Source organism: Leucoraja erinacea, chromosome 7 (assembly GCF_028641065.1).
Source record: "Leucoraja erinacea ecotype New England chromosome 7, Leri_hhj_1, whole genome shotgun sequence".
Lineage (NCBI taxonomy): Eukaryota > Metazoa > Chordata > Chondrichthyes > Rajiformes > Rajidae > Leucoraja > Leucoraja erinaceus.
Window position 1 is genome coordinate 3554743 of NC_073383.1, and position 140809 is coordinate 3695551.

At 42.6% G+C, this 140809-nt stretch overlaps 3 protein-coding genes across 3 annotated transcripts in view; 1 reads left to right on the plus strand and 2 right to left on the minus strand.

The window, feature by feature from the left end:
• Nucleotides 1-6258, plus strand: part of LOC129698575 (protein unc-80 homolog) — a 319625-nt gene extending 313367 nt beyond the window's left edge. Inside the window, exons 64-65 of the mRNA XM_055637663.1 lie at nt 2972-3186; nt 5387-6258. Of these exons, the coding sequence (XP_055493638.1) occupies nt 2972-3186; nt 5387-5641 (470 nt within the window). The 3' untranslated portion in view covers nt 5642-6258. The remainder of the gene's footprint in view (nt 1-2971; nt 3187-5386) is intronic.
• Nucleotides 6259-9477: 3219 nt separating this feature from the next.
• Nucleotides 9478-33919, minus strand: wdr12 (WD repeat domain 12). Its single transcript, XM_055637662.1, has 13 exons — nt 33784-33919; nt 30787-30881; nt 28962-29056; nt 27956-28062; nt 26339-26454; nt 21225-21379; nt 20484-20529; nt 19662-19747; nt 17419-17559; nt 16543-16648; nt 10806-10938; nt 10379-10451; nt 9478-9558 (listed from the first exon to the last, which is right to left on the minus strand). Exons 1-13 carry the CDS (start codon nt 33849-33851, stop codon nt 9481-9483), a joined length of 1299 nt encoding a protein of 432 aa, XP_055493637.1. The 5' UTR covers nt 33852-33919; the 3' UTR covers nt 9478-9480.
• Nucleotides 33920-40845: 6926 nt separating this feature from the next.
• carf (calcium responsive transcription factor) lies at nt 40846-117001 on the minus strand. Its single transcript, XM_055637664.1, has 17 exons — nt 116749-117001; nt 115009-115133; nt 109866-109951; nt 106933-107057; nt 100738-100968; nt 99121-99241; nt 95322-95448; nt 91992-92076; nt 88461-88670; nt 83375-83471; nt 81041-81194; nt 68445-68684; nt 65982-66144; nt 62641-62716; nt 59360-59490; nt 58088-58457; nt 40846-42788 (listed from the first exon to the last, which is right to left on the minus strand). Exons 4-17 carry the CDS (start codon nt 107041-107043, stop codon nt 42688-42690), a joined length of 2217 nt encoding a protein of 738 aa, XP_055493639.1. The 5' UTR covers nt 107044-107057; nt 109866-109951; nt 115009-115133; nt 116749-117001; the 3' UTR covers nt 40846-42687.
• Between the last annotated feature and the right edge of the window lie 23808 nt (nt 117002-140809).

Genomic DNA, 140809 nt, shown 5'->3' on the forward strand with positions numbered 1-140809 from the left:
TGGGCAGTATGGCCTAATTCTGCTCCTATGTCTTATGAACTTACAAGTATTAAGATAAATAAAAGGCAAGATAATAAAAATATGGGATTTCAATGAGATGGTGTGGTTCTGGTCATGAAGTGGTATCATTCTCCAGTGCTATTTACAACGAGATCTCCATATTTGACAAGCATTGTTTGAGGTGATGCAAATATTGATCAAGTGAAGACAATTTGTTTCAGTTTTCCTTTTCTTTGGTTTGGATTATAAATGGTAGGAATCAATGATAGCATTACTTCACCGTTGTTATTTTTTAGAATGATATTTGTTTGAATATTTCCTGGCACATAGTTTGCTGGTCTTTGAATGATTGTCTCACCACAAGCCATGAATAGAAGTAGACACAAGGACTGTAGATGCTGAGTTACAAAGAAAATGTGCAAAGTGCTGGAGTTACGCAGCAGGTTAGGCAGCGTCTCTAGAGAACATGGATAGGTGACGTTTTAGGTCGGGACACTTGTTCAGACTGACTAGTAGTGGGGGGGGGGGGCACAGTCTGGCAAGTGATAGGTGAATATGGGTGAAGGGGGGGCTTTATGATTGGCAGATAGTTGAACAAAGACCAGAGATGAAAAGATAAAAGGTGTGAGGTAAAGAGATAAATGATAGAGAGGTGAAGGAGGAAGGAGAGCCTGGATAAAGTGTACCAAATCTACTCCGCCATTCAATCATGGCTGATCCATCATTACCTCTCAATCCCATTCTCCTGCCTTTACCCCATAACCCCCTGACACTCTTACTAATCATGAATCAATCTACGCCTTAAAAATATCCATTGACTTGGCCTCCATAACCATCTGTGGCAATGAATTCAACAGATTCACCACCCTCTGACTGAAGGAATTCCTTCTCATCTCCTTTCATTCTTCTGAGGTTATGGCCTCTGGTCCTAGACTCTCCCACGAGTGGAAACATCCTCTCCACATTTATTCTAACCAAGCCTTTCACTATTCAGTAAGTTTGAATGAGGTCCTCCCTCATCCTTCTGTACTCCAGCAAATACAGGCCCAGTGCCTTCAAACGTGCATCATATGTGAACCCAATCATTCCTATGATTATACCTAGTGAGCCTCCTCTGGACCCTCTCCAACACCAGCACATCCTTCCTCAGATATGGGGCCCAAAACTGCTCACAATGCTCCAAATACAGTTTGATCAGTGCCTTATAAAGCTCCATCATTACATCTCTGTTATGTATTGTACCCCTTTTGAAATAAATGCTAACATTGCATTTGCCTTCCACACTACCAATTTGGCTTGCAAATTAACTCTTTGGGAATCCTGCACCAGCACTCCACGGTCCCTTTGCACCTCTGATTTCTGAATTCTCTCTCTCCCCATTTAGAAAATAGTCTCCGCCTTTATTTCTGCTACCAAAATGCATGCCTGCACACTTTGCTACACTGTATTCCATCTGCTACTACACAGCCCACTCTCCCAACGTGTCCAAGGCCTTCTGCAGAGTCCATGCTTTCTCTATACCACCTGCCCACACAATCATTAATATACACTGTGAAGAGTAGTGGCCCTTGCACCGACCCCTGCGGAACACCGTTAGTCACTGGCAGCCAACCAGAAAAGGGTCCCTTTATTACCACGCTTTGCCTTCTGTCATCCACTTAAGCTGCGATCCATGCTAGTATGTATCTTCCCCCTGATACCATGGGCTTTCATCTTTAGCAGCCTCACCCATCAAAGGCCTTCTGAAAATCCAGGTAAACAACATCCACTGACTCTCCTTTGTCTGCCGTGCTATTTACTTCTTCAAAAAATCCCCAGGTTTGGTAACAGTTTCGTCAGGAAATCTCCCCTTTACAAAACCACGTTGACAGGCCTATTTTATCATGTGCTTCTGGAACAGCGGAGTAATATTTGCAATTTTCCAATTGTCTGGAACCACCCCTGACTCTAGTAGTTCTTGAAAGATCACAACTAATGCCTCCACAATCTCTAAAGCCACCTCTTTCAGAATCCTGGAGTACAGTCTAGGTGGCTCATCCACCTTCAGACCTTTCCGCTTCCCAAGAACCTTCTCCTTAGTAATAGCCGTTCCACTAACTTCCACCCCATGACTCTCTTGAATTTCAGGCACGTTGCTGATGTCTCCCACTGTGAAGACTGATGCAGAAAAGTTATTCAACTCCTCTGCCATTTCTTTATTTCCCATTATCACTACTCCAGCATCATTTTCCAGACACCCAACATCCACTTTTGCCCTTTTCTTACTCTAAATATCTGAAGAAATTGGTTATTCTCTTTCACATTATTGGCGAGCTTACTTTCATATTTCATCTTTTCTCCACGAATTGCCTTTTCAGTTACCCGCTTTTGTTCTTTAAAAGCTTCCCAATCCTCCAGCTTCCCACTAATCTTTGCAACGTTATATGCCTTCTCTTTTAGCTTTGTGCTCACTTTGGCTTCCCTTGTCAGCTAGTCACCTCATTCTCCCATTAGAATATTTCTTCCTCTTTGGAGTGAAAAGATCCTGCCTCTTCTGAATTATTCCCAGAAATTCCTGCCATTGCAGTTCCATCATCATTCCTGCTAGGGTCCCACGTTGTACGTACCAATTTCTTACAGCACTGTGTGCTCATCCACTTTGTTCCATATACTACGTGCATTCAAATAACACCTTTAATTCGCTATTCACCATCCCTCTTCACACATTGGTCCCGACTTTACCTGACCTTAGTCTCTTATCCATTCTTAAACTTCCCGCCCTCTGGAAACTTCTGTAACCTCTCTTGCACTCTCCGTCCCTTTAACTTCATCCATATATTTCCAATGTTTTGACACCCCCACTATTTAGTTTAAAGACTTGTATACAGCCCTGGTTATGTTGGTTTACGAATATGTGTTATCACTGAGGATGTAATTAAAGAAAGTAAAGATGATTTCCATATATTTCTATGTTTTACTTGAATTTTGACAGAGCAAAAAAGATCAGTTACCTTCACTGAAATGCAACAGGATAGCACAGCTACCCAGCAACAGGCAACAATAGTAGAGGGAAAGGAAACTGCACCAGTGCAAACTGAGGTCCGCCCACCAGCATCTGCTGCATCGTCAGCCACCACTTCACCGGTTTCAACAGCACAACCTGCAAGCCCTTCAAATCAAGATCCAAGCATTCTTGACAGCAGCCAGGTAAGTCCCTTTAACAGGAAGCTGACCCTTAAAACTGAAAGAAATATGAGTTGCAAATGAAATGAAAGCCTAATTCAAAAGCATGCTTTTTAATATAAAATTGTGAACTTCTCTCACATGGCAATTGAACAAATGCATTTATGAGGCATATTTCACCTTATTTCTTTTTAACGGAGTCACTATTGCATAAATGCAGAACATTCACACAATGTGGTCTCACAATGAACACTGTTGGAACTGACACGTTAGCAGACCTTGGTAGTTTTGACTGAATGCTAAGTATTAAGTAGAACATCAGGGGAACTACATTATTATTCACAAAATACCAGGGAACCTTTCACATTATTAGTAGAAGGCAGACAGGATATTGGTTCATTTCTCAAATGAATTACCTGCAAAACTTACCACCAAAATTCTTTGAAGTCGCAAATTTCTGTGAAATAATTCTGTTAACAAGAGGGATGTGGAATTTTATAATGATATCTATGCCAATTTATGGAATCAGTATTTTACAAAAAATGGTTATTGAATCCACTACATGCATGCCATCTTAATAAAGCAGATATTAACATACATATTCAGTCTGAAGAAGGGTCTCAACCCGAAACATCACCCATTCCTTCTCTCCGGAGATGGGGCCTGAGTTACTCCAGTATTTTGTCTATATACATTTTGTGCTTTTCTCCATGAATGTGAATGTTTCTCTTTTAAACATGTATTTACTTTCCATGTAACATTTATTGTACATTTTCTTTCATTTTAAAATAATTGATGGATTCCCCTTCAGCATTTCTATTCAACAATTCTATGAATGAGAAGCATTTCTGTGATCATTTGATCATCTTTAATTGTTCATGCTAACATTGATGATTGAAAGTGATTTTGTTTTAATCTTAAATTCAACCTCAAAATCGAAATATGTTTTGAATTCTATGTATTTGCTCTTTAATCCTATATTTTCTCTAATTCTTCCAGTGCCACAAAAATGATTACCTTGGGTAAATAAAGCCTGAAGGGGGTGTGAAGCAGCACCTGGGGATTCAGCACAAGGGGTCAGACTAAAGAGAAAATTATCTAAATATTTAATGCTGATATATGTTAGGTGATGCTGCTACAAAAGATGATGTGACAGAGTCTAGATTCAAATGACTGCATTCACTGCATACTGCCACTGCCTACTCTGCCACTTTTGTCCTACATTTTCAGTGGGAGTTTGTAGTTTGTAAAAAAACAAAACAATTTGTGCAATAGAACGAGATCTTGTTGCCCCGAACGGGCACTCCGCCTTCCCACCAATGGACCTCGAAAAGCTAGAGATGGCCACAAAATAGAATGCTGAGCGATCTTCTCAACAGCTTGCACCTGCTGAACCTCTGAAATAGTTTCAATATTATGTCATGTTGCTCAGTTTAAGTGGTTCAAGAGATTTGGATGGATTTTCAACTGGATTAGAAGCATCGTAGCAGGTTGGATGCTGTTGGCTGCTGCATAGAGCAGCAAATTATCATAATGAAAGAAAAATAAGACAAGCAGTACTTGAGGATATTAACATGTGACAATACAAAAGAAAAGGTGAAGCAATGGTAGGATGCTGATTTATTGAACAGATGTTACAGTCGTATGAGAAGATGATTACATCTAGTTACACATAACTTAAGTATTTAAATTAAATATTTGGTCATCAGGTAGACAGACACAGGCAAACTAACATTTATCAGGAAAAAAAGAAGGAAAGTCAAAGTGCAAGATCTGCTCTTGCTAATCATCTAATGTTAAAGAAGGATTCAATCTGAAGATGGGTCTCGACACGAAACGTCGCTTATTTCTTTCGCTCCATAGATGCTGCCTCACCCGCTAAGTTTCTCCAGCATTAATGGTGCTTGATATTTGATATACTTTGAAATCATTTCCCAAGAAACACTTTTAATATATGAAACTGTATTCATGATAAAACCTCTGCACTTTTCCTCAAAGTGCAATGGCGTACCTGGTACAAAATTGCACACGGTTCGCCTGATATCTGAATTAAAATTTTACAACGAGGTGCGCTCTTGAAGAAGCTTTGTGCTTCATTCACAGAGAGGGTCAAAGGCAGTGGGCTCACAGTTCTAAGTGCAGGTTGCCTCGGGCATTGCTTCATAAAAGATTGTTAAAATTCCAATCTTGTCTTGTTATAACACAGTGCCTATATTGTTCTCAGGTGAAGCCAACATTTTCAGAGAGTGAATGTAAGGATTATCAAACAACACAGATGCAACCACCAGAACAGGTCCCGGCTCCTGTGAGTGAAGATTTCACAGACCTTGAAATAAGTAACTTACTTGAACCTCCTGGGAATGACCTGTACATCAGTGAAGAGAATGGAACGGAAAATTCTCTCCTTTCAGAACCATTGGTTTTGCCCCATGTAGAATCTGGTGAGACTAATGCAAATGTGGATGAATCCCATGTTTAATGCTGTATTCCCCGTGGATGGAGAGCTTTGCATCCTCCTGTCATAACTATAGCTCAGGTTCCATCGTATTTCTTTATAAATGTTACAATCAGTAACTTAGTTTATATGTTTTGCTGCTTGAGAAGTTTTGTGTTGTCTGTTTTATTGTCTAGATCTATTGATCAATGTATAGTGAAAGTCAAAACGTAGCTGAAACTATCTACTGCCACAAGCATAACCTGGTGAGTTTCAATCCCATGATTTATGTAGCGGTTTACCCAACGCAACTACGTAACAATGTGCCAAAATGTGAATAGTGCAATGAATTATTCAATAAAACTCCAAATATAGCAGGTCGACCATCAGCCGTAAATGTATTGCTTCAGTGAATTCAGATCTATGGTCGTATATCTCGTGTCCTGATGTTCTGTGACCACTTATGTCCACCAGCTTGTACTGTCAGATCACTTAATGTGCATATATACAATTAAGCCTTTTACTTGTCTCCATATGTGTCAAAAATGTTACTATGTCAGTCTAATACTGTAAGTGGGATAACATAGAACTAGTGTGAACAGGTGATCAATAGTTGGCGGGCGAAGGGCCCGTTTCAATCAAAATAAAAGTGATTAACGAGCTATACTTTAGTTTGATTTTTGAATTGTACTTGCTTATTTTATTACATTATGGCAGAAATTGAGTTGCATACTTCAGAGTTAATGTGACATATGTGTCTAAAGTATGAACAAATTAATCAATTCTAATTGAATGAGATTATTTAGTTCTGATGGTCATAAGTGAAAGACCTAACTTGAACACCATGTCCTCATTTTGGATTCTATGACTACTAATATATCCTTTCTAGAATGTGATAGTTATTGATTTCATTGGAATTGGAGCCGTATCCCATGTCATCAGGTGAGACTTAACAGTGTTGTCAAGTATTTTAATTATGTTGTGTAGAGTTAAGATAGAATTAAATACACATTTCTTATGTCTCTGGGGCTAAATTCCTATGTCCTGAGGTGTTACTTGTTGTATGGACCTGGAATCACCAATCTATTACAGCATTTGACTTTGTTTTTCATTTAACTATTTATTTTAATCAAGGAGTCTTGCAGATACGGTTGAGCTGAAAGCATGGATCAGTGCATGGGCTGTTGATATTGTTGCAACATGGAAACAGAATTGAGGGAAGGGCAGGACTGACATATCAGTATTCCTTGTGTTGTAGAAAATTGTGGTATAAAAACAACTGTCAATTGTGAAAAAGGGGATTAGAGTTTCATACTCACAATAAAAAAGGTGCTCCCCCCCCCCCCCCCCCCAAGATTTTAATTGTTTAGTTAATGCGGTCTGAAAATACTAAAGGATGCATGTATCATTGCCCAAGTGTCAATAGAAGGGATTGCTTGTCTTTTTCAGTGATCACCTGCAGAGAATTTTATTAATGGAGATATTCAATTTATACTGTGGAAACATGTTGCAGTAGAACTACATGTATGGATGTTTCAAGCACGACCAAAGTTTTCAAAAAAGGAGGGGTTGTCGCACAGCTGATCAGGAAAACTATTAGGGTAGTTCTGGAGGATGACCAGGAGAGAGATTGGGTGAAGGTATCTGCTTTTCAATCTCTTTATATGGAACCAATGTGAGCTAAGTCCTCTGGGATTCAGGGCCCATTGCAAAGCTTGTACCGGTCTGCACTTACCACATAAATGTTGATTGATGCTGCAGACAATCTGGGTTTTAGCTTCTATCCACCTTGAAAAGATATGGTCGAAATTTCTTATCCTAATTGAATAATGATAAATTCTTATTTTTGGGGTTCATGTGTCACTTCCTATTGACACATTGGTTCATCTTGTTGTGTTTGTATAGTGGGAAGCTGCTTCTGAGCACTAAACTGAATTAACATTACAATTGATATCCTTGGTGGCTGGCATGACAGAGGGGCCTTTTTCTGGTGCTTGCTATTTCTACACATCTTCTGTTCATTGTTACTGCCTCTCTCTGTTTGTGGTTTAGGGCAATCTTAATTTGCCTTGTTGCATGCCGGAAATCTGTAAATGATTCAATTCAAATTACCTGTATAAAAAACCTTTAGGGCTAATGAGAGGCAAGTATCATTGCCCTCAGGAGCTGCTCCGTACAAATCTTCATGGTTGGTTGTTGATGGTTCCTGGATTTTAAAATTGCAACTGACGGTGCAGTAAATAAGTTAAGTTCTAGGAGCAGAATTAGGCCATCAAGTCGATTCGACCATGATATATCTTTCCCTCTTAACCCCATTGCCTTCGCCCCATAACCCCTGACACCAAAACTAATTTGAAAATTATATCCACTGCAAAAAATTACTGCCTTTTTTTTGCTCTTGACTGATCTTGTTCCAATAAACATGTCACCGGCCAAAAATTAATTGCTGTGTTCATCAAATAGAAATTAAGCTGTCATATTGCTATGAAAAGGTGTATCAGGTAATCATTTAATGAATGCCCAGTGATCGATGCAACTACCTGTTTTCTTTAAAATTGTGCATTAATTCTACACAGTAATGAATGATTTAAAATATGCCTCAATGTAGCAGGTTCCCAAAGTAACATTTTCCTTCAGAGAGTGATGTCACTGTCTCAATAAAGACACATTTATTTGATTCCACTCTCTCACCGAAGACAATGGTATTTATTTTTAGTGCCTGGAATTAATTTTCTATTTATTGTTTATGAACAGGTAATGCACTACCAACATTGTTAGCATAAATCCCTGGTACTTCTCCATTAGCACTAAGTATCTGATTTTGATTAACATTCCATATTCTGACCAGTACTAATTCCCAGTTTTAATTTTGTGCAGAACACTGAATGTTATTTCAACATTTTCTAGGCCTTTCCATAATTGTATTTCTTACAGCAAAAGTCAGTTGGTTGTGGTATTTTACTGATACTGAACAATCTGGTGCTCTGAGCAATTCAACTTACCTAAAGGGGCTGTCCCACTTGGGCAACCTAATTCGCGAGTTTAGAAGAGGTAGAAGACTAGCTACAACTAACTTCGGGAAAATTGGACACCGAATAGTGGAGAGTGAAGATGATCTCCTTCGACTACCCTCGATTACCTACGATTAACATGCCGACCTACTTGACGAGTAAATAAATATCTATTTTTTCCTTGGTGACCATTTTTACTCGTGGGCAATTTTTAACATATTGAAAAAAACGCCTCGAGTACGCGGAGACCACTCTCGAGCATGAAGGAGAGTTACGAAGACCTTGTGTCGACCATGCTACGAGTATGAGTCGAGGACAAACTCGCAGATTAGGTCGCCCAAGTGGGACAGGCCCTTAGTTTCTGACCTGGGAAAATTAAACAAATTTTGTTTTAATCAAGATAATTGGTGGTTGCTTCAACTTTTAAATTCCTCTTTTTCATACTCCAAGTTTGAGCAGTTTCCAACAGACCCTCCCGAAAACACATATGGGAAGGTGGTTTAGTTATGTAAATGCCTTTAAACAGGCAAAAGCGTCCATAATTTTGTAAAAAGTAGAAGTTTCAGGTAAAACCACAATAAAATATAGGTGTACATTTATTGAAGATGAATGAAAAACCACAGCTTGGGTGAATTCCTTTCTCCTCTGGCAATAACCCTTGCCATTAGTCCAACTGCAATTTCTCAAATGTCCTTAACATGGTTGGTCATACAGAAAACAGGACAGGTCACACAAACGGATCTTATTCAATTTGTTGCAAGCTGCTTTAAGCAAAATGAAGTAGTATTGCAGTAATCCTATGGTCTCCACAGGTGGTGTTCTAATCCTGTGGAGACCATAGGTGGTGTTCTGGCTTCTGTTGTTTTCCTATTCTCATGCACCATCTCCAGTGGTGGGTGTCTGATATCTGAACATGAATAATTTGTTGTCTGCTCCGCCACTTAACAGCAACTGGGAAAAAATAGAAAAAATGGTTTAGTCTTTTCACTCCAAGTTTGACTTGTGAAGATTGAACAGAAAGATAACTATGTATATCAGTTAACTTTTCAGCATTAGTACAAAAGAATCAAGGAGTGTAAAGCTGGTGCCAGATGGGAAATATATTTTTTCGATGTTGTTTCATCCAAAACCTTTTCTTAAAATCTTCAATGACCAATTAGAATCTGCATCTAATTTCCTAAATCTCCAAGTGCAAACAAGTTTCACAATCTTCTATTTGGATTTCTCCCAACACAAAGTGACATCTGACTAGATGTCTCACAAGAGTAATGCCCCTTGTCCCACTTAGGAAACCTCTGGAGACTTTGCGCCCCACCCAAGGTTTCCGTGCGGTTCCCGGAGGAAGCAGGTAGGGAGACTGACAAAAACCTCTGGGAACCACACGGAAACCTTGGGCGGGGCCAAAGTCTCCAGAGGTTTCCGTTCAGGTTTCCTAAGTGGGACAGGGGCATAAAGAAAAAGGGACTGATCTTTTTCTGCACCACCCATTATTTCAACCAAACATCTCCATTTTGCACGACATCTTTTTATGAGCTTATTCATTGTGTGCATTTCTTAGGTCACACTTCAGTAAACACTACATGCCAATAGTGACTAATGCCGATAGTGACTAATGCATTGCCATTTAGCACTTCCTAATGTAAGATACCTAATAATAACACAAATTATAACTGTTCAAGTTTTGCTCCACTGCCTCAGAAACTGTAGAGTATTACAAGGTGGAAATCATAAATGCTGCAGCATCAGCACTTCATCCTCATAGCAAACTTACCCCCATCTCGGTCCAGTCCACACAAAGTACTCTATCTTCATGTGCATCCATATCATATAACGGAGCCTTGCAACTAAAACAGAAAAGAGATAAGGTGTGAGCAAGTTTAAGCATAATGGAAACTTGTCTAACCCAGAAGATTATTTGTGTGTAGCCAGCCTAATTGATAATGGGGACACTTGGTTAGCAATGGCTTGATGAAGGAGGATAGGGTTGGGCGGCAAAACAGAACTGCAGCAAGCCCCCATGAGGACTGTAAACATAAGATATTAAGATAAAGCACTCTGCAGTAGATAATTTACAAAGTGCTGTTTTATTATTAATAGTATAATGAGAATAATGGTGATTTTGCAAAAGTAACTAATCACTGTGCTAATTAGCAGCTGTGTATTTCCATCCCACTCAAACAGACACATTCCCAAGATACCTTCTTGTATCCCAGAGCTTGACCAGCTTGTCGAAGGAACCCGAAATCAACTGATATTCATTCATGGGTGACCACTGGACTGCTGTTACCCATCCATTGTGTGAAGTTAGAGACAGCGAAACTAGAGATCCATCTGCAAGAAAGTGTAAACAATAACTAGAGGTTCACATAACTAAGGTACACAAAAATGCTGGAGAAACTCAGCGGGTGTAGCAGCATCTATGGAACGAAGGAAATAAGCAACGTTTCGGGCTGAAACCCTTCTTCAATCTGATAGGGGGTGGCGGGGAGAAGGAAGGAAAAAGGAGGAGGAGGAGCCCGAGGGCTGAGGAAGGGGAGGAGAAAGTAAGGGCTAACAAAATTGGGAGAATTCAATGTTCATGCCAGCAAGATGCAGACTCCCCAAGCAGAATATGAGGTGCTGTTCCTCCAATTTCCGGTGTTGCTCACTCTGGTAATGGAGGAGACCCAGGACAGAGAGGTCGGATTGGGAAAGGGAGGGGGAGTTGAAGTGCTGAGCACCTCCCATCAATTTGAAGAAGGGTTTCAGCCCGAAACGTCGCCTATTTCCTTCGTTCCATAGATGCTGCTACACCCGCTGAGTTTCTCCAGCATTTTTGTGTACCTTCGATTTTCCAGCATCTGCAGTTCCTTCTTGAACACTGGTTCACATAACTAACCCCTTTCAAGTAAGGTCACCACAAAGAGCTTTGCCGCACTTACACTTTTTACATAGAGAATCACTTTGGTGCATAGACACAAAAAGCTGGGTAATGTTTCGGGTCGAGACCCTTCTCCAGGCTCATTTTGGTGGGCCTGGTAGGATCAAAGTACTATTAACCAGAAATATTTGAATCCATGCCCTCGGTGTAGTAGTACCAGGGATAACAAGAATAACAACACCTGCCCTGCCATTCAGTAAGATTATAACTGATATTTTGTCTCAGCTTCCCTTTCTTGCACTAAGAATCTATCCCTCTATACCCAAGATTGTAGAGTTAGTTGCTGAGTAGATTCAGAAATGTATAGATTACTAGACCAAGGGGGACCCGCCGGGCCCTGTCCCCTCAACGCGCGGTTGAGAGGGGGGGGGGGGGGGGGGGGGGGGGGAGCCTGTGGTCTCACGCAGACAATAAACAATCCCCCGGGAGTGTTCACCCAACGCCAGAGCTCCATCATCCAGCAAGAGGGCCTGAAAACATCGGACTGGCTGCAGAGGCCACAAATGGGGCCTCGACCTCGGGTGATCACAGAGGAAGAGGACTGAACTTTCTGATGCCTTTCCCCACAGTAGAAATCTTTGATTCTGCTGTGGGGGGGGACGTTCATGTTGAATTCTATAATGTGTTGTGTCATTTTTCTTTTTTTTAATTTTTCTATGGATGTACGGAAACTTAATTATTTCCTCTATGTAAAGCACTTTGGTTTCAACGCAAGTTGATTTAAATATGCTATACAAAGAAAATTTTACTTCCTTACTTACACACAGGGGGGAGGGGAGCCGGGCGAGTGATTGGGCTGCGAAAAGCGGGGAGAGAGAGAGCGCGCTGGTACAGGGTCTGACTCCCGGCAGCTCTCGGGAAACCCGAAGCAATGGGGAGCGGTTAGCAGCAGGGAGGAACGGGGAAGAGCGGTTAGCTGCTGGAGGGATGGAGACTGGGCGTGGGGGGTGTTGTTACTGAACTGAACTCACTGTGGAATGAAGTAAATGAAAGCGGCGGTTAGAGAGTGCGAGGCCTCGCATCCTCAGCACTTCTGAGATGCCGGCTCTGTCGCGCTGGCTGTTCCCCCGCTGCTGGAAAAGGTTGAAGATGCGATGTTTGGCTTGAGGCAGCGTGACAGAGCCGGGCCGGGCACCAGCAGCAGGGAAAAATGTTGGCGTTTTTGGAGCAGAGGCGGGCATCAGCAACCGTTATGGTCGCTGGCCAGCAGGAGGCGACAAAATGAGTGAGTGGATTTTATTTAAAAAATGGGTACATAAAAAAGTAAAAATGTTTTGAGGAGTGCATAATTGAATGTAAAAGTGAATGAGCTAGCGAAATGGAAAAAATGATGGAGTTTCATGACGGAGTGCTGGCGGACAAAGGAATCAAAGGCCGAATCTGGCACCCACAAACACACACAGTTTTAATATATAGATAGATAGATAGATATAATTGGTTATCAAGAATCAAAAGATTCACTACCCTCTGCGTAAATACGTTTCTAAAGAAACGAGTGACTTTAGATGCTGAGACTAAAATAAAGTGCTGGAGGAAGTCAGCTTGTCGAGCTACATCCATGGCAGGGAGGGAAAGAATTAACAACATTTCGAGTGGAGATTCTGCATCACCTAGTCATGCTGCAGTCCCAACCCAAAGCATTAACCATTCCTCCCCCACAGATGCTGTATTACGCTGCATTGCTCCAATTTTTGCTGAAAAGGTTTCAAATGGTTAATCACTTATTTTGAACGCAACTCATATTTGGTTCTGGAACTGCAGACAGGGAAAAAATACTGATATTTTCAAACCCAGTATAAACCTTGCAGTGTTGAAGAAGGAACTGCAGATGCTGGAAAATCAAAGGTAGACAAAAATGCTGGAGAAACTCAGCGGGTGCAGCAGCATCTATGGAGCGAAGGAAATAGGCAACGTTTCGGGCCGAAACCCTTCTCTTGCATATTTCAATACAATCCCCTCTCATTTATCCAAACTCAGGAGAATACAGGTGCAATCTGCTTGAGCTTGCCTCCAAAGATTGCTCAAGTTGTTACATTTTGCAACCTCCTGAATATCTGTTATCTTGTTTTCCAACTATCTATACATTTTCGACAGCCAATATAAACACCAAACTGCTCAAACAGATTTATCCTTCCCTACAGCAACATTTACACATGTCAGAAATGATCTGGCATGGTAAACATTTAACCCAGCTTAACCATGGCAGCACAGTTGTAGAGCTGCTGCTTTACAGTGCCAGATACCCGGGTTTGATCCTGACTACAGGCGCTGTACAGTTTGTACATTCTCCCCGTGACCTGCGTGGGTTTTCCGGTTTCCTCCCACACTCCAAAGATATACAGGTTAATTGGCTTCAATAGAAAAATTGTAAATTGTCCCAAGTGTGTAAGGTGGTGCTCGTATACAGAGTGATCGCTGGTCGGTGTAGACAGTAGGCCAAATCTGCCTGTATGTCTAAAGTTAACATCCTGTAGGTGTCAGCAGTCCTATCAGAGTCAGAGTCATTCAGCACGAAAACAGGCCCTTTGGCCCAATTCGACGATGGTGATCAAGATGCCCCATTTAAGCTGGTCCCTTTACCCATGTTTGGTCCATATCCCTCTAAACCTTTCCTATCCATGTGCCTGTTCAAAAGTTTTGTTACCTCGTTTATTTTCACTGGCAGCTCATTCCATATACTCAACACGCTCTGTGAAAATGTTGCCCCTCAGGTTCCTGTTAAATCTTTCCCCTCACCTTAAACTTAGTTTCAGATTCCCCTATCTTGTGATAAAGACATTCACTCTATTTATTCCCCTCATAATTTTATAAATCTGCAAAATCGCCTCCAGTATATCAATGAATGTTGTACAGTCTGCTTACTCATGACTGTACTGCCAGACGCAGCAATAATTATATAAATAAGTTCGCTGATGACACAACAGTGGTGGGTCTCATCAGTGACAACAATGAGTCGGCATACAGGATGGAGGTGGAGCTGCTTACGGAGTGGTGCAGATCTCACAATCTCACCCTCAACGTGGAAAAGACTAAGGAAATGGTGATCGATTTCAGGAGGGCTGGAAAACACCATCACACCGCTGCATATTGATGTAGCTGCTGTGGAGAGGGTCAGCAGTGTGAAGTTCTTGGGACTTTACCTGGCGGATGACCTGACCTCTACGACCAACACCACAGCAGTGATCAAAAGAGCTCAGCAGCGGCTCCACCCTCTCTGGAGACTAAGGAAAGCAGGTCTCCCTACTGTTCATCTAAGGACCTTCTACAGGGGCACCATCGAGAGTATATTGGCCTACGGCATCACTTCCTGGTTTGGAAGCTGCAAGGCTTATGAGCAAAACCAACTTAACAGGATAGTGAAGACAGCCAGCAGGATCATTGGTGCCCCATTCCCTTTCCTGATGGAGATCTTTCAGAAGCGGAGCATTAGCAGAGCCATATCCATTATCAAGGACCCCTATCATCACACCACATCTTCTCCATTCTGCCATCTGGGAAGAGGTACAGGAGCATTAGCTGCAGAACCAGCAGGATGCTACACAGCTTCTTCCCACAGGTAATAAGTGGTTAACGGACTGTGTTCCCTCCCCATACATTATACACCAACACATCTAACCTCACCCATTCTTTGACAGCTAGACACCTGTCAAAGCAAAGCCACTGTTCGGTCTGAATGTTTTTATTTCAATTTTTAGGCCTATTTTAGATATGGTAATTTTAATTTTTAAAGCTATATGTATTTATTCTGTTTTTATTAACTGCACTGATGGGAACTGATTGAGAAACAATTTTTTCGTTTCATCTGCGTATGTAAGTACTCAGTTAAAATGACATTAAAGTAAATACTGAATACTGAATAAAGTACACCCTCCTCCTATAGCTCAGGCCCTCGAGTCCTGGCAATATCTTCAAATCTTATCCGCTCCATTCCCACCTTAAAGGCATTGTCCGTAGAGCAATGTAAATATTTTCTGAGGAAACACTGTTTCACAGAGTTGTGAGTCTGTGGAATTCTCTGCCTCAGAGGGCGGTGGAGGACGGTTCTCTGAATGTTTTCAAGAGAGAGCTAGATAGGGCTCGTAAAGATAGCAGAGATAGGGGGAGAAGGCAGGAACGGGGTACTGATTGGGGATGATCAGCCATGATCACATTGAATGGCCGAATGGCCTACTCCTGCACCTATTGTCTATTGTCTGATTATTCAGTAAATGTGTCAAAAGCACCCAGTAAATAATTAGATTTTATTTAACAATTCCGGTACAAAAAAAATTATACTGCAATATGTGGTTGCACTTTCAATAGAGCTTTAGACAGAGTTTAGTAATGAGCCCAAAACGCTTAACTAGTGAGTGGTAATAGCTCCCAGATTCTTGTTGCAGCCAATTAGTGATTGCTCCTTGAAATAACAGAGATTGACTTAATTGGCATAACTAATCTGTTCCTGTCCATGGCCCAGATCCCCTGCATATAGTGATCCACTTGACTACAAAAATAGTACATATAATTGTATGTGTAGGACGGAACTGCAGTTGCTGGTTTAAACCGAAGATAGACACAAAAAGTTGGAGTAACTCAGCGGGACAGACGGCATCTCTGGAGAGAAGGAATGGGTGATTTTTCGGGTCAAGGCCCTTCTTCAGACTGGTTAGGGAAACCCTTCTTCTCTTACCCCTAGTTTTAAGAAGGGTCTCGACCCAAAACGTCACACGTAAAATGTTATGTTGTTCACTAAATTGTGCACTGCTCAACCTTCAATGTTATCCTGATGTGACAACACAAACTTATTTAGGAATAAAACAGGTTGCATACAATCTGACAGCTAAGTTTCCATTATCTTTCTGAATAACCCACAATTACATTCAACCTCAGGGCAAGGAAAACAACATGTAGCATCTTAAATGTTTCTTTATTTTACATGTCTTTTCCTACTATTTCTTTTGATTGTTATTTTTGGTGTGTATTAACTTTTTTGTCAATATGTAGCATCTTATATGATAAACCCCATCGTACATTACCTTTTGAGCGTGGGTCCCACAGCCTAATGTGCCTGTCCGTGCTGCCTGATGCTAACCTTTTGCATAGAGTGGAATAAGAGATGCAATTGAACACTTTATTCCCAGTCTGCAGAGAGTAGAAAAGAAAACATCCTATTTCAAAGAGCATGGAAAAAATACATCTCCTCAGATAGATGTTTAGAGTACCATATGTTATTTAGGTACATCACAAGATGATCTGGTCATTTTGCTTTTCAGTTAAAAAAGTTAACCTTAAGCTTTTTAAACCACAAATGATCCAAAATAATATCTGTGAAAGAGACTAACAACATAAACACATGCAACCTCATTTACATAAGCTAACCTGTCAGGCTTCTGCATTAATGTAGAACACATCTTAGTTTACACAAAGATGTTGAAAAAGTGTTATATTAACCATCATTTAAGGAAAAGCATGGGAGAGTTTTATTTTGTACATATAGATATAGTAAGACATGTCAAGAACAGCAAGACATTCAAAACTGGTAGATTTAATCATATACAGCATATATGATTAACTCTACTGGAAACTTCTTAAAGTCTGTCCTAATTTTTAAATTGGTAACTCTACCAAAGGTCTTACTCTGCAGTAATTCAGCACTGGATCAATAGCACAGAGAAAGATTTGTTCCACTTCTCAACGGAAACAGGCAGGAAACAATGGAAGTCCTCTAATCTGAGCAGGGGCATATATATGCAAGCATAATAAATCAAAAATAAACTGGAATATGGGCTACAGACACTGAAGTAATAGTTCTCTTTCCAAATTCTTATACTGTTAATAGAATATTAACTTTATTCTGGTCGACACAAAATATAATTCCAGAATAAACTGCAGCATAAATGCTATTAACTCACCAGAGTACACTTTGGAGCTCCAGTTTCCACATCCCATATCTTTATGGTGTGATCCCATGATGCACTACACAGTTCCTCAGTATCAGACCACAGGACTGAAGAAACTGCCTCATTGTGACCAGACAGTGTCATCATCGGGGTCTATGAAAGACAATATGTAAGTTAACATATCAATAATCTCCAATCTTGTCTACTGCATTCGGTTTTCTCAATGGGACCTCTTCTACATCAGTGAGACCAGACACAGATTAGAGGACTGCTATGCTAAGCTAAGCAGCTGCACTCAGTCTGCCATGGCCACAGGGAGCTCCCAGATTCAAGCAATTTCAATTCACTTCCCATTCCAGCATATTTGTCCTTGATTTCATCCACTGCCATGCTGAGGCTCAATGCAAACTAGAGGAACAGCACCCAACAGCATGATCATTGAATTATCTTATTACAGGCAAAACTCTTCCCTCCTAGTACATCGTCTACACACCTTCTATCCAGTCCCCATACTTTCCATCTGCCCACTCCACCTTTAATTTGGTCCCTACTCCACCTTACATTCCCCACCAAATTCCATCACCAGCAGCATCTAGTTACCTCCCCTAATCACATCCCAGCCTCTGTTGTTATCTCCACCTCCCTCTCCAACACTTGACTCCATCCACCCCTCCTCACCTGGATCCACCTATCATTTGCCACGGCAACATTTTATACTGGTTAGCTCCCCACCTCTCTCAATCCAGATGAAGAGTCCCGACCAGAAATGCTGACTATCCATTTCCCTGATCCGCTGAATTCCTCCACATTTTTTTTTGCTCCATAATCAGCTCTGAGTTGGACTTGTATTCCCAAAATCTTTACCAATTAACTCTCCATTTGCAAGATCTTTATTTTAATCAGGTACCCTCCTCCCTTCATCATGATGACTGCAAGTCATACACTCTGCTCACTCACACTTAAGTTTTTCTTGCTTACATTGTGTACTGTACAAAAGCTTATAGCAACCACTAATGTTCATGTCAGGCAGGTTGAAATCAACAATCAGGAACACGTAATTAAGGTTGAAACTAAAGACAATAGTCAATTAAACTAATTTGAATACCATACAATCTAAGCATCATGTATCTTTAGTATTCAGGAGGTATAATATTAGTATACAAACACTTCAATTGTAAATTTAAACATGATTACACATTGCATCCAAATAATCTTTAAACCAAGTTCAAACGCTCAGGTTAATTTCTCGCAAATAAGCTTTTAAAAAAATGTCTCGGGTCAGTACACGACCAACTGCTTGCCCACAGTGCCGCTGATCTTTTTCCACTTGATACTTCTACTATGTCAGATCAGTTACCAATCTTATTAATTTATCAGCTAACCTGGTGCCCAACGTACTTTGACAAGAAGTTACAGTGAAAGCAACAATGACACAAAATGCTGGAATAACTCAGCAGAACAGGCATTCTCAACCCAAAACATCACCCATTCCTTCTCTCCAGAGATGCTGCCTGTCCCGCTGAGTTGCACCAGCATTTTGTGTCAATCTTCGGTGTCCATTCCTAACACAATGACGACTAGGAGCTGGTCTTGTCGTCCTAAACAAGAGCACCAGTCAGGAGAGTAAGGCTAGCTATCCAGAGAGTCACATGCGGTTCGTGTCCACAAGCAGCACACAAGGCATATCCGGCAGTGTCTGAGGTAGGACAGGTTGTGCGACAAACGAATGGCTTTATGGAGACACCCGTCTGTGATATTCCCACCACTAACCTAGTCTAGCTTCCTGCACTCTCAACAACCAGCATAAATCACCTGGTCTCTGGCCCTGCCACCCAGGAGCACGATAAAGAGTAGCACCGGCTACTCCAAGTGGTGTCCGCCAATTGTAAATTACTGCGGCTTCATGCTACAAACATTCATCAATAACAGAATTTCTTCACATCACCCAAAAATGATTTGTACACCGTATCCCACACCACAATTCCACTTCCCATCTCCCCAAGAGACACTGAGCTGCTGACTAGATTTACATCAAATTTACAGTACAAAATGCATTCTCCTTTACAAAGCAGATTGAAGAAAAAAAAGGCAGCTCACCGCCATCTACTCAAGAGCAACTGCATAAGGGGCAATTAAAAGCTGACCCAAACTGCAGAGCCCACATCCCTTGAATGATTTAAATTTAAAAAAGGATATATGTGATGGTTTACTTATCCCCCCCCCCCCTGAGGATACCACATAAAACAACAACTTACTCTTGTTAATCCCAGCTGTTCAGTCTTCTGCTTCTTCCTCGGTCTGTTTTCTGACTCCTCTGTCATTTCTTCATCCTCATTGGGAACTAATAGAATCCAAACCCATGGCAATGAGAAATTTAAATTGTTGCAGCACAGTAAGGAATTCTATTGTCCAAACCAATCACACGAGAAACTAATATTTTTTTATGCATCTGTAAAATGAAACAGCAGAAACCAATGTCACCTTGGATTACACAAAACGGCAAATTTGAGTATCACTGCCGGCGGCACAGAAATGTGGCCAATCCATCCCCCAGCTAGGATACAATGCATGATCCTAAGGATACATGGAAGGGAGATAGAACATTGCCCAGCCTGTGATGTGCTTACCCTGCTTTCCAAATACAACTCAATGAGCAATTTACCAACAAGTGCTCTCTTGGCTCCAAGGAAAAAATAACAACCTGCAAGTGTTGTAAATACATATTCTCGCAAAGGCTTTGAGCTCCATTTGAGTAGTTAGATACATCTGTATTGAACAACATCAGATTTTCAGGAACATCAGTAATACTGCCAAATTATGCCATAAATCAATATAATTCTCTGACAAAGAAAATAAAGTTGAATAAATTTAGATCCACGAGTCTCATCATTATACAATGTCCCTATCCAGTACAAAATGTGCATTACTTTCAAGAAATACTGTTGCCAGCAACAAGTATCATACAAAATACCAAGATTGGTTCGAGAAAGAAATAATAGTAGATGGTTTAAAGAGTTGAATACTTTGTAGACAAATACTTAAATGAATTCAAAATAACAGACACAATTCTCCATTACCTGTTGACCAAATCTTTATCATCTTGTCCCAGGAGCCACTGCAAAACTAAAAAAAAATATTAAATGAAATGGGGGAATAAATACTCTATAAAAATCTGGTTAACAAAAATACTACAATCATGCTAACTGCAGAATTTTTAGTACATCAGGAAAGCCTATGAAAGCACCATATGTGCCCTGCTGCTTGTCTAGTTGAAGAAATCAAAGGCCTACAATTGCCCAGTGATTTCTCTCCAGTAACAAGCTCAATGATGATTCTCGGCTGGGAATAGCTGGGCAGCCAAGTAAAGAGGGGAGACTGTAGCATCCATCACATCACAGGAGGTGATGCGAGAGACAAGGAGGATCGGGGTGGTCTGACAACACAATGGATAAATGGGGCCATGCAGCCTATGCCTGCAAGGGTAATTCTGAGCCCCACTCCTTAACAATTAGTCCTCACACTGCTTACCCTAGCCTAACCAACATCAAACTCAGTCATGGACTGTGCGATGAGATTGCACAAGAGTCCTGGCACAGCAGCTCCATAGGTTACACATCTCTCTAAATAATATATATTGTTACCTTTTAGGAAGGATTTCATTAGTTCCTTTTCTCCAATAACACATCCTGAGACCAGTATCTATTTTTATTGGCAAAACAGCTCTCTCCATTTCCCAGGCCTTTGATTGTACCTCTCAAAAGTATCAAAACCATCAAAGCCTGTAGATCTCAACAGAAAATATCAAGAGATAAACTCACTTTGGTTTTAGAGTTGTCCACAGCAATCGATTCCACACTAGCTGCATGTCCTCGACAAGAGTGCAATGCTTTCACTTTGTTATTTTCACAATTCCATTCCCATAAAATAATACTCTGGTCCTGGGATGCAGTGAGCAGCAAATTGCTGGGAACACCTAACAGAAGTTAAATCAATGAAACATCACACACTGCACATGAAAGCTAAAGAACATTAACAAGGAATGATGGAGCATATGGGTGTGAATCTCTGTTCTAAAGAATGCTGCAGTTTAAGAAACAGCAAAAGATAGAGTGGGTGATATTGCAGTATTGCTTGTTGCTTACATTGTTAGGTCTTTAGCTAAATAACAGCAGTTGAACTTTGACAGTATATGTCTAATTAGGGAAAGGGAAAAGAGACCATTTATCTTTGACTAGGTCTTGCGGATTAAAACAAAGGAAGCACATAAACAGCAAATAATCATTCGGCTGAGCTGCTAGATGATTTAAATGAGTGTCTGTCTATTAGCAGCGACTCCCGACGGGCTTGCCTCAAAAATAACCAATTTAAACTCCATATAAAGCAGCAACTCGCTTAAGCTAATGATCAGCTCCAAGGGTGAAATCAACATTAGCACAATCTAAAGACCTCTGCCGTCAGAAAAATGATAGTTTTAGAATGGAAGAATAAAAGAATATCGCAATCTGTCCAATGAGTAACAAACTTGGCCAATTTAGTCTATTTCATTATAGGCAACTTTCCCCAATTCTGGTAGGAAAATTAATTACATTTTTTCATCCAAGATACTTCAGCGTCCTGCAACATTTCTTCACATTTTAAAATATTTCTGTTGATCCATTTGTTTCTGGAATAATACACAATGCCACATTCGCACTGATATCTTGTTTTCCCAAGAAATAAGGCAAAGGAAGAAAGTAACTAAATTGGTCCAAGATATCCTGAAATGGGAGGGAGAGGAGCCCGAGGTCGTGGTGCATATAGGTACCAATGACATAGGTAGAAAAAGAGACGAGGACCTGAAAGGAGAATTTAGGGAGTTAGGAAGGGAGTTAAAGTGAAGTACCGCAAAGGTAACAATCTCGGGATTACTGCCTGTGCCACGCGACAGTGAGAGTAGGAATGGAGCGAGGTGGAGGATAAATGCGTGGCTGAAGGACTGGTGCAGAGGGCAGGGATTCAAATTTCTGGATCATTGGGACCTCTTTTGCGGAAGGTGCGACCTGTACAAAAAGGATGGGTTGCACTTGAACCCGAGGGGGACCAATATCCTGGCGGGGAGATTTGCAAAGGCTACTGGGGAGACTTTAAACTAGAACGGTTGGGGGGAGGGACTCAAATAGAGAAAGCTAGTAGACAGTGTGTGAGGCAGGAGGCAGAGAAGGAAAGCACTCAGACCCAACATGTAGGGGGGAAAGAAGAAAACAATAATAAACAGAGAATAAGAGGTGGTGGGGTTCTTAAATGTGTGAGCAGAGAGACAGAGGGGTGTAAAATGGGGGTGGAAGCAATAGGTAGCAAGGTGAAAAGTAAAAGTGGCAGGCAGACAAATCCAGGGCAAAAATCAAAAAGGGCCACTTTTCAACATAATTGTAAAAGGGGTAAGAGCGTTGTAAAAACAAGCCTGAAGGCTTTGTGTCTCAATGCAAGGAGCATTCGTGATAAGATGGATGAGTTGAATGTGCAGATAGCTACTAATGATTATGATATAGTTGGGATCACGGAGACATGGCTCCAGGGTGACCAAGGCTGGGAGTTGAACATCCAGGGATATTCAATATTCAGGAGGGATAGACAGAAAGGAAAAGGAGGTGGGGTAGCGTTGCTGGTTAGAGAGGAGATTAACGCAATGGAAAGGAAGGACATTAGCTTCGAGGATGTGGAATCGGTATGGGTAGAGCTGCGAAACACTAAGGGGCAGAAAACGCTAATGGGTGTTGTGTACAGGGCACCTAACAGTAGTAGTGAAGTTGGGGATGGCATCAACCAGGAAATAAGAAATGCGTGCAACAAAGGTAAAACAGTTATAATGGGCGACTTCAATCTTCATATAGATTGGGTGAATCAAATTGGCAGGGGTTCTGAGGAAGAGGATTTCTTGGAATGTATGCGGGATAGTTTTCTAAACCAACATGTAGAGGAACCAACGAGAGAGCAGGCTATTGTAGACTGGGTATTGAGTAATGAGGAAGGGTTAGTTAGCAGTCTTGTTGTACGTGCCCCCTTGGGCAAGAGTGACCATAATATGGTTGAGTTCTTCATTAGGATGGAGAGTGATGTTGTTAATTCAGAAACAATGGTTCTGAACTTAAAGAAAGGTAACTTTGAGGGTATGAGACGTAAATTGGCCAAGATTGACTGGCAATTAATTCTAAAAGGGTTGACGGTGGATATGCAATGGAAGACATTTAAAGACTGCATGGATGAACTACAAAAATTGTTCATCCCAGTTTGGCAAAAGAATAAATCAGGGCAGGTAGTGCATCCGCGGATAACAAGGGAAATCAGGGATAGTAGCAAAGCGAAGGATGATGCGTACAAATTAGCCAGAAAAAGCAGCATACCGGAGGACTGGGAGAAATTCAGAGACCAGCAGAGGAGGACAAAGGGCTTAATTAGGAAAGGGAAAATAGATTATGAAAGAAAACTGGCAGGGAACATAAAAACTGACTGCAAAAGTTTTTATAGATATGTGAAGAGAAAGAGATTAGTTAAAACAAATGTAGGTCCCTTGCAGTCAGAAACAGGTGAATTGATCATGGAGAACAAGGATATGGCGGACCAATTGAATAACTACTTTGGTTCCGTCTTCATTAAGGAAGACATAAATAATCTGCCGAAAATAGCAGGGGACCGCGGCTCAAAGGAGATGGAGGAACTGAGTGAAATCCAGGTTAGTCGGGAAGTGGTGTTGAGTAAATTGAATGGATTAAAGGCCGATAAATCCCCAGGGCCAGATAGGCTGCATCCCAGAGTACTTAAGGAAGTAGCTCCAGAAATAGTGGATGCATTAGTGATAATTTTTCAAAAGTCTTTAGATTCTGGAGTAGTTCCTGAGGATTGGAGGGTAGCTTATGTAACCCCACTTTTTAAAAAGGGACGGAGAGTGAAAACGGGGAATTACAGACCAGTTAGTCTAACATTGGTATTGGGGAAACTGCTAGTCAGTTATTAAAGATGGGATAGCAGCACATTTGGAAAGTGGTGAAATCATTGGACAGTCAGCATGGATTTACGAAAGGTAAATCATGTCTGACGAATCTTATAGAATTTTTCGAGGATGTAACTAGTAGAGTGGATAGGGGAGAAGGCTTTCAGAAGGCTTTCGACAAGGTCCCACATAAGAGATTAGTATACAAACTTAAAGCACACGGTATTGGGGATTCAGTATGATGTGGATAAAGAACTGGCTGGCAAACAGGAAGCAAAGAGTAGGAGTAAACGGGTCCTTTTCACAATGGCAGGCAGTGACTAGTGGGGTACCGCAAGGTTCAGTGCTGGGACCCCAGCTATTTACAATATATATTATTGATCTGGATGAGGGAATTGAAGGCAACATCTCCAAGTTTGCGGATGACACTAAGCTGGGGGGCAGTGTTAGCTGTGAGGAGGATGCTAGGAGACTGCAAGGTGACTTGGATAGGCTGGGTGAGTGGGCAAATGTTTGGCAGATGCAATATAATGTGGATAAATGTGAGGTTATCCATTTTGGTGGCAAAAACAGGAAAGCAGACTATTATCTAAATGGTTGCCGATTAGGAAAAGGTGAGATGCAACGAGACCTGGGTGTCATGGTACACCAGTCATTGAAAGTAGGCATGCAGGTGCAGCAGGCAGTGAAGAAAGCGAATGGTATGTTAGCTTTCATAGCAAAAGGATGTGAGTATAGGAGCAGGGAGGTTCTACTGCAGTTGTACAGGGTCTTGGTGAGACCACACCTGGAGTATTGCATACAGTTTTGGTCTCCAAATCTAAGGAAGGACATTATTGCCATAGAGGGAGTGCAGAGAAGGTTCACCAGACTAATTCCTGGGATGTCAGGACTTTCATATTCATTTCATTAAAATTAAATTGGATAGTTATATGGACGGGAAAGGTATGGAGGGTTAGGGTCTGAACGCAGGTGTATGGGACTAGGGGAGAATACGTGTTCGGCACGGACTAGAAGGGTCGAAATGGCCTGTTTCCGTGCTGTAATTGTTATATGGTTATATGAAGAAAGACTGGATAGACTTGGCCTATACTCGCTAGAATTTAGGAGATTGAGGGGGGATCTTATAGAAACTTACAAAATTCTTAAGGGGTTGGACATGCTAGATGCAGGAAGATTGTTCCCGGATAAGGGGGAAATCCTTTAAGACCGAGATGAGAAAAACATTTTCACACAGAGAGTGGTGAATCTCCGGAACTCTCTGCCACAGACGGTAGTTGAGGCCAGTTCATTGGCTATATTTAAGAGGGAGTTAGATGTGGCCCTTGTGGCTAAAGGGATCAGGGGGTATAGAGAGAAGGCAAGTACGGGATACTGAGTTGGATGATCAGCCATGATCAGATTGAATGGCGGTGCAGGCTCGAAGGACCAAATGGCCTACTCCTGCACCTATTTTCTATTTCTATGTATCTATGGTGCGCTAAAATTACAAATGACAAGTTCGTGAAGGTGACATATTACAGACCTGACTTTCAAAGTATCTATTGTTGTCAGCGTACTTCACCGATCTCAAACATTATAGAGAATCTAACCAAACATAATGGCTTCAATGGCATAATAATTCAAATAAAATCCTCCTTTATATTATGTAATTAAAACCACAGGAAATTAGGCTGCTCAAATGTCAAGCCTGTACTTCCTGGGCATGTGGGTATGAAGGTCGGATCTTAAGGAAGCTGCTGACTGAGAATCAACAAAAGACAGAAGAGATCACATTAAGAAATTGTGCAAGCACAGAACTACAGTCTGTTATATTAACCAATTGGACTGACTTAACATTTTTTTTTAATCAATTCCAAGAGTCAAGTCAGGAGTGTTTTATTGTCTGCAAATTCAAATTCTAAAATACAGGCATATGGACAGAACTTAGATATAACTGCTGTGACAAGGTGATCAAAAACTCACTTTTCCTAATCCATGCAACATCTTTGACAACTTCAGTATGTCCAGAAAGAGCTGCAAGTGGTCGGCCGTCTATTGTCCAGATACGAGCCGTTTTATCAAAGGAACCTGTAAGAATCCTGGGGGAATACAAGTTAACTGTGTCACATTTTAAATATTACTGCTGCATTCCAAGCAGACAAGAAACTGTTGAAGAAACTAGCTCCAAAAACGCATTAGCAAATATGAGTTGCAAAGAATTATAAACATAACTGAGATGCTAATATAAACAAAGGACTTTCATATTTACTCAACCTATTTAAAATAAACTATTGCCCCTTGTCCATCTAAATGCACATATAACTTATCGCTCAGAATACTTTCCAGTAACTTTCCTACTACAGATGTTAAGGTCACTGGCCTGTAGTTCCCAGCCTTTTCGGCTTCTATTCAGCTCTGCTTGAATAGAGGCCGGACCTTGATTCTGAACCTTTTGAACCTAGTTTCTGCGGGCTAAATATGGATGTCATGAGACTCTCCAGGTCCTGTAAGATGAATCCATTCCAATCCGATGGAAAATAATACACCAAGGTTGAGGAGACCGCAAGCTGCCAAAATCTGGCAGCACTAGAATTGCAGATAAAGATCACGTGAGGTCTTTTCTGGAGTGGTCTACAGGTTCAGAGCAAGCCAGAGGCTTCAAGAAACTCAGTTGGGGAGCAATTCTTTAAGTGGACAAGAAACTGGTGGCCTAAGTCACAGAGAGGATAAGCAGATCAGGGAGCAGAAGTGCAGAATGGCTCGAGAAATCCAGGAAAATGGTCTAGTAATAAAGATAGTGAGCAAAGGGAGAACTGAATTGGATGGGGAAACCGTCAAAAGGAAACTGAGAGAAGGGATCAGGATGAGGGGATCATGGCGAGGAGGGGATGTGGGAGGGATCAGGGTAAGGAGGGTGAGGAAAAGTGTGTGCGAGAATGTATGATTGTGGGTGTTCATTGTGAGTGGGTGGACAAAGTGTGCATGTTTGTGCATACGCGTGCATGTTATGTCTGTACAGCAGCGCTTCTTCTCGGACCACATTGCCATTGGACCAAGAACTCACATTGTCAAGATGCTCAATAGCTGAAGGTAATTGCTATAACATTTCAAAATAAATCATGCCCAGGCAACTCAGTGAAAGCAAGATGTCATCCGTAATCCCAAGGAAACATTCAAGAAGTCGAATCCTTTAATGAAATCAACAGGCTAAGATTTCCTACATTTTATATGTACATTCCGACATTGCAAGGCAGAAAGGTAATAATTAAAAAGTACAGAATCATTACTAATCCCAAAATAATCCAATTGGCATCTATCAATTTACATTTTATAAAGGAAGCAATTTTTCTATTATTGCGTTTATGTGCACTGATTATATTAGGAGTGAAGAATTAAACCAATCATTGCATGAGACACACTAAACTATGATAAATAATTTCACAATATTTGATTAAAAGGATAAACTGCCAAGCTGCTCGACATGAATTTAAATGTTTGTGGGATTGCCGCCTCTAGCTTTAATTTTTTTAAGTTGTTTAAATTATTAGCCCAGTTTTCTACTAGGGATCTTAATGCCAAACAGTTTTAATCTGTTCTTACCATTCACCTTGCGCTTCCACAGCACTGATCCAGTCATCATGGAACACACACTCTTCTGGCTGTGGAGCATTGTATCGTTCTACATATTCAATCTCAACCACTTCTTCCTAGTGGGGAAAAAAGCATCAGCATTCTTATCCTCAATTTCTTCACGGAAATTATGAAAAATCATACAAGATGTCCACATGTAACAAACAGATTATCTTCCTAACAAATAGTCAGAATTTACACAAAAATGACTTGGTATGAAAACTGTAGCCCCATTGTATTGTAATGAATGGCAACAAATGCACATGATAGGAAAGAATAACTACTAAAAGTGAAGAGAATTAAACTAAATCTGCTGATTGTAGGAATGACCAAATGTACATAGAATAGGACTGTCGGCCCACAATATTTGTGCTGAACATGATAACAAGATAAACGGCCATTAAATGACCACTCCCTTGACAGCTCGTCCCAGGCCCTCCCCACCCTGTGCAAAATAAAACTTGCACTGCACATCTCCTTTAAACTTTTCCCCTCTCATCTTAAAACTATGCCCCCTAGAATTTGACATTTCTACCCTGGGAAAAGGGTTCGGACTGCCTAACATATCTATCAGCTCTCCCCTCAATCTCTGGCCTTCTGGAGAAAACTATCAAAGTGTGTCAAAACTGTCCAATCTCTCCTTATAGTTAATACCCCTTAATCCAGGCAGCATCAGCACCCTCTCCAAATCCCCTACATCATTCTTGTAATGGGCTAACCAAAATGGCACGTAATACTCCAAATGCAGCCTAACCAAAGCATTATGGACATGCATTATGATTTCCTGACTCTTATACTCAATACACAGAACAGTGAAGGAGGCAAGCATACCATGTCCATACTTCATGTAGTTGTAACAGGGAACAGCAAGTACATCTTTCAAACCCCCATTTTGTCAAATACCGTTGACCTGTAATTTTATAGATACTGTTTACTGCATTAATAAACTCGAGTAGAATGTTTTATGATGACTTACTGTTGAAATGTTCTCCAGTTCCATGTGCTTACCCAGTGGCACCCGCAGGAACTGGCCCTTGATGAGGAAATCAAAGTCTGCATGCTTGTGATTAACTGCAAGACAAGAAATTACTGATAATTTACGGTACACATACCAGCACAAAGCACACTGACTTCCTCACCATTCCTAACGCCAGTACTACTCTCCAGAACTTACAAACTATTCATCAATGAAATCTTAGAAAATTAGCTGGCTCCATTTCAATATCAGGCCACTTTCATCATTAGCTACATCCTCTGAATTGTCCCATTACAAGGGCCTGCATGTTCCACAATACAATGTTGGATGCAAATCCAGACAGAATGTAGATCCAGAATACTTATTTCATTGAGAAAGACTGACCCTCAACCCAGGTGCACTTCAAGGCTCCATGCTCTACCCTCTTTGCAGGCATGACTTTGTGGCTCAGCAAAACTCCAATGTCATCTATAAATTCACAGATGACACCACCGTGGTTGACGATATCACCAGTGATGAGTCAATGTATAGGAGAGAAAGAACACCTAGTTGAGTGGTGTTGCAACTACAATCTCACACTCTATGTCTACAAGACCAAAGAACAATCAGGGAAGTCAGGAGGCCACATGCTTGTTTTAATTGGCAGATCAGTGGAGAATTAACAATTTCGAATTCCTGGGCATTAATATCTTGTATAACCTGTCACACACGAATGGAATCATGAAGAAGGCACGACATGGACCCCTATTTTCTTAGAAATGTAAAGAGATTTGGTGTATATCCGAATACTCAAACAAATATTTACAGATCTACTCTTGAGCAATCCTGACTGTTTGCCTCATAGTTTGGAAGGGCAATTCTAACACACGGGAACACAAGAAGCTGCAGAGAGTGGTGAATTCAGCCTGGTCCATCACATGCACAGCCATCCCCTCCAAAATGTCGACATCAGGCACTGCTTCAAGAAGGCAGCATCTATTATCAAGGATTCCCACTACCTAGACTTTGCCATTTTTTCACTGCTACCATCAGACAGGAAATACAGAAGTCTGAAGTTCCACTCCACCTAGTTCAGGAACAGCTACTTTCCTTCAACTAAACGATTCTTTAACCAACCTGCATAACCTACTCCTACTTCAAGAACAGCACACCTACTTCAAGAACAGTCTACCACTAGCACTACTACAGACTTGTTTTTTTTCTATCTATGTATAATTTGTGTTGTCTGACCTATGCACTGGTAATGCTGTTGCAAGCAAGATTTCTGTTGAACCAGCACGCCACCGTGCTTGTGCATATGACAATAAACTCAATTTTGCTTGAACGCTTGCAGAATATTTCCATTCAGATGTCAAGGGTGACCCTGAGCTTCCAGGACCTGTAGTTTAAATTCCCCGCCCCACTCTGACTTTTGTCTTTGACCTCCCATTTGCTCCAAGGATGCCCTGTACAAGCTCAAGCAACACCCCCCCTTCTGAATGGGACTTGATATAAACTTTGACAATTTCAGGGAAACCCCCTTTCTTTCCCCACAGATGTGACTGTAAATTTGTCATGTTTCAAATTATGTCTCCATCATATTTGTTTCAAAGGTAGGTTCTTAAAGTAATTATTGCTTTGACAACTTTGATATGCACCTTATCACAGATATTTCCTCTATTCTCTCTACAACTTAGGACACGCTGGTCCCCATTTTGTACTTCTGAGCAAGGGATTTTTGCCAAGTGCTTCAAGTATTGTTTTTTGTTTGAAATAATGAATCAAGCTAATCTCAACAAGAGCAGGATGCCAGAACACCCAAAATTTGCATACAGATTAAACTCACCATGTTTAGTTTCCAGTAATTTATTAATAATTTTACTGAGATCAATAACTTCAGATACAGCTGGCACAGAGAATGGTATGTCATCTATTTCATATCTGTAACAGAAAATCACATATTTTACTGTTAAACTCTTTCGCATTTTGGTCCTCAAAGCAAGAACATACAGAATTGTGAAAAAAATGTGATGAACAATTGGAGCCTGGGGTTCAAGTACAGTTCCCCAGTGTTAACGCAGAAAGACAGGAAGTAGTATATGTCTGAAGAAGGGTCTCGACCTTAAAATTCACACATTCCTTCTTTCAGGAAATGCTGCCTGTGTTACCCCAGCATTTTGTGTCTATGTTTGCCTTAATAGTTCAAGTTGAGACGTTATATTGTAGCTTAACAAAATAGTGATTCAAAACCATTTGGAGTAATGTGTGCAGTTCACGTCACCACACTATAGGATGTGAATGTGCTAAAAAAAAAAACCATAGAGGAAATTGCCCGACTTTTGGGGACTAGTTGCGGGGAGAGAATGGATAGACTGGATTTGTTTTCTCCAGAGCAAAGGAGGTGACCTGATGGAGGCATATAAAATGAGAGGAACTATAGAGTGGATAGTGAGAATTATTTTCAATGTGCATGGTTTAAGACGAGATGTGAAGGCATTTGAAACCGGATTTGAGGCAAAATATGTTCTTAGACAAAGTTGTTGATATCTGGAATTCACTTCCAGAAATGGTGGTGTTTGTACTGAAAACTAAAAGCATAGACAAAATTGGACTGATGAGACTTTTCCTCTTCTGGTGAAGTATTTCAAAGAACAAATAAATAAGTTTCAGGATTTTAATATCACCAGGTAGGAAGAATTAAAAAAATGAAACCAAGTTTAACTTTAGCCCTCTCTGCTGTTGTTAAGACACCCACAGCCCTGTCAGGACTGCCCAGACAGACAAATCGACTTTGCTTGCTCCTGCTCCAGAGAATTAATCATCTAATACCTTGATTCCATCCCGGCCCCCCCTCACCTCCTTGTCCAGTCCCATCCAAAATACAGCTGAAACACTTCACATGCCCTTCAACAACTTTCATTTCCAAGAAACCCATTGTCTCATCTTTATCATGGACATCCATCCCTTTGCCCCACCAGGAAGGTCTCAGGCCCCTTCAGTTCTCCCTTAAACAGAGACCCAATCACAGTTTTCCTCTACTGACACTTTCATGTGCCGGAGGAACTTGTCCTTACCCTCAGTAACTTCTCTATTCATAGTAATACAGCATAGAAACAACCCCTTTGACCCAAGCTGCCCATGATGCTGACAAAGATGGGCCAACTAGGCTGGTCCCACCTACCTGTGTTTGGCCCATATCCTACAAAACCTTTCCTATACATTTGACTCCTTTCACTTGCTTCAAGTTCCAGGACAGACAAGACACAGACACCCTCCCCCTAATTATGTCTTTCAATAGGGTGATTTCACTAAAGGTCACTGGAGCGTAGATCTGCACCCACGTGACCAAAATTCTCAAGTGGAGGACACTCGAGGGTTCGGTACATGTTAGTGGATGGGAAAAAACGCATTTTCCCACCCGTTAAAAACATAGAAAACGGCGAGGTTGTGAGCTGCAATTTACTGTGCCAGTCGGGGTGACCGTGAGGCACAGCTACCTAGATTTACAGGGGAAAAAAAAGATAGCAAGTAAGGCAAATTCAAGAGGGAACTGAAGGTGCCAAACCAGCGGAAATGAACAGCTGACATTTGCCGTGGATATTTACAGGTCCAAAATATCGGGAATTATCGCGTTTGCTCGCTGAATTTCATCAAAAGTAAGGCATTATTAACTATTTTAACGGGTGGGAAAATGCGTTTTTTCCCATCCACTAACATGTACCGAACCCTCGAGTGTCCTCCACTTGAGAATTTTGGTCACGTGGGTGCGGATCTACGCTCCAGTGACCTTTAGTGAAATCACCCTATAGTGTAGGAAGGCACTGCAGATGCTGGTTTAAACCAAATATACAAATTGCCAGAGTAACTCAGTGGGACAGGCAGCATCTCTGGAGAGAATGAATGGGTGATGTTTAGGGTCGAGACCCTTCTTCACTTATTCAAATTAACTCAGTCTGAAGTAGGGACTGGACCCAAAACGTCACCCATCCCTTCAACCCACTCCAGAGATGCTGTTGCTGTCGCTGCTGCCCGTCCCGCTGAGTTACTCCAGCATTTTCTACAGGTTGGGTGGAACAGACCTGTCCAAATGCACACTGGCACCGACCCCCAATTCACCGGCGGGGCGATTCAATGAGACTGTATTGTCACATGGAGCAGGGTCACAGTGAAGTTATCATTCACCCAGGCAGTGCACAGCACACACAGTCGCCGCCGGCAAAGGTGGGTGGAGGGGTAACTCGGGGAGACCAGGGCCGGGCAATGTGCTGGTTCGGCGGGGAGCTGGTGCCGGGTGGCCCGGGCTCAGGAGCGGCGGTCAATGTGCGGGGGGGGGGGGGGGGGGGGGGGGAGCTGGTGCCGGGTGGCCGGGTCCAGGAGCAGCGGACGGGGGGGGGGGGGGGGGGGGGGGGGGGGGGTGGCCGAAGTGTGCCGGGGTGGGTTTTGTTTGGGAGGGCCCTTGTTGGTGGGGGGGGGGGGGGGGGGGGGCTTGGGGGGGGGGGGGGGTTTGGCCCATCCGGGCGGGGGGGGGGGGGGGGGGCTGACCACAGTTGGTCGGGCGCGCGCACGTGTGGGGGGGGGGGGTCACAGTTGGTTGGGCGCGCGCACGGGGCGCACGTGGGGGGGGGGGGGGGGGGGGGGGTCACAGTTGGATCTGGCGCGCGCGCACGTGTGGGGGGGGGGGGGGGTCACAGTTGGATCTGGCGCGCGCACGTGTGGGGGGGGGGGGGGGTCACAGTTGCTCGGGCGCGCGCGCGTGTGGGTGGGGGGGGGGGGGGGGGTCACAGTTGCTCGGGCGCGCGCACGTGTGGGGGGGGGGGGGGGTGTAATGCCGGCGCCTCCTCACCTCTTGCTGTCCGTGCGGAAACGCGCTTGCACCTGAGCCATGGCGGAGTCCCGGTCGACTGGGCGCATGCGCGCTGCCCCCTACTCCGTCACAGTCCCGACGGCAGCACGTGGTCGCGCCGGAGCCGAGCGCCCGAAGAGCCGAGCGGACAAAGAGCCCGGGGGGAGGGCGAGCGCTTCGCCCTGACTGTGATGCGGGTTGCACAGCAGTGTGACCGGTGCTTTGGCACTCGGAATGGGAATGGAGAAAGAGAGAGTGGGTTGTGGGGGGATGGGCGACCGTATCAGTGCTACCTCCTGCACCCATGCACAACTCATGGACCATCACCTCACCACCAGTTTCCATCCTCCACTCAAATTCACATGAAGCACCTCCGATACCTCCCTCCCCTTTCTTGATCCCAGTCTCCATCACAGGAGATAGCCCATCGACTGACGTTTATTAGAAACCCACCGACTCCCACAGCTATCTAAACCAAAGATCTTATAGGGTGATTTCACCAAATGTCAAATGAGCGTAGACCCCCCCTCACGTGACCGAAAATTTTAACTGGAGGACATATGTCAGTTCGGTACATGTTAGTGAATGGGGAAACACGCACTTTCCCACCCGTTAAAAACATGGAAAACGGCCGATTTTTTAGCTGAAATTTTCTGTGCTAGTCGGGGTGACCGTGAAGCACAGCGACCTAAATTATCAGGCAAAAAAAAAGATAGAAAGTAAGGTAATTACAAGAGAGAACTGAATGTAGAAAAACAGCGGAAGTGAACAGCTGACATTTACCGTGGAGATTTTAAGATCCAAAATATCGGGAATTAACGCGTTTGCTCGCTGAATTTCATCAAAAGCATTATTAACTTACTTTTGATGAAATTGCGTGTAATTTCCGATATTTTGGATCTTAAACTCACCACATTGTACCTGTTCACATATGCTTTCCTCTTCAGTTCCCTCTTGTAAAACCTTACTTTCTATCTTTTTTTTTGCCTGAAAATTTAGGTCGCTGTGCTTCACGGTCACCCCGACTAGCACAGAAAATTTCAGCTAAACAATCGGCCGTTTTCCATGTTTTTAACGGGTGGGAAAGTGCGTGTTTCCCCATTCACTTACATGTACCAAACTGAGAGATGTCCTCCAGTTAAAATTTTCGGTCACGTGAGGGGGGATCTACGCTCATTTGACCTTTGGTGAAATCACCCTATAGCAGAGCAAGATAGGCTACTCCTGCTAAATGCAATGGGCTGACGTGTAGTGCGCTATGGAGGGGATCATGGGCATTTTTCCACGCCCATTTTAGCAACCTGAGCCTACCTAACCCGACCCGACTCGCACTGTAATCAATGTTGCGGGGCAACAGTTTGTGTGGGTCAGATTCATAAAGCTGTCAGTTCAAACTTCTTGTCAAGAATAAAATTTGATTCTGGTAATTGTCTTTTTTAAAGTTTTTTAAATCATTTCTTTTTAAATGGCTCACAAGATCTTTGATCTAAACTACACTTATTCCCACCCTGCCTACTGCAGGTTGGGTGGAACAGACTCAATAGGTGCAGGAGGAGGCCATTTGGTCCTTCGAGCCAGCACCGCCATTCAATGTGATCGTGGCTGATCATCCCCAATCAGTTCCTGCCTTCTCCCCATATCCCCTGACTCCGTTATTTTTAAGAGCCCTATCGAGCTTTCTCTTGAAAGCATCCAGAGAACTTGCCTCCACCGCCCTCTGAGACTCGATCCCCTACTCCCAATTCCTTCATCTGCACCCAAGATGAGGTGTTCCATACCAGGCCATCTAATTATTCATCTAATTATTCTTTTGGGAACAGGGGTTCCCATCTTCTATCATAGATGAGATCCTCACTCATGTCTCTTCCGTATCCCGTAGCTCCGTCCTTGCTTCCCCCACCCCGAGTCCTTACCTTTCACTCCAACAGCCGTCGCATACAGCACATAATCCAGCAACATTTTCACCACCTCCAACAGGATCCCACCACAAGTCACATCTTCCCATCTCCACCTCTTTCCGCAGAGACGGTTCCCTTCGCAACTCCCTGGTTAACTCATCACTTCCCACCCAAACCACCCCTTCGCCAGGTATTTTTCCCTGCAAGCACAAGAGATGCAACACTTATCCCCATTCCTCCTCCCTTGACTCCGTCCAAGGACCCCGACATTCGTTTCTAGTGAGGAAGAAGTTCACTTATACCTCATCTACTGTATCCGCTGTTCCAGGTGTGGACTCCTATTAGCGAGACGATCGTTTCGCTGAACGTTTCTACTGGTTTCACCTCAGCCTATGTGCTCTCCCTGTTACTAAACACTTTTAACTCCCCCTCCTATTCCCACACTGACCTTTCTGTCCTGGGACTCCTCCATTGTCAGAATGAGGCATAACGCAAATTGGAGCACCTCATATTTCACTTGGGCAGCTTGCAACCCAGTTTAGTTTAGATACTGCACAGAAACAGGCCCTTCGGCCCACCGTGTCTGCGCCGACCAGCGATCCCTGCACATTAACACTATCCTACACCCACAAGGGACAATTTTTACATTTACCAAGCCAATTAACCTACAAACCTGTACGTCTTTGAAGTGTGGGAGGAAACCGAATATCTCGGAGAAAACCCACGCAGGTCATGGGGAGAATGTACAAACTCCATATATACAGCAGCTGTAGTCGAGATCGAACCAGGGTCTTCGGCGCTAAATTCGTTGTAAGGCAGCAACTCTACCGCTGCGCCACTGTGACCACCCAAGTTGATTTCTCTAGCTTCAAGTAAGCCTTGCTTTCTCTCTCTGTCCCTCCACCACTCTAGTTCTCCGACTAGTTTCACTGTCCTTAAGATTAACTTTACTGATTGTATGCCTCCTTGTCACCTTCCCCTCAGCTAACAATGAATCATTCTACATTTCCTTATCGCCGGGCTTTGATCTGTCGTTTTCACACCTGACCCTTTCATATCTCTCGTTTCCTTCTCCCGATTTTGACTCTGAAGAAGCGTCCCGATCCGAAACGTCACACATTCCTTCGCTCTGATGCTGCCTGACCCTCTGATTTACTCCTGCATTTTGTGTCTATCTTTGGTGTATACCAGCATCTGGTGGTTCCTTCCCACATGAATATATAGACCCTTGCTTTAAAATGCAGCATTGGCAATCCTCGGATTGAGAGGTAGGGAGATCATATAGATGTTATTAGCCATTTCCAGATACATCCTTCAGCAAAAAATAAGTTAACTTAAAGGTTATTGATCAGAACAGCTAGCTCTTTAGACCAGTTAGCCTGACATAGGTGGTGGGGAAGATGCAGGAGTCAATCATAAAAGATGAAATAGCAGCACATTTGGATAGCATTAACAGGATCGGTCAGTCAGCATGGATTTACGCAGGGGAAATCATGCTTGACTAATCTTTTGGAATTTTTTGAGGATGTAACCAGGAAAATGGACGAGAGCCAGTGGATGTAGTGTACCTGGACTTTCAGAAAGCATTCACAACTGGGCAAAATTAAGGCACATGGTATTGGGGTTAGAGTGCTGACATGGATAGGGCAGTTGGTTCTTGCCATTATAAACAGCAGCTTATGTTCTGGGGTTGTCCCCGTAAGTTTTAAACATGCAGTAGTACAGCCACTACTTAAGAAACCTGGCCTGGATCAAACTGTTCTGGCCAATTTTAGACCGATCTCCAAGTTGCCTTTTATGTCTAAAATCCTGGAGAAAGTTGTTTATGCTCAGCTAAAACTCTTCTTGGACGAGCATAATATTCGGGAGGTTTTCCAGTCTGGGTTTAAAACTATGCATAGCACAGAGTCAGCATTGCTAAGGGTTTTTAATGACATCCTCCTAGCTAATGATTCTGGTAATTATGTGGTTCTTGTCCTGCTGGACCTATCTGCCGCCTTTGATACAGTGGACCATGGTATCTTAATATCTCGGTTACAGCACCTAGTGGGCATCTGTGGCAGTGCCCTGGGATGGTTCAGGTCCTATCTGGCAGACAGAACCATGTGTGTAAGCCTTGCTCGTTTTGAATCCTCCTCCGCTCCTGTCATATGGGGTTCCACAGGGCTCAATTTTAGGGGCCCTGCTTTTCTCACTGTACTTACTTCCTCTGGGCTCCATTCTTAGAAAGCATGGCATCTCTTTTCATTGTTATGCTGATGATAGCCAACTATATATGCCGCTGAGGAAGGAAGAGACGCCTTTTCTGTCAAATCACTTCTGTCATGTCTCGAGGACATTAAGTCCTGGATGGCCCTAAACTTTCTAGGATTTAATGATTGGCCCCAATGGCTGCCGTGAACCTCCCCGTGTTAACTTGGGTCCACTGGCACGGTACGTGAAGCCAACAGTTTTAAACCTAGTTTTTAGGATGGACAGTGATTTTAAATTAGATCATCAAATAGGCGCGGTGGTTAAGTCCAGTCCAAAGGTGAAGCCCATTCTCGAGCGGCAGCATTTTGAAACAGTAATCCATGCCTTTATTACATCATCCCGACGTGCACAGAATTTTAGTTTAGAGAAACAGGCCCTTCATCCCGCCAAATCGGCAACGACCAACGATCCCCGCACATTAACACTACCCAACATACATTAGGGACATTTTTGCATTTATAACCAAGCCAATTAACTTACAAACCTGTACATCTTTGGAGTGTGGGAGGAAACCAAAGATCTCAGAGAAAACCTATGCAGGACACGGGGAGAACGTACAAACACCGTACAGACAGCACCCGTAGTCGGGATCAAACCCGGGTTTCTGGTGCTGTAAGGCAGCAGCTCTACTGCTACGCCACTGTGCCCACTATTTTCATAAGTATATTGCCATCAATGGAAACACTTGCTCAGGTTTACTTTGTTTTCATCCATGATCCTGTTGAAACTTGTGATGTTAATTATTTGACTATGTTTTTCCAATTAAAAGGTAAAGTGAGGTAAGGCAGCACATTTAGCAAGTGTAGTGTTAAGGGGCTGTCCCACTGCGGCGACCTAATCTGCGAATTCAGACGAGTTTGCCCTCGAAGCATACTCGCAGCATGGTCGACACGAGGTCCTAGGAGATCTTTGTAACTCTCCATCATGCTCGAGTGTAGTCCCCACGTACTCAAGGCCTCAGCTACGTCGCGGTGTATTTTTCAACATGCTGAAAAATGCCCGCGAGTAAAAAAAGGTCGCCATGGAAAAAAATCGATATTTTTTTTAACTCGTAGGTTTAGTCGAGGTAGGTCGTAGTAGATCGGCATGTTAGTCAGTCGAAGGTAATCAAAGGTAGTCGTAGATAGTCTTCAACATAGTCGAAGGGAGGTCGAAGGAGACCGAAGGAGATCGTCTTCACTCCACTATTCGGTGTCCAATATTCCCGAAGCTAGTCTTCAACATAGTCGAAGGAGGTCCAAGGAGGTCTCCACATAGTCGAAGGAAGTCTTCAACATGGAACTTTTTCAAACTCTCCTAAACTCGCCAATTAAGTCATCGCAGTGGGACAGCCCCTTTAGGGTTCATGCGTTCCAGTGATGCTGTTGGAGGTTATCTCTACAAGGTACGCCTCTGGGTGGTCTCCAGACACCCCATCAACAGAAAGGAATGGTGGATCTTCAGGTTTCCATGAAGAGATATGTTCACTCCCTCTCCTCTCTTTCATTCCTTTTCCCACAAACACCTCATCATCTTTTGGATCCCTTCTGATATAGCAGCTTGTGAGTTACACTGATCAACTGGAGTCCCATTGTGGCTAACTGCAGCACCTGTGGGAAATTCAGCTGCACATTTAGCAGGCTGCATTCATTCCCACAGATGGAACAATTTGGGTGCTAAACAACTTTAATGCACCATTTATTAAAAAAAAACAATGGTAATGTGCAGAGATGTGTCAATATCATTTGGTTGTAAGAAAATTCAATGCCAAGCCTTCCAGCATTAAAAACAACTAAACTGCCAAAGCTCTCATCATGAAACAGTGTGATGCATCATAAAAGTAGTACCTGTATACGTTTTGTACAACACATTTTTTTCTCTTATCGCGTTTCTCAAACCTAAAACCCACAACTGTAGCGGCTGCCTCCTTCACACAGAGAAATCTGTAAATCATTGCATTTTAGTCAGTTAGTTCGGAAAATGTGAAGGGGGGTGAAGGGGCTTTAATTCTTATACCTTGAATTACCGGGTCGCTGTTACTTCTGTAAACAATGCAACTCTACCCCTGGTTGCTGCTCCAAATCCAACACGCCCCAGCTCCGCAAATGTCGGGATCGCAGCGCTGGGATACCAGCGGGGTGCGGGCAATGCCTTACCGGGTCGCCGTGCGGCCAGCTCCGGAGCGCTGTGGCCGCTGACACACAACATCGCGGAGCGTCGCTGGATTTGGAGCCGCGCAGCCAGGGGTAGAGTTGCCGGGGTCGGAGCTCCAACCGGCGCCGCCCCGCGGCCGGACGGAGCCCCCAGCTCCGCGGCTCCAAATCCAGCGACGCTCCGATGTTGGAAGAAGGCGGCCACAGCGCTCCGGAGCTTGCCGCACGGCGACCCGGTAAGGCATTGCTCGCTCCCTGCTGGTATCCCAGCGCTGCGACGCCGCCGACTCCCGACATTCTCGGCGCTGGGACGTCCGGCCGTGGGCCGCGCTATTTGGAGCGCCTCGCAGCAGGGGTAGAGTTGCCCGGGGTCGGAGCTACAACCGGCGCCGCCCGCGCCGGACGGAGCCCCCAGCTCCGCGAGGTTGGTAGTCGCCGACCAGGTAGGTAGGGGACTAAGAATTAAAGTTTCCCCCTTCACCCCTACACCACCACCACCACATAAAATCCCTCCAAACTAACTGACTAACATTTATGCAATGATTCTCCCGGTCTCCGGGGAGGAGGCAGCTGCTCCAGACTTTTCAAGCCGCCCGCGCTACCTACCTAATCTACGCTAAAAATCTTCCATTCTGAAATCCGAAAATGTCCGAAATCCGACAAGTGTCTGGTCCCAAGGCTTTCGGATAAAAGGTTGTGCACCTGTACCTGTATAAGTTTTGTACAACACTTTCTCATCCATTCTCAATAAAAACACAACTGTTCTTCACACAGAGAAATTACATTTAAAAGTGGCTTTATTTGAATTATTTTACTTCTGTAAACAATGCAATCTTCTGCAAACACTGATGACTGAATATTATCTGTGATCAAACTTCACTGCAGCAAGTGTACTTTTTAAATGACTCATATCAGGTAGATATGTGTAATCAGAAAACACAATTAATCCTCCTAATGCCCATATTAAAATAGGGATAGAGTATATTGGCAGTTCCCAGTTAGCTTGCTAAAAAGTAGGCACAGCAACAGTTGGTCCTTCTTTGGCTGAAAAACTCATTCTACTTGTTTCACAGCAATGGAATAGGTTTTACCACCAAAGATGTTTCACTGATTCAAACATTGAATCCTCTCCTCATGAGGCACACTTTCCTCATCTTAATTTGTTTTTCTTTTAAAAAAAGTTTGTATCTGTTCTGACGATCTATAAGGCTTCCCAAAAATAAAGGGTACATTTTAAATATGATTGCCTGTGGCATCTAAAGATAAATACACATTTTAATTTTTTGGAGTTAATTAGATATTGAAATGAATTATCATCAAATATAACCAACATAAAGGTTTGGGGTAATTCTCTGCCTCTCAACACTAAAGAGACCCACAGCACAAAAAATGTGAAAACTTTTGGTGGTATTTTTGCCACGATTGCACTTATGTTGTTCATCAATAACTGAAGGCCTGAATGTAAAACATGTGATTGCAAGGGCATTACCCAAAGTCTGGCCAGAGGCCATCTCCTTATTACATAGCATTGTAATCACACTGGTATGCATGGCGAAGAACTCCACATTTCTCTCACAAGCTTCCACACCTACCAACAGTATAAAAACTCAGAGTAATCTTCAAATGCAGCATATCTCCCTTTAAATCAAATGTTAAAAGAAATAATGTTAATATAATAATTTAGATTTTAGGATTCCTGCTATTCATGCTATGAGCAGGTTTTTCAAAACATAATGTGGACTGTCATTGGCAGGGAACAAGAACATAGAAAGTTGCTGCAAGACATCCATTCATATTACAGGTTTTGGAAGAATGCCGTCTGATAGTAACACACTGTCAGTCCCAGGGTGAAAACCCTCCCATTTCCAAGCTCTGCCAGCACGATGCCTGCATTGTAATCCTGAGAGGCTTCTTCTGTATAATTTTGAAAATAAAACAAAAGACTTCAATTCTGCCTCCATCTCTAATACCAAACAAACCATTAGCCAATATAAAATCGGTCCATATTTGCCAGGATAACTAACGCCTGCTGAAACATTTTCAGAATAAATATATTATAGTCTGATCAGATCTGGCATGCCTTTAAGTTCATGTTGTCTTCTCAGCATATATCTGGCACCAGCACCAGAAATAGCAATAGTTAACACTGATGAGCAGTGAGAGCATAAGAACCTTCAATCAAATTGCAGCAGCCTTGTAGTAGAAATCAGTACTTAGGATGATCATTCATGTTGCTGGCACAGGCTCCAAAACCAGTTGGTAAATACTGAGCTGCACAATGTAATCTGTTACCTGTATTTCCTGATATTTCACAAAAAGATATTGACCATCAAAAACATAAGATTTCTTTAAGCAGCCTTTTTTTTTAATGTTCAGCTGCTCCAACTTTTGATTCTGGAGAAGATTGAGCAGGAGGTCCATGCATTTAACAAATTTCTCTTTTTAGAATTCCAATCTTGTGAAACAGGCAAACGTATCCCTGCTACTTGAATGGAAGCAAAGCTTTAACCTGATCTGTGTCTGAAACCAGGACCTTCCCTGTTCCGTGATAGCTCAGGAGTCTCCCCATGCCTGGGTACCAGCTGATTCTTTGGTTGCACACATGGAGTGTATGAAGATCTTCAGTCTCCTGGTCTGGCTATTTCATGCAAGCGGGGCTCAGGTGCAGGCAGAATCCCATCTTCACACTCCTCTTTCACTTGGCGAATATAACTGTCATGGGCTAGAATTACATTGGAAAGAAATACAAAGTAAGTAATATCATCCATCCATCAAGCCAACAATAAGTTAAGTACCATACATTTTTATCCAGAGGGATAGGGAAACAATTAAAATTTGTTTTATGGATACAATTTAATATATAGGACATTAAAACAAAAGGAAATGGTGAAAATATTCAGCAGGTCAGGCAGCATCTGCAGACAGAGAAGCAGAGTTAAATGTTTATGGCCAATGACTCTTTTCATTGTTCATTTTACTTTCCAGACACTAACAGACCTGGTTGAATACAGTATAGCAAAGTATGGAGTCATTAATTTTGAAAGTAGGAATAAAGTAGGAATAACTATTTTCTAAATGGGGAGAGAATTCAGAAATCGGAGGTGCAAAAGGACTTGGGAGCAAAGATCCTATAGCAAGCAAGATAGTGCACTCCTGCTAAAGCCAATGGGCTGATGTATAGTATGCTACGGAGCGGAATGACAGCCTTTTCGGGCCGGGTAGGGTTGGGGTGAGGAGCGGGGCTGGGCCACAGCCTCGCAGCCTTGCCGCCAGTACCGCCGCCTCCAAAGATCTTGAAGCAGTTTACAGCAGAGCAGTATGCAACACTAGTAGATGTGGGCGCCATGGCCAAAGCAAAGATACGAGTGCGGAAAAGGAAGCCGGTTACGGAAATGGGGCCGAAGATTACCCATGAATCTGCCTATGACCCTACTACGTCTTTTCCGTCGAGTGCTTGCTATAGGATCTTTGCTTGGGAGTGCTGGTGCAGGATTCCCAAAAGGCTAATTTGTAATCATTTAATTGCACTAATTTAATTGGTAGTAAGGAAGGCAAATGCAATGCTTGCATTTATTTCGAGAGAACTAGAATACAAAAACAGTGATGTAATGCTGAGGCTTTATATGGCACTGGTCAGATCGCATTTGGAATATTGTGAGCAGTTTTGGGCCCCATATCTGAGGAATGATGTGCTGGCGTTGGAGAGGATCCAGAGGAGGTTTACAAGAATGATCCCAGGAATGAATGGGTTAACATATGATGAGCATTTGACGGCACTGGGCCTGTACTCGCTGGAGTTTAGAAGGATGAGGGAGGACCTCATCAAAAATTACCGAATAGTGAAAGACCTGGATAGAGTGCAAGTGGAAGGGATGTTTCCACTAGTGGGAGAATCTAGGACCAGATGCCATAGCCTCAGAATAAAAAGACGTACCTTTAGAAAGGAGATGAGGAAGAATTTCTTTGGTCAGAGGGTGGTGAATCTGTGGAATCCATTGCCACAGACGGCTGTGGAGGCCAAGACAATGCATATTTTTAAGGCAGAGATTGACAGATTCTTGATTAGGAAGGGCATCAGGGGTTATGGGGTGAAGGATGGAGAGTGGGGTTGAGAAGGAAGGATAAACAGGCCTTGATTGAATGATGGAGGAAACGATGGGCCGAATATAAGCTGCGTTTCCAAATCAGTAGGGTTTTTTTCAAACAATGGCCTCTAACAATAATGTAGTGTTAACATGTTGTAAACTAACTTTCCTAATATATCACATGAACTGAATTAATTTGAGTCATTTGTTTGATTATTGCACCTCACCCTCAAAAGTTAATACAGGACTCATGGAAATGAATATTGCTTGCCAGTGTAATTCAATGTTTACAAAGCACTAGTATTATTTTCCAAACAGCATTTAAATAAAAACTAATAATAACGCATTGTAATCTAACTCTTCTGATATACCTCATGAAGCTTAATCAATGGGAGTCATTTATTTGATTGTAGCACCCTGTCCTGAAAAGTTATTGCAAGATTCATGGAACAGAATGCTGCTTGCTGCAAACAGCACTGCTTTTTCAAATGCAGTGTTTTCAAAGCAGTAGTTATTTTTCAAACTATGGCATCTAACTATAAAGCAATTACTAATAATGTGTTGTAAACTAACTTGACGTATCACATGAAGCTAAAGTGATTGGATACATTTACTTGATTTTAGCATATTGCGAGATTCATGGAGGTGAATGATACTTTCTGCAAAAAGACAAATTCTGTGGTTCCAAAGCAGTAGAGTCATATGTTCAAGCAATGGCCTAACAATAATGTAGTTAGTAATAACGTGTTGTAAACTATCTTTCCTAATTCTGTTCCTAGAACTTATGAACATGCTGAATATTTCCAGCATTATTTCAAATGTTCAATCTTCACAGTTTTTTGATTTACCATTATTTAGGGCTTATAGTCTGCAGTATATCATCAGTGGGCCTGTATGACAAATAAAGGGGTTAAAGTTATCTTGGACTGCAATTTTCCAGGAGTGTTGCATGAGGGAATGGGTTGAAATCAGCTGTGGAAAGTCAAGGTAAATATCCCATCCTCTGAGAATTGGAAATGGAGGGAAAATATTTCACTTCACTGTAACTAACACTCAAATTTAACTGTGCAGGGAAGAACTGCAGATGCTGGTTTATATCGAAGGTAGACACAAACTGTTGGAGTAACTCAGCGGGACAGGCAGCATCTCAGGAGAGAAGGAGTGGGTGACAGTGGGTGACATTTCAGGTTGAATCCCTTCTTCAGAACTCAAATATAACTCATGACAAAATGATAACAGGTTTCTTCTCTACAACAGCCATTAAAATGCCTTGACAATTAGGTAATCAGCTTTTTAAAAAAAATAATTTGTCATATTGAAAAAGATCACTAGAATGGATGACCTACTTTGTGCAGGTAGTTCAAGAGTCAAGTGTGTTCTATTGTCATATGTCCCGAAACAGAACAATGAATTCTTACTTGCAGCAGCACAACAGATATGTAACATATGTTCTGCTATAACATGTGTTTCCATAGATTGGATATAACAAGTGATGAATTAGGGGAAAATATTTATATTACATGGGTCAAACTGGTTATAACACAATCAGAAGCTAATGAACCACTTAAAAGTTACTTTGGATATTGATAAACAGAAAACAATTTGTCTTGGATTTGAACAATAAAGAAAAAACACTGTTTCCATTTAACCTCCCTGCAATAATAACCTAATACTGTCTCTCAAGAACATAGCTGCTATTTTAGCTGCAGATGGCCATTGAAGTTAACAATCAATTGCTATTATTAACAATTGGCCAATGAACCTCAATTAAACAATGGAATATACAACATTTAATATTTTAGCTTGCAGTACCAAAAGTTATGTTATTGCTATTACAGGGCTCGAAATTAGCGGTTGCCCGGGTGCCATTGACCACCCAAAGTGCCGCCGGGCAATCTAAACGGCGACTCATTTTGCCCGGCTTGGCATGCAAATACTGGTTTATACCGATAGACACAAAAAACTGGAGTAACTGGGTCAGGTAGCATCTCTGGAGAATAGGAACGTGACGTTTTGTGTCGGCGGCTGTATTCCTCTAGTATCTTTGATTGCGGGGCAAAGATACTAGGTGTGTGGTGACGAAGGGTCGGAGTGAATGACGGGCCCCGAACAGCGGCAACAGCAGCCGCGACAGCGGCACCACCGCCTCCTCCTCCCGCACCCCGCCCGGTGGAAGGAGGCCTCCCTTTCCCTCGCTCCTCCCGGCCACAGCGTGCTAGAGGGGTTGTTTTGAAAGCGCATTGGCGGATTGGCAAGCAATGGCTGCTATTGTCCTGATAACGGCCACTGCCTGAAAATCCGTTAACGCCGCTTTCAAAACAACCCCTCTCGCACGCCGAGACCGGGTGGAGGGAGAGGGAGGTCTCCTTCCACCATCTGAAGCATCTGCACCAAAGACCCTATAACTATAGGATCTTTGAGCTGCACCGCTCGGCCTCGCACCTTCCTGTCGGCTGGAGGAGGCGGCGGCACTTTGGCGTTGGACAGGGATGGCCAAGGCAGCGGGCGATATTGTCCGAGGAGCGCTGATGTTCCTTCCTCTCCCCTCTCTCTCTCTCTCTCTCTTGTACGCCCCCTCCACCCCTCTTATCCTGGGACCCCTCCTCTCCATCCAGCACTGATCCCCATTCCTTCCTCTATTGTCCTCACTGACATCCCCCCTGTGCTCCCCTCCCCATCTACCCCCCCCCCCCCCCCCCCCCCAATCTATTCATCACCCTACCCACCTCGCATTGATTCTCCTTCCACCGCCCCTCCCCCCCATCCATCTAACACTGGTCCCCAATTCATCCTGTACTGACCCCCCTTCCCATCCATCCTGCACTCCGCCCCCCCATTCATACTGCACGAATCCACCCATTAATCCCGTACTGACCCACCCTCCATTTACCCTGCACCAATCCCCCCATCCATCCTGTAGTGATCTGCCCATTCATCTTTTACTGATCCCTCATTCATCCTGTGCTGATCCCCTCATGCATCCTGTACTGATCCCCTCATTCATCCCGTACTGATCCCTCATTCATCCCGTACTGATCCCCCATTCATCCAATACTGATCCCCTCATTCATCCTGTAGTGATCCCCTTCATCCTGCACAGACCCTCCGATCCACTGTCCTGACCCCCCCCCCCATTCATCCTGTACTGAATCCCCCATTCATCCTGTACTGATCTCCCCCCCCCATCCATCCTGTAATGATCCCCCGCATTCAACACCTCTGACATCCCCCGTGCTCTCCCCTCACAATTTTACATACTCCAACCAACACGTACTAATTCACCTGCTTCAAACCATCCATTCCGCACTGATTGCCTTCTCAACCCCCCCCCCCCCCCCAACAATGGTCTTCAGAGCGAACATTGACTATGTTTGATAACGGAATGCAATCAAATGTGTTTTAATTCCCAATGTTATTATTTGTTTTGACTCCTTTAAACATATTACCAAAAGAACATTTGCTGCAGTTATGTCCTTTGGCCATCTCTTGTCAGTTAGTCTAATGCTTAACCTGTCAGATGGGTATAGTCGGTTTTAACAGCTAGTATCATAAAATGCCTTTAGAAATTTCCTTGCAACCTGTATATTTTGTTATGGATAAATTATGTGGGAAGCCAGAGTATTTCTATACCAATAGCAATAACGACCTATGCTATGGCCATGTCATGGTAATTTTCGGTCCTTCACAGAAAACATGCTTGCATCAATCTGTAGTGTGCATGGTTAAGCATATATGTTATCAAGGTCCTGGATTCATTGACACAGGTTGATCATACGCTGAATAATCCAACCACATTTTTGTTTGGAAGTGGAAAGAACTATTAGAAATTGCATTAATTGCAATGTGCAAAAAGAATTGAGATATTGTATTATAATTTTGCTGCATGTCATTGTGGTATATATCATGTCTTGATTGGTGAATATGTTTGGTTTGTGAGTTATTTGAAGCAGAAATATTATGTGAATGTAGACAAAAGTGCTGGAGAAACTCAGCGGATGCAGCAGCATCTATGGAGCGAAGGAAACAGGCAACATTTCGGGCCGAAACCTTTCTTCAGACTGATGGGTTTCAGCCTGAAACGTTGCCTATTTCCTTCGCTCCATAGATGCTGCTGCACCCGCTGAGTTACTCCTCCACTTTTGTCTCGCTTCGATTTTCCAGCATCTGCAGTTCCTTCTTGAACATAATATGTGAATGCTTCATTGAGCATAATTCCGACTGGTAACTACGCACTTCGTCCGAGCACATTATCACACGCGTCATGCAAACCGTCTTAAATGACCACCTAAAATGTCATTTGGCAACCTAAAAAGCTGTCAAGGTTGCCAGGCTGGCAACAGGGAAAAAAAGTTAAGCGAGAGCCCTGTATTACTGAAAATCCTACCGAAAAAATAACTTTGTAATTGTGAGTGTGAAACTCTCTAGCACCCTTTGCCCCACTATCAGAATTGTCTTGATATTAGTTTTCTACAAGACAACATTTTGCCCCCGTCCCACTTAGGAAACCTGAACGGAAACCTCCGGAGACTTTGCGCCCCACCCAAGATTTCTGTGCGGTTCCCGGAGGTTTTTATCAGTCTCCCTACCTGCTTCCACTACCTGCAACCTCCGGCAACCACCTGCAACCTCCGGGAACCGCACGGAAACCTTGGGTGGGGCGAAAATCTCCAGAGGTTTCCGTTCAGGTTTCCTAAGTGGGACAGGGACATTTAGAAACCCAACCATCAAGTTATAGCAGACCTATATGTACTATCTATATAATTAAAAGTGTCATCTTGACCACTTCCTGTTTGCACTGTTCTTTGATTTTAGAAAAAAACGCTACCACAAACGGCTGTGATTTTTTGGCCATCTTACTCGGAGACCTCCTCCGCTGGGCAGGCCCCGAGGATTTTTCCAATCGATGAAAAATAAAAGTTATTAGTGTTTAAAAAAATGTTGGGATTCTCTATCTTGTCAATCACCGCCATGAAGGCCACACCCCTTCCGGGGGTGGGGGGCTATAAAACCCGGAAGTCTGGACGTGGCTCAGTCTGTCTGCAAGATGGCGAGGGAGAGGTCACGACTCTCAGTCTGAGCTGGGCATCTACACAACACTGAGTGTATACTGACCTGTGAGTGGCCTTAATGTGGTTTGAAAATGTGGTTTGGTTTGAAAATTAGGTTTGGTTTGAAAATGAGGTTTGGTTTGAAAATGAGGTTTGGTTTGAAAATGAGGTTTGGTTTGAAAATGAGGTTGGTTTGAAATGATGTGGTTGGTTAGCTCTGAGCTATCAATATTTCAAAGACGTTTCCTCAATTATGGCCTGATAATGGCAAAAAAACTCATTTAAATTTTGGAATAATGCATCCACCCCAACTCTTAAAATGTGGATCACAAGCATGTCTGAGACACTACATCTTGAAGATATGAGACTCGTCTTAGCAGGAAAATCAGAGCAATTTTTAAAGATATGGTCTCCGTTCATTGATTCATTACAAGCATAATATGGTGCAACACAACTTCGGAATTAAACCGATTTATGGACAGGGTGATGGGTGTGGTGAGAAACAAAGTAGGTATATCAACACGTTTTTGGTCTTTCTTTTCTTTATATTATTTTTCTTCTTTGTCTTTCTATTTATTTATTTATTTATTTATTTATTTTTACGTTTTTAGTTATTCACTCTGCGACTACACTCTTTGGTAGTTTAGGGGGGTTACACATTCACTAGCTCTTTCACTCTCTCTTTCTTGCTCTTTTTCTCTCTTTCTATTTCATTTTTGTCAAAATTCAAATGGAAGATGTACAATAAATGTATTTTGTCATATGCCACGGTTAATACTACTGTACATTGCTTCTAATAAAAATATTATTTAAAAACAAAGATAATGTGGTTGGTTTGAAAATGTGGTTGGAAAATGAAGTTTGAAAATGAAAATGTGGTTTGAAAATGAAAATGTGGTTTGGTATGAAAATGTGGTTTGGTATGAAAATGTAGTTGGTTTGAAAATGTGGGTTGGTTTGAAAATGAAAATGTGGTTTGGTTTGAAAATGTGGTTGGGTTTGAACATGAGGGTGGTTTGAAAATGTGGTTGGTTTGAAAATAAAAATGTGGTTTGAAAATGAAGTTTGAAAATGAAAATTTGGTTTGAAAATCTAAATGTGGTTTGGTATGAAAATTTTGTTTGGAATGAAAATGTTGATTTGAAAATGAGGTTGGTTTGAAAATGTGGTTGGTTTGAAAATGAGGTTTGAAAATGAGGTTTGAAAACGAGGTTGGTTTGACAATGCGGTTTAAAAATGAGGTTGGAACTGTTGGTTTGAAAATGAGGGTGGTTTGATAATGGGGTTGGTTTGAAAATGAGGTTGATTTGAAAATGAAAACGTGATTTGAAAATGAAAATGTGGTTTGAAAATTAAGTTGGAAAATTAAAATGTGGTATGGTTTGTTTTGAAAATGAGGGTGGTTTGAATATGAGGTTGGTTTGAAAATGTAAATGTGGTTTGGTTTGAAACTTGGTTTGAAAATGAGGTTGGTTTGAAAATGAGGTTGAAAATGAGGGTGGTTTGAAAATGTGGTTGGTTTGAAAATGGGGTTAGTTTGAAAATGTGGTTGGTTTGAAAATGTGGTTTGAATAAGAAAATGTGGTGGTTTGAAAATGAAAATGTGGTTTGGTATGAAAATGTGGTTGGTTTGAAAATGTGGTTGGTTTGAAAATGTGGGTTGGTTTGAAACTGAGGTATGTTGAAAATGAGATTGGTTTGAAAATGTAGTTGGTTTGAAAATGAGGTTGAAAATCATTTCAAATGTGCTTTGAAAATGAAAATGAGGTTTGAAAATGAAGTTGGAAAATGAAAATGAGGTTGGTTTGAACATAAGGGGGGTTTGAAAATGTAGTTTGAAAATGAAAATGTGGTTTGAAAATGAAAATAAGGTTTGGTTTGATAATGAAAATGTGGTTTGGTTTGAAAATGTGGTTGGTTTGAAAATGTGGTTTGGTTTGAAAATGAGGGTGGTTTGATCATGAAGGTTGTTTGAAAATGAGGGTGGTTTGAAAATGTGGTTGGTTTGAAAATATGGTTGGTTTGAAGATGTGGTATGGTATGAAAATGTGGCTTGTTAGAAATTAGGGTGGTTTGAAAATGTGGTTGGTTTGAACATGAGGGTGGTTTGAACATGAGGGTGGTTTGAGAATGTGGTACGGTTTGAAAATTTGGTTGGTTTGAAAATGTAGTTTGAAAATGAAAATGTGGTTTGAAAATGAAAATGTGGTTTGAAAATAGACAATAGGTGCAGGAGTAGGCCATTTGTCCCCTCGAGTCAGCACCGCCATTCAATGTGATCATGGCTGATCATCCCCAATCAGTACCCCGTTCCTGCCTTCTCCCCATATCCCCTGACTCCGCTATTTTTAAGAGCCCTGTCTAGCTCTTGAAAGCATCCAGAGAACCTGCCTCCAAAGCCCTCTGAGGCAGAGAATTCCAGACTTTGAAAAGGAGGTTGGCTTGAAATATATTTGAAAATAAAAATGTGGTTTGAAAAAGAAAATGTGGTGGTTTGAAAATTAAAATTTGGTTTGAAAATGTGGTTGGTTTGAAATTGAAAATGTGGTTTGAAAGATCAGACTGTGTTGACTGCAAAAGTCCCCCATTCATTCCGTGACGTAGTGAACAGGTCGCGCTGAACAACGCGTAATTTACGGTGAGTGCAGAGGTCGTGCTGAATGCGGAAGTGTTGCTGACTGCGGAAGGCCCACATTGGAGAAGCCATGCTGAGCCGTTCAAAAAAAGTATTCAAAAAAGTTTACTGCCATATATGTGGTGTGTGTGTGACGTGGTGTGCGTGTCGCGGTGTGTGGGTGTGTCGTGGTGTGTGTGTGAGGTGGAATGTGTGCGTGAAGTGGAGGGTGTGTGCGCGTGAGGTGGAGGGTGTGTGCGCGCGTGAGGTGGAGGGTGTGTGTCAGTGTTCAATAAATAACAAATAGTACAAATAATATAGTATTTTGTAGTTCAAAGCTTATTCACTGTTTAATAACCCAATGGCTGTCAGGAAGAAGCTGTTGCTGAATGAGTGTGTGAGTGCATGTGTGTGCACTCTTCTTGAAATGCTGTGTAATTGGATTTGCTGGCCTGTACTCTGATTGGAGTGCTGTGAGGATGGATTTGCTGCCTGCACTCTGTTTGGAGTGCTGAGGTTGGACTTGCTGCCTGCACTCTGCTTGGAGTGATGTGAGGTTGGACTTGCTGCCTGCTCTCTGCTTGGAGTGCTGTGAGATTGGATTTGCAGCCTGCACTCTGCTTCCAGTGCTGTGAGATTGGATTTGCGGCCTGCACTGAATGATGACCTTTGAGGTCAATTTTCAGATTTGACAGCTCAATCTCTCTATATTAAAATTGGCTTTTTTTATATCAAAAGCAAAGAGGCATCAAGAGGCAGTGAGGAGCAGAATACAACAGACACAACAAGAAAGAAGTTAATAAATCTCATCTTTAACATTTAAATTATTGTTATATTTTAAGAGTCATTCACATTTTAAACTTTAATAAATCCTTTTTCCACTTGCAATGCCTGCGTGTTTTCATCAAATGTGAACTTAATAGGCAGGAATGGCAGCGCTGTCAGAGAGCTACTAAGAGTGCATGGGGGGAGGTTGAGGGGAGATGGACTGAATGCGTGGGTGGGAGGGGAATGGCAAGGAGCAGAGTGGGGGGATGAAGGGAGGAGGGGTGACTGAATGAACTGCCACACCAACTGCGAGTGACTGAACTGCCAGCCCACCAGCCATGACTTTGTGAACTGCCAGCCCACCAGCCATGACTCACTGAACTGCAAGTCCAAGAATCCATTCAGTCCACAATGTTCACCCTAGCCCTCTGGAAACTAGTCCCTTCTGCGCACAACACTCATACTAGCGCTCCAGAGATCCATGCAAGGATAGACTTTCCTCCTTCATTGCTGTGATCTGTAAAAAAAGATGAAAAGGTCTAAAATTGATTGTCCACCCTCTCCCCCTTCTCTCTCTCAGAGTCTGTCACCTATTTTCGGTAGAATTTCTGGCAGTTTCTCAGCTGCCAGCCCGCCAGGTCTGAGTGACTGAGCTGCCGGGCCAGAGTGACTGAGCTGCCTGGCCTCAGTGACTGAGCTGCCTGGCCAGAGTGGCTGAGCTGCCTGGCCACAGTGACTGAGCTGCCTGGCCCCAGTGACTGAGCTGCCAGGCCTGTGACTGAGCTGCCTGGCCACAGTGACTGAGCTGCCAGGCCTGTGACTGAGCTGCCAGGCCACAGTGGCTGAGCTGCCTGGCCACAGTGACTGAGCTGCCTGGCCTCAGTGACTGAGCTGCCTGGCCTCAGTGACTGAGCTGCCTGGCCAGAGTGACTGAGCTGCCTGGCCCACAGTGACTGAGCTGCCTGGCCCCAGTGACTGAGCTGCCAGGCCTGTGACTGAGCTGCCTGGCCCCAGTAACTGAGCTGCCAGGCCTGTGACTGAGCTGCCTGGCCACAGTGACTGAGCTGCCAGGCCCCAGTGGCTGAGCTGTCAGCCCAAGATCCAGTCGGCCCACAATGTCCATACTAGCTTTATGGAAACCAGTCCCTTCAGCCCATAGCACCCATGCTAGCGCTCCAGAAAGCCATTCCCCCGCCCACTGGCCAGCAATATTGGAATTGGTGGAGAGGTGGAATATTGCGTTGGCGGACCAGCCCTCCCGTGTGAAGCTGGGACCCAATGGGTCCCACTTAGTCTAGTATTCTTTAAAAATCTTTTGAACCTGTTTTAAATTTCCACATAATGTTGTGTTAGGTATTATGTCATGTTATAATATTATGTTAATAACACAATATTATGTTAGGAATTAGGTTGACATTTAGTCTGTAATATTCAAATACGTTTCTACCACTGCTTTACGAGGAAGAAAGAGTTGTAAACACTCACAACCTTAAGAGAAACATAGACCTCCTTCTGTCCTAAATAGATGTTTTATTATTTTATTATTTTTTACAGACTATGGCCCCTTAAGTTCTAAAACATCCTCACCATTTTGCCAAACTTATCTGCCAGAGCTATCTTATGCCCACTTTTGGCCCTCTTGATTTCTTTTCAGTATGCTCCTCAATCCTCCATACTCCTCCAGGGATACACTTGATCCTCTTTGCCTATATCTGACCCATGTCGTTTTTTTGACCAGAGCCTCAATTATTCTCATCATCCATGGTTCTTTGCTCCTGCCTTGCCCTTAACTGCAACCTGCCTTGAACTCTCAGTATCACACGTTTAAAAGCCTCAAACTTCCCAAGGCTTCCCTTTGCCCACAAACAACCTACTCCAATCAATTTTGCAACGTAACCATATAACAATTACAGCACGGAAACAGGCCATCTCGGCCCTTCTAGTCCGTGCCGAACACTTATTCTCCCCTAGTCCCATCTACCTGCACACAGACCATAACCCTCCATTCCTTTCCCGTCCATATAACTATCCAATTTATTTTAAAATTATAAAATCGAACCTGCCTCCACCACCTTCACTGGAAGCTCATTCCACACAGCTACCATTCTCTGAGTAAAGAAGTTCCCCCTCATGTTACCCCTAAACTTCTGTCCCTTAATTTTCAAGTCATGTCCTCTTGTTTGAATCTTCCCTACTCTCAGTGGGAAAAGTTTATCCACGTCAACTCTGTCTATCCCTCTCATCATTTTAAAGACCTCCATCAAGTCCCCCCTTAACCTTCTGCGCTCCAAAGAATAAAGACCTAACTTGTTCAACCTTTCTCTGTAACTTAGTTGCTGAAACCCAGGCAACATTCTAGTAAATCTCCTCTGTACTCTCTCTATTTTGTTGACATCCTTCCTATAATTAGGCGACCAAAATTGTACACCATACTCCAGAATTGGCCTCACCAATGCCTTGTACAATTTTAACATTGCATCCCAACTTCTATACTCAATGCTCTGATTTATAAAGGCCAGCACACCAAAAGCTTTCTTTACCACCCTGTCTACATGAGATTCCACCTTCAGGGAACTGTGCACAGTTATTCCTAGATCCCTCTGTTCAACTGCATTCCTCAATTCACTACCATTTACCATGTACGTCCTATTTTGATTTGTCCTGCCAAGATGTAGCACCTCACACTTATCAGCATTAAACTCCATCTGCCATCTTTCAGCCCACTTCCAAATGGCCTAAATCTCTCTGTAGACTTTGAAAATCTACTTCATCATCCACAACACCACCTATCTTAGTATCATCTGCATACTTACTAATCCATATCTAATAGCATTAAAAAGTTGGCTTTACCCCAATTTGGATCTTTAACTTGCCCAGCCCTGTCCTTATCCATGGCTACAAACATTCCATGACGTTTGTAAAGGTTACATTCCGGGAACCCTCACGTAAGTCAGATTGTACGCAAATCGGAGTCACCTTAACACTAGTCTTTATCTGCTCCTCCTCCACCACCATTTCCTCTTTCTCCCAGAGCCAAGGTGGAAAGTGATGGTGACTGCAGGGGAGAAAGGGATGGGGAAGAAAGAGGCGGCGACGGAGGGGGAGTGGACAAAGTGATGGCCGATAGGAAGAAGCAGTAGCTGGTGAGACGGGATGGAGTCCCACGGTGACCGAGAACGTCCTGTTGGTGGCAAAGGCCTGAAGAATTCTGGATGAAGAACACAAAATCTATACACTGCAAATGGATTGATTGTAATCATGTATTGCCTTACTGCTGACTGGTTAGCATGCGACAAAACAAAACTGAACCACCTATTGTGAATTGTTTACGCAAGTGCGCGTTTATGTAACTCTCCTAATCAAGTGTGTTGCAAATTAGATTCAGTCGGTTCAGAGACAGGAAATGGTTGACTGCAACCAATATGTCGTTACTGAGTTCACATAATGTTCAGTGCTTGATCCCTTCCTTTAGTAATATAAATTAATATTGAGATCAAACTGAAGAGATCATAACAAATGAGTTTGCAGATGATACAAAAACTGTCCATGTGGTCAATATTGAAGAGAAAAGTTGTAGAAGGAAGTCAAAGAGGGATAATGGCAAATGGAGTTTACTCCATTGAAGAGTGCGGTAATATATTTTGGAGGTACCCAACAAGTGAATATGCATGAAAAAGGAAAATATGTAGTGTGGAAAGACAAAGTGACCTTGGAATGCATGTCCACAGATCAATATGACAGTTAAAAAGGCATATATGAATGACACTTTCCCTTATTAGCCAAGGCATAAGAGTTAAAGCATGATGTCATGCCAGCATTGCAAGCAAAATTTGTTGGAATTAATGAGAAAGTTTGTTTAAAAAAAATTAATGGAGAGGTCTCGGGGACAGTTTGTATTTCAGTCAAGGAAGAGCGGGACGTCATAAGAAGTATGAATGTAGATAATTCTCATGGGTCTGGTCAAATATATCCAAGAAAGCTTGAGAAGAAATGACAGATATATGAATACTTGTTAGATGCGGGTGAGTGGCGAAAGACTGGAGGGTGGCTAATGTGACTTTATTTAAGATGGGCTACAAAAAAAATGGGAACAGTAAGCCGAACATCTGAGGTATCAGAGATGCAGGAGAGGATTCTGAAGAATTAGATATACATGCATTTAGGAAGGGTTTGATTAGGGATTTTTGATTGAGTTTTTTGAAGAAGTAATTAAAAAGGTTGATGATGGCAGGGTTATAGATGTAGTCTATAAGGACTTCAGTAAGGCCTTTGATAAGGTTCTGCATGTTAGGCTGCTCTGGGATATTACACATTACATGGGTTCCAGGGAGAGCTTGCTAACTGGACAAAGAATTGGTTTCATGAAAGGAAGCAGAGGACAATGGTGGAAAGTTGTTTCTCGGACTGGAAGTCTGTGATGAGTAGTGTGCCTCAGGGATCAGTTCTGGGCCCATTGCTGTTTGTATATCAAGGATTTGGATGAAAATGTATGAGGCATGATTAATACGTTTGCAGATTACATCAAATAAGTGGTATAATAGAGAGTAAAAATGCCTATCATGAATTACAGCGGAATCCTGATCAGGTGGACAAGTGGGCTGAAGAATGACTAATGGAGTTAAATTTAGATAAGTTTGAGGTGTTGCATTTTGGGAAGTCGAACCTGGGTAGGACTTTCACAGTGAGCAGGTGGACCCTGGGGAGAGTTGTGGAGCAGAGGGATCGAGGAGTACAACTGCATAATTGGATGATGCAGAAGGCTTCTGGCACAGTGGCCTATATCAGTCAGAGAATTGAGTATAGAAGTTGGATCTTTATGTTACAGTTGTACAAGATGCCGCTGAGGCCTCACTTCGGGTATTGTGTTCAGATATTGGTCACCCTGATGAAGGAAACATATCAATAAGTTGCAAGAATATCATTAAGAGCAAAGGGGAGAGATTGGACAAGCCAGGACTTTTTCCTTGGTGCTCAGAAGGCTGAGGTAAAATGCCCTCCATAATGTTTGGGACAAAGACTCATCATTGATTTATTTGCCTCCGTACTCCACAATTTCAGATTTGTAATATTAAAAAAAAAAAAAATCACATGTGGTTAAAGTGCACATTGTCAGATTTCAATAAAGGCCATTTTTATTTCACCATGTAGAAATTGCAGCAAAGTTTATACATGCTGTCATTTCTACATGGTGAAACCAAAATGTATAAGAATACCCTTTAATAAAATCTGACGATGTGCACTTTAACCACATGTGATTTTTTTTCTATTACAAATCTCAAATTGTGGAGACCAGAGGCAAATAAATGAATGATGGGTCTTTCTCCCAAAATGATGGAGGGCACTGTAAACCTGAATGTATTTTCCTTTCCTTCTCATATGTAGCTCTCCAATCAAAGAATAAGAGAGAAAAACAAAAACAAAAAATAAAGTCTGAGTGAACCACCATTAATTAAATGTAGAATACTTCAAAACACTAAGTTCCATTAACAAAAGCCATTACACTTACTGACTGTGGGTGGTGATGAGGTTTCCATAATTTGTACAGGAATGGTCTGCCCAGATCCTAGCAAGATCTGGTGAACTCCTCCATCAAGGCCAGTGTCTCCACTGATCGATGCTCCTACTGTCACCAGTTGCCCCATACGGACCATATTCTGTTCGGATCCTGCCACGCCCACTGAAGCTGCAGAGTCACATTCTGATAGTGACCTGCTAAGCTGCAAGAAGCGAGCTTGACTAAAAACCTGCTGCTGTGCAGTGGAGCTGCTTGACTCCAGCACTGCGGAAGAGCTGCTGGTGCCTCGTTGATGGGAATTCAATGTAACAACTGCAGTGGCTGTGTCCACAGCAGCAAAAGCTGGCTGTAATTGTAAACCCTTAAAGAAAGAAAACAAGCAATAGTAAATGACGACACTAATGCTTTGAAAGTTGGTCAACTTTCCACATCAAACAGAAAATGCTAAGGAAAGGAAAATCACCCAAAGAGGTGTTCTTTTAAACATTTTCTTGCATCAGGTTTCAATGGACTGGATGAAGAAATAACAAACTCTAACTTAAAGATTCAATGATTCTAACACGCAAAACTGATTTCAAAATTGAATTCTTAATTTGTGACAAACTCTTTTCTGTATGTACTGTTGTCGAATATGATGAACATGCACAAAGCAGTAAAGAATTACATTATATAGAACATTTAACAAGGCAAAACATCCCATTGCATTTTACAAGACTATAACAAGACAGAATTCCAACACTAAGCCAGCTACATTATTTTATCAAATAGAAAGGTTGTAATGAATGTTTTTAATAAGAACGAGCAGTGGCAAAGGACTGTGAAAGGAATCCCAGAGTTTGAAGGCTGGATGGCAAAGGGCATTGTTTTCAATAGTAAGGCTAAGGAACTAAGTAATGCACAAGTGGCTATGTTGAAAGAACATAAAAGATCTTGAAAATAGGATGGGAGGAAGAGGTTACAAGAGGAGGAAAGGCCAACCCAGTGAATTTATTTGGATACAAGAATGAGAACTGGGAAAATGCTGATGTTAACCAACAATGATTATGGGCAGCAGAGAATGGTCTGAAGGTTAGAGTCAGCGGTTTCTGCGCAGCAGATGGACTGCAGCATGACAATGCTAATAGCAAGTTCTGAATCTAAGCTCAAAAGCCTGTTCTTTCCTGTTAGGGGGGAAAAGATTGCAACAACACAAATCAACAACTGAATAAGAAATGGGAGGTTTAGGTTTTCTTTATATCAATATCATAATCATATCAATCTAACCTGTAATTGTGCAAAAAGCTTTGGTTGCAATGAGGAGACTGAAGAAGGAATCTCTGTTGCCTCTGGAGATAGTGTATCTGCTAGCTGGGTTGACTCCACCTTTGTGATGATGGAATCTGCTGTGGTGCTCTCTGTGAATCAACAACATCCATATAATGATGCACATAGCCTCACTATTTTAATCATTTCATCAGCAACTTTCAATGAAATCAGCTGCATACTGCTATGCAACAACATCCTCCAGCTTAAAAGTACCCATATTAATGTATCTCCTCAGCTTGTAATAATAATAATAATAATAAACTTTATTTCAGACTAAAGGTCCAGACAAGGGACAACATTACATAAAAATACATTGCATATTAAAAACATCATAATACATATAAAATCTTAGCATATCACTTATAAAAGCATCATGAATTATATATTTTTAAAAAACACATTACATGAATTAAAATCCTGAATAAAAAGAATGATCAACGAGACAACAATACCAGTGTCTCCACAACTGGGATTCGTAGTGCCTTATGTTTGACAAGGCCACAATAATTACATTTTTAGAGTCATTTATCCTGAAGATTAATTTATACATATGATTTCTTAGGATAGCTTCTGCAGCCACAGGTACACAGTATCGAGTGGTGTGCAATATGCTCTAAACAGTGACATCTTCACCACATCTGTACACGCACCAAACTTACGGAAGAGAATATTCGCCTGTACATACAGCATGCTTCATTGCCTATAAATATCCTCATCATCTATCATTTGTTCTGTAATAAAATACCCTAGATATTTTACCTTATTACAGACACTAAGATTATTCAGACAATTTAATATCAGGAAATTTTAGACATTTATCCTCTTTGGTTCTACAGATCATAACAGCACTCTTACAAGCATTATATTTAATATCATGTTCCACACCATACACAGAACATATAGTAAGGAGCTGCTGTAGATCAGCGCCAGATGGACTAAAGACCACAAGATCATCTGCATATATAATATGGTTCACTAAACATAGAAACATAGAAAATAGGTGCAGGAGTAGGCCATTCGGCCCTTCGAGCCTGCACCGCCATTCAATATGATCATGGCTGATCATCCAACTTATTATTGGTGAAATATTACCAATCATGCACCCAGTATTACAGGCTTTCAATTGTTTGGACAGATCATCAATATAAAGATTAAAAAGGACTGGGGACAAAATCCCCATTTGTCTAACACCATTGCTAACCTCAAATGGGGCTGAGACCCTGTTGCCCCATTTTATTTGCATAGTCTGGTGGAATTACCAGTAAGCCAGAATTCTCACAATGTATTTAGGCACCCTCTTTGACTCATTTTAACAAACAGCTTTCTGTGATTAACACGGTCAAAGGATTTGGAAGCATTAATAAAGCATATTAGGATTGAAGAATTTTTGCCTCTATATTTGTTTACAATCTCCTTTAGGGCATATATGCACGTCAGTGCCATGTTTAGCTTTAAAACCAAACTGGTTATCTGTGGAGTTAACAAACTCATTTACTCGATCCAGCAGAACTTTTTCTAAGACTTTTGACAATATGCTGGCTAAAACTATGGGCCTGTAATTATTTAGGCTGCTTAGTCCGTAATGACTGGCACTAATAGAACAGACAACATTAAGTCTGGAAACAGGCCATGAATCATAAAGCCAGTAAAGCAAATAGCAAGGAGAGGAGCTATCCTCATACTTGCATACTTAAGATGTTCAGCAGAAATATGATCCAAGCCACTTGTTTTGTTGTTGGACAGCTTGTTCATGGCATGATACACCTCATGTGACATAATCACTATTGAGTCATTACTCTCAATATTGTCCACCCTATACAAGTCACCTTGGATTGAATAAAGTACTATAATGTTGTCGCCATAACTCCGCAATATTAGCTGTTCTGGAGATTCCATCTGCAGTGCATGGTAGAGATGTTTTGCAACTGTTAAGAGCTCTCACTTCTTCCCAAAAATCAGTAGCATAGTTACTTAGCAGCTTCTTACGCATGGAATCAGCCCTCATAGCTTGCTCATTTTTACAGATGAAGCGAATAGCATACTTATACCTTGCATTAGTGAGCTTCTTGTACTCAAACACAGGCCCCTGTCTGGTTGCTGCAGATTGCGCAGAGGGCTGTACGTTCAGAGGGGGTGAGGTTAGAGTAGGTTAGGGGAATGGAAAAGTTAAGTTGATTGATGTCATGTTGGCAGTTAGAAATCAAAAGTTCTAAAGAGGGTAGAAGGCTGTCCGAGGGAGTCCAAGAGGAGGGGGACTGGTGGAGACAGGAGGGGTCATCACTGGGTGGTGAGGACTCCTTCCCATAGAAAAAGGCATGGAGATGGTGGCGGAGGCGACAGAAGAAAATCTCTACCTCGAGGCATACCCGGAACTTGTTGAGGTGGGGACAGAGAGGAACGAAGGTGAGGCCTCTGTTGAGGTCAGACTGTTCTGTATCCGAAAGGGGGAGGGCTTTTGTCCTTCAGTTAGGTGTGTTATTTAAGAAAAATGATTTGAGAATTATTTTCTTGATTACATCAACATTTCTGCAGCAACCAGAGAGTTATTTTTGAATCAGGGAGAGGAAATCAGCTGAATATGTTTTAGGCTCTATGGTTTTCTAGAGACAATATTTATTTGCTGCTTACATAAAACACCTGTCAGAATCTCAGACTATCCCAAGGCAATATATAACCAAATAAGCATTTCTGAAATGTAACCAATGCTGTTATGTAGCAAATGTTCACACCATGCACACCAAAATCTCACAAAAAGCAATGATAATAATGAATTGAGAATTTTCATTAAAACTTGGAAAGAGAATAAATATCAACTATAACCCTTCAGCATTTAGTCATAAAAGCGCGGAAATGGGCCTTATGGTTCACTATATTCACATCAAACATGTTGTCTATCTACACTAATCCCAGTTTCCGATATTAGGTTTGTGTTCGACTTTGCATTAAACTGGCACAACTTTTACATCCACTCAAAAGGGGAAAGAGAGACAATTTAACGTACCATCTGAGCAAAAGCCCTCCTCCCCCAGTTATGGATTGAAATGCAAACATAGATTAGGTATCTGTGTCTAATATGCAAATTTGATTCAACATTTTGAATCACATGTATAATTGCGACCAATCTTCGACGGATAACTGTGGTTCTTTTACATTTAAATCAAGGCCATCAAGGCGTCATAGTTGCTCCCTGCTGCAGATTGGAGTTCAAAATGATAATTAAAATTTGTACCAGCACTTACCATCCCCAGGTGCAGATGCAAGTGTGACTGTCACTGTCTCTGTGTGAAGGCTCCCATTGGAAGTAGTCCACTGCAGCTGGAAAAAGAATCTTTATCACTAAACAGAAACAGATTTGAGAACCACACAGGCCAGTGACCCAGTCATCCATTACATATGCAACTTAGAAAGTACTGGATGGGTAAACATTTAAAATGTATCATAATCTAATATTAAGAAGGACAGGATAATTTACCCCAATGTCTTGGCCTAAGTATTTCCCTTGCCAATATCAATAAAACATTAATAGATGACAATTTCACTGCTCTATCTGGAACCTAGGTATGCATAAATTAGCTTAATATTATTGTTTTTCTTCTGGGGATAATTGGCTTACCTAAGATATGTTGCTTCAAAGTGCCAACTAACATAAGACTGTGAACTGTGAACATTGGGTACCCAGATCTTCAAACCTTATCTTAATTTTTTACATGCAGGTTGATTTAAAAAATGTAGAATTATGTCTTGTTCATTAATTTTTATATAGACTTACACATTAATTATATTAGTGTATGATTATGCAGTCAAAACACAATAGCCACTGTAAAATCCTATAAATATCTACGTTTTTCTGAAAAATGTTGTTATGGCCAAAGACAGAACAATTGCCCCTCTTCAAATAATAACACAGGAGATTTACAATATATCTAAACCAACAGAAAAGACAAAGTGGCATCCATTTAAAAGCTGGAAAATTCAGTATTTTATTGCAGATGTCACTGATAATTCTTTGGTTTCTTTCACACAGCTTGCCACAGGATCTTGATCATTAGCCCCTATGGCCAAAGAATGGCAGATGGAATTGAATTCCGGTAAATGTGAGGTGTTGTATTTGGTAAGTCAAACAAGGGCAGGACTTGCATAGTAAATTGGCAGAGCCCTGGGAAGTGTTGTAGGGCAGAGAGACACAGAGGTACAGGGTGATAGTTCCTTGAAGGTGCCAACACAGGTTAGCAGGATGGTGAAGAAGGCATTTAGCATGAAAGCCCCGGTCAGGTTGTTGAGTACAGGAGTTGGAACATCATGTTACAGCTGAACAACATGCTGGTAAGCCTACATTTGGAGTACTGTGTACAATTCTTGTTGCCCTGCTCTACGAAGATTTATAGTGAAAGGAGAAATATTTATAAGGGATCTGGGAGAAATTCACACATTATTTTCACACAGTAGCTGGCACATATTTGGAACAAACTGCCAGAGGAAATGGCAGATATACAATTACTACATTTAAAAGACACTTGGGCAGGTACATGGATAGGACAAATTTGGATAGATTAGACGAGGCTGACACCAGTGGGAATAGCTTGGTTAGGCAATTTGGCCAGCAAGAACAAATTGGGCCAAAGGGCCTGTTTCCACACTGTATAGCTCTATGACTATGTGACCTTAAAACATTGTTAATACGGGCTGCATTATTTCATGCAGTAAACAGAAAAGGCACTGACCTATTTTCGTGTCTGTGCCCCCACCGAAAGTCTGTCAATATTTATAGACTTTTGTTGTGAAGTGTTTTTATTTTCCAACTGAAATAAAACTAGTCTTGTGCAAGATAGACTGAATCAAAGGTGATTGGAAGGCCTTGCTGAAGTCCATGTAAACAACATAATTGTCCTGCCTTCATCAATCTTCTTGGTCACCTCTTCAAATAACTCACATTCATAAGATATAATTTGCCATGAACCAAGCAATGTTGACTATCCTCAATCAGTCCTTGAATTTCCAAATATATGTAGGTCCTGTCTGACGGAATCTTCTCTATTAACTTACCCACCATTGATGTCAGACTCGCTAATCTGTTAATTCCCTGGCTTTTCTTAAATAAAGGCACAACTTCATTGTTCCGCTAGCTCACCCGTGGCTATCGATTATATAAATATCTCTGCCGGGTCACGCAATTTCTTCCTTCCCTTCCCACAATGCCTGAGGATAGACTTCATCATGTACCAGAGATATATCTACCTTGATATGGTTTAAGACCTCCAGCACCTCCTTTATTGTAAACTCTCTGCAAGACATCACTATTAACTTCCCCAAGTTCCCTAGCATCCATGACTTTCTCCACGATATATACAGATTTGAAATATTAATTTAGGGCAGTGTTCCTCACGTGGCCAACCCTGCTGATCGTAAAGCCCTATTTCCTCCCTAGCTACTCCTTTGCACTTAATATACATAGAATCTCTTTGGATTCCTCTTCACATTATCTGCCAAAGCTCTCTCATGCCCTCTTTCCCCTCTCCTGATTTCCCTTGTAAGTGTAGTCCTACACCTCACTTGCTCTTCAAGGTTTTCGCTGGATGCCAACCGCGTGTATCTGTCAAATTCCTGCTTCTTTTCCCCAATCATAGCTTCAATATCTCTCGTCATCCAAAGTTCCCTACTGTCAGTCACGCCCTTCATTCTAACTGCACGGTGGCGCAGAGTGGTAGAGTTGCTGCCTTACGGCACTTGCCGCCCCGGAGACCCAGGTTCGATCCCGATCACGGGTGCTGTCTGTACGGAATTTGTACATTCTCCCCGCGGGTATTCTCCGAGATCTTTGGTTTCCTCACACACTCCAAAGACATACAGGTATATAGGTGAATTGACATGGTGTATGTGTAAATTGTAAATGTGGATATTGTTTACAGATTTAGTCAAATAGTGTCATGCCAAGTGAAGATGGTTGAACTTGTGTAGAGCCCAAGCTAGAATTTTTTTTTTTAAATTATTCTTTCTCATGGTTGCCAACAATAAGTGCTTAACTAAGTTTATCTTTGACTGCGAGGAAATAATTCAGCATCACATGAGGGCAGTTTTCCATTTGAGCTGCTGCAATCATCTAGATTAGAATGATTCTGAGGACACAAGCTTAAAAATGACAATGGAGGGTAAATCTTGTGGATTATTGCTAATGGAAAGCACTTGCTCAATTATTGCTGATCCCACAGACAAGCCCTGAATCAAAACTAGAGTTGTTCACAGTCAGACCGATTCAAGAGTTGAATAGCCAATCGTAAATGGCATCATTTAAACTTTTTTTTTTAAACACAAAATATGGACGAATTAGAAAATAGTTTGCTGGAAAAAACTCAGAAAGAAATGAAAAAATAAAACTAATTGACAAAAGCTAGTAACTATTGGTAAATCTTTCTCTGGTGGCCAAAACAAAATAATTGGGCAAATGTCCATGTAAAGTAAATCACAGATGCCACTCTGAGAACAATGGCAATTACTATTCATAGGAGAAGGTTGAACACAATTAGCAAGGATATTCCATTCCTCAGCTTAATATGTTATTTTCACTTGATCAAACGGATCTTACTGCAGCTGTCATTGATCCAGTTGTGTACTCCAGCTCTCCTCTCTGCTGTGCTAACTGTGCTTCGTGGATGTGATTTTTGATGTCGTTAACAGTCGGAAAGAAGGAAAGATTATGTCTCTCAGGAACATCGTCAGGTTTAAATAGTTCCCTTTCCACAAACTTCCTGCACAAAGATAAACAGATCATCAATTACAGCTTAGCACATCACACTTCAAGAAGAAATAAATTAGTGGATCGAAATTTAGATAATGAAACAATTCAATAGTGGCCTCTGTTGCATGCAGTCAGATCCAAAGCAAATCAAACACACCAGCTTGACCTCCCTGACATAATCCTAGCAAAACAGAACTCTCAAATTGGTTCAAAAGTCACCTAAAAATGAATGTTACAATTTAAAAGAGGAATAATACCAAAATCAATAAACAAATGGTCCAAATTAGACCTGCCTGGCTGCTTCCTAATTGTAAACTTTTTTAAATTTGTGGATTACAAATAAAAATGGTCTTGAGGAAATAAGATGGAAATCCCTGCTTTTATCAGATTCTTAAATGGACCTCTCATCTGTGAAGGATGTAATCCCAATCTCCCAAGATGTAGCCCTTGCACTTTGGTTATTGTAATTGTATTGTAATTAATTTATTAACCAAATATGAAAAAACATGCAAGGAATTTAATTTGCCATACAGTCATACCAAAAAAGCAACAAGACACACAGCTACGTAAAAGTTAACATAAACATCCACCACAGCGGCTCCCCCACATTCCTAACTATGATGGAAGGCAATGAAGTAATATCTTCTTTCCTCCTTATTCTCCCATGGAAGGGACAGTCGAAGCATCTGCAGTCGGGGCGATCGAAGCTCCTGCAGCCGGTGATCGAAGTTCCCGCGATCAAGGCATCGAAGCTCCTGCAGCTGAAGCTCCCAAAGTCGGTCCCTAGCCAAGGGACCCCAATGTTAAGTCCGCATACTCCCGAGGTTGGAGCTCCCGAAGTCGATCCCCAGCAAGAAGCCACCAGATCGGACACGATATGGAAAAATTGCATCTCCGTCGAGGAAAGAGATTTAAAAAAATTCCCCCAACATAATACAAAACTAAAGATACACTAAAACATACATTTAACAACAGACTAAAGACAGCAAAAGAAGAAAAGGGTGAGACAGACTGTTGGCGAGGCTGCCATTGTATGGCACCACCCTCTCTGAGCACTTTCTCTCTGTGACAGTGTATTCTGCACTCTGTTTACACTCTCTTATGTATTACCTGTTGCACTCATGTATGGTATGGTATGATTTGCCAGGATAGCACGCAAAACAATGTTTTTCATTGTCTCTCAGTACATGTGACAATAATAAATGAATACCAATACCAAAATGGCTTGATCATTAATATTCACTTTATCATTAACACCAAGCATCTACATCCACATTCCAGTTTAGTTTATCGTCACGTGTATCGAGGTATAGTGAAAAGGTTTTGTTGCGTGCTATCCAGTCAGCAGAAAGACATGATTGCAATCAAGCCATTTATGTTTTTTTTGGTGCATGACAAGGAAATTATGTATAATGCAAGGTAAAGCCAGCAAAGTCTGATCAAGGATAGTCCATCTGTTATCAGGCAACTGTATCATCCTACCACAACCAGAGAGCAGTGCTGAACTACTATCTACCTCTTTGGTGACACTCCAACTATCCTCGGACATTTCCAATTCCTCATTGTCAAACTTGCAATTTGGCTCACATTTAACCAGGGAAGGTACTAAAACGTTGCTTACACTCAAAAACTCAAAAAACCTAAAAGGATTTTGATTACAAATCTGCTTTTTAAGAGTTAATCTTGTTGATACTGTTCACTTTAAGATGCAAAGTCAATTCAATTTTGTACAGACAGATCCAATGAAAACTGGGTCACTTAAAACAAGATTTAAAAATGCTGAAGAAAAGCAAAAGTATCCATTGAATAAATTTCAACACCATTAATGATTTTTACCTTCCACCTTTAGAAACCAGATTGGCACTCTGTCATATTCCAGCCAATGAAAACATGGTGCAGAAATTAGTAAACTGACTTCACATATTTGTGTACATTACAAACAAGGGGAAATGGCCATTTACGACTCTTCACATATAGCCCCAACAAATGATTCTAAATTATTGAGTTGCTCTGTGAGTACATTTTATACTTGGATATCTTATTGACAAACAAAGCTGTTTGTTAGACAAAATATGGAAAATGCAAAAGAATATTCATGTCAGGTAGCATTTATGGAATGTGAAACAGATTTCCTGTTTCAACTCAATGATATTTCATCGGAACTATAAATAGCTCCAAGCAAAAGGTTTGACCTGAAATGGTACCTCTGCTTACCTCCCCCTCTCTTTCCAAAGACGCCATTTTTTCTCATCATACTCAAATGTTTACCATTTCCAGCATCCCCAACATTTAACTTAACTAAAGTTGTACCTGAGCTGCTTCCGGACCATGTAGACCTGGTCAATTCCCTGAGCAACCAGTTCTCGAATCTTATCAGTGACCCGTGGGTGCAGACGAGAAGGAAGGATCCCATTTTCATCCATCATACCAACATCCTCCTCTTCAATAGAGACAAATATTGGGGGGGGTGGCAATGGAGGTGGTGGTAAATAGGTGCCATCTTGATCATGATATTGATGAGCCTGCGGTGTAGGTAACTGTACATACCACCTATGACAAACATGAAAATACCTCAAGCAAAAATCTCAGACCAATGAATCCCGTGTGAGAAAATCAATAGCTTACATTGTTATATCCGGTTATAGTCATGCAGGTAAAATTAATTGGCATTTGTAGATGTTTAAGCAGGAACTGCAGATGCTGGAAAAATTGAAGGTAGATAAAAATGCTGGAGAAACTCAGGGGGTGAGGGTCTGAAGAAGGGTCTCACCCGAAACATCACCTATTCCTTCACTCTGTAGAAGCTGCCTCACCCGCTGAGTTCCTCCTGACATTTGTAGATGATCATCATTTTTAGAAAATTAAAATACTAAAAATCTTGCAAGAAATGTATGTGGCTAGAAATGAAAGGTGCTCATTTTAAATTAGTAATATCTGCTCAGGGTCAGGTCAGGGCCATGTTCAGTAAGAGTGGAAATAAGAAAATGTGCTTCAATGAATGGTTAGAGTGATAGTAAAGGAGAAGAAGGTTCAGATTCCTCATGATTGGGGTTAGTTTTAAGGTAGAAGGAACCAGTTCAAGATTCACAGGTTGCACCTGGATAGAAATGGAACCTAGATCAACAAGCAGGTCAACAAGTGTAGATTAACAAGTCTAGTGGGTCTGAGTTTAAACAAACTAAATAAGAGGCTATAGTGGGAAACTAGAGCGAAAATTGCGGGAGCCATGGTTGAAATTTACAAGTCGTCCTTAAATACAGGAGAAGTGTCGGAAGACTGGAGGGTTGCAAATTATGTACTTCTTTTCAAGAAGGGCTGCAGGGAAAATGCTGCGAACTATAGGCTGGTGAGCTTAACATCTGTAGTTGGTAAGTTACTGGAGAGTATTCTGAGGGATAGGATATACAGCAGAGCTGCCAAGTTTTGTCAGAGCATTTCAGTATACGTACCTGAAAATTAGTTGTTTTTTTTTTGGGGTTTTTTTAAATATTTTTATTAGAAGCAAACATATTATGGTAAAGTATAGTTACATATTATAGTAAAAACACTTTTCATATACATCAATCATACATTATTAAAATTTTCAATTGTCGATTAATTCTGCTTCTAGTGTTATTTTATATAGATAGAAAGAGAAAGAGAAAAAAATAATCATAAATATCAAAAAAGAAAAAAGGTGGAATGAATTACATATAATACACGTCATTGGAGATAGGTTCGTAGATTATAAAGTACAGGTGCACAACCTTTTATCCGGAGTTCCGGAAACCGAAAAGCTCCGAAAACCGGCCATTTTTTCCAGATGTCGTCTGCGCACCAAAGCTCGCGTTTGGCGCCAAACTTGACCCAAAACGACCCACGGTCAACCCAGGTCTGTACTACTGTAGCGGCTGCCTCCTCCCCGGAGACCGGGAGACGCTTAAACATCTGTAAATCATTGCTTAAATGTTAGTCAGTTAGTTTGGAGGGCTTTTTATGTGAAGGGGGGGGGTGAAGGGGTAAACTTTAATTCTTAGTCCCCTACCTGGTCGGAGAGGCGGGGAGCGGTCAATGCCTTACCGGGTCGCCATGCAGTAAGCTCCGCAGCGCTGTGGCCGGTGGGGCTGCGGGCGGCGCCGGTTGTAGCTCCGACCCCGGCAACTCTACCCCTGGCTGCGAGGCGCTCCAAATCCAGCGCGGCCCGCGGCCGGACGCCCCAGCTCCGCGAATGTCGGGAGTCGGCGGCGTCGCAGCACTGGGATACCAGCGGGGAGCGGGCAATGCCTTACCGGGTCGCCGTGCGGCAAGCTCCGGAGCGCTGTGGCCGCCGACTCCCAACATTTGCGGAGCGTTGCTGGATTTGGAGCCGCGCAGCCAGGGGTAGAGTTGCCGGGGTCGGAGCTCCAACCGGCGCCGTCCGCGGCCGGACGGAGCCCCCAGCTGCGCGGCTCCAAATCCAGCGACGCTCCGCGAATGTTGGGTCGGCGGCCACAGCGCTCCGGAGCTTGCCGCACGGCGACCCGGTAAGGCATTGCCCGCTCCCCGCTGGTATCCCAGCGCTGCGACGCCGCCGACTCCCGACATTCCTGGAGCTGGGGCGTCCGGCCGCGGGCCGCGCTGGATTTGGAGCGCCTCGCAGCCAGGGGTAGAGTTGCAGGGGTCGGAGCTACAACCGGCGCCGCCCGCGGCCGGACGGAGCCCCCAGCTCCGCGAGGTTGGGAGTCGCCGACCAGGTAGGGGACTAAGAATTAAAGTTTCCCCCTTCACCCTACTCCACCACCACCACATAAAATCCCTCCAAACTAACTGACTAACATTTATGCAATGATTCTCCCGGTCTCCGGGGAGGAGGCAGCTGCTCCAGACTTTTCAAGCCGCCCGCGCTACCTACCTAATCTACGCTAAAAATCTTCCATTCTGAAATCCGAAAATGTCCGAAATCCGACAAGTGTCTGGTCCCAAGGCTTTCGGATAAAAGGTTGTGCACCTGTATAACTTTTCATCTAATCCGGAGTTCAAGCTTAAATTGGGTTTTCGTGCCGGGCCAATCTATCCCTTCAAATAGTTAATGAATGGAGCCCATATTTTAACAAAAAGTTCTTGTTTGTCCATTAAGACAAGTCTAATTCTTTCTAGTTGTAAGGTCTCCGACATTTCCACAATCCACATTTTAATTGTGGGGGTTATAGGGCCTTTCCAAAATTTTAATATTAATTTTTTCCCAGTTATTATACTGTAGTTGAAGTTTATTTGGCTTGTTGTGAGTGTTAAACTTTGTTCTGATATTCTAAGTATCATTAATTTTGAGTCTGGATCCAATTTAGTATTAACTTCAGAAATTATTCCAAAAATATCAGTCCAGAAATGTTTAATTTTTGTACAATTTGCAAAAGTATATGTTAAATGGGCCTCTAGGTGCAGACATTTATCACAAATAGGAGAAATATGTGGGAAGATTACATTTAGTTTTATTTTGGAGTAATGTAATCTGTGTAAGACTTTAAATTGTATTAAGGCATGTCTGGCATTTAACGAGCATTGATGTATATGGTGTAAACTTTCGTCCCAAATATCTTTCGTTATAGGTTGACCTAATTCATTTTCCCATGTGTATCTATATAATTCCATCGATGGTACCTCGTTGTCTAAGAGGGTGTTATAAATATAAGCTATTAATTTTTCAGTGTTAGGATGCTTATTCAAACATTCATCAAGAATTTCTGGTTCCCTAGTCCTATAAACTTGTGTATTAGATTTAACATAATCTCTAATTTGTAGATATCTGAAGAAATTATTTGAGTGCAGTCCATAAATCTGTTGTAACTCTTGAAATGAAAGAAAAATGCCTTTCCTATAAAGATGTCCAATCTTTTTAATTCTGTAATTTTTTCATTGTGTGAAACCTTTATCCAATATGGATGGTTTGAATAAAGGAGGAATACAATGGGAAGACATAGTGGTATATTATCCAATTTTAAAGCTTTTTTTAAAATTGTTTCCAAATTCGTATTCCACTATGTATTATAGGGTTTTCCCTATAGGTTTTTTTGTACAGTTTTGTGGGAGCAAATATAATCTAACCAATTTCAAAAGGTAAACAGTCTTCCTTTTCCATCCTCAACCAATCTGGTTGCTGATCCATTTCTTCCAGCCAGAAATTCATATTTTTAATGTGGACTGCCCAAAAATAAAACAATAAAATCAGTATTTTGCTGACGAAATCAGTATTTTTACACGGTGCCATTTTGCTGAAAAAAAAGTTTTTTTTTAATGTGCGGTTATACCCATGTTAGAGTACAAGAATGCACAACTTTGCTACCAATTGACATATCTTCTACGCTCCTTCCATCTCTTTGTACACTGCTGTTTGAACGGCTGCTTCCTGCTTTTAGCACCAGATGATTATGTAGAAGCCATTTTGGAAGCCTCCCTCTCTCGCTCTCGCCTTCCTCTCTTTCCCTCCCTCCCTCCCTCTCTCTCCCCTTTCCCTCCCTCCCTCCTTCCTTTTTTTCTCCCTCCCTCTCTTATTCCCTCCCTCCCTCTCTCCTTTTCCCTCCTCGAACAGTCTGCGACCCACAGCGCTGTGGCCATAGCGCTATGTGTTAAGCCCATAGCGCTATGTATAAAGGCTAGCGCTCCAGCTGATAGCGCTATAATTAGAACCAATAGTGCTGTTTGTTTAAGTTACCACTCGCTAAACTGACAGCGCTGTGTAAACCTGTAGCGGGACAGGTAGATCAAAGCTTACAAAAATAATCATCCAGATCTTGAAAATGAAAATACTAATAGATTTAATCTGCTATAATTTTTAGAGTTACTGTATGTCTTTTTATAACCTTGCATTTTTTAAGCAGTAAGATGAAACAGAGAGTCGGGCCGATTTAAAAAAAAATCCGTATTTTACAAAGAAAATCCATACATCTGTATTCTTATCGCATTTCCATACAAAATTACGGAAAATACGTACTACTTGGCAGCTCTGATACAGGCATTTGGATGGTAGGGCTGATATGGGATAGTCAGCATGGTTTTGTACGTGGGAGGTCGTGTCTCACAAATCTGATTCATTTTTTTGAAGACGTGACCAAAAAGGTTGATGAGGGCAGAGCTGTACATGTTGTATACATGGACTTCAGTAAGGCGTTCGACAAGGTTCTACATGGTCGGTTGCTCTGGAAAGTTAGATCATATGGAATCCAAGAAGAGATAACTGAATGGATAGTAACTTGACTCTATGGAAGGAAGCAGAGGGTAATGGTGGAAGATTGCTTCTCAGACTGGAGGCCTGTGACTAGTGGTGTGCCTCAGGGTTCGGTGCTGGGCCCGTTACTGTTTGTCATCTACATCAATGATTTGAATGAGAACATACAGGGCAAGATTAGCAAGTTTGCTGATGATACAAAAGTGAGTGGTTTTGCAGATAGTGAAGATGGTTGTGAACGATTGCAGCAGGATCTGGATCAATTGGCCAGGTGGGCGGAGAAATGGTTGATGGAATTTAATACAGAGGAGTGTGAGGTGTTGCATTTTGGGACGCCGAATAAGGGCAGGACCACTAAATAGTAGGCCTCTGGGTAGTGTTGTAGAGCAGGGGGATCTAGGTATACAGGTTCATGGTTCTTCGAAGGTCGAGTCGCAGGTAGATAAGGTGGTCAAAAAGGCTTTTGGCACTGTGGCCTTCATCAGTCAGAGTATTGAGTATAGAAGTTGGGAGGCCATGTTGCAGTTGTATAAGACGTTGGTGAGACCGCATTTAGAATATTGTATTCAGTTCTGAGCACCATGTTATAGGAAAGATGTTGTCAAGCTTGAAAGGGTTCACAGAAGATTTACGAGGATGTTGCCAGGACTAGAGGGTGTGAGCTATAGGGAGAGATTGAGTAGGCTTGGTCTCTATTCCATGGAGCACAGGAGGATGAGGGGTGATCTTATAAAGGTATACAAAATCATGAGAGGAATAGATCAGGTAGATGCACAGAGTCTTTTGCCCAGAGTAGGGAAATCAAGGACCAGAGGACACAAGTTCAATGTGAAGGGGAAAAGATTTAATAGGAATCCAAGGGGTAACTTTTTCCACACAGAGGGTGGTGGGTGTATGGAACATGCTGCCAGAGGAGGTAGTTGAGGCTGGGACTATCCCATTGTTTAAGAAAGTTAGACAGGAACATGGATAGGACAGGTTTGGAGGGATATGGACCAAGCGCAGGCAAGTGGGACTATTGTAGCTGGGACAATGTTGGCCGGTGATGGCGTGTTGGGCCAAAGGGCCTGTTTCCACACTGTATCACTCTATGACTCTAGTGCTACAAGGAGAACTGAAGTACAGTGATAATTGGGATAGGCAGACAATTAGAAACATGACAAAATTATTACAACCATGGGAAATAAAGATAGGATATTTATAAAATCTGGAGTGTGTGTGAAGCACACTTATGAGGGTGGAAACCAAATTTGCAACAACAGCATGGCAATTGTGTGTCGTGGAAGACAGTTCACAAAAAAAAGTTAAATTGTTAAGCAAATAAAGATGAGCAGGGAAAAGGAGAGTGTTGACAAGTATAACTAGAAAGAAAGGTTGAGGCACAATCAAATCAATTGTAATTAAGAAACAATGGAGATGTTACAGTGGCTGGCATAAGGTCACCAACTAGCAGGAAGGAGATAGGGAACAGATTTCTAAGAAAAATACCATGTATTTAATAATGTAATTAGTAATAATAAAAACCCATGATGGGCCAATGTTGAATTCATCGGCAACTATTTTGGGGGGAGGGGGAGGTTGTGAAGTGTGCTTTGGAGAGTATTCGTTACCTAAATTATTACTTCATATAGTCCCTTCGGCAAGATTTAAAAAAATGGTCAACTGAGAATGCCACAATAAAGGAGCATCTGGAAGAGAGTGATCACACTACAGTAAGGTCCAGGTTACCTAAAGAATTAACAGAAAGGAAGAAGTATAATTGACAAATATATTGCCTTTAAAAAGAAAATGGCATACTAGTAGTCAAAAGATACTTTTAGGAAAGGAAGCTGGACAAAGCGGGGGGGGGGGGGGGGGATAGAATGGAGTCAGTCTATCCCACGACAGAAGGGGGGGGGAAGTTAAATAACAACAACAACAATAATAATAATAATAAACAATAATAATAATAATAATGAAAATGAAGCTAAATATAAGGAATACAAACAAAAAGTAAAAAAAGTTGGGCCATGATTCCGAACTAGAATAGATTGATATCTAACATGAGAGAATGGTGCAATGATGTTTGTCAAATATTTTTTATAAATACAGGAATGATATGCAAACCTCAAGAAGATTTGCTAAATGTACTAGCTTAGGCCAAGCTGGAGTATTATCTCCCATATTGAGTTGCATATTTTAAAAAGCGTGTAGAAATTTTCAGAGGGTATTAGATGTATTAGGGCAACAGCGGTCGAGGTCTAGGGCATGGCAGCCGAGGTCACGGGCGGGGCAGTCGAGATCACGTGCGCAGCGGTCGAGGGTGGGGTTGGCAGAGGATGCCGGAGGTCAGACACGCTGCTGGGAACAAAAGGGGACCCATTGTGGGTGGGCCGCAAAAAATAAAGAGGGACCATTAGGGACTAAATGGAATACTTTGTTACTTTGTCGGTGCTCTATATGTAGCGACTCTTTGCATACCTTGTGTATGCTGAACAAAGATTCTCACTATGACATGTCACATGTGATAATAAAGTTTCATTCATTCATGTTGGTAGAACAGCTGATAAATAACTGTGCAGGCTTTTGGATTTTGAACTCTATGGAGAAGAGTTAAAATCCCACCTTCAGCTGTGGATTTTACATTCAGTTTATAATATCGATTTTTGGAGAAATAAGATAATTAAATAAATTTAGTAAAGGTGACTAAGGAAAACTTTGATTATTAAGGAATCAATAAATCGGATTAGTACAGAAAACTTATATTAAGGGAAAAGATCAGATACGATCTCACTGAATGGCTGATCGGGGGATGGAACCCCTCCAGCTCTTCATTACGTTCTTCCAGTTAGTCAATTTTTGTTCGAAATGTTAACTAAGGTGTCAATAACTTTTGTATTTACACGTTCATATATGATGAAAATATTAGTATCTGATAATATATATTTTGGAATGTCTCATTACAGAACCCTGCCCTATTAAAATTGTCAGTTTAAGTGTGTCAGTTTCTTCCTTTGAAAGAAAGTAATAAAGAAAGCATATGGTATGCTTGCTTTCATAGTTTAGGGCCTTGAGCATAAGAGTCTTGAAGTCATACTGCAGCTTTACAGGATTGTTTAGGTCACATTTGGAGCATGGTGTGCAGTCGTGGTTGCTCCAATATAGGAAGGATGTAGAGGCTTTGCAAAGGGAGCAGTGAAGGTTTACCAACATTATGCCTGGATTAGGAGGTACAGTCCATTCAGAAAGTATTCAGACCCCTTCACATTTTCCACATTTTGTTACATTACAGCATTGTAACTTGGATTAAATCATTTTTTTAATCATCAATCTACACACAATATCCCATAATAAAAAAGTGAAAACAGGTGTTAAGAATTTTTTGCAAAGTACTTAAAAAGAAATAATTGATATATCATTTACATTAGTATTCAGACCCTATGTTCTGTTGAGGCACCTTCGGGAGCGATTATAGCCTCAAGTCTTCTTGGGTATGACGCTACAAACTTGGCACACCTGTATTTGGGTAATTTCATTTCTTCTCTGCAGATCCTCTCAAGCTCTGTCAGGTTGGATGGGGAGCGTCGATGCACAGCTATTTTCAGGTCCCTCCAGAGATGTTCGATCGGGTTCAAGTCCGGGCTCTTGCTGGGCCACTCAAGGACATTCAGTCTTGTCACAAATTCGCTCCTGCGTTATCTTGGTTGTGTGCTTAGGTCGTTGTCCTTTTGGAATGTGAATCTCCGCCCCAGTCTGAGGTCCAGAACGCTCTGGAGCAGGTTTTCATCAAGGATCCCTCTGTACTTTGCTCCGTTCATCTTTCCCTCGATCCTGAATAGTCTCCCAGTTCCTGCCACTGAAAAACATCCCCACAGCACGATGCTGCCACCACCATGCTTCACCGTAGGTATGGTATGGTATTGGCCAGGTGATGAGCGGTGCCTGGTTTCCTCCAGACGTGACGCTTGACATTCAGGCCAAAGAGTTTAATCTTGGTTTCATCAGACCAGAGAATCTTGTTTCTCATGCCTTTTGGCAAACTCCAAGCGGGCTGTCATATGCCTTTTACTGAGGAGTGGCTTCTGTCTGGCCACTCCACCATAAAGGCCTGATTGGTGGAGTGCTGCAGATATAGTAGTGTTTCTGGACGGTGAAGAATCCTGGTGGTTCCAAAGTTCTTCCATTTAAGAATGACGGAGTCCACTGTGCTCTTTGGGACCTGCAAAGCTGCAGACATTGTTTTATACCTTTCTCGACACAATCCTGTCTCGGAGGTCCACGGACAATTCCTTCATCTTCATGGCTCGGTTTTTGCTCTGACATGCACTGTCAACTGTGGGACCTTATATAGACAGGTGTGTGCCTTTCCAAATCATGTCCAATCAATTTAATTTACCACAGGTGGACTCCAATCTTGTAGAAACATCTCAAGAATAATCCATGGAAACTGGATGAACCCAAACTCAATTTTGAGTGTCATGGCAAAGGGTCTGAATACTTATGTAAATGTGATATTTCAGTTATTTCTTCTTAATTAATTTGCAAACATTTCTAAACACCTGTTTTCGGTTTCTTCATTCTGGGGTATTGTGTGTAGATTGATGATACAAAAAAAAGATTTTAATCAATTTTAAAATAAGACTATAACGTAACAAAATGTGGAAAAAGTGAAGGGGTCAGAATACTTTCCAAATGCACTGTATTAGCTATAGGGAGAGGTTGGACAGACTTGGATTGTTTTCTCTGGAACATTGGAGTCCATGCGGTGACCTCATAGAATTATATAAAATTATGAGGCATAGATATAGACAATCAAAATCTTTTTCCTAGGATGGAAGAATCAAATACTGGAGGGCATAGCTTTAAGTTGAGAGGGGTAAAGTTTAAAGGAGATGACTGGGACATTTTGTTTTACACAAAGGGTGGTGATGCCTGGAATTAGCTACGGGGGGTGGTGGTTGTGGCAGATGCAATAGTAACATTTAAGAGAGAGACTATGGATATGTAGAATGGAGACTATGGATTGTTTCCAGGCAGATAAGAGTTGGTCTTGGTTTCATGTTCGGCAAATAAATTGTGGGTCGAAGGGCCTGTTCTTGTGCTGTTTTGTTCGATGTTTTATGTAATCTAGAACCTATCTGCAACTACTTTGGAATCAACTTTTCATGTAACCATTACCATTATTCTTCACTTTTCAGGACTTGAAAGTCAGCATTTATTAGTTTAGTTTACTTTAGAGATACAGAGCGGAAACAAGCCCTTTGGCCCACCAAGTCCACACAGATCTGCCATCCTAACACTATCTACACGCACTAGGGACAATTCACATTTAAACTAAGCCAATTAACCTACAAACCTGTACGTCTTTGGAGTGTGTGAGGAAACCGAAGATCTCAGAGAAAACCCACAGAGGTCACGGGGAGAACATACAAACTGCACAGACAGTACCCATAGCCAGCATTGAATCCGGGCCTCTGCGTTGTGTTGTGTTGCAGCAGCTCTATCGCTGTGCCACTGTTTTAATTTTATAAATTTTAGAAATTAAAACAGTACACATTTATCAAAAGCTCTCTTGGAACTAATTATAGGAGATTTTTAGGAGATTATTTTAGGACTGCCAATGTGCATTTTAGCATTGTCAGTGAAGGGCTAACTGACTTAGGCTATTTATAGGTGACTGCCGGCAACATGTTGAAAATTCAGCAGCGACCAGAAAGATGCTACGACTCTTTGGGCAACTGAGTAGACTACCAACTGGCAACAGTCCAGTCGCCTGTAATCACCTAAAAAATAGCCTAAGTGAGACAGGCCCTATAGATAACTACTACAAGGCCTTTATAATCAATCTGCAAATTTCAATTCGACAAGAACCGGCAGAAAAAAGGCATATTAGAAAACTTAAGCAATGTCAAAAAATATTTATGAACTTCTGCTATAGTTCCAGAATCTTCATAAAATCTTTGAAAAATGTACATTTTGCTAGCACCTTCTGCAAAATGAAACAGCTTGTGCTTGAATTGAATTCCCAATTCCAGTAGTTCTGGCTCAATTGAAAATCAATCAGTAAATTACACTACAAAAGACCAAGAGTTGGCAATCAAATGAATAATAAGGCTTAAGATAGGCACAAAAAGCTGGAGTAACTCAGCGGGTCAGATAGCATCTCTTCTGTTCGAGGCATAGTCGAGTATGGCTGCCCTGCCTGCAGCTGTTTATCCTTTTTTTTATTTTTAGTGTGTTAAAAAGTTTTTGTTTTGGAGGTCTAGTCTTTTTATGTGGGGGGTGGGAAGGGAAAAACTGTATTTCTCAGTGCCGACCTGGTCGGAGATGCGGCTTTCCTCCGAGCCGCATCTTCGTCCCTTCCTCGCGGCCTACCAACGGGACTGGAGCGGCATTTCCTGCCGGGACCGGCCAGAACCTCAGTTTCAGCAGCGGTGCAGCGCTGAAGCACCATCGCGCAGCGGGCGATGCCTTACCCGGGTCACCGTGTGGTAAGTTCCGGATTGGTGTATGTGACAATAAATGTCCTTTGTCCTTCGAGAAAAGGAATAGGTGGCGGTTTGGGTCAAGACCCTTCTTCAGACTGAGGGTCAGGAGAAAGGGAAACAAGAGATATGGACCGCGATGAAGAGATATACAGAACAAATTAATTAAAAATATGCAAAAAAGGAACAGTAATAGAGGAAAGGCCATTGTTAGCTATTTGTTAGGTGAGAACGAGTACGGGCAATGAGACTCAATAGGCCGATTTTGAAACTGGTACGACTTGGGTGGGGAGGGATGGAGTGGGGAATGCGGGGGTTACTTGAAGTTAGAGAAGTCAATATTCATACCACTGGGTTGTAAGCAGCCCAAGCAAAATATATGATGCTGTTCCTCCAATTTCTGTTTGGTCACTCACTCTGACATCGGAGGAGGCCTAGGACAGAAAGGTCAGTGTGGGAATGGGAAGGGGAATTGAAATGTTTGGCAACCAGGAGATCATCTAGGTCCAGGCAGACTGAGAGAAGATGTTCACAGAAACGATCATGCAGTCTATGCTTGGTCTCGCCGATGTATAGGAGACCACACCTTCAACAACGGATATCGTAGATGAGATTGGTGGAGGTGCAAGTGAACCTCTGCCTAACCTGAAAGGATGTCGGGGTCCTTGGACAGAATCGAGGGAGGAGGTATAGGTGTTGCATCTCCTGTGATTGCAGGGGAAGGTACCTGGGTGGGAAGGGATGAGTTAAACATAATGAGGCTCCCTCCCGCTGGCTCCTCGAGGACCTGAGTCACTCTTATCAAAAAAATTCTGCTTGTGGATAGGAATTTTAAATTGATTAACTCATTGTGACTATGTACAGAATTGCTTCACTTGAGTCTGACTGAAATCTCACAATTTTGCTAACAGAGTCAGACACAAACGGTTTATTTCCCAGACAAGAACAGTCAGATCATTGTGCCTTAACCCTAGATGTGCCACCACAATTCAGTGTGATAAAGTACATCAGTGTAAATTTTGTACAAATGCATTTTTATGCTGACAGTAAGTGAATCCATAAGATTATGTCATTGACTAGAGAAACTAATTTTCATCAAGAGTTCAAAAAGACATTCCTGTCTCATTTTGCAGCGATACTGAAGGAGCTTTAAGAAAATGGCGACTAATTACAGGTAGGGCAAAATGTCGCAACTATGTACTCAATGACAAATTGGGGCAAATTAATCGTGAACCATTCTTTGACCCATAGAACATCCCTACCTGACAACTCCGCCTAGATCAAATCCATTCTTCTTCAGCATATTAAAAGCTTTTTCCTGCTCTTGCCGAATAACTTTCTTATCAATTTTAGGATCTGTGGGAACCCTGTATTCTGGAAATTTCCGTACTTTTTTAATGTAGATTCTGCAACAGAATAACAGTAAAAATATAGGTTTAGTTACAAGCCATCAGAAATTAAAAAATATATCATTGACTATCTTCTGCAAATGAATGCATTTTCCATACATCACAAAACTAAACCCAGATTAAGAACAGGGTAATTATTGCAGGTCAAAATCTCTCTAATATTCTCATTTGTGATAAGATGTATTAGCCCTTGAAATTACATATCAAGTTTCATACTGCGTCTTAATTTGTGTCTTCCGAAGAACCTTCGTGTTATTGCTAGGTTCATATTAGAAATGCAGGTTTGAGGTCGAGTCTGGAGGTAAGTATTTTTTTAAAGAAACTACAGCAAAACACTAAATGCTGCTGGAACTCAGCTGATCAGGGAGCATCTGTGTAGGGATAAAGAGGTCACTGCTATTTATTCTACATGTCCTGCCAGAGTTAGTTTCCCAAAATGCATTACCTCTCTCTCGCCTGGATTAAATTCCATCTGCCACCACTCTGCCCAACTTTCCAACTGGTCTGGTCTTCATCCTGCTCTATCCTTAGACAACCTTCTTTGCTATCTACGACTCCTTCAATCTTTGTGTTGTCTGAAAAATTATTAATGCACCGAGCTAATTTTAAGGTCATGTCACAAGGAAAAGGAGTAATTAGGCCATTCGGCCCAGCAAGTCTACTCCGCCATTCAATCATGGTTGATCTATCTCTCCCTCCTAACCCCATTCTCCTGCCTTCTTCCCATAACCTCTGACACCCGCACTAATCAAGAATCTAACTATCTCTGCCTTAAAATGTGTTTTTTTACCTGTAACCAAAAATTATCAGTTTGATTGGGCTTTAACCTTCTGTTCCAGCCTACTACACAGGACTTAGTAAAAAGATTTAATGACATCCATGTAAACCAGTTTATCTGTACAGCCTTTATCAATTTTCTTAGTTTAAGGATTTTTTTTACCACAGAAAATTATAAGAATATGAAAGCTGTGTTAGAGCTGGGGATTGAGGCAATGCATTTAAAGAGAAACTTGAAATGGGTTAGGAGAAAATAATTAAAGCAGACAAAGCTCATATGGACCACAGCCAATATAAGATGAATTTGGATCTGTTTTTTTCCCCACTGAAGCCAGACAAAATGTTGCAGTTAGTAAAGCTGCGTTCTCTCCAAACTCCTCTACCAGCTGCTTCTTCACAGCATTAGCATCCAGCGTTCAAGCCTTACTTATTGAGTATCTGTGTGAAGTTTATATGGTATCCTTAAGACCACATGCTGTACTGTTCAAAGTTCATTTTAAGTATGTGGATTAAATACTGGCCTTATCAGCAATGTCCATCCCCTTAAGATTATCTATGCTCATTTGAGAATTTTGAGAGCAAGATTGCCAATTCTTTGACCAACAATATCTCTTTTCCATTACCGACCAAGAGAAATGAATGCAAACTTTTAACCCAACTTACATTAAAGGACCATAGCAGTTTGAGTAGCATTATCATTTGTACAATTGGAACTATAGTGCACTTAAGACGCCTGAAACCCATAAATGTCATAATCTTATCATGAATTAATCCGTTTCATTCAAGTTAAAAGTGATCATACATTTCTTCCATTATATGTGTTGTATTCAAGAGGTGTTCTCAGCAGCGTGCTACACCGGTATCTTTTTGTTTTTTTGGCCTTATAAAAGTGTTTTTTTGAGATATTCTCCTGTTTTTTTTTCTTGGCTTCCTGAACTCCTTTTCACAGCGGCCTACCTACCTTGGTCCAAATTGGATCGACCATTCCAGCAGCCATGACACAATGGCCCTCGCGGGGCTGGCGAGCCAGGGGGTCGGCGTTTAGCCCGGAAATACTGATCGTTATCAAGCGGACTCCCAACACTAAGCAAACCTGATAGCATTCCTGACTGCCCGGCTCAGCCTGTGGACTCTGGGAGCTGCAACAGGTTCTGCTCCAGCTTCAATTGAACATCGGGCCACCCGGGGCGGCGACTGCGGGTGTCGGAAGACCACTGGACGGAAACAACTGGTGGCCTTGTTTGGCTTGGACTTCTGTGTTTGTGCTTTTTTTTAATTCAATTTCAATTTTATTTTTAATATGTTTTATTATTTATGTATTATTTATTTATTTTTGTGATTTTTTTTTATGATACTGCCTGTAAGGGAAATTCATTTTGTTGTCTCAAATTGAGACAATGACAATAATGCCAGTGGCCTTATAATGTTGATTTGAGATATTCTCCTGTTCAGTTTTCTTGGGCTGAACTCCTTTTCGCCTTGGTACAAATTGGCATTCCCAATGGCCCTACTTCCTGTATACAAACTGATCAAGTATCAAGCAGACCCATAACTACCAACGTATTTCTTCATCTTTTTCAACATGTGCTTATCTGGCTTAGGAACACACAAAGTTGAACTGGTGGCTTGTTGGCTTGGAATCAGATGACTTGTTGGCTTGGAATTAGGTGCTGCGCAGAAGTTATCCATACGAAAACCTTAACATGGTCCATGTTAATACTCCATATAAAACTTTCCCCCATACTACCAACGTATTTCTTCACCTTTTCCACATGTACTTATCTGGCTTACCAACAAAGTTGAATTGGTAGTGCATCATTCTGGTTTGGATCCAGAAATTTCATGTACTTTTACTTTCAAACTTTGTTTGAACGCACTAAGTTCTTTGGGTGACCAACCTGATATCTCCTATTTCCTTCGCTCCATAGATGCTACCTCACTCGCTGAGTTTCTCCAGCATTTTTGTCTACCTTTGATTTTCCAGCGTCTGCAGTTCCTTCTTAAACAACCTGATATCCTAATCACTTTAAATTAAATTAAATTCTCCCAATCATTATGGTGAACTTAAAAAGAGAAATAGAGTTAATGTTGTAGGTCAAAAAAAGGCTTCGACCGGAGATGTTAAATTTGTTTCTCTTTCCACAGATGCTGCCTGGTTTTCTAAGATTTCCAGCACTTGCAGTTGTTTTTTTTTTAAATATTCATTCAGATTAATTTGGATCATTTTCCCCCTCTGCAATTTTTGTGGCCAGTCATCAGCATCAATCAGATCTGTAACACGAGGAACATTAATGTTCATGATCAAAACTAAAATTGGGTCAAGGACTTGGTTAGATACTCTCAAGAGGAGCTGGATGTTCAAACAGTTTTTTGAATGAAAGGAAATACAAAGGGAAATAGCAGCAGTTCTGAATGTCTTTCAAAGAATTTTGGAGTAAAAGTTGAGAGAGGGAATAAATGATAACAATAAACCAGGATGCCTAAGATTAATAGGCATAACATAAATATTAATTCAGAAAGTTAGCAGGTTGATTAAAGATAATTGTTATACCTTTGCAAAAGCATATCTGACAAATTTAATAAAATACTTTTGACAACCAAAGCGGTACTAATAAGGAAACCAGAGATGACAATGTGGTGATTTTCAAAAGGTGAAAACAAGTTTCTGAAGAAGGAGTTTTACCAGTTTTGTGTTTAAGTGCAAGAAAGATGTAGAGAAGCTAACAGTGTAGATGTGATGTTAATCTTAATTTTATGAAAATGTGTGTTAACGAACCAAAAAGAGTAACAACCATGCTCCACACAAACTATCAATAGCTCATTTACATTAATTGCACATTAATCTTATATTTTATTCTCCCGCACATTCGTTCATAAGTCATAGGAGCATATTTAGGCCATCGAGTCTACACCGCCATTCAATCATGGCAGATTTATCTTTCCCTCTCAACACCATTCTCCAGCCTTCTTCCTGTAAACTTCAACACCCTTACTAATCAAGAACCTGGCAATCTCCACTTTAAAAATACCCAATGACTTGTCCTCAACAGCCACCTGGGGGTGGCAATGTATTCCACATTCACGACCTCTGGCTAAATAAATTCCTCCTCATCTCCTTTCGAAAGGTATGTCCTGTCATTCTGAGGCTGTGCATCTCTGGTCCTAGACCCACTAGTTGAAACATCCTCTTCACATCCACTCTCTCCAGGCCTTTCATTATTTGGTAAGTTTCAATGAGGTCCCTCCTCATCCTAAATTCCAGCGAGTACAGGTCTAGAGTCATCAAACGCTCATCACACGTTAACTCAATCATGCCCGGGATTATTCTCATAAACCTCCTCTGGACCCTCTCCAACGCCACCACATTCCTCCTCAGATACGGGCCCCCAAAAGTGTTCACAATACTCCAAATGTCGTCTGACGATGGCCTTCTAAAGCCTCAGCATTACATCCCTGTTTTTATATTCCAGTCCTCTCAAAATGAATCCTAACATTGAATTTCCCTTCCTTACAGCCGATTCTACCTGCAAATTAACCTTTTGGGAGTCCTGCACTCGCACTCTAGTCCCTATGCACCTCTAATTTCTGAATCCTCGCCCATTTAAAAAATAGTCTATGCCTTTATTCCTACTACCAAAATGCATGAATGCACACTTTGCTATGCTGTCTTCCACCTGCCACTTTTTTGCCCATTCTCACAACCTATCCATGTCCTTCTGCATACTCCCTGTTCCTTCTATTTACATGCCCCTCCACTTATCTTAATATCATCTGCATACCCTGCCCCAAAGCCTTCAATTCCCTCATCCAAATCATTGATATACAACGTGAAGCGGCAACACTGGACCCAGCTAGTACACCACTAGGCACGGGCGCCAACCAGATAAAAAACCTTTATTCACACTCTTTGCCTTCTACCATTCATGCTAGTATTTTCCCTCCATCTGGCCCTCATCTTCTTTAGCAGCTTCATATGCAGCACCTTTTAAGAGCCCTACTGAAAATCCAGATAAACACAATCTACTGACTCTATACTGTCTATTCTTCTTTGTCTATTCTGCTATTTACTTTCTCAAAGAATTCCAACAGATTTATCAGATCTCGCCTTCACAAAATCATGTTGTCTTCGGCCTATTACCATCAACCGCCCCCAGATTCTACCACTCGCCTACCCAATAGGATCACTTTACAGTAACCAATTAACCTATCATATCCTGACTCTCATGGCTATCTAGACTACACTTCTTCCCACCCTGCTTCCTGTAAGGACTCCATCCCCTACTCCCAATTCCTCTGTCTATGCCGCATCTGCTCCCAGGATAAGGTGTTCCACACCAGGGCATCGGAACGGGGAACGGGGGTTCCCCTCTTCTACCATAGATGAGGCTCTCACCAGGATTTCTTCTATACCCCGTGACACTGCTCTCTCTCCCCATCCCTCCACTTGCAACTAGGGCAGTGTCCCCCTAGCCCTCACCTTCCACCCTACCAGCCGTCACATACAACAAATAATCCTCCGTCATTTTCGCCACCTCCAACGTGACCCCACCACTCGCCACATCTTCCCATTTCCTCTCCTGTCCATTTTCCGCAGAGACCGCTCCTTCCGTAACTCCCTGGTCCATTCGTCCCTTCCCACCCGAACCACCGCTTCTCCTGGCACTTTCCCTTGCAACCGCAAGAAATGCTACACTTGTCGCTTTACCTGCCCCCTTGACTCCATGCAAGGACCCAAGCAGTCTTTCCAGGTGCGACAGAGGTTCACCTGCACCTCCTCCAACCTCATCTATTGCATCCGCTGCTCTCGGTGTCAGCTGTTCTACATCGGTGAGACCAAGCGTAGGCTTGGCGATCGCTTCGCCGAACACCTCCGCTCGGTTCGCAATAACCAACCTGATCTCCCGGTGGCTCAGCACTTCAACTCCCCCTCCCATTCCAAATCCGACCTTTCTGGCCTGGGCCTCCTCCATGGTCAGAGTGAGGACACCGGAAATTAGAGGAGCAGCACCTCCTATTTCGCTTGGGCAGTTTCTACCCACGCGGTATGAACAATGACTTCTCTAATTTCAGGTAGTCCTTACTGTCTCCTCCCCTTCTCAGCTCTCCCTCTTCCTTTCTTTCACTTTAGCTTAGTACACATGACAATAATAAAACAATACAAACCAATACTAATAACAAATATACTTTAAGTGATAAATCATTGAGTCACTTAGGGGCTGCAATAAGCTAAAAATACTGAAATATTAGGTTCATGAGTAAAAATACAAGCTCAAAGAAGAGATTACCATGCATATGCAAAGAATAATGTTTAATCTACAAAAGCAATTTACCAGCCAGTTAAAACAACTTCATTAAATACTGAGCATTCCTTTTAAGAATAATGTCAAAGCCATCAAGAAGGAGATAAAGAAATGTTGATGTGAATGTAAACAGCCAATGATGAATCTATAGCAAAAGATGTGGTTGTTTATACCAAAAACATTTTAGGAAAATATGATAAAGCTCTTCAAAATTATGAAATTTTACTACTGAGGATTAGATTAGATTAGATTAGATTGTTTTCTCTAGAAGATCAGAGGTTGTGGGGAGATGATGGAAGTGTATAAAGTTATGAGGCATAGATCGGGTAGACAGTCAGAACCAGTTTCCCAAGGTGGAAATGTCCAACACTAGAGGACATAGTTATAATGTGAGAGGAGGAAAGTTTAATGGGGATGTGCTGGGCAGTTTTTTTTTTTTTTTTTTACACAGAGTGCGTGTTGGGGGGATGAGTGCTGGAACGCACTGCCAAGGTTGGTAGTGGAAGCCAATTCAATATTGGGTTCAAGAGTCTTTTGGAAAGACACATGGAAGTGCAGGGAATAGACCGATGTGGATCATATACAGACAGATTTGATCAGTTTAACTTAGTAACATGTTCGGCGCTAACATTGTGGGCCTGTTCCTGTACTGTACTGTTCTATGTTAAGTAAAAAAGAAAAAAATGTATTGGTTGGCACTGGTACTGGATGGCATAAAATCATCACAATCAAAATGAAGAGGGAGGTCAAAAAATATCTTTCATGCAGCAGATTGATAAGATCGTATCCAAATCAGAATACAAAACCAATCTTAAAGAAAAAGGATAAAAAAACAAAACTTTTTTTGGAGGATATGGGAATAAAATTAAACGGGCAGTTATTTTACAAAACCGGTACATACACTGAGTGGAATAAGTTCCTTTGGCCTTACAAAATTCTATTCCAATGTAGGATGAAGAATAATCAACCTTCTGCACTCAAATTCAACATATTTAGGATAATAATATTAGATAACGTCCAGTACTCCAATGTTTAGGAAATACAATGTGAAGTGAGATTGAACAGGAAAAATTATGAACGAGAATAAAAGATATATGAAATGAGCCAAGGGAATTTAAAACATTTTCAAAATGTTAAACATAATTATCTGATAACTGTCAACAAAACATTTCTCTGGTGGTAATTGGGCGTTTTACAATGAGTATTCTATTCTGACCTGCGTTCACGAATGGAATTCCATCATATGGGACATACTGGGATTTCCACATCAGTCTGGTGGCAGGTTTGGCAGGGCTCGGAGACTGCCTTGTTCCCCACACACTTTGCGTTTGTTGTTTGTGGACCGTTAATATATTTTCCAATTCAGTTTCACTCTCACAATATCCACGGTAAGAATCTCCAATTTTCTAGAATAATGAATTTAAACACAATGATGAGATGGGTCCTCTTTAGACGGTTTATTGGTATTTATGTTTTCTTCTCTGCACTCCAATTCTTTCCGCTATCTGTTATGTTACAATGCTATCAGGCTACGGCCATGTTGTAATTGGACCATATCTTGAACACTGCATTGAGCTTTGAGCACCAGCCGGAAAGTAAAACATTTAAACTCTGAACTAAGAACAAAAACTAATGAATAACATTGTCAGTATCTGTGACCTGAAATGCTAACTCTGTTCCCTTTTCCATAAATGCTAACTGGCATTGCGAACTATTCCAACATTTTCTGGTCTTACTTCAAATTGCCAGCATCTGCAGTTTTTATATTTCCATCTAATCGCTGATCTGCATTAAACAATGAACACAGAATGAGACGCTACAACACTAGTGGGCTGAAGGGCCCGCTCCTGTACTATACTGACATTGCATAATCCTATACGTTTTGTTTGGTATTAACTGCAGGTATTTTTAATTAGGCCATGGCTAAAGGCTAAAGGCCAGGAAGGAGTAAAAATCGAAGGACAAATAACAGGTAAATGGCAGCAAGTAAAAAGACAGTCACAAATTTTGATGAGTAAAATAATCTAACAAATAGCCACTTTGTGTCTAACAGTAACAATATCAAGAAAAACATGGGGCTATTTAAACCAACCTAGCTTGGGTTAAACTATTCCTTTACTCTTGTTCAGGCTCCTACAAGGAATATTAGAAAGAAAAATGCCTAAACAAAATTGTCTAAATACTGCAATAACATTAAATATTCCAGCACTAAACTTACACAAAACTAAAATATTTATGCAAATTAACATGAAGCCAACAGAGTCACATTTAAACACTCACTCCATGAGATTGTGCACAAACTAGTTGGATAAGCTATTAGACATTTTACTCTCAAGAGACATGAAAGAAATGTTGGAGCTCCCTTTCCATATCTAGTTAAAGGAATTTCAGGCACAGCATGGGTCCAAGAGAACCAGAGAGACCGACAGTCTATTTTCCTATTAGTGTAGACACAATACTATCCCCCGATTCTAGTCTGAAGAAGGGTCTCGACCCAAAACGTCACCCATTCCTTCTCTCCAGAGATGCTGCCTGCCCTGCTGACTTACTCCAGTATTTTGTGTCTATCTTCGGTTTAAACCAGCATCTGCAGTTCCTTCCTGCACAGTACTATCCCTATTTGGGACAGCAGAAACAGCATATATTCCTCCAAATCATTACACAAATTGACAGAACATTTTAAGATAAATTTTGAAAACATGAAATAAAACAGATGGGAAAACAGCACCAAAAAAGCAATAAATACATAAACAATTTCTGTCAGAAATCTTCCAAGTTCACTACCAGATCATTAATTTTTTGAAGAATAAACTTCAAAAGTATATACAGGTGCACAACCTTTTATCGGACAGCCTTGGGACCAGACACTTTTCGTAATTTGGAATTTGTCGGTCTTCGGAATGGAAATTTTTTAGCGTAGATTTTAATGGCTGGCTCGGTGGTAGAGTGCCCGGCTCATATCCTCAAGGTCGCGAGTTTGCGCCTTGATCCCGGCAGTTCCTCGGTCGCGAGTTTGAGTCTTCAATGTAGTTTTTTCTTGCAGAATAAATGTCTGTATGAAATGCAGTGTGTTGAATGAATTCCTGAATTTGTAAATGTGACCGCAGCATTGAATCACCTCCCGCACTCATGTCACCCTAGCGGGGCTACATGCCCTTAGGCGGCCTAAGGCGACATTTTCACACTCTTATATCCGTGTGGAGCAGAGGCGCCAAACGTGAGCTTTGGTGTGCAGACGACATCCTGGAAAAAATGTCTGGTTTCTTCCAGGTAGGCGATATACCCTCCACTTCTCTTTTATGAAGGTGATTTAGTTCCCCTTTCTTCCAGGACCGACCCGAGGTTCCGCTGTCACCTCTGCGGGCCACCCTCGGTGAACGCTCACTCAACTTTGTCTTGGGATTCCTACTCTCCCACGCAATGTACCCTCACCTCTTTTATGAATGGGGATTTAGTTCCCCTTTCGTCAAGGACCGACCGGAGGTTCCGCTGTCACCTCTGCGGGCCGCCCTCGGTGAACGTCCTGTCTCCCTGTCCCTGGGATAGCAGGGGGCGATCAAACAGCACAATATCCCCCTCCCCCTCCAACTCCAGAGGAATCCGCTCCCCGATGGGCCACTACGGCGACAAGTGGCAGTTCGCCCACAGCCCGAGCTGCGCGACCCCAAGAACAAGACGCACCTTGCGCACCAGCAGCAGCTGCCCCTCTGGAGTTGGAGCGGGGCTGGACTGGAGTTGCTGATCTGGGATCTCCGTGCTTGCAGTGGGCCTGGGGGTCGGTGTCCCGATGAGGGGGCACAGCTCGGGCTGTGGGCGAACTGCCACTTGTCGCCGTAGCGGCCCATCGAGGAGCGGCTTCTGGTGGTCCCGATGTCTCCCGCTAGTTTGCAGTTTTCCTCTGGAGTTGGAACGGGGCTGGGCTGCTGCTGGCTGTGGGTCTCTGGGATCTCCGTGCTTGCAGTGGGCCTGGGGGTCGGTGTCCCGTTGTCCCTGACGTCTCTGGTGACTGGCATTGCCGACGTGAAGACAGTGCAAAGCCCCCACGCCGGTGCAATGGGCAGGGAGCTGGAGAGGGGAGGGAAGGGGTCACACACATGGCCGGGAAGCAGAGGGGTGTAGGTGGGGTGAAACTGAAGGGAGCGACAATTTGCTGCTCCCTGCCCGCTGAGTTAAAAAGTTCCCACGCAAGACTCACGATACACTGTGTATCGTGAGTCTACCGTGGGAACTTTTTAACTCAGCGGGCAGACAGCAGCATATTGTCAATTATTAACCCTCCCGCGCAATATACCCTCACCTTCTCTTTTATGAATGGGGATTTAGTTCCCCTTTCTTCGAGGACCGACCGGAGGTTCCGCTGTCACCTCTGCAGGCCGCCCTCGGTGAACGTTTTCAAGGACCTTTTTTCAAGGACTGAAAAAATGTCCGCTATTCGGAGGTTTTCGTTATTTGGATCTTCGGATAAAAGGTTGTGCACCTGTATATCAAAAAAAATGTCTTAAATTTGCTTTGCTTTTTGTTCATGATCAAAATCTGCAGCCTATTGAAGGATTGAAAATTATAAAAGGTAATCTTTAAAATATCTGATCTCAGACTGAAGCACCAACAATTGTTCTAAAAATGTATATTGTAATTAAGGGATATAAATTATTTGAAAGTCACATTGCTGCAATAGAAATCAACAAGGCAAACATTTAGTGGAGATCATATACAATTAGTTAATCAACCTCACAGCTCCGAAGTCTTCTTGCCCAGGCAGGGGAGTTGTGAGGCAGTGGTTGAAACGGGACAGAAAAGGTGTCTTCAACCATTCTGAAATACAAAAAACGTTTACCTTTTTTTTTAAAAAGCTATTTAGTAATATAATTGAATTATATATTCAGGAATTGTAAAACTATTAAACAGAGGCAAAAAAGACAGAATAAAGAAGTGACTTCATTGCAGCGAGGCTACAAAAGATAAATAAATTCTATTTGCTATTGCTAACATCGCCAAATTTCGAGGACATTCAATTTCACTAAAGTTGTGCATCCTCCAAGTGACATTGTATGTTAACAGTAAACTCTAACCACCCACCATCATGAAGTGCTTCGAGAGACTGGCACACATTAAATCCAGTCTACCAAGCAACCTTGACCCACTGCAGTTTGCCGACCACCACAACAATAGCTTTCAATTATTTCAAAGCAATAATAGTGCAGATGCTAGAAATCTGAAACAAAAACAGAAAATGCCAGATACTCAGCAGACCACTGCCCCCGATTATTACCTCCCTACAGACGCTGCTTGGCCTGCTGAGTACCCCTGGCATTTTCTGGTTTTACTTTTTGTTTGCAATCATCTACCACTAATTCATCGAAACAGAAAATAGGTGCAGGAGTAGGCCATTCGGGCCTTCTGGGCCAGCACCGCCATTCAATACGATCATGGTTGATCATCCAAAATCAGTACCTCGTTCCTGCTTTCTCCCCATATCCTTTGATTGCGTTAACCCTAAGAACTATATCTATTTTTTTATTGAAAACATCCAACAAATTGGCCTCCACTGCCTTCTGTGGCAGAGAATTCCACAAATTCACAACACTGGGTGAATTTTTTTCCCTCATCTCAGTCCTAAATGGCCTACCCCTTATTCTTAAACTGTACAGGGTCTTGGTGAGACCACACCTGGAGTATTGCGTACAGTTTTGGTCTCCTAATCTGAGGAAAGACATTGTTGCCATAGAGGGAGTACAGAGAAGGCTCACCAGACTGATTCCTGGGATGGCAGGGCTTTCATATGAAGAAAGACTGGATAGACTTGGCTTGTACACGCTGGAATCCAGAAGATTGAGGGGGGATCTTATAGAAACTTACAAAATTCTTAAGGGGTTGGACAGGCTAGATGAAGAAGATTATTCCCGATGTTGGGGGTCCAGAACTAGGGGTCACAGTTTAAGGATAAGAGGGAAGTCTTTTAGGACCGAGATGAGAAAATCATTTTTTACACAGAGAGTGGTGAATCTGTGGAATTCTCTGCCACAGAAGGTAGTTGAGGCCAGTTCATTGGCTATATTTAAGAGGGAGTTAGATGTGGCCCTTGTAGCTAAAGGGATCAGGGGGTAAGGAGAGAAGGCAGGGATGGGATACTGAGTTGGATGATCAGCCATGATCATTTCGAATGGCGGTGCAGGCTCGAAGGGCCGAATGGCCTACTCCTGCACCTGTTTTCTATGTTTCTATGTGACCTCTGGTTCTGGACTCCCCGAATATTGGAACATTTTTCCTGCATCTAGCCTGTTTTATATGTTTCAATAAGATATCCTCTCATCCTTCTAAATTCCAGTGAATAAAAGCCCAGTCAATCCATTCTTTCATCATATGTCAGTCCCACCATTCCAGGAATGAACCTGGTGAACCTATGCTGCACTCCCTCAATAGCAAGAATGTCCTTCCTCAAATTAGACCAAAACTGCACACAATGCAGATATGGTCTCACCAGGGTCCTGTATAACTGTAGTAGGACCTCCTTGCTCCAATACTCAAATCCTCTCGCTATGAAGGTCAACATGCCATTTGCTTTCTTCACTTGTCATACCTGCATGCCCACTTTCAGTGACTGATGTATGACACCCACGTCTCACTGCACCTCCCCATTTCTCAATCTGACACCATTCAGATAATAATATGCCTTTTTGTTCTTGCCACCAAAGTGGATAACCTCACATTTATCCATATTTTCCTGCATCTGCCATGCCTCTGATCACTCACCCAACCTATCAAAGTCACCCTGCAGCCTCATATCATCCTCCTTGCAGTTCACACTGCCACCCAGCTTTGTGTCATCTGCAAACTAGGGGGATATAACATTTAATTCCTTTGTCTAAATCACTTATGTATATTCTAAACAACTGCCGTCCCAGTACTGAGCCTTGCAGCACCCCACCAATCACTGCCTGCCATTCTGAAAAGGACCTGTTAATTCCTACTGTTTGCATCCTGTCTGCCAACCAGTTCTCTATCCATATCAATACCCTACCCCCAATACCATGTGCTCCAATTTTGCACAGTAATCTCTTGTGTGGAACATTGTCAAAGGCTTTTTGAAAGTCCAGATACACATCCACTGGCTCTCCCTTATCCATTCTACTTGTTACATCCTCAAAAAATTCCAGAAGATTAGTCAAGCATGATTTCCCCTTCATAAATCCATGCTGACTTTGACTGATCCTGTCACTGCCTTTCAAATGCGCTGCTATAACATCTTTAATAATCAAGTCAAGCATCTTCCCCACTACCGATGTCAGGCTGGTCTATAATTCCCCGTTTTCTCTCTCCCTCCTTTCTTAAAAAGTGGAGTTACATTAGCTAGCCTCCAGTCCACAGAAACTGATCTAGTCTATAGAACATTGGAAAATGTTCACCAATGCATCCACAATTTCCAGGGCCACCTCGAGTACTCTGGGATACAGACCATCAGGCCCTGGGGATTTATCATCCTTCAGTCCCAACAGTTTACCTAACACCATTTCCTGACTAATGTGAATTTCTTTCTGTCCCTCCCTCCAACTAGATCCTGGGTCCCCTTGTATTTCTGGGAGATTGGTCCTGTCTTCACTGAGGAAGACACAAACAAAGTACTTGTTTAACTGGTCTGCTATTTCCTTGTTTACAATTATAAATCCACCTGTTTCTGATTGTAAGGGACCTACATTTGTCTTCACTAATCGTTTGCACTTCAAATATCTATAGAAGCTTTTATAGTCAGTTTGTATATTCCCTGCAAGCTTTCTTTCATGCTATATTTTCCTCCTCATAATGAATCCCTTTATCCTCCTCTGCTGAATTCTAAATTTCTCCCAGCCCTCTAGTTTGCTGCTTCCTCTGGTCAATTTATATGCCTCTTCCTTGCATTTAACATTCATGATAAAGATCAACACGTCAATCCATCGTTCAAGTTATAAGAAATAAGGATCTCTGAACTAACTAGATGAAAATAGAGGTAGAAAGTAAAATATGTCATGAGTATGCAATTCAATATTATTTTTACCTAATGTAAGCATGTAACCTGTTCATACCTGACTGTAGTCTTTTTGGGCAAAGTTAGTGAAGACTGTGGGTGCAAAACATAGCCAGTGTTATCTGCTATTGCAGCTACAGTCACGGTCTGAAGTTCATCACTTATCCGTTTGTCATCTGTTGCATCTGCCAATAAATACAACATACATGGTGTAACTATCAGACCACGTCCTCACAGTGTTATAAAAACAAACATGATGCAGAAAAGACAAAATCCCCACCATGGGATGTGTGCATGACAACACTCACCATTCATCACAGTGATGGCACAGTGACACAGTAGATAATTTTTCTACCTTTCATCTCCAGCAACCTAATTTCAGTCCTAATTTGTGCTGTTCACAAGGGGTTTTCTCCCCGTAACTACGAGTTTCCCCCTCTGCTCAGGTTTTTATTTCCTGCATCTTAATAACAAGCCAGTTGTTGTGTTAATTGAACAGTGCATTTTACCCTAGTATCGGTAGGTGGTGACAGAACCTGGGGGGGTGGAGGCGTTGAGATGGAGATGTTGATGACCATAATAATGGATTACAAGAAAGTAAGTGAGGGTGATGAGATTGATACGATTGCTCTGAGAACTAACATCGACTCACTGGGCTGAATAATCTCCTATGGAATAAGGAAATCCTAGATATCATGGAGCAACATAGCAAGGAAACCGACCCTTTTGGTCAACATCAACCAAGAGAAAATATGGGAAATATGAAATATGAGAACATAAATACCCACACACATATCATTAAGAGAGGTGTGTAACGTCACAAGTGGCTTCATTAGAATGGACAAGCAGGACACATTTCCCAATAGGAAAGACTTCAATAATTACAAGGAATAGTATAAAGCAATATATGTAGAAAGCTCAGAGGGTATTGAGAATGTTTGTCCAGAATTCAAATGTGGTAGAGACTATTCTTAAATTAAATTAAAAAGTGGAAGCACAATAAAGATGGCGTTTGCCCTGCTTGCTTACATTGGATGGGCTATTGAGTATCAGAGTAAGGAAGACATATTACAGCTGTACAAGACCGCACTTACAATTATACAATTAATGAAGTTCAAACGAAATTTGGTTTCTGCAGTCATATAACAAGAAAAGAACCAAGACACACAACCAACACAATTTACACATCCATCACAGTGAATCGCCTCACTGTGATGGAAGGAAAATTCTTGTCTCTCCCCTGTGTTCCATTCGTCTCCCGATGTTAAAGCCCCTGGCGGGCGATGGCAAGTCCCGCGGTCGTTAAGGCCGCGACAGGCGATGTAAGGCCCCGCTCCGGGTCATCTTCAACCCCGCAACTCGGGCGGGAGAAGTCGCCGTTGCGGGAGCTCCGAAAAGCGGTCTCCCACCAGGGACCCGCGAGCTCCTGATGTCACCGTCCACCGGACCTGCGGCTGGAGCCTCCGAGCTGCTCCGGAGTCGGGTCGCAGCCGCGCGTCACCACAGCTCTCCATGTTCTGAAGCCGGCCAACCCCACGATGGTAAGTCCGCAGTTTGGCCACTCCATGGTGCTAGGCCCCAACGACAACAGAGACCCGACAGGGAAAATATCGGGTCACCCGTACAGGAAAGAGATTAAAAGTCTTTCCCCCCCCCCCCCCCCCCCCCCCATATACACAGCTAAAAACAATATAAAAACCACAACAAACTATGCATTCAACGGGACAAAAAAAAAAAAGACAGACGGACTGCAGAGCGCGCTGCAACGTTGGTCGCGTCGCCCACACTTGGAGTATTGTGTACATTTCAGTGCGCAATACTAAAGGGAGGATGTTTTTAAGCTAGACAGCGCAGAAAAGATTCACAAGGATGTTGGAGGGGCTGGAGAACTGCGAGTTCTCTGGAGAGACTGGATAGGCCGGAAAGGAGGCTGAGGGGTGATCTCAAAGAGATTTTATAAAATCAACATAGGCACAGAGAAAATGTTTAGTCACCGACATTTTACCCAAGGCAAGTGGGTCTAAAACTAGAGGGCATAGGTTGAAGGTGAGTGAGGAAAGATTTAAAAGAGACCCAAGGGATACATTTTATGGTAGAGGCAGATATAATTACAACTTTTGAAAGATATCTGGGCAGGTATATTGGATAGTAAAAGTAAAGAGGGATATGGTCCTAACACAGGCAATTGGAAAATAAACCGGATTGGAGAATTCTGTCTTTGTGAGCAGATGGAACTATGTCGTATACTCATCCCCACCATAGACCTACAATTTTAAGATTATATAACATAATTCCACCCGGTGGCGCCCGCAATGGCCACCTTGCCAACAGTCTGTCTCATTCCTTCCTTCTCTGTTGTTTTTTAGTATGTGTTGAATGTATGTTTTAGAAACATAGAAATTAGGTGCAGGAGTAGGCCATTCGGCCCTTCGAGCCTGCACCGCCATTCAATATGATCATGGTTGATCATCCAACTCAGTGTCCCGTACCTGCCTTCTCTCCATACCCCCTGATCCCCTTAGCCACAAGGGCCACATCTAACTCCCTCTTAAATATAGCCAATGAACTGGCCTCAACTAAGTTTTAGTGTTCATTAGCTTATTTTATGTGGGGGGTGTGGGAGGGTTGGTGGAAACTTTTTTAAATCTCTTACCTCGATGGAGATACAATTTTAAAAATCTCTTACATCGATGAGCTGGCAGCCTCTGCTGGAGACGGACTTCGGGAGCTCCAGCCTGCAGGACTTAACATAGCAGAGCTGCGATCCCCTGTTGGGGATCGACTTCGGAGCTCCAACCGCAGGAGCCTGCTGACTTTAACATCGTAGAGTTCGTGGTCCCTGGTCAGAGACCGGCTTCGGGAGCTCCAAGCTGCAGGAGCTTCGACCACCCCGATGCGGGAGCTTCGACTGCCCCGACTGCGGATGGTTCGACTGCCCCGACCGCAGGAGAATAAAGAGGGAGCAGATTAGATTTTATTGCCTTCCATCACAGTGAGGAATGTGGGGAATCTGCTGTGGTGGATGTTTATGTTGACTTTTATGTAGTTGTGTGTCTTGTTGCTTTTTTTTAATGGCTGTATGGTAATTCAAGTTTCACTGTACGCTAATTGGTACATGTGACAATAAAACAGACCTCTGAACTTTTGAACATTCTAATACCTGGACACTCAATAATTTAAATTTGTGTTCATTATAGGCATTTCTTATTTAACCATTCCTTCCGACTTTCCCAACCAATCTGTAATGGATTACAATAAATTCATAAAATATACCAGTTGGCATGAAATTATAGTTGTGAACGATACTGAAAAATGTATCTAATTTAATATGCAAATGATCATTCTGGTATTTTTTCCTAATACATAAAGTGTGTGGGGGTGGGGGGGGGTTATACCTTGGTTCAACTTTGGCAATCATAACAAAATGTGACAATTATTTTTAACTTCTATTCTTCTATGCGTCAAAGATAAAAATTCTTCTGACAATCATTTCCCAGTACAATTATGAATTGTTATTAATGATTGTGACAATGGTTCTTGCTGAACACCATTTATCATTATTTTCTTTATTTAGGATAGCAATAAAAGACCTGGTGTGTACCATGAATATTTTAGTCAAGCACAAATTTGATTTTAAAAATCAAGTGTAGTTTTATGGTATGAACAAGTAATCCCTGTTGAAGGTATTAATTTAGGAGTAAGTAGCTGTTACCTCTTCTCCATCTTTATTTGTCCCATTGTCTAGCAATTATCTTTGGAGCTGATCATACAACCACATGTTACTCCTTTGGTTTTAATAAGATGACTTGCACACACACAATCACATATAATTTTAAATGCCAGATAATTGTTCTTACCATGTGAACTTGTAATGTCAAGAAGCTGTCCCTGTGGAATGAGAACTTGTGCAACGCCAGGCTGATTGGATGGAATCACATGGAGCACCTGGCCATTCTCCGACTGGCTAGTAACAATCATCTAGAAAGAGCAACCAACAGTACTTGTGGTAGATCATAGGTTCATAACATCATTAGTGATAGGAGCAGAATTAGGCCAGTCGGCCCATCAAATCTACTCTGCCATTCAATCATGGCTGATTTATCTCTCCCTAACCCCATTCTCCTGTGTTCTCCCCATATCCCCTGACACCTATACTAATCAAGAATCTATCTATCTCTGCCTTAAAAAATATCCATTCTTGGCCTCCACAGCCTTCAAATAATTCCACAGGTTCACCACCCTCTGACTAAAGAAATTCCTCTCATCTCCTTCCTAAAGGAATGTCCTTTAATTCTGAGGTTATGACTTCCAGTCCCAGACTCTCCCATTAGTGGAAACATCCTCGCCACATCCACTCTATCCATATATCATGTTAATCCAATAGAAAATAGACCCTACGATGCACTCACCTTTTATCTCCACATGGAAAGAAGCAAACAAAAATAATTTTGAGCCAGGTCTTATTAATTTTAGCCACACCTCTTAAAGTCATATCAAGGGACTGTTCCACTTTCACGACCTAATTCATGACCTTTCTTACTTGTGGACATTTTTCATCAGGCTAGAAATATGCCCCGACCTACTTGATGCCACGAGTACCTACGACTAGCATCACAACCTGCTACGACCTATGTACGACCACCTACGACCTCGTGGCGACCATGCTGCAAGTATGAGTCAAGGGTAAACGGCAGAGGTCGTGAATTAGATCGTGAAAGTGGGATGGGGCTTTACGTACCTCGCTGGAAATCGGCTGTGGTATCAATGCAGATTTTGAAGTCAGTCACAGAAACTAACAAACAACTACAAAACTGGGTTTGCCTAAGTCACTGATCAAGGTATCCATAAGTAAACTACAAAAGATGACTGGATCTAAAACACTAAATGTATAAAATGTTGAATGTGCATGAGGTTATATGAGGAATGTGCACGAGGTTATATGAAGTATGAGGTGCATTGAGTTAGATAGAGCTCTAAGGGTTAGTGGAGTCAAGGGATATGGGGAGAAGGCAGGCACGGGTTATTGATACGGGACGATCAGCCATGAACACAATGAATGGCGGTGCTGGCTCGAAGGACCGAATGGCCTCCTCCTGCATCTATTTTCTATGTTTCTATGTTATCTGCTACATAGAGCAAACTGGCAATCTAGTTTGATCTATTATTAAAAAGTTGGACTCCAAACATAAAAATTCTACCATTTATTTTTCCTGGAGCCAAAAGACTACTCCCATAAAGAAAAGTAGCTTTTGTCTAATCATTTTAGCCACAATTTCACCATTATTTTGTGGATAAGGATTAATGTTATGGGTTTTTCACTGATATGCTTCAATATATGCAGATTTTTAATATTAATAAAATGTGTACAATTATGTACCCTTCATTACTTCTACTAACCACTATTTGATGCAGCAAAGTGAAACATACAAGTTAAATTTAAATCATTTTTATCATGTGTGCTGTTTGTTACTCACCATGCGTGCATTTGTATCCCCCAGTGATTGAAGCTCGTACTGGATAGGATGACCATTTGGATCCATCAGTTGGAACTGCTCAGTAGATCGTGTCTGTGACTGCTGTGACACCTGTACCGTAGGATTCTGATGGGCGCCCGAGCCATCCGTAATATGTACCGTGATAGGAATGACAGTGATTGGATCGCTCCTTCCAAATGCCGAATCGCCATCATCTATCCAAGCCAATTGCTTTGATTTTTTTTTAATAAACATAAAACTGAATTTAGTGACTTTTGTACTTAAAACAGTAGCAAGAGAGGATTGTTATGCTCTTATTATTGTTGAACGTCTATAACAAGGGTTCCCAACCTGGGGTAAATTTACCCCAAGGAGGTAAATTTTGCCTACCCAGGGAGTGAATTTGTTGGTTCTGGATTTGTACATATTTTTTCTCATTGACTGACTGTGTTTGGTTCTGGTATACCAGTATCTGTTCATCATTAGTTGTTCATAAATAAATGAAATAACATTGTTATGTGCCATTACAGTTGCCAGGGGTAAACGGGACGAAATAGGTTGGGAACCCCTGATCTATAATAATCTTAGCTGAAGGAACCTAGTGGCCTGTCCCACTTTCACGACCTAATTCATAGCCTTTTTTACTCGTGGACATTTTTCATCAGGCTAGAAAAACGCCTCGACCTACTTGGTGCCACTAGTACCGACGACTAGCATCACGACCTACCTACGACCTACCTAAGACCTCCAACAACCTCGTGACGACCATGCTGCGAGTATGAGTCAAGGGCAAACTCGGCAGAGGTCGTGAATTAGGTCTTGAAAGTGGGACAGGCCCTTTATTTTACGTGGGAGAATATTTATTGCAACTGTGGACAATGTGGCCATATATCAGTTGGCAAAACAACGTAATCTTAATTCTACCACTAAAGAAAGCATTAAGCAGAAACTGAACAAAAATGCAGGAAGATATCACTAACACCATTCTCAAAAACCTCAACAGTCACACGTAGAGCAACAATGAAAGATACATTGGCTCAGATTTTGCTTACAGTTCTATCGCATCAAACAAAAACAAGCTCATTAGACAATGGTAAAGGTAATATTTGTCAATTAGTCTGCTAGTGGAATTCTCAATGAGTCCAGCCACGAAGCTAATTTTATTGCGATCAACATTTTAGCTGTGGAATTTGGGAGGAACAACAGCAGCAGCAGATTAGCAAGAGATACGACTGATTGGCTCTAGCCCAAGTGGGAGGAGAGGGGTGAAAACAGTTAAAGGCCAAGGACGGACAGTCTTTGTTCAGAACTGTTGTAGATTTGGGAGGAACAACAACAACAGCAGATTAGCAAGAGATACGACTGATTGGCTCTAGCCCAAGTGGGAGGAGAGTCAGAGGGAAAACAGTTGAAAACTGAGGAATTTGCTATGTAAATTGGTAAATCAGGCAATTTATCAGTCAATTTAAGCAGGACAGCTCTTAGCGAGCGGCAGTGAGTGAGCAAAGTGCCCTGTGAGTAAAGTGTGAGTCTTTGGCGAGGAGGCTGAGGAGAGGAGACGAAGGAAGGAGATGTCAGGCAAGCTGATTCAGTGCGATGCTTGCAGTATGTGGGAGGTCAAGGACACCGCTGGTGCCTCTGGCTGCTACAAATGCAAAAAATGCATCCAGGTAGAGCTCCTGAAGGGCCGTGTTGGGGAACTGGAGAAGCAAGTGGATGACCTCCGGTTCGTACGAGAAACGGAGTCGTTCCTCGACAAGTCCTACAGTACGATTGTTACACCTAAGGTACTGGAAGAGAGAAGGTGGGAGACAGTGAGAAAGGGAGGGAAGCATGGAATGCCAACGTCCCTGGGTGGTGTACCTCTTGTAACCAGGTTCATCCGCTTAGAAGCTGTTGGGACAGAAGACGTGAGCGGCGGACTGGCTTGCGATGCGAATAGTGCTGTTGAGCCAAAACCAAAAAGGCCTAAGGCAGGCAAGGCCATTGTAGTGGGAGACTCCATCGTGAGAGGTACGGACAGGGGTTTCTGCGGCAACAGACGGGATGCGAGGATGGTGTGCTGCCTTCCCGGTGCCAGGATCCAGGATGTCACGGACAGAGTGCAGAAAATCCTCAAGGGTGAAGGTGAACATCCGGAAGTGGTAGTGCATGTCGGCACAAACGATGTCGGAAAAAAGGGGATGAATATTCTGCAGCTTGACTTTAGAGAGCTCGGAAAAATGTTGAAAAGCAGGACCTCCAGGGTTGTTATCTCCGGTTTGCTTCCAGTTCCCCGTGCTGGCGAGAGCAGGAACAGGGAGATACGAGACCTGAACGTGTGGCTGAGGAACTGGTGCACGGGGCAGGGATTTAGATTCTTAGATTTCTATGTTTCTATGTTTATTCACGTTTTCAGATTTTTAAAAGATCTGAATACCATACGCAGAGATTTTTTAAATCCTTGACAGATTTGGTAACATAGAAACATAGAAATTAGGTGCAGGAGTAGGCCATTCGGCCCTTCGAGCCTGCACCGCCATTCAATATGATCATGGCTGATCATCCAACTCAATATCCCGTACCTGCCTTCTCTCCATACCCCCTGATCCCCTTAGCCAGAAGGGCCACATCTAACTCCCTCTTAAATATAGCCAATGAACTGGCCTCAACTACCCTCTGTGGCAGAGAGTTCCAGAGATTCACCACACTCTGTGTGAAAAACGTTCTTCTCATCTCGGTTTTAAAGGATTTCCCCCTTATCCTTAAGCTGTGACCCCTTGTCCTGGACTTCCCCAACATCGGGAACAATCTTCCCGCATCTAGCCTGTCCAACCCCTTAAGAATTTTGTAAGTTTCTATAAGATCCCCTCTCAATCTCCTAAATTCTAGAGAGTATAAACCAAGTCTATCCAGTCTTTCTTCATAAGACAGTCCTGACATCCCAGGAATCAGTCTGGTGAACCTTCTCTGCACTCCCTCTATGGCAATAATGTCCTTCCTCCGATTTGGAGACCAAAGCTGTACGCAATACTCCAGGTGTGGTCTCACCAAGACCCTGTACAACTGCAGTAGAACCTCCCTGCTCCTATACTCAAATCCTTTTGCAATGAAAGCTAACATACCATTCGCTTTCTTTACTGCCTGCTGCACCTGCATGCCTACCTTCAATGACTGGTGTACCATGACACCCAGGTCTCGCTGCATCTCCCCCTTTCCCAATCTGCCATCATTTAGATAATAGTCTGCTTTCCCGTTTTTGCCACCAAAATGGATAACCTCACATTTATCCACATTATACTGCATCTGCCAAACATTTGCCCACTCACCCAGCCTATCCAAGTCACCTTGCAGTCTCCTAGCATCCTCCTCACAGCTAACACTGCCCCCCAGCTTAGTGTCATCCGCAAACTTGGAGATATTGCCTTCAATTCCCTCATCCAGATCATTAATATATATTGTAAATAGCTGGGGTCCCAGCACTGAGCCTTGCGGTACCCCACTAGTCACTGCCTGCCATTGTGAAAAGGACCCGTTTACTCCTACTCTTTGCTTCCTGTTTGCCAGCCAGTTCTCAATCCACATCAATACTGAACCCCCAATGCCATGTGCTTTAAGTTTGTATACTAATCTCTTATGTGGGACCTTGTCAAAAGCCTTCTGGAAGTCCAGATACACCACATCCACTGGTTCTCCCCTATCCACGCTACTAGTTACATCCTCGCTAAAATTCTATAAGATTCGTCAGACATGATTTACCTTTCGTAAATCCATGCTGACTTTGTCCAATGATTTCACCACTTTCCAAATGTGCTGCTATCCCATCTTTAATAACTGACTCTAGCAGTTTCCCCACTACCGATGTTATACTAACTGGTCTGTAATTCCCCGTTTTCTCTCTCCCTCCCTTCTTAAAAAGTGGGGTTACGTTTGCTACCCGCCAATCCTCAGGAACTACTACAGAATCTAAAGAGTTTTGAAAGATTATTACTAATGCATCCACTATTTCTGGAGCTACTTCCTTAAGTACTCTGGGATGCAGCCTATCTGGCCCTGGGGATTTATCGGCCTTTAATCCATTCAATTTACCCAACACTACTCCCCGGCTAACCTGGATTTCACTCAATTCCTCCAACTCCTTTGACCCGCGGTCCCCTGCTATTTCCGGCAAATTATTTATGTCTTCCTTAGTGAAGACGGAACCAAAGTAGTTATTCAATTGGTCCGCCATATCCTTGTTCCCCATGATCAACTCACCTGTTTCTGACTGCAAGGGACCTACATTTGTTTTAACTAATCTCTTTCTTTTCACATATCTATAAAAACTTTTGCAGTCAGTTTTTATGTTCCCTGCCAGCTTTCTTTCATAATCTATTTTCCCTTTCCTAATGAAGCCCTTCGTCCTCCTCTGCTGTCTCTGAATTTCTCCCAGTCCTCCGGTATGCTGCTTTTTCTGGCTAATTTGTACGCATCATCCTTCGCTTTGATATTATCCCTGATTTCCCTTGTTATCCACGGATGTACTACCTTCCCTGATTTATTCTGGGATGAACAATTTTTGTAGTTCATCCATGCAGTCTTTAAATGTCTTCCATTGCATATCCACCGTCAACCCTTTTAGAATTAATTGCCAGTCAATCTTGGCCAATTCACGTCTCGTACCCTCAAAGTTACCTTTCTTTAAGTTCAGAACCATTGTTTCTGAATTAACAATGTCACTCTCCATCCTAATGAAGAACTCAACCATATTATGGTCACTCTTGCCCAAGGGGGGCACGTACAACAAGATTGCTAACTAACCCTTCCTCATTACTCAATACCCAGTCTAAAATAGCCTGCTCTCTCGTTGGTTCTACATGTTGATTTAGATAACTATCCCGCATACATTCCAAGAAATCCTCTTCCTCAGCACCCCTGCCAATTTGATTCACCCAATCTATATGTAGATTGAAGTCACCCATTATAACTGTTTTGCCTTTGTCGCACGCATTTCTAATTTCCTGTTTGATACCATCTCCAACTTCACTACTACTGTTAGGTGGCCTGTACACAACACCCACCAGCGTTTTCTGCCCCTTAATGTTTCGCAGCTCTACCCATACCAATTCCACATCCTACAAACTAATGTCCTTCCTTTCCATTGCATTAATCTCCTCTCTAATCAGTAACGCTACCCCACCTCCTTTTCCTTTCTCTCTATCCCTCCTGAATATTGAATATCCCTGGATGTTCGGCTCCCAGCCTTGGCCACCCTGGAGCCATGTCTCCGTGATCCCAACTATATCATAGTCATTAATAGCTATCTGCACATTCAACTGATCCACCTTATTACGAATGCTCCTTGCATTGAGACACAAAGCCTTCAGGCTTGTTTTTACAACACTCTTACCCCTTATACAATTATGTTGCAAAGTGGCCCTTTTTGATTTTTGCCTGGGTTTTGTCTGCCTGCCACTTTTACTTTTCACCTTGCTACTTATTGCTTCTACCCTCATTTTACACCCCTCGGTCTCTACGCTCACACATTTAAGAAACCCTTTCCCTTTAACTCCATCCTCCACTATCCCATTCGACACCCCCCACCCCCCTTATTCAGTTTAAAACCACCCGTGTAGCAGTGGCAAACCTGCCTGCCAGAATGCTGCCCCATACCTGTTAAGATGCAATCCGTCCCTTTTGTACAGTTCCCCCTTACCCCAAAACAGATCCCAGTGATCTAAGAATCTAAATCCCTGCCCCATGCACCAGTTCCTCAGCCACACGTTCAGGTCTCGTATCTCCCTGTTCCTGCTCTCGCCAGCACGGGGAACTGGAAGCAAACCGGAGATAACAACCCAGGAGGTCCTGCTTTTCAACATTTTTCCGAGCTCTCTAAAGTCACGCTGCAGAATATTCATCCCCTTCTTTTAACGTAGCAGAGTCAGCATTTTGCTTGCTGTCAAAACTTTCCAGAGTATTTCAGAAGCAGGCCTTCTCCAGCACAATTCCCTCCTGAGTTTTGCCACTGGAATTAGAATCAGGTTGCTATGAGAAATATCTGGCCCAAAAGTTACATCACGTTCAATTAAGCATTTATTTTATCCTCAACATTCTCCAAAAGAAATGTTTGAGGAAAGGTCTGTAACCAAAATCATTCATTTGTTTCTTTCCTCCATATTTACTGACTGACTTGCTATACATTTCTGGTGTATCTTGCTCCTCCTTCCGTTATCTTACCTGGAAAACGTGTCGCTCTGCCTCAGACTCCTCAGTTATGTCAGAATTAGATCCCAATAATGTTGTGCCCTTCTCAATACTGACTTCGTCCTGACTGACATCTTCTTCCATCTCAGAAATAACCACTGAAACAAAGAGTTAAAACTGGCCAAATAATATTAACAAATCAAGTAGAAATATTTAACTACGCAAGACAGCAAAAAAGAGGAGATTGAAATTCATAAAAGGAATTTGAGGGGTAAAACAAAAATGAATACAAAATATGAATTTAACATAATCATAAGGCATGGATAAAAACCCTTCTCCTCAATTCACCAAGCCAACCAAGTTGCCTAACCGAGCTAATCTCACGTGTCTGCACCTGGCCTATATCTTCAAACCTATCCTATCTATGTACCTGCCCTAGTGTATTTTAAATGTCATACACCTCAGCCACTTCCTCTGGCAGTTTGTTCCATGTGTGCACCCTGTGTGTGAAAATGTTGCCCCCCCCCCCCCACCCCCACCACACACACACACACACACACTTCCGAGAGCTCTTCTAAATCTTTACCCTCTAACCTTAAACCTATGCCTTCTAGATTTAGATTCCCCAATCTTAGGAAAAGGTGGCTATTCACCCTATCTATGCCCCTAATTATTTTATATAATTACATTATTTTATGTAATTTTATATAATTTTATATAAGGTTGTCTACGCTCCAGGGAAAAAAAGACTCTCCTAATAACTCAAGCTTTCCAGGCAGAGTAACAGCCATGCAGATCCATTTAGCACCCTTTCCCTTTAATGCCATTCTTTCTACAGTAGGTTGTCCAGAACTGTGAACAGCACTCCAAATGTGGTCCTGCCAACATCTTGTATATCATGACCAATGAGGGCTAGCATGCCAAACGTCTTCTTCATCATCCTGTCCTCCTGTGTCGCCATGTTCAAGGAACTATGTATCTGTACCTATGGGTCTTTCTGTTTCTAAAGCATACCCCTGTACCCTACCAATTGCTGTGTAAGGCGTGCCCTGGTTTGTCCTACCACAATACAACACCTTGCATTGATCTGAATTAAACTGCAGTTGCCATTCCACGGCCCATCACCACAGTTGATCAAGGTCCCATTGTAATCAGAGGTAACCTTCTTTGCTGTACACTCTACCACCAATTTAGTGCCCTCCACAAACTTACTAACAATATTATGAGCAGAAACTCACTGTAGAAGGTAATAAAAACAATGCTACAAACTACATAAAAAATAAGACCAGTCATTCTGCCTGATGGATAAATGAGATGGGAACATTGTCTTTCTGGCATATGCTTGTTCCAATTACAGTAATATTCAGCAAGATTATCAGCAAGAATACTGGCATGAAAATCTATTAATCAGTTGCTCATGAAAAGCTATGCGAAGATTGGATTCTTTAGCTGTCACACTATCTTACAATAGAATATCCTGCCGATATTCACTGTTAAAGACTCATGCATGCATGATTACTCAGGAAAGATATACTGATGACTGTTGATGCCCTTAAAGGAACAAGGTACTGAATGACATCTTAGAGAGTGGCCCGGTGGCGCAGCGGTAGAGTTGCTGCCTTACAGCGCCAGAGCCCTGGGTTCGATCCTGACTACGGGTGCTTTCTGTATGGAGTTTGTACGTTCTCCCCGTGACCTGGATGGGTTTCTCCAAGATCTTTGGTTTCCACCCACACGCCAAAGACATACAGGTTTGTAGGTTAATTGGCTTGGGGTAAATATAAAAAAATTGTCCTTCGTGTGTGTAGATAGTGCTAATGTGCCGGGATCACTGGTCAGTGCAGACTCGGTGGGCTGAAGGCCCTGTTTCCGCGCTGTATCTCTGAACTAAACTAAAGACTATGACATTTTTCCTGGACCTCTTCACATGATTCCTGGGATGTCAGGACTTTCATATGAAGAAAGACTGGATTGACTCGGTTTGTACTCGCTAGAATTTAGAAGATTGAGGGGGGATCTTATAGAAACTTACAAAATTCTTAAGGGGTTGGGCAGGCTAGATGCAGGAAGATTGTTCCCGATGTTGGGGAAGTCCAGGCCAAGAGGTCACAGTTTAAGGATAAGGGGGAAATCTTTTAGGACCGAGATGAGAAAAACATTTTTCACACAGAGTGGTGAATCTCTGGAATTCTCTGCCACAAAAGGTAGTTGAGGCCAGTTCATTGGCTATATTTAAGAGGGAGTTAGATGTGGCCCTTGTGGCTAAAGGGATCAGGGGGTATGGAGAGAAGGCAGGTACAGGATACTGAGTTGGATGATCAGTCATGATCATATTGAATGGCGGTGCAGGCTCGAAGGACCGAATGGCCTACTCCTGCACCTATTTTCTATGTTTCTATGGCATGGAATGAAGTACTTGGAAGTATGATAAAACTGACTGAAAGACATCTAACCTGGATGCAAGTACAAAAGAAAAAGATAACATTGAAAGTAATTTCAACAAGTTTGCATAAACTTAAGATTGCAGACAGAATATACAATAGAATTATATTTGTGGATGGTAAAACAAAGTAGTGAGTCTTTCCAAAAAGGTTTCTGTAGAATCCAAGATGGTGTGAAAGAGGTGTTTTTTTAAATGAACAATTTCAAAAGATTATTTGCTCAAGCTTTTTGGCATTATGATTGAATCCTTCGTAAACATTTGCTGAAAATGAAAAAAACACATAAAATCTAAAGCATCAACAGAAAATGCTGGAAATAGTCAGCAGGTCATGCTGAAGAGACACAGAATTAATGTTTCAGGTTGGAGAAATGTTTGTCAAAGGGTCTCCAATCTGAAACATTTGCTTTCTTTTTCTTCCCACAGGTGCAGCCTGACCAGCTGAGTATTTCCAGCAGTTCTGAGTTCTTGAGTTTTTATTCCTTATGGTTACTCTAACAATGTGAATTTTCTTGTATTTACTTACACTAAAATCCATCCACTATTCGTTGGCCAATCCACTTAATTGTCCAAATTCTTTTCAAGATCTTGAATCTTCTCTGTATTGGTTTCCTGATAGAATTAGCAACATTTTACATTATGGCAAGAAGTATATCCGCTCATTAACAAAGTAAGCAACAAAATTCAAAACAATTTGTACAAACTTTTCTCTGTTCTCTGGTCCTTAGTGCATATTCAGTTATACAATTTACTATAAATCCTATCCGTGAATAAGGATAACACTTTATTTCCCAGCAAGACAATTGCATAGTCGTACTTTAAATTGATACAACATCTCTGCTTGTCACGAAAATAATCACAAATGCCAAGGGTCTAGTTGAAAATTTGCTTTCAAACATGTCACACACACACACCTCCTTAGTTGATCAGGTATAGAAGACCTGTTTCTCCAATTTACAATAACAGCAATTTACTTTCCCAATCACTGTTCTTGAACTGGAAAGATGCCACTGAGCTGGGAATAGTGCAGAGAGGATTTACAAGGATATTGCTAGAACTCAAGGATCTGAGCTAAAGGGAGTGGTTGGGCAGGTTTGAACTTTATTCTTTGGAGCACAAGAGGCTGAGGGGTGATCTTAAAGAGCTGTGTAAAATCATGAGGGAAATAATAGAGTGAATGCCCTGATTTTTTTTTTCTGGGTAGGGGAAACAAGAACCAGAGGCCATAGCTTTATGGTACAATGGTAAAGATTTAATAGGAACCTGAGGGAGCTTTTTCCAAACAGAGGGTGGTGGATATATGAATGAGCTGCTGCCAGAGAAAGTATTTAAGGCAGGTACAGTAACAGCATTTAAAAGATATTTGGATAAATACATGGATAGGAAAGGTTTTGAGGCATATGTGCCAAACGCAGGTAAATGGACTAGCTTAGATGGGGCATGGACAAGTTTGGCCAAGGGCCTGTTTACGTACTGTATGACTCTATAACATAACATTTGTCTGGTTCTAACTATATCTATATGTTCCTGGCATTTTAAAACAAAAATTAATATCCTGTGAAATTATCATTTTAGAATCTGAATCATAGAGATAACACGAGGAAACAGGCCCGTCACACTGCCATCAACCATCAACCACACATTTACACTACTCTTACATTCATTCAAATTGTTTTATTCCAACATTTTCATCAACTCCCCCTAGATCCTAATGACCACCTAAACATGAGGGCAATTTACTATGGCCAATTAACAAATCAACATGCACTTATCTGTGTTGTGGGAAGAAACGAGAATACCTGGAGAAAAAACCACGTGGTCACAGGAAGGCTATACAAACTCCACATAAATAGAAGATAGACACAAAATGTTGGAGTAACTCAGCGGGACAGGCAGCATCTCTGGTGTAGGAAAGAACTGCAGATGCTGGTTTAAATCGAAGATTGATACAAAATGCAGGAGAAACTCAGCGGGACAGGCTGGTTACTCCAGCATTTTGTGTCTATCATCGATTTAAACCAGCATCTGCAGTTCTTTCCTCCACATAAATAGGTCAGGATTCAACGTGAACTATAAATCTGTGAGGCAGCAACTCTCCTTGTTCTTTGTGAACCACAAAAGGACACAAAGTTCTGGAGTAATTCAGCAGGTCAGGCAGCATCTCTGGAGAACATGGACAGGTAACGTTTCAGGTCGAGATCTTTTGCAGTAAAAAATGTAGAAACAAAGAACTGCAGATGTGGTTTAATAGTCAAAATATAGAAACTAAGAACTGCAGATGCTAGTTAATTGTCAAAATGTAGAAACAAAGAACTGCAGATACCGGTTAAAAGTGAAAATGTAGAAACAAAGAACTGCAGACGTTAGTTAATAGTGAAAATGTAGAAACAAAGAACTTCAGACATTAGTTAATAGTGAAAATGTAGAAACAAAGAACTGCAGATGCTGGTTAATAGTCAAAATGTAGATACAATTAAACCTGTGAACCAGATATGCATGTAACATAACAAAAGGGCCTGTCCCACTTTCACGACCTCTGCCGAGTTTGCCCTTGACTCATACTCGCAGCATGGTCGTCACAAGGTCGTAGGTAGGTCGTGATGCTAGTCGTAGGTGCTCGTGGCATCAAGTAGGTCGGGGCGTTTTTCTAGCCTGATGAAAAATGTCCACGAGTAAAAAAGGTCGTGAAAGTGAGACAGGCCCTTTAGAATCAGCATGACAATTAAACAATTTTAAACTCAATCTCACTGCATAAATTCTGCTATTTCATTGTAGCAACTGCACCAAACTGGGAAAAATTGCATATTTGTACCAAACCAAAAGACATCACTTAAATAATATGAGAGTAAACAAAAACAAACACTGTCAATGCTAGAATTCTGAATGAAAATAGAAAGCCTTGCATGTGGAGAAGCAAAGTTTGTATGTCAAGTTGATTTTTCATCAGGACATGCTTTGAATAAAAGTTATTCGGCACAATTCTGTTCATCTCACAGCTGATCCTCTGTGTCTGTCTTCCTAAAGCGAGCTAGATGTTCTATCATAGCATTCCCTCCTTAATATTCTGCAGGCTCATATTTAAACATAACTTAAACTTCAATAATAAATTACCAACCCTACAACTTCACCAAACAGCATTCCATCCATAACAAATACCATTGCTAAAATATTAACTAATGGACATGAATTGAATATTGTGCGGCTTTCACTGTTGAAAACCATTTTTATATTGCGTCAATATCATTATTTTTATAAATGGAATTAAATACTACATTCACATATTTTATATGCAACATTTTGCACTTATGAAACTGTTCTGGTGTCCTCTAAAAGACCAAACTCAGCATTCTTCGCAATGTGATACGGAGAGTAACAACGGAACAACATCAGAACAAATCTCAGGCACAAGTCAATGTTGATGTCTTAATACTACCTATTACCATGTTAGAGCATTACCAGTTCTACCTATATGCACAAGCCTGGTGCCACTCATCACTTCCACGATGCATGCGACAAAACCAGCAGGTTTTCCATTAAATTAAACATCTATTTGGAAGATGGTATTCCTTGGAATTCAAATCATAAAATTATTTTATCAGTCCCATAATTTATTGTTATAATGAAAAAAAGGATGACCATGTTGCTGACAGTGTAATAGCCACTAATAAAAATGTACCTAAGAGATAATGAGGGAGAATATCCTAGACAGCTCTTCAAATGAGACATTTTGCACAGAGCTTGTAAACAAATATAGGATGATCATTATAGGATGATCATGTTGCTCAGGATGTAAGACAGTGGCAGATATGGCTGATATGTAGGGATATCAGAGAGATGAAAGAATAATAGGATTTATAGTGGCAGGGAATTTCAAAATCTGCCATAATGCAGTGGTGGAGTTGACCTTTACAGCGCCAGAGACCCGGGTTCGATCCTGACTATAGGTGCTGTCTGTATGGACTTTGTACGTTCTCTCTGTGACTATGTGAGTTTTCTCGGGTGCTGCGGTTTCTTCCTACATTCCAAATACATGCAGGTTTGTAGATTAATTGGCTTATGTAAATTGTCTTTAGTGTGTAGGATAGAACTAGTGTACGGGTGATTATTGATCCGTGCAGACTTAGTGATACAAAGAACCTTCCACGCTGTATCTCTGAACTAAACTTAATGTATCAGATTTATTTCAATATCTGAGAGACAAGATTAATATACACTTGAAAAGACAAGAATTAATTATCTGTATGGTCTTGTTATGGGATATACTGTCTGAACGATTTAATTTAACTTTTCAAATGGGAAACAAGGTATATTCATGGGCAATGCAGTTGATCTATACATCAATAAAACCTTTGATAAGGTCTCTGATGTGATTGTGGGACCTTGTGGGTTTAAGGTCCCACATCCCACTTACATTAATCCTACATCAATCCCATTTTCTGTTATTCTCCCCACATTCACATCAACTCACCCAGATTTAATGCACTTTCAATGACCAATTAAGCTACCAACCTGAATGTCTTTGTGGGACGTGGGAGGAAACTAAAACATCAGAGGAAACCCATGTGGAAACAAGGAGAAGGCACAAACTCCACAAATCAGAGATGGGGAATTAACCCGGGCCTGTGTTGCCGTTATATTTTGGGAAAACTGACAAGATGAGGACATAAACAATGAATGGTAGAGTCCAGGGGACTACGGAGGGAAAAAAGGCTGTGTAAATCCAACAATCTCTAAATTGAAGCACAAGTAGAAAAGGTGGTGAAGAAAGAACACAAAGAACACAAAGCCTTCAACACCTGCAGCATTGAATGCAAGTCCAGGGAGTTTATGGTTCTAAAATATTGGTTAGGCCACAGCTGGAATACAGTAAATAATTTTGGTCGCCACACTCAAGGAAAGACCTGATTATGCAGGAGAGGGTGGTTAAGAATGATTCGCCAAAGATCAGAGATTTGCCAGTACAGGCAGTCAGACCCAAGATACAAGGATTATGTTCATGAAAACTGTACTAAATCATTTTTTTCTGTAAACCTGAAACATCCATTTTCTAGAGCTGTCCATATTGTATCATTCTGCATACAGCTGCTATAATTCATTTAATCATCTCATCGCTCACACACTATCCATAATTGAAGTACTGTAATGGAGTATTTACTGCATCCAATCATTAATACCATGATATATTGTATTTCTATAAGCAGTGTTAAAAGATTATTTGAAAATTGTGCGAAAATATGTATAAAATTGGTGTGTCACCTTTTCTGTAACATGGGGACTGCTCATATGTTGACTTTCAACTATGAGCAACCTGGAGGTTATGTCCCTTGGCTGAGGGGGAGTCTGATTGAGGTATACGTTCATAAGTTCAAGATGAAGGTACAAAATTTCAAAGTGATCTGAGAACTGTTTTACCTAGGTGTTTGTCATTTGGAATGGACCACCCTAGGCGGTGATGAGGTAGAGACTATCACAAGATTTAAGAGGCATCTAAATGAGTTAAGGTACAGAAGAGATAAATGCTGATGGAACAGCAAGGTATGCTATACAATAAATATCCCGCATAAGATTTCACCCATCAAGATGGTTACCAACATTTTATTGAAATATAAGTACTCATATCAAATAAACATTTTTTTTAAAACAAAGTTCTAAAGAATAAACATACTTACAGTTAAAACTGAATCTGGAACTCATCTTTCACATTTCTAGCTTTACAATTTTATCACAGCAGCAGAGTAAATCATTCCTGAAGGCCCTCTATCCATATACCATGGGATTCCTTTAGTATAAATCTCTGCAAATTCAGTGGAAATATTCACAGGATTATCAGTACAATACCAAATTAAAGCAACTGAATTACTTAGGAAGGTCAAGTAAGCCAAACATTTAAATATAATCTTCCAAAACAGGTACTGAAAGGTGTTCTAAAAATAGAGAAATAGCAAGCACTCCCACAGGAAATAATGGTAATTATTTATTTATCAGCATCAGGTGAGGGTTTAGTGCTTTAAAATTTGAATTCCAAAGGGCTTCACATTTGTGCTAACTGCTAACAAATGCTTTAGTTTGCAAGGACCAAAGAGAAATAAAAAGGAGTCATTCCACAATTACTTCAGGACATTTACAATCTATCTTAATTTTAAAGAAAGATCCAAACATCCACAAACCCACAACTTTCACTGGATCAAAATAATTCAGAGGGATGAGATGTACATTCATCTGGAAAGGCAGGGGTTGATTAATGATGGCGCCATGGTTTTGTGTGTGGGAGATTGTGTCTCTCAAATTTGATGGTGTTTTTTTTAAGGAACCAAGAAGAGCAGAGTCTTTAGCAAAACCTTTGATAAGATTACGCACAATAGTTTGCTCTGGAAGGTTAGATCGCATGGGGTCCCAGATACAGAATTGTCAAAAATGTAGGAAGAAGAGGATGATAAAGGGTGATGTTCGGACTGGAGGCCTGTGACTAGTGGTAGCATCAGGGCCTGAGTTTATTGTAGTTTGTCATCTATATCTATGGTTTAGATGAGAATGTACAAGTTTACAGATTACACTAAAATAGATAGCATCGAAGCCAGTGAAGCTGCTAGTCTGAGAATTAGTGGGATCATGATCAGATGGGATAGTATGTCAAGAGTGGCAAATGGGGTTTAATTCATATAAATTGGGAATTTGGTATGTCAAAACAGAGCAGGACATTCAAAGTGAACGATAGGATCTTGGAGTGTGTTGTAGGAATACAAGTACATTGTAGCGTCACACGTGGATGGGATGGTGAAAAGGGTTTGGGGCATGCTGTTCATCTGGGAACTGAAGAGTGGTTGGGACATTTGTCACTGTTGGACAGGATGTTGATGAAGCCAGACCTAGAATATTTATATTCAGTAGACACAAAATGCTGGAGTAACTCAGCAGGACAGGCAGCATGTCCGAGAGAGGGAATGGGTGACATTTCGGGTCGAGGCCCTGCTTCCGTTTTGGGCATCCTGCTAGAGAAATGATGCTATTAAACTGGAAATCGTGCAGAGGGAGGCTGGGACTTTGAACTGGGACATGGACTGGCTGGGACAGGGACACACTGTGACAGGAATTGGGACTGACTGGGACTGGGACTGAATAGGATAGGGACAGGGAGTGACGGAGTTGGGAGTGGGACACACAGACTGGGACTGCCCCCCCCCGCTTTCTCCCCTCTCTCCCAATCTGCACAGCCCGCAGTATTCGCGCCATTTTGTTCCCCGTGGCCGGGCGCAGGATCGCCTGCAGTGGCCGCGAGTTTGTAGGTGTTGGCTCCGTGCCCCGTGTGTGGTGTGCGGGATGTGTGTGTGAGTGTGTGCGGGGCCTGGGCCTGGGGCGCGGGTCGAGTCGGGTCGGGTCGGGCACACGGCGCCGGAACGAGTCTACTCAACCTCGTCTTCGCTTCACAACGCGTCCGCCATTGGAGAGCCGGGACGGCGTAGGGCGCATGCGCACCCCGGCCCAGACCGGCCGGCCGGCCCGCACCATCCGCGCCTGCGCCAAGGCCGGCACTCGGGGACCGGGACAAGCGGGGCCCAGGTCGGGGACCGGGACAAGCGGGGCCCAGGTCGGGGACCGAGACCGGGACCGGGACAAGCGGGGCCCAGGTCGGGGACCGGGACAAGCGGGGCCCAGGTCGGGGACCGGGACAAGCGGGGCCCAGCGGGGCCCAGGCGGGGACCGGGGACAGGCGGGGCCCAGGCGGGGGGGACCGGCGGCCAAGGCCGGGACCGGGACAAGCGGGGCCCAGGTCGGGGACCGGCGGCCGAGGGAGGTTGGGTGACCTCTCTCTGCCAGTCCCAGCTCCTCGCCGACAGCCATCTCCAGCAGCCCAGCCCAACACAGCCCGGCTCGGCTACTAATCAAACAACAACCCGGTATTTCACATCCAGGAGTTGAAAGGGATATTTATAAGGCGGTGTTTGACAGATTCTTGATTAGTGCGGGTGTTGTGGGGTGAAGGCAGGGGAATGGCGTTAGGAGGGAGAGATAGACCAGCCATGATTGAATGGTGGAGTAGACTTGATGGGCCGAATGGCCTAATTCTGCTCCTATCTTAAGGGGTTGGACAGGCTAGATGCAGGAAGATTGTTCCCGATGTTGGGGAAGTCCAGGACAAGGGGTCACAGTTTAAGGTTAAGGGGGAAATCTTTTAGGACCGAGATGAGGAAAACATTTTCCACACAGAGAGTGGTGAATCTCTGGATTTCTCTGCCACAGAAGGTAGTTGAGGCCAGTTCATTGGCTATATTTAAGAGGGAGTTAGATGTGGCCCTTGTGGCTAAGGGGATCAGGGGGTATGGAGAGAAGGCAGGTACGGGATACTGAGTTGGATGATCAGCCATGATCATATTGAATGCCGGTGCAGGCTCAAAGGGCCGAATGGCTCTATGTCTATGTTTCTATCACTTATGAACTTATTGCCACCTGGTTTGGGGTGAGGTGTAGGCTGCTGCCACGGCCCAGTGCAACTTTGGGAGATGATGGTGCCCCGAGTCCTTACCCTATCCATACCTCTAGTCTCCTTCTCCCATGGTTCTGAAGAAGGGCCTCGGACCGAAACATCACCCATTCCTTCTCTCCAGAGATGTTGCCTGTCCCGTTGAGTTACTCCAGCATTTTGTGTCTATTCCCTGGTCATTCGGATCTCAACCCCACCGTTCCTTTCGCAAAAAAAAACTGCTGGAGGAATTGAGCGGGCGTTTGTGGAGCTAATCAGGCCTGATATTCTGTCAAGATCAACAATCTGCCTCCACAGACGCTGTTCAGCCTTTTGAGTTCCTCCAGCAGCATTTTTATTTCTGACTCTGATTCCAGCATCCTGTGTCTCCTGAGGCCATTCCTGTACAGGGTGCACTTTGTTCTGCGGTTTCTAGGTGTGGATTAAAGGATTTTTCTCGGAGACACGCCACTGGTAGAATCTTTTTTTAAAAGAAAGTGCTGGAGGAACTCCAACAGGTCAGGCAACATCTATGGAGGGAAATGGACAAAGTACATTTCGGATCGGGACCCTCCTGACTGTTGAAATAGAGGGGAGAAAGTTGGTAGAGCGAGGCAAAGGGAATGGGTGGAATAAGAACTTGCAAATGTTAGGTAGATTCCAGTAAAGAGGCGTTTGATGGCACATGAACATGGTCCACTTTCTCTCCCTGTTGTGATTCCTCTGGCAATTATGCTCTTCCACGGTGTTTGAGTTTCTCATGCAGTTTGATTTCAGCAAAGATTCCTCTTATTGCTCAATGTGAGTGCAAGCTTGTCAATTTTCTGTGCACAAGCCCTGCTAGATTCTCACCAAACTTAGGAACTTAGAAATAAATCTTTGTTTGTTCTTCTAGTTTAATGAGTCGATTTTGGTGAGTGCTGCTAATTGCACTCAGGCGCTCATTTTAGTGTAAAGTTCTTCCATTGCCATCTTACAGATTCACAAAAGATACAAAATGTACTCTGAATTTTGATTGCATCAAATTTTTAATGCAACTATTAGATGCAGTGTGTATATGGAGTAAAGAAGGAAAATGAACAAGGCAAAATGTAGAACTACACAAGTCTGTATTTCAGTATTTGAAGAAGAATAAACTTTGTAATGTTTTTGTCTATTTTCTATATAGACCGCTTCAGAAACACATTTTCCTCCATATAAAGTAGATTCATGCCAATGACAGATTTCAAACAAATAAAAAAGTCTGCAATATTTGCCCCCCACTTGTTTATTAATTCATTTCAAATATTATTCAAACAAGTTCATATAGAATAACTGGTTTCAACAATGCAATGAACCGAATTTAGAAATAATAGACAATAACAGACGGTTTATCATAGAAACTTCCTTGTAGGAAGGAGCTAATTTACAGAATAAATGGTTAACTGTTAGACCCATGTCATCATTAACTAATTCACATAAACATCACTAAAAATGATTCTTATGCTTAACATTTATTATAAACAAAGGTGCCCAGCCAAGGATCCCTGCTTCATAACAAAGGGCTCTGTCAATAAATATCTAAGTCAAGACACTGGAAAAGTTGGACAACTAATTGTATCATGGGAGTCATCTCGCAGTGAAGGCCGGCATCAATGGTGAAATTCACTATCAACATGCTAGTACAGTTTTGTTGCTGTTTGAAATAACTAGTATTTGAAGATAAAACGTCAAACGATGTGGTCTACTAAATAACTGTGCTTCCTGCACTACTGAAACACAGACCACCTCAAAACACTGGAGACCATGAACATGAGGATGGTATTAAGAAACGAGTCCACATTTCAGGACCACACAAGCCCAGAATAAATAAGGAATACATCATCTGCCAATTTGCCAGCCTTCTGCCCTTTCCAGCATCTTCTGCCCCATTCGTAGCAGAGTTGTGGTTCCCACATCAGCCTTGCTACCCACCTCGGAACTAGAGTGGAAGCTAGTCATCCTCAGTCCCAAGAGATTGCCCAAGAAGGCAAAACCATACCAATCAGATTTGATCATATGGAAAAAGTGGAACGTGATCAGATCAGATTCAAATGGGGTTTGGCAGGATGGATGGGAGAGAGTATATCCACTTATAGAAAAATCGAGGACTAGGGTCACTTTAAAAATAAGGATTCGGTTACTTGAGGCAGTAGCGTAAAAATAATTTGACAGTCATTGCAAACTAACCATGGTGCAGGAAAGAGTGTATACTGGCATATTGAGATGAAAAGACGGCCACAAAACAAAAATGACAGGAGGTGCACAATGTTCCAAACACAAAAAGTAGAGTTCTTATATTGAAGACGTGGGGCCAAAATAATTTGATATTGTAAAAGCAATGTTCATTCTGAGTCCCCTGCCAGTGAAGAGACTGAGGGTAGTGACAAGAAGCCATTCAGATTTTGATCCTGTTTTGACATTCAAATTAACATGTTAAAATTTATTCCCCATCTAATGTTTATTTTATCTTTGTATGCTTCATTTCCACCTTCCCCCAGCTAACAATAATCTATTCTACATTTTCCTTGATTTTCGTCCCATAGAAACATAGAAAATAGGTGTAGGAGGCCATTCGAGCCCGCACCATTCATTGTGATCATGGCTGATCGTTCCAAATCAATAATCTGTGCCTGCCTTCTCTACATATCCCTTGATTCCACTAGCCCCTAGAGCTTTATCTAACTCTCTTAAATCCATCCAGTGATTTGGCCTCCACTGCCCTCTGTGGCAGGGAATTCCACAAATTCACAACTCTGGGTGAAAAAAATATTTCTCACCTCAGTCTTAAATGGCCTCCCCTTTATTCTAAGACTGGCCCCTGGTTCTGGACTCACCCAACATTGGGAACATTTTTCCTGGCATTTGATGTCCCCTTTGATGTTTCGTTTTCACACCTTACCCTTCCATATCTCTGTGTCTCCCTCTCCTCTGACTCAGTCTAAAGAAGGGTCTCGACCCAAAGCATCACCCATTCCTTCTATCCAGAGATACTTCCTGTCCTGCTTAGTTGTGTCTATTCTCCACATCCTTGCTATTGAGGGAGTGCAACGTAGGTTCACAAGGTTTATTCCCGGGATGGTGGGACTGTCATATGCTGAAACAATGGAGTGACTGGGCTTGTATTCACTGGGATTTATGAGAGGATATCTTATAAAACATATAACATTATTAAGGGATTTGACACGCTAGATGCAGGAAACGTGTTCCCGATGTTGGGGGGGGGGGGGGGGGGGGGGGGGGGGGGGGGGGGGGGGGGGGGGGGGGGGGGGGGGGGGGGGGGGGGGGGGGGGGGGGGGGGGGGGGGGGGGGGCAGAACCAGGGGCTACAGTTTAAGAATAAGGGATAGGCCATTTTGAACTGAGATGAGAAAAAACCTTTTCACACAGAGAATTGTGAATTTGTGGAATTTGCTGCCTCAGAAGGCAGTGGAGGCAGATACACTGGATGCATTCAAAAGAGAATTAGAGCTATTGGGGCTAGTGGAATCAAGGGATATGTGGAGACGGGGTACTGATTGTGAATAATCAGCCATGATCACATTGAATGGCAGTGCTGGCTCATATATTATATGCACACAGATCCAAATTTAAATTAAAAAAAGCAGATCCAAATTTAAATCTTCACCGTTTCCACATTATTTTAGAATCATCGGTTCATGGAACTTTTCATCCAGTTTCCCAATTTCACTCCTCATCGCCCTGACAACAAATTTGGGTATTTTGTCACAATATTTTGAATTAACTTGCTGTATCTATACTACCTTTATGTAATATTCGACCACTTCAATAACCCCCCAATTCTTAAAGGTATTCTTTAAATCCCCCAATTAAAGGGAATTCAAATAGTCAGCATTAACATTTCATTACAATATGCATGTCAGGTTTTAAACACTATTCTTGCTTGACAGATAATCATTAGTTTGTGGTTTGTCCTAAGTACACAATTAACAATAAGCAGATAATTTAAAAAGTTGGTTTTGTGTGTTTACAGAGCTACAGGCCAGAGGCCAGTTAGTTATTCATCCATGTTAGAGTCTCCACTCTCTCGAATTGGGCCACAGACACTGCGAGTACCAAATTCATATTTTCTGTTTTTGTCCAAAGTTAGTCCTCTTCTTCCAAAACGACCCACAGGCCTTATCCCACGCCCAGTATACCAAGATGAATCAATATCAGCATCTGCGAACCAAAGCACAATCATTGACATCAGCACTTTGCTTTTATTTAATCGATAGGGATTCAAGAAATAGAAACATAGAAATTAGGTGCAGGAGTAGGCCATTCGGCCCTTCGAGCCTGCACCGCCATTCAATATGATCATGGCTGATCATCCAACTCAGTATCCCGTACCTGCCTTCTCTCCATACCCTCTGATCCCCTTGGCCACAAGGGCCACATCTAACTCCCTCTTAAATATAGCCAATGAACTGGCCTCAACTACCCTCTGTGGCAGAGAGTTCCAGAGATTCACCACTCTCTGTGTGAAAAAAGTTCTCATCTCGGTTTTAAAGGATTTCCCCCTTATCCTTAAGCTGTGACCCCTTGTCCTGGACTTCCCCAACATAGGGAACAATCTTCCTGCATCTAGCCTGTCCAACCCCTTAAGAATTTTGTAAGTTTCTATAAGATCCCCTCTCAATCTCCTAAATTCTAGAGAGTATAAACCAAGTCTATCCAGTCTTTCTTCATAAGACAGCCCTGACATCCCAGGAATCAGTCTGGTGAACCTTCTCTGCACTCCCTCTATGGCAATAATGTCCTTCCTCAGATTTGGAGACCAAAACTGCACGCAATACTCCAGGTGTGGTCTCACCAAGACCCTGTACAACTGCAGTAGAACCTCCCTGCTCCTATACTCAAATCCTCTTGCTATGAAAGCCAACATACCATTCGCTTTCTTTACTGCCTGCTGCACCTGCATGCCTACCTTCAATGACTGGTGCACCATGACACCCAGGTCTCGCTGCATCTCCCCCTTTCCCAATCGGCCACCATTTAGATAATAGTCTGCTTTCCCGTTTTTGCCACCAAAATGGATAACCTCACATTTATCCACATTATACTGCATCTGCCAAACATTTGCCCACTCACCCAGCCTATCCAACTCACCTTGCAGTCTCCTAGCATCCTCCTCACACCTAACACTGCCCCCCAGCTTAGTATCATCCGCAAACTTGGAGATATTGCCTTCAATTCCCTCATCCAGATCATTAATATATATTGTAAATAGCTGGGGTCCCAGTACTGAGCCTTGCGGTACCCCACTAGTCACTGCCTGCCATTGAGAAAAGGACCCGTTTACTCCTACTCTTTGCTTCCTGTTTGCCAGCCAGTTCTCTATCCACATCAATACTGAACCCCCAATGCCATGTGCTTTAAGTTTGTATACTAATCTCTTATGTGGGACCTTGTCGAAAGCCTTCTGGAAGTCCAGATACACCACATCCACTGGTTCTCCCCTATCCACGCTACTAGTTACATCCTCGAAAAATTCTATAAGATTCGTCAGACATGATTTACCTTTCGTAAATCCATGCTGACTTTGTCCAATGATTTCACCACTTTCCAAATGTGCTGCTATCCCATCTTTAATAACTGACTCTAGCAGTTTCCCCACTACCGATGTTAGACTAACTGGTCTGTAATTCCCCGTTTTCTCTCTCCCTCCCTTCTTAAAAAGTGGGGTTACGTTTGCTACCTGCCAATCCTCTGGAACTACTCCAGAATCTAAAGAGTTTTGAAAGATTATTACTAATGCATCCACTATTTCTGGAGCTACTTCCTTAAGTACTCTGGGATGCATCCTATCTGGCCCTGGGGATTTATCGGCCTTTAATCCATTCAATTTACCCAACACCACTTCCCGACTAACCTGGATTTCACTCAATTCCTCCACCTCCTTTGACCCGCGGGCCCCTGCTATTTCCGGCAGATCATTTATGTCTTCCTTAGTGAAGACGGAACCAAAGTAGTTATTCAGTTGGTCCGCCATATCCTGGTTCCCCATGATCAACTCACCTGTTTCTGACTGCAAGGGACCTACATTTGTTTTAACTAATCTCTTTCTTTTCACATATCTATAAAAACTTTTGCAGTCAGTTTTTATGTTCCCTGCCAGTTTTCTTTCATAATCCATTTTTCCTTTCCTAATTAAGCCCTTCGTCCTCCTCTGCTGGTCTCTGAATTTCTCCCAGTCCTCCGGTATGCTGCTTTTTCTGGCTAGTTTGTACACATCATCCTTTGCTTTGATACTATTTGATACAGCATCTCTGGAGAAAATACTTCAGTGCCTCTCCTCAGTTTCCAGTTTTAGTTCAGTTCAGATACAGCATGGAAACGTGTTGTTCGGCCCACTGAGACCTCGCCGACCAGCGATCACCCATTCACACTGATGCAGTCTGAAGAAACGTCACCCATTCCTTCTCTCCAGAGGTGCTGTCTGTCCCGCTGAGTTACTCCAGCTTTTTGTGTCTATCTTCGGTTTAAACCAGCATCTGCAGTCCCTTCCTACACACTAGTGTTATCTAATTTCTCATTCACTCCCGGCATGTTAGGGGCAATGTACACAACCAGGGGATAGAGCCTTCTCTGTTGCTGCTCCAACATTATGGAACACTCTACCTTTGCACATTAGACAGGCCCCTTCACTGCCCATTTTTCAAAACTAGTCTTAAAACCCTTTTCTATTCCTTGGCTTTTGCCCCTGCATGAGACTTTGCTCTTGTTTTAGTGTTTCTATTATTGTTTTTACTGTCTTAATGTTTTTATTGTTTTGTTTTATGTTTATGATTAGTCATGTACAGCACTTTGTTGCAACAGTGGTCTATAAATAAAGTTCAGTTCAGTTAACCTACAACCCTTTAGGGTGTGGGAGGAAACCAGAGGGACGGAAAATCTCACGTGGTGCAAACTACAGAACCCAAGGTCAGAATCGAACCGACTGCTGATGCTGTGGGGCAGCGACTCCACTGCAAATCTTGAGACCTTTCAGCTCACCTTCCTCTCTCACCTAGATAGGATGTCGAGGGCAGTACGGAACTCCAACAAGACGCGCACGGCTCTAACCAAGACTAAATTAGCGTGTTTAAGAAGGAACTGCAGATGCTGGAAAATCGAAGGTAGACAAAAATGCTGGAGAAACTCAGCGGGTGAAGAAGCATCTATGGAGCGAAGGAAATAGGAGACCCTTCTTCAGACCCTCGACCCGAAACGTCGCCTATTTCCATCGCTCCATAGATGCTGCCTCACCCGCTGACTTTCTCCAGCAGTTTTGTCTACTTCCAAATTAGCCTGTATAATTTAATTCCCACTCCACCGACACTTTCAGACCAGCATTTTCTCTTTTTGAGACAAGTCCGTAAACGCTGGAACCTTGAGCAAAGCATGTTCTTATTGTTAAAGACAGTCTAAAAATGCTGGAGTAACTCAGCTGGTCAGGTAGCATCTCTGGAGAAAAAAGTAAGGTGACCTTTCTGGTCGGGGCCCTTCTTCAGACAGATTGTAGTGGGACTCGGGAGGTGGGAATTGTTGTTGTTCGCTAACCCCCCCAGCCTCTCTTGACAAGCACTCGAGCCACCCAGCATTGAATCAGTTTGGTGAAAAGTCGCCTATCCATGCCCTCCAGAGATGCTGCCTGATCCGCTGAGTTACTCCAGCACTTTGTGTTCCAACTTAAAATAGTATATGCGTAGGAATGAACTGCAGATTGTGAAGGAAGGAACTGTCTGAAGAAGGGTCTCGACCCGAAATGTCACCCATTCCTTCTCTCCATAGATGCTGCCTGTCCCGCTGAGTTACTCCCAGCATTTTGTGTCGATCTGCAGTTGCTGTTTTAAACAGAAGACAGACACAACAAGCTGGAGTAACTAAGCGGAACAGACACTCTAACCCAGTGCCACTTGTCCTTGTTTGAGTCACATCCCGCTCGTACTAACACAACGGATTGAGACTATTTTAAAATACACGCTGAGCAATTCTCCCACCGCCAACTGGGCACGGCGATCACTTACTCCTGATCCCCACCGGGGATCCGTGGACCCGGGAACCCGCGTCGGGAAACGCGATGCACAGCAGCAGGCAAACGACACAACAAGCAGACAACAGCTTCATTCTTCGACAGGGGTTTGGGTGAAGTCCTCTGTGGAATGTAACAACAAACAGGTGTCTTGCATGAAATGTTTTTTTTTTCTACAAGTAGAATAAGTTACAAAAGTACAACAAACTGTAGGAAACGTGTTTAAACATGAACTCCATAGACTTTGAAATGCAACACCCACGCCGGTTTAAACCGAAGAAAGACACAATAAGTTGTAGTGACTAAACGGGACAGATAGCATCTCTGGGGAAAGGGAATATGTGGCGTTTCGGATCGAGACCCTTCTTCAGACTCGACCCGAAACCTCCCTTATTTCATCTCTCCACCTATGCTGTCTGACCCGCTGAGTTACTCCAGCGTTTTGTGTTTAAAATGTATGCATATTTCAAGTAACTCACGGAATTAAAGGTATGTCCAAACTAGGCTGATCTAGCAGGTGTTGCTGGCTGGCTGCCGCCCAGGAGATGTTGACCACTCGATTCCAAACAGGTGTACAGCTGAAGAAAGACTCCGGTCCCGCTTCATCAAGATCTGCTTTTTATTCATCCCATTAATTCCGCGATTGCGTCAGTGACTGGCCGAATCAACTTTGCCCAATTCCCACTGGCTTGGCGTCACTTCTCAGCGCCCCTCTGATGGTGTCTCGCTGACGCCAAGATCTGCTGTCTTTGGAATGATACCAGTCAGCTTACTGATCCCGCAAAACTTCTCCCCCACCTCTGAGCGTTTCCCCGTGAGCAGTTCTACACTTACCCGGTAGTTTTCGTGTCTCCCTGTAGCAAATTGTGTAATTGTGCCCCGTTATGTCGTCTGAAACAGAATTACCCGTTGGCAGTAATGGTAAACAAAAGTTTAATGCACTTGAATATAATTCCTCCGTTTAGTGAATCACTAACCCAAGTGTAAAACAGCCATCCACTAATGTGGAAACCCATAATCTCTACCGAACTTCACACCCCAACTGACTATTTATTTTTAAATTGTTCCAAGTCTCCAGCTTTCTGATTTTCCTTTAATCCCCCTGATACTGGTTTTGCTATTTCCTCAACTTCTTGATCTCACAGGACCCTTGCCGTTCTTTCGACCACTACACGGGACTCTCTTATTAAATGTAGTAGCAATTTAAAGCAGTTTCCAGGATATATTAACATCGGTTCTTTAGTTGACGGTGAAGAAGAAAGCCTCATCCTGTAGGAACGGAGTACAAATAATATTGTGATTTGGGTAGAGAAGTGGCAAATGGAAGTGTGGTTGTGGGTGTATGGAACATGGTGGTGGGTGCATGGAACGAGCTGCCAGAGGAGGTAGTTAAGGCAGGGACAATCCCAACGTTTAAGAAACAGTTAAACAGGTACATGGATAGGACAGGTTTGGAGGGATATGGGCCAAACGCGGGCTGGTGGGACTAGTAGCTGGGACATGTTGGCCGAATTTCCTGTGTACAGGCTGTATCACTCTAAGACTATGACTCTCTGAGTGGATGTACTTGGGAAGCTGCCGCAAGGCTAGAGACTACACAATAGACAAAAGAATACAGAGGGGTGCGTGGGAATACAAGGACTTCAAAGTATATGTAGACCAATCCTAAAAGGTGGTAGCATAATTTAACAATTTGTTTAAGAGGTGTATCATATGATTCTTTTTATCCAAGATAGACACAAAATTCTGGAATAGCTCAGCGGGACAGGCAGCATCTCTGGAGAGAAGGAATGAGTGACCTTTCGGGTCGAGACCCTTCTTCAGACTGAGGGGACAGGGGAGTCTAGAGATATGGAAGGGTGAAGTGTGAAAATGACTGATCAAAGCAGGCGATGAACAGGAAATGTAGAATGGTTCATTATCAGCTCAGGGGAAGGTGGATATTAGCTGAGAGATAATATAAGAATATGAATACAGTGGGATGTAGATCAGTTGTAGATGTGGGCAGATAAATAGTAAGATTAAACGAGAACTTACTAGTTTGAAGTTTGATCTTTATTTTATGAGGAGTTACGATGAGGGATTACGTGAAGAGCCCATCAGCCCACATGCATGTCAACCTTCAAAGCAGTGGTGTGAAGTCACAGACAGCAAACATTGACCTGAGAATAGTAAGATTCGAGAAACTAGAACTACCAGCTGACCAGATGAGGGGTTGGGAGCGGTGGGCACGTAATCCCTCATCGTAACTCCTCAGAAAATAAAGATCAAACTTCAAACTGATGTTCTCTTTTAATCTTACTATTTTACTTTGGAGTCACGTGTGTGACTACGTGAAGATTTTAAAGCTCTGTGACTTCATGCCGTGGAACGAGTCCATGCGTCACACACTGTATAGTTGACCAATGAAGAATGGACAAAAAAGACTGTTCAGTCATGACATAAACGAAACAAGTTTTTTAATGTACAAAAGAAAACAACAATAGTCACCTCTCTACCCGAGAGGGGCTATAAACCCAAACTTAAAACTGAGTTTGCAAACACGCTCGTCTGGCTAAGGGTTTGTTATAGAACATCTGAAACTTGCGTTCTGAGGACCATCCTGCAGCCGATAAAATCTGGTTCAGCAGGATGTCCATGACCCTCGCTGCGGACGTAGCTGCAGCCCTGGTGGAATGAGATTTAAACATTTCAGTATCAACCCCAGCATCTGCCAGAACCCGTTTCAGCCACCTGGAAATGGTCTGAGCTGAAACCCTCTTATGTGGTTTCTTGAGGCTGACCAATAATGCTAACTCAGACCCCCTAAGCCCCTTGGTGATCTTGATGTACTGCTGGAGGTGAGCAACTACACATAATTTGGGATCCAAAGGGTATGTCATGAACTGTAACTTAAGACCCAAAGTACCTGGTCTACTCTGTTTAATAGGGTCGTACACAAAAAAGGTGATACCACTGGCAGAGGTGAGCATCCTGTCCATACGTAGCTTCTGCAATGACTGGACCCGTTAAGCTGCCACTAAAGCCATGAGCATGGCCACCTTGTGCGTGAGCTGGAGTAGAAACAGGGATGTTGCTGGAGACCATGAGTGAAGTAGAGTTAGGACCACCCCTACATCCCCAATTTCAGTGTATCTGGGCCTAGGAGGGTTCGAATTGAAGACTCCCCTCATGAACCACGATACTAAAGGGTGAGACCCCATAGACTGGTGTTCTGAACTTGGCAGCAAGTATGATGACAGCGCACTTCTGGCACAATTTGGAGCACTGTAGCTTAATTTCTCATCGAAATGCAACTTCGAGAGGAACTCCAAAACATCCATAATGTGCGCTGCGTCATATGAGATATCGGACTGCGCACAGAACACTTCCCATTTCCTTATGTATGAGGCATATTGTTTTTGGGTACTGTTTCTCCTGGCCGCAGTTAGCACATCCACCGTACTATCAGCTAATCCCAGTCCAAGGAAAGGTCTTCTCAAAACCTGCAAATCAATAAGTTCAGCCGATCATGCAGAGGATGTACTTCACCAGAAATGGGATGAGTTAGCTGAGACCTGCTTTTGGGAACCGTCATGACAGATTCTACAACCATGCCCAGAATGAGAGGATACCATGGCTGAGTGGGCCAGTCAGGGACTACCAGAACGCCGGAGTCAGAGTCCTGCTGAATTTTTTGCAGACATCGACTGACAAGGCAGAATGGGGGGGAATGCATAGTAAAACATTCCACCCCAATGTAGCGAGAACACGTCTACCGCTACTGCCCCTGGGTCTGGTTCCAATGCAACATACTTGGGTAACTGATGATTTTATCTCAAAGTGAACAAATCCATATTGGGTGTTCCATACCTAGAAACAATATCCTTAAACACTCTATGATTCAACATCCATTCTGTGTTGTCATTGAATTTACGTGACCTGGTGTCCAGCACCGTTGAACCTACCTGGGAGATAGGGAACTGAAACCCAAATATTTTGTATGATAGACCAGTGCCAAATGAGGTTAGCCAATTTATCACAGGATACTACCTTTATTCCACCCATGTGATTTATATATGCCACTGCTGTGGTGTTATCTATCTGTAATTGAACATGCAGATGGTGCATGGCGGCGCTGGCTTAACAGCTGCGGCCCACCTGCAGTCTGTCTGTTTTTTTTCTTTCGTTTTGTTCCTTGTCATGTTTTAGTTAATTTTGTTTTATTAAGTTGTGTATGTATGTGGGTGGGGTGGGAGAAACAATGCTTTGGCCTCTTCCTTCGGGGGATGCGAGTTTTTCTTTGGTCGTATCCCCCGTCTCCGTCTGCGCCGAGGCCTAATGGCGGAGCTGGCGGCAACGGAGCTGTAGCGGCGGCAGCAGCAGCGGAGACCTGACTCGACCCCGAAGCTGTAGCAGCGGCAGCAGTGGCAGCGGAGACCCGGTTCGGCCCGGGAGCTGTGGCGAGGCAGCGACCACCCACGGAGTTTGAACCGTTGCCTCGGCGCAGAGGGAGAACAAAGAGGGAAGAGCCAGAGACTTTAAGATTTTGCCTTCCACCACAGTGAGGAGGTGTTTGGTGAACTCACTGTGGTGGATGTTAAATTTGTGTTGATTGTGTGTTTTTGTCATTTTTTAAATTATATGTATGACTGCAGGGAAACAGAATTTCGTTCAGACCGAAAGGTCTGAATGCCAATAAACGAATCTAATCTAATCTAATCTAATCTAATCTAATCTAATCTAATGCATGTTCCCACAATAAGCCTTTAGACCATAGAGGGCTGCGAGCAACTCCAAATAGTTAACACCATGCACCTGCAGAAAAGATAGCTCATGCACATTCCATCTGCCACCGCAGCTAGAAACTGTGTCAGTGGCACCCCATCCCAGCGCACTGGCATCAGTGTGTAAAACAACAGAATGACTTTCAATCAAAATATTGCCAGAACAATGGAAAATATTGGCTTCCCACCACTGCAGCTCGGCAATAGCTTCAGCCAGTAATTGCATAGCCCTGTCAAAGTGGCCCAAATTATGTTTGAGTGCCTGCACCTTTGCTCTTTGTAATTGATGCAAAAAGGTCCATATTTAGCAGCTGGAAAAGCAGCCACCAATTTCCCAATTAAGCTGGCCACTTGTCGATTTGAAGGCAGCTGCTGCGTAATAAGATGATTGCAGGCTTCTATTAACTTCAATCTCTTGCACTCAGGCAAAGTCAAGGACAGGTGGTTGGAGTTAATAGTAAATCCCAAATAATCCATAACTCTGGATGGTGTCAACCTGGATTTTACTGGGTGAATTAGGAATCCCAACTGCTCAAAAAAGAGCTTGGTAGCTGAGACCGCCGAAATAGCCAATTCCATAATTTTTCCTACTATGAGGATATCATCCAAATAAGTCATTACTATGTGTTTTTGCACTCGTAATAGAGCAAGAACAGGTTTCAATATTTTAGTGAATAACCTGGGAGCTGAGGTTAACTCATTAGGCAACGCTTTAAACTGCCATAGCTGCCCCATCCAGTTAAATTTCAGGTATTTTATGTGGTCCTTGTGAACAGGCACCGAGTAGTAAGCATCTTTGAGATCAATGCATGCCATACAACATCCCTTGGAAATCAATTGTTTGGCAGTAACAAAGCTTTCCATTTTGAAATGTTTGTACTGCACAAAGGTGTTAAGTTGGGTCAAGTCCAAGATGATGCAGCACCCCCCATCCTTCTTTTGCCTGGTAAATATGTTGGATACGAATTGGTGAGGTTCATGATTAGTTTTTTCAATTACCCTTTTTGCGCATCTCCAATGAGGGCCGGCTTGGGCCATGTCTTATAAAAGACTTCCGGACGGTTCTTTCAGTCCACGAGCTGGAGGTGGTTTCCGTAGACCGTCTAGTGCTGGTAGAGGCATAGGGGTGCTGGCGTCGAAACAACGACTGTCTGCTTGCTGGTGGAGCCCGAAGTAGCCCCACAGCCTTCTAATCGTTGTCCAGGTCCTTCACCTGCCTGGACAGGTCTTCTCCAAACAGAAAATTGGGCGGCTGCACATTACTGGACTTGCACAACCCCGCAAACTTGGGGTTGAGAACAGGACGAATGGCATTCTTGAGAAAGCAATTTATTTCAAAGTGTGCATTGCACAACAATGCCATTGCGTCCTGTTGAGCCTCAGACAAGGCGCAACCGTCCACCGACCTGGCAAATGCTGTCACCCCTGACGCCAGCAGATTTAGGATTTTCTGTAATTTGTCCTCTTGGGTGTTAATGCCACCACCAATGTAGCTCCAAATGGAACTATTCACCGCCGGTTCCTTGAGGGAGGCGCAGTTGCTGGGTGCGTGGTACCTCATGGCTGTCTCCATATAACTCCCGACCGTGGAGCATATGATGTTGGAGCATCTTCTCCATAAGATGCTCCACTCGGGAAAGGCGTCCGACAACGCTGGAGGAGGCGAACCCTCCCGGCCGGACTCATCCGAGTCAACCGGCGTGTTGGACTTGCACTTGGCCGCCCCGACCCGCGGGGTAGCCACAATGCTCTCCATGGGCACTGAGCCCGAAGTCGCTGGCTGTGCTGTCAGTGACATCGATGCTGCCGCCCGCTGACCGCACTCCCGCGGTCTTCCGAAGCGGTTCTCCCCCCGCGGCTCGTCGAGACTTCACCCTCGCCTTATCCATGCATGTCCGTTCTTGAAGCTGCAACAAGAACGGAAGACAAACGACCGCAGACTAAGTTCAAGAACTTACCTGGAGGTCTTTCAAAACTTACCGCTGGTGGAGCGCCGCGCCTACCAGCCAGTCGCAGCGGCATGCGGGCTGACGGGCTCTGGGTAAGTGTGAGGTGTTGAATTTTGGGTGGTCAATCTAAAGGGGAAATATACAGATAATGGCAGGACCTTTAATATTCTGGATGTACAGAGGGATATTGTGATCCAGGTCAACGGGAAGATAGAACTGTACAGCACAGGAACAAAAGACCTGACTGAATTAACCTTTCTACATCTTACATCAGCTTATATAACCATATAACCATATAACAATTACAGCACGGAAACAGGCCATCTCGACCCTTCTAGTCCGTGCCCAACACATAATCTCCCCTAGTCCCGTATACCTGCGCTCAGACCATAACCCTCCATTCCCTTCCCATCCATATAACTATCCAATTTATTTTTAAATGATAAAAACGAACCTGCCTCCACCACCTTCACTGGAAGCTCATTCCACACAGCTACCACTCTCTGAGTAAAGAAGTTCCCCCTCATGTTACCCCTAAACTTCAGTCCCTTAATTCTCATGTCATCCCCCTTGTTTGAATCTTCCCTACTCTCAGTGGGAAAAGCTTTTCCATGTCAACTCTGTCTATCCCTCTCATCATTTTAAAAACCTCTATCAAGTCCCCTCTTAACCTTCTGCGCTCCAAAGAATAAAGCCCTAACTTGTTCAACCTTTCTCTGTAACTTAGTTGCTGAAACCCAGGCAACATTCTAGTAAATCTCCTCTGTACTCTCTCTCTATTCCCAATTTATTCTCCCTAGTTCCTCCCTAACAATGCTGTAAACGGTCTCAGTCTAATTTAGTACCAGGTCCAAGGTCCAGACATCCATATTCATAACTATTAAAACGCATGGAGTTGTGATCACTTTTCCACTGAAACACCAGTCACCTACCTGGCCAAGTTCAATTCCCAGTCCGAGGTCTCGTATGGTACCTTTTTTAGTTGGACTATGCCCATACTGATTCTGGAAATCGTTCTGGAAACCTAAAGGGCCTGTCCCACTTGGCAATTTTTTTTCGGCGACTGTCGGCGTCATATCAGTGTCGCCAAAAGATTTTGAACTGATATGTCAGTCAATGATGCCGGCAGCCGCCAAAAAGATCGCCAAGTGGGACAGACCCTCTCTGCCCCAACACACTGCCCCATCCTTTTGCACTTAGTTGGTCTCAGTCAATGTATGGGGAAATTAAAGTCACCCACAACGACATCCCCTTTGCTTTTGCATCTTTCTGTAATCTGTCCACCTGTTTGATCCTTTATCTTCTACAGGCTTTTGGGAGACATTTAGTATAATCACATTAGAGTGATTTAAAAAAAAAATTTGAGCAGTGCCCACATTGCCACGGTGGATGAACCCTTCAGAATGTCCTGTCTGAGAGCTGCCATGACATTCTCTCTGGTTCCTAAAGCAACTTCTCCAACTCTGGTACATCTGAAAGAATGGATTCATGGAACGTTGTGACTGCCAGTCAATAGACAATAGGTGCAGGAGTAGGCTGTACGGCCCTTCGAGCCAGCACCGCCATTCAATATGATCATGGCTGATAATCCACAATCAGTACCCCGTTCCTGCCTTTTTCCCATATCCGCCGACTTTGCTATCTTTAAGAGCCCTATCTAGCTCTCTCTTGAAAGTATCCAGGGAACTGGCCTCTACTGCTCTCTGAGGTAGAGAATTCCACTGGCTCACAACTCTCTGTGTGAAAAAATATTTCCTCATCTCCGTTCTAAATGGCTTACCCCTTATTCTTAAACTGTGGCCTCTGATTCTGGACTCCCCCAACATCGGGAACATGTTTCCTGCCTCTAACGTGTCCAAACCCTTATTAATCTTATATGTTTCAATAGGATCTCCTCTCATCCTTCTAAATTCCAGAGTATACAAGCCCAGCCGTTCCATTCTCTCAACATATGACAGTCCCGCCATCCGGGAAATTAACCTTGTGAACCTACGCTGCACTTCCTCAATAGCAAGAATGTCCTTCCTCAAATTTGGAGACCAAAACTGCACACAATACTCCAGGTGTGGTCTCACTAGGGCCCTGTGCAACTGCAGAAGGGCATCTTTGCTCCTATACGCAATTCCTCGTGTTATGAAGGCCAATAGGAGGAGGAGCCATCTTGGGGAACAGCCGTCCGTTTAATTCAATTTTTTAAAAAGTTTTTAGTAAGTCTTGTTCTTCGTTTGTTGGAGAAATGGACTTCTTACTGTGGGGGAAGGAGGTAATTATACTTTAGGTCCCTACCTGGTTGGTGAGGCAGCTTTTTTCTCCGGGCTGCCCGTCGACCCGTCCTTGTGGCCTACCAGCGGGCTTGGAGCGCCGTTTCCTGACGGGGGACCGCCCAGCACCTCGGCTTCGTTGGCGGCACAGCGCTGGAGCGCTATCGCGGAGCGGGCGATGCCTTGCCTGGGTCGCTGGATCGACGTGCTGGAGCTCCGGTGAGATATGACCGCCGAGATCAATGCCTGCGGGTCTGCGGAGCGGAGTGGGTGGCGCCAACCTTAACATCGGGAGCCTGGGAGCTCCAACCCGGCGCGACCCTGTCGGCTTCGGAAGCCAACAATCCCCTGCTAGGAAGCGGCCGTTCCAGGTGGCCCAGCCGCTGTGAGGACTCTCCCGATGCCGGGGCAACACCACCCGGCCAGAACGGCCGGGAACATCGGGCCTCCGTAGAGGCAATGGCGGTGGCCTCAATAGGCCTGACTGGGTGAACTGGGGATGGGGACTGGACTTTGTGCCTTTCCCCACACATTGTGGGGGGATGATTTTTCTGTGTGTAAGTTAACATGTTAGTCTGTGTGCAAGATGCCTGTCGGAAGGGAGAGTGGACGCTGGAGCGCTTTAGCTGCCACTGCTCTCTCTTCACATTGTGTTTTTTGATTTTTTGATTTTGTGTCTTTGGAACGATTTCTACCTTTAATTTGTGTATTGATGATGTCCTTATTATTTATTTTTCTCCGACTATATGTTTTTTTTCTCTTCTGTTAACTTTTGTAAGGTGTCCTTGGATGACCAGAAAGGCGCCAGCAAATAAAATGCATTATTATTATTATTAACATGCCATTCACTTTCTTCACTGCCTGCTGTACTTGCATGCTTACTTTAATTGACTGGTGAACAAGGACCCCTAGAACCCATTGTACTTCCTCTTTTCCCAACTTGACACCATTTAGATAATAATCTGCCTTCCAGTTTTTGCTACCAAAGTGGATAACCTCACTTTTATCCACATTAAACTGCATCTGCCATGCATCTGCCCACTCCCCAAACCTGTCCAACTCGCCCTGCATTCTCATAGTATCCTCCTCACTGTTCACACTGCCACCCAGCTTTGTGTCATCTGCAAATATTTGCTAATGTTACGTAATTCCTTCATCAAAATCATTAATGTATATTGTAAACAGCTGCAGTCCCAGCACCGAGCCTTGTGGTACCCCACTTGTCACTGCCTGTAATTCTGAAAGGGACCCATTAATCCCTACTCTTTGTTTCCTGTCTGCCAACCAATTTTCTATCCATGTCAACATTCTACCCCCAATACCATGTGCCCTAAGTTTGCCCACTAATCTCCTATGTGGGACCTTATAAAATGCTTTCTGAAAGTCCAGGTACACTACAGGCTCTCCCTTGTCCATTCTCCTAGTTGCATACTTAAAAATTCCAGAAGATTAGTACAGCATGATTTCCCCTTCGTAAATCTATGCTGTCTTGGACAGATCCTGTTACTGCTATCCAAAAGTACTGCTATTTCATCTTTTATAATTGACTCTAGCACCTTACCCATCACCGATGTCAGGCTAACATGCCTTTAATTTCCTGTTTTCTCTCTCCCGCTTTTCTTAAAAAGTGGTATAACATTAGCTACCCTCCAATCCACAGGAACTGATCCTGAATCTATAGAACATTGGAAAATGATCAGCAATGCATCCATGATTTCCAGCACCACCTCCTTAAGTACCGTGGGATGCAGACCATCAGTCCCTGGGGATTTATCAGCCTTCAGTCCCATCAGTCTACCCAACACCATTTCCTGCCTAATGTGTATTTCCTTCAGTTCCTCCATCACCCTAGATCCTCTGGCCACTAGTACATCAGGGAGATTGTTTGTGTCTTCCTTAGTGAAGTCAGATCCAAAGTTCAACTTGTCTGCCATTTCCTTGTTCCCCATAATAAATTCACCTTTTTCAGTCTTCAATGGCCCAACTTAGGTCTTAACTATTAATTAATGAGGGTTGCTCGTGACAGAAGAGGCTGGAAGTAGATTTAATTAAGGTGTACAAAATTAAGAGGGGGGTAGACAAACTGGAAGAATATATTTCCCTGATCTGTTTAAGAAAGAACTGCAGATGCTGGAAAAATCAAAGGTAGACAAAAGTGTTGGAGAAACTCAGCGGGTGAGGCAGCATCTATGGAGAGAAGGAATAGGCAACATTTTGGGTTGAGACCCTTCTTCAGACGTGGGGGAGGGAGGGGGGGGGGGAGAGGAAGAGGCAGAGACAGTAGACTTGTGGGAGAGCTGGGACGGGGAGGGGAAGGAGGGAGAAAGCAAGGACTACCTGAAATTGGAGAAGTCAATGTTAATGCCTCTGGGGTGTAAACTACCCAAGCAAAATATGAGGTGCTGTTCCTCCAATTTGCGCTGGGCTTCACTCTGGCAATGGCGGAGGCCCAGGCCAGAAAGGTCGGATTCGGCATCGGAGGGGGAATTGAAGTGCTGAGCCACCGGGAGATCAGGTTGGTTATTGCGAACTGAGCGGAAGTGTTGGGCGAAGTGATCGCCAAGCCTACACTTGGTTTCACCGATGTAGAGAAGATGTAGAGATATTTCCATGATCTAATGAGTCCAATACAAGAGGGCGTAGATTTAGTTGGTGTTTGAAGGATCACAGAAGAAATGAGGAAAGAAGTTTTCAGTCAGAGGATTAAAGGGATATGGAACTCACTGCTTGGAAGGATGGTAGAGCTAGAAATCCTCAGGATTAGTAAATAGTACTTGGAAACTAACTTGAATTGGACTACCTCCTACACAACTGACTTGCTTCTTTTTTCTATTTTAGTTTGCACTAATGTCTTGTTTTTCGAAAGAAACTATCTTTTGATTGGATTACAGAATTTGTGTGCAATTCATGCCAAATTTGTGTTTTTTTTAATGAGTTGGCTCTGTGGTTGTGATGCTTCTGTGAAGAAGATTTTCATTTTACCTGTATCTCACGATACTTTGGCATAAGACGATAAACTGAACTTGCTATGATTTATCACATGCAATAATACAAGTTTAATGCTCACAGACAGGATTGAGTATAACTTGACCTGTCCAGCCACTTTAGGTTGAATTGTCTATATTATAAATGTTCTATTTCTTGAAGAACCATCAGAAACATTTTAAAACCGCAGTCTATCGCCGAGTTCTTCCAATGATTTCATTGCCATGTGAGATCCCTTCATCAAACGTTTGTAGATTCAAGTCCAAAACAAGAGGCTTGAATACAAAAACCTAAAGTTACATTGAAATATGGCATAAAGTGTTAGCTGCCATATGTGTGAAAAGTTGAATAGATTTTCATCTGCTTCTTGGATGAATATGAAAATATTCCATGTATCTGTCCAAGTGTCTTTTAAATGCTGTCGTATTACCACCTCAATGACCTCTGGCACCTTGTTCCATATGCCCAACACCCTCTGAGTGAAAAAGCTGCCCCTCCTTCCAATTAAATTTTGCCCCCCTCACCTAAAACCTATGTCCCCTGTTTTATGATTTCCTACCCTGGGTAAAAGACTCTGTGCATTCACCCGATGTATTTATATCATGATTTTATACACCTCTGTAAGATCACCTCTCAGTCTCCTATGTTCCAATAAAAAAAGTACAAGCCTGCCAAGTGTTTCCCTATAGCTCAGCCCACGGCGAAGTTCTTAAAGTGCAATAATCACTGCCTGAAGGCAAACCTTTCTAACTATCTTACAGCCTTGCAAACACGAAGGTAAAAATCAATAGCAAATATAACAAACCTAGAATGTAATTTCTTAGTTGAGTTCTGCATGCGTATTTTTTGCTACTAAGGGAATGTTGAATATTGATTGACATGAGCCAATTTTATTAGTTACTCATCTGTGTCAGAGAGTATACTTAAGAAATGATTATGCTTTTTAATTGGAACAGAGCTCAAGTAAATGAATGATTCTGTAAAGTGATGCCTTTCCTACACCTTATAGATTGCTGGTAGTATTCCTTGAGTCAGTAATTGATGTTCAAGTCCTTCTTCAGAACATCTATGAATATTGAATGTAAATTATACCATGGAGACACAAGAATCTGCAGAAGCTTGAATCTTGACCAAAACACAACGTATTGGAGGAACTCAGTGGGTCAGACAGCATCTGTACAGGGAATGCACAGACGATGCTTTGGGTTGGGACTTCTTCAGACTTATAGTTCTTTGCCAGCCCAGGTCAAGGGCAACACGGTGGTGCAGCGGTAGAGTTGCTGCCTTACAGCACTCGCAAAGCTGGAGACCCGGGTTCAATCCCGATTACAGGTGCTATCTGTACGGATTTTGTACATTCCCCCTCTTGACCTCTGTGGGTTTTCTCCGAGATCTTCGGTTTCCTCCCACATTCCAAAGATACACAGGTTTGTAGGTTAATTGGTATAAGCGTAAATTGTCAATATTGTGTGTTAATGTGCGGGAATCTTTGGTCGGTGCGGACTTGGTGGGCTGAAGGGCCTGTTTCTGCTCTGTGCGTCTAAACTAAATTAAATGCCACTATTTCCCAGGTATCATACTGGACCTTGTATTGGGAAATAAGTCTGACTAGGTAACTGGTGTTTCAATGGAAGAGTATTTTGGGAACAGTAATCACAACTCATAAGATAGTTATGAATAAGATAAAGTCTAGACTTTGGGGGATGATACTAAATTGGGTAAGGTGGGTGATAACACTATTAGGCAGGAGCTCTGGTGGGTAAAAATTGGAACAGTTGTTGTTGGTAAGTTGACATCTGACATGTGGGAGATGTTTAAAGGCCAGCTGATCAGAGTTCATGGCACAGTGGCACAGCGGTAGAGTTGCTGCCTTACAGCGCCAGAGACCCGGCTTTGAACCTGACTACCGGTGCTGTCTGTACGGAGCTTGTGCGTTTTCCCTGTGCTCACATGGGTTTTCCCCAGGTGCTCCGTTTCCCTCCCACATTAAAAAAAACACACAGGTTTGAAGGTTAATTGATTTCTGTAAAATTGTTCCTGGTGTGTAGGACATAGAACTATTATGAAAGGCTGATCATTGATTTGTGTAGACTCGGTGGCTGAAGGGCCTGTTTCCACGTTGTATCTTTAAACTAAACTAAGATTGGGATGTTCCAGGAAGGAAGCAGGATAAAGGGCCTGTCCCACGAGCATGCGACTGCATGCGGCAAGCGCGACCTAACGTGGTCGCTTGAGCCGTACGTCTTCATGGGGCCTGTCCCACTTCGATCGGCGGAGCCATATAGAGTTGTGCAGAGCGGGTCCCGAAATCGCGCGGGGCTCCGAAAAACTGACACTGCTCAAATATTTTGCGTGGCAACGGCCTGCCGGCCCGCAGCTGCATTGGGCCCGTACGCACCTCCTCGACGGGCGTACGTACCGTCTCGACGACGTACGCAGTGTCTTGGCGGAGGACGCCTAGCACGAACTTCCCGCGGACTTCGCTCGAACTTCACATCAACTTGTACGGGATCACTCGACCTCCGCGCGGCCCCTGCTTCCGGTTTGGTCGTGCTTGCCGCATGCAGTCGCATGCTGGTGGGACAGACCCTGTACGGGGATCACTCAACCTCCGCGCGGCCCCTGCTTCCGGTTTGGTCATGCTTGCCGCATGCAGTCGCATGCTGGTGGGACAGGCCCTTTAGGTTGGCAATGTAAGGGAACTTTGGATGTCTAAAGAGGTAAATTTGGTCAAAAACAGAAATTAAACTTACAGTATATAAAGTTTAGAAAGACGAGATCAGACAGGGCTTCTGAACAAATATTAAGCAGGCAGCAGAAATCTCATTTGGGCATATAGAAAGGTGCCATGGAATGTCATTGGCAAGTCAGATGAAAGACAATTTGGAAGCTTCTTAAACACACATTAAAAACAAGAGGATAGCAGGAGATGGTATGAATACTCAAGGATAAAAGAAGGAATTTATTTTTGGAGTCAGAGGATGTAGGTGAGGTGCTAATCGAGTATTTTGCATCTG

Excerpts from the sequence above, each read along its gene's own strand:
- wdr12 (XM_055637662.1), bottom strand. The coding sequence starts at position 33,851 with ATGCGCCCAGTCGACCGGGACTCCGCCATGGCTCAGGTGCAAGCGCGT. Across the intron at positions 20,530-21,224 it reads TGGACAACTCTAAAACCAAA|TTTTGCAGTGGCTCCTGGGA; the intron begins GTGAGTTTATCT and ends ATTTTTTTTTAG. Across the intron at positions 19,748-20,483 it reads GATAAAGATTTGGTCAACAG|TTCCCAATGAGGATGAAGAA; the intron begins GTAATGGAGAAT and ends GGATTCTATTAG.
- carf (XM_055637664.1), bottom strand. The coding sequence starts at position 107,043 with ATGGAAGAAGATGTCAGTCAGGACGAAGTCAGTATTGAGAAGGGCACA. Across the intron at positions 66,145-68,444 it reads ATGGTCCGGAAGCAGCTCAG|GAAGTTTGTGGAAAGGGAAC; the intron begins GTACAACTTTAG and ends ATCTTTGTGCAG. Across the intron at positions 62,717-65,981 it reads CTGGATCAATGACAGCTGCA|CTGCAGTGGACTACTTCCAA; the intron begins GTAAGATCCGTT and ends TTCTTTTTCCAG.